Source organism: Zea mays, chromosome 1 (assembly GCF_902167145.1).
Source record: "Zea mays cultivar B73 chromosome 1, Zm-B73-REFERENCE-NAM-5.0, whole genome shotgun sequence".
In the NCBI taxonomy this organism is placed as follows: domain Eukaryota; kingdom Viridiplantae; phylum Streptophyta; class Magnoliopsida; order Poales; family Poaceae; genus Zea; species Zea mays.
In genome coordinates, this window is record NC_050096.1 from 246998577 (window position 1) to 247121656 (window position 123080).

General features: G+C 45.8%; 4 protein-coding genes, 1 long non-coding RNA gene and 1 other non-coding gene across 14 annotated transcripts; 3 read left to right on the forward strand and 3 right to left on the reverse strand.

The window, feature by feature from the left end:
• Positions 1-18885: 18885 nt before the first annotated feature.
• Positions 18886-19378, reverse strand: LOC103643574 (uncharacterized). Its single transcript, XR_561102.2, has 3 exons — positions 19363-19378; positions 19130-19228; positions 18886-19039 (listed from the first exon to the last, which is right to left on the reverse strand). It is a non-coding gene; the product is annotated as an uncharacterized lncRNA (long non-coding RNA).
• An 11959-nt stretch (positions 19379-31337) lies between these two features.
• LOC111590728 (small nucleolar RNA Z155) lies at positions 31338-31411 on the reverse strand. Its single transcript, XR_004855768.1, has one exon. It is a non-coding gene; the product is annotated as a small nucleolar RNA Z155 (small nucleolar RNA).
• Positions 31412-36291: 4880 nt separating this feature from the next.
• Positions 36292-52875, forward strand: LOC100384600 (Tetrapyrrole (Corrin/Porphyrin) methylase). 2 transcript variants are annotated; one of them, XR_004850030.1, is made up of 11 exons: positions 36292-36605; positions 37471-37535; positions 38757-38853; positions 38929-39057; positions 39305-39413; positions 39494-39638; positions 39875-39917; positions 40363-40536; positions 40623-40730; positions 50928-50982; positions 51649-52875. XR_004850030.1 is itself a non-coding variant. In NM_001366870.1 (10 exons), exons 1-9 carry the CDS (start codon positions 36438-36440, stop codon positions 40701-40703), a joined length of 1011 nt encoding a protein of 336 aa, NP_001353799.1. In that variant the 5' UTR covers positions 36343-36437; the 3' UTR covers positions 40704-40730; positions 50928-51136. The 2 variants fall into 2 exon arrangements, 1 of the variants encoding a protein (NP_001353799.1); NM_001366870.1 differs by lacking the exon at positions 51649-52875 and having other exon boundaries at positions 36343-36605; positions 50928-51136.
• Positions 50928-84366, forward strand: LOC100273716 (proteasome assembly chaperone 3). Of its 8 annotated transcripts, XR_004855514.1 has the most exons (9): positions 78421-78712; positions 79415-79509; positions 79744-79791; positions 79881-79927; positions 80793-80859; positions 80942-80985; positions 82880-83014; positions 83709-83766; positions 84032-84366. XR_004855514.1 is itself a non-coding variant. In XM_035964284.1 (8 exons), the coding sequence occupies exons 2-8, from the start codon at positions 79432-79434 to the stop codon at positions 84080-84082; spliced, it is 393 nt and encodes a 130-aa protein (XP_035820177.1). In that variant the 5' UTR covers positions 50928-50982; positions 79415-79431; the 3' UTR covers positions 84083-84366. The 8 variants fall into 8 exon arrangements, 7 of the variants coding, with proteins under 7 accessions (XP_035820177.1, XP_020402378.1, XP_035820178.1 ...); XM_035964284.1 differs by lacking the exons at positions 78421-78712; positions 82880-83014 and adding an exon at positions 50928-50982; XM_020546789.3 differs by lacking the exon at positions 82880-83014 and having other exon boundaries at positions 79881-79969.
• On the reverse strand, positions 51295-52589 carry LOC100502255 (bronze 2). Its single transcript, NM_001196732.1, has 2 exons — positions 52101-52589; positions 51295-52022 (listed from the first exon to the last, which is right to left on the reverse strand). The coding sequence occupies exons 1-2, from the start codon at positions 52500-52502 to the stop codon at positions 51645-51647; spliced, it is 780 nt and encodes a 259-aa protein (NP_001183661.1). The 5' UTR covers positions 52503-52589; the 3' UTR covers positions 51295-51644.
• Positions 84367-90389: 6023 nt separating the features above from the next.
• LOC100285292 (transparent testa 12 protein) lies at positions 90390-92478 on the forward strand. The gene is made up of 5 exons (NM_001158185.2): positions 90390-91275; positions 91378-91464; positions 91567-91762; positions 91922-92008; positions 92104-92478. The coding sequence occupies exons 1-5, from the start codon at positions 90473-90475 to the stop codon at positions 92149-92151; spliced, it is 1221 nt and encodes a 406-aa protein (NP_001151657.2). The 5' UTR covers positions 90390-90472; the 3' UTR covers positions 92152-92478.
• Positions 92479-123080: the final 30602 nt, after the last annotated feature.

Sequence of the window (123080 nt, forward strand, 5' to 3'; positions counted from 1 at the left end):
GATATCTAGGAACGAGTCTCGAACGTGGTCAAGTACTCCCACAACCACAATGCGATCGGGTCGTGGCGAGCCCTGCGGCCCATGGTTCCCTTGAGGTGGATTGAGTCATAGGTCACCGAGACTTCTTGCTACATCGAGCAAATCACTTGCCAAGGGAGACGGGCTTCCGAGGCTCTCGTCATCCCTCCTTCATTAACGACGAAATCCAGACCCTCGAAGCAAATCGTCGTCCCAGGAGTCCAGACGGCGCTGCCATCGTTGCTAGCCATGCGGAGCTTGGATGGTCTCGTCGTGGAATGCACAAGTCCCCTACCTGGCACAACAATTGTCGGTGTATTGTGCCTTGCTCCGACAAGTAAATTTCATATACATGTTCTGGGCTCTAGAGGGTGTGCACGGAGGGTGCAAGCTTTATACTGGTTTGGCAGAATGTCCCTACTTCTAGGCATCGGTGGCTTGCGCTACCAGCACCATGATGATAAAACTTGTAGTAGTGGTTACAAGCTATTGAGAGAGGGAGGAGAGGCTCCCAAGTTGCAGGGTGGAAGTAGAGCTTAGAAGTTGCAGGGTGGAGTCTTAGCTAAGTCTTGACTCGGTGGGGCTCTGACCACCTAGTCCTCGTCGGCACTCCTCCTCCTTCTGTTTGTCCTTATGGGTTCTTGTCCATCTGAAGGCATCCGGTTGCCCCAAGATCTCTCTCCTTTCGATCCCCTTGCCTTGAGGCTAGCCTCTCCCTTTTATAGGCTGGGAGAGGGGGCTGGCTAGCGATGGCTTCCCTAGGAAGGAGCCGTAGATAAGGGTAAAAACAATGTTTTACCTTAGGTGGAGCCACATGTACTCATGGGGCCCAAGGCTGCCTGGTTATATTGTATGTACTGTGGCAGATGACATGGGGCGGAGATGGTCCCAGGCATCATCATTTTGGCTACATCGACCCCTAGCCTCCGTAGCTTAGGGCTCGACACGGCCCGTTGTGTAGTGCCCTGCGAGGGGTCTACACACTTAGACCTAGTCCGATAGGCCATAAGTGAGCCATAGGCCGAGGGGTGTGCAGGCCATTAACGCGTCGCAATTCGAGGGGCCCGTAGGTCATGAGTGATATGCGGCCTAAGGTGCTCATAGGTCATGATTGGGAAGTGGACCAACTGTGTTGTGGCTCAGTGCCAGGCATGGTTAAATGCGGTCAGTTATTTATGATGAGTCAGTCTAGGGCTGGGCATGGGACCCACTTGAGTGGTTCCCTTCCGAACGCTCGGCCTCCCATACAGGTTCCACCATGCCCGACACCAGGCTCGGTGCCGCGGGGTTCAATTGGGGGCAGGTCCTTTCAGGGTTGATGCATCCACCTCTCCCAACTGACCGGTAGGCCCTAGCGACCAGGGGTCCTTCCCCTAGTGTGTTCCCTAACCGACGAGTCCAGGGGACCGAAGGTCATTCCCCCAACACATGTCATGTAGCTCAAATGTATAGGCCTAAGGGTGTGAATTGTAATTTCATCAAGGTTGTATCTCATGACTATAAATAGATGAACAATGCCATATATTAGATGATCTTTTTCGGGAGGGGGGATCAAAGGAATGTCGATTAGTCTTGGTCTCTAAGTTGAGATCTCGTCATCCTATAAGCCTTGTAAAGTCGAAGGTACTAATGTAATCCCTGTCTGAATAATAGAAAAGATCAAGGAAAACGTGTAATGAATGTAAGATTGCATACATGCTTTCATATTTATGTTTAATATGTGTCGGTACCCTGAATCAGGGGTACCCTCTTCTACAGTATGAAGACGCTGTGCACGTACGACGTCTCCAGGCCACACAGAGAACGGCACCCGACCCCACCACATGGGCAGGGCTAAGGGCACCACGTGGCAAGGAAATACAATACACCCCAGGATGCATCATTGGGTCCGGACCTCCACAGAGGGACACCGGACCCCTGTACGTACAAGTCTGGAGCTCCCAAGAAGGCATGTTGGGTCCCTCGGGTGGGCCCCAGGTCCCTCCAAGTAAGGTCCAGGCCTTGGCAAGGTCCCGGGACGGGGAGGACCCCGGCATGAGTAGGGGTCCGGTGCTGGCACGTGTCCAGTCCATGCCCTACGCTCCCCGCTCAGGCGGAGACCCGCTGCTGCCGTGTGGCTTATGGCCCGTGACATAAGCCAACGGGCCGAGGCTGACGTAAGGCCCCTAAAGCTGTCCAGCCTCTGCATTTATTGCGAAGAGGATGCGCAGCCTGCCACCATGCTGACGGGCGACGTGCCCTCTCAGCATCTAATGCGTCCTATCCAATCCGCTGGCAGATGGCGTCAGGGTCATCCAGCAGACGGCGCGCCTGTCCAGTCTGTTGACAAACAGTGCGCCCGTGCCGTGCGGCGCACTGAGCTCATCATCCCTACTACAAGAAGCTTCCCCGGCACACCGGGATACGCAGATCTCGGATGTCAGGGCACAAGAAGATTGCCCCAGCAGCGAACATTTGTAGCTCAAAGTGCTATATTCATTATGTCGTTGGGCCAACGTGTCTGGCTCAGTACCTTTGTGCATGCCCCCCTTCAGCTGTAAAAGGGGACGCATGCGACGTTACAAGACAGATCCAATCTTAGGCTCACTCATACACTCACAAGTTCATACAAGCTCTCAAGCAATACATCACATAGTGGAGTAGGGTGTTACGCTCCGGCGGCCCGAACCACTCTAAATCCTTGTGTGTTCTTGTGTTTCCTCCTAGTTTCCAACTAACAAGCAAAACGCCTAGGCCCCTCCTCATATTAGGATTTAGGGCGGGTGCACTCTGCCACCCAGCCGGAGATTTCCTCTCCGACATTTGGCCCGCCAGGTAGGGGGCTAGGCATTAGGTTTTTGCTTATTTCCTTGCTCAAGCATGATGGTGCAAATCGTTGAGCACCGTGTTGAGACTTTGGTAGATTTCGCGATGGAAGGAGAAGCTGCTTCTTCTACACCGCAAGCTCCCAACCGCCCCGTGCCAGGCACTGCTACTGTGCACGCCGCACGACAGCACACAGCTGCACAGACGTCCCGGACTCCATCGAGGGTGACTCCGGGAGCATTGTCAGCGGCCAGGGGGTTGTTGCGACACCCTCCAAGCTCCACAGCCTCACCAAGGGCCATGAAGCAATGGCGGGACGACATCAATCGACTACTCGGTATGGCACATTCTACCTCGACCAGGTCGAGGACACGGTCATCCCGGCGCCAGCACGAGGCGTCAGCATCTGTGCGCTCGCCCTCAGTAAAGGGCGCACAGACCAACGACCTTCGGGCAGAACTCAACCGCAGGCGTGCGGGAGAGGATGCCTGAGTCTCTTTGGAAAGGGCGCGCGAGCGCCGTCAAAACATCGATGGTCGCAACCTCGATCAAGACTTTGTTGCGGTTGCACCGTAGACACCAATGGGCACCCGGTCCCAAACGGGTGTCCCCTTGGCCGGTGTGGGCTGTGCCACTCTCGCAGATCATCTCCACGTGGTGTCATGGCCACCCAAGTTCCGACCGCACCTGCCGGAAAAGTACGATGGAACATCGAACCCGTCGGAGTTCCTACCGGTGTACGTCACCGCCATCACGGCAGCAGGTGTAAACACCGCTGTGATGGCAATGTATTTTCATGTTGCCTTGTCTGGACCTGCCCGGACCTGGCTCATGAACCTCGCCCTAGGGTCAGTCTACTCCTGGGAAGAGCTCTACGCGCGGTTCGCTGCGAACTTCGCCAGTGCTTACCAGCAACACGGTGTGGAGGCCCACCTCCATGCGGTGAGGCAGGAGCCCGGGGAGACTCTCCGGAAATTCATCTCCCGCTTCACCAAGGTGCGACGTACCATCCCTCGCATTTCTGATGCTTCCATCATCACGGCCTTCCGACAGGGAGTACGTGATGAAAAAATCTGGAGAAGTTGGCCATGCATGACGTGGAAACTATCCCCACACTCTTCGCTCTGGCCGATAAGTGCGCCAAAGCCGCCGAGGGCCGTGCATGGCACTCGGCCCGACAAACTGGAGCTGCCCGGTCGGGTGGCTCGGGTGCCGTCCCCAGGACGGAAAGAAGAAAAAGAAGAAGGACCGCGAATACCAGAAGCCGCGGTCCACCGCTCTGGTTGTCGCAGCCACGACCGGAGGCCAGGGCGACCGCAACAAACGTCCACGGCCGCAGAGGGGTAACAACGGCTCATGCCCTATACACCACAACGATCGCCACAGCGCCACAGAGTGTCGTGAGATCATTGACCTCACGAAGCGTGTCAGTGAGCGGCACGAGCAGTCTTCCAAAGACAGCTCCCCACCTCGTCACCGACCTGGCAAAGAAAAGGTGGACGACGGCGAGGTGGTCGCGGCTGAACGGGACCTCGGGTATCATTCACCCGAGGGGGGCCTGAAGGATGTCTTCACTGGAGGCTCCTACTTTGGTGGAGACAACTAGACAGACCCCAGAGGAACCCCGTGTTCCCCGGTCTACGGAGCTGTAGCTTGCCTTCCTCCGGAAACCCTTCCGGATTCCCCACGGGTCCAGGCTTCCGACAGGTACATACATGAACGACCACAACCAAATGCGAGGGCTCCCGTGTCAAATGTAGATGGGGACCCAGGGTCGGGACCTAGCCCTACGACAAGTACCAAACCAAGAAGGGCTCTGCAACTCTCCCCCAGCTGGGAAGGACCCTTCAAGGTAACGAGAATGCACCGACCCGAGGGCAACCATCTGGCTACGACTGAAGGAGTCCCTCACCCCGATGCTGGAACATCTCTGTAAGTTCTATCCATAGAGCAAGTCTGAGGGGTCGATTTAGTTTCCCTTTTGTAACCAGGTAGCACATACGTGTACGCCAACCTGGTGGGGTCCGTCCCCATAAACCCAGTCTGTTGGTCTACACCCATGCATGATGAGTTATAAAGAAAAACTACCCCCTCAATTGAGCCTCTATGATAGTTCCATCTCGCTGCTCCATGGTCTTACCTTGCAGTATTTTTCAGATAATTCTTTTTATCTAACCCACCCGTACGGATCCCATCTGTACTGACATGACGACATCCGAATTGAGCAGCCAGGCTTGCAGTTTAGGGCCCTCGATACGAAAGTTGGGAGGTCTGACAGCCTGGGAGTCGGCCCAGAGAACGGGACCTCGTTCCATGGAGTGGTCCGGAGCCTGTGTGGCTGCTTAGCTTGATTCCGTACCCAAAAGCCTGCACACTCCACCACTCTGTGACGGGTACCTAGTATTTGGGGCTATAAGTCCTGTGCGTCCGACAACCTCGAGACCGGAACTAGAGAATGGACATTAGTCTCCTGGGGTGGTCCGGAGCCCGTGTAGCCGCTCAGCCTGGTCCCGTACCGTGGGCCTGCACGCTCTGCCACCCTGCGACAAGTGTCCTAGTATCTAGAACCGTGACCCGAGGGGGTCCGGACACGCAACTTGGCCACCTGGACCGAAACCTGTGAGTCCCGAGCATGTATCAAAGGATTACTAATATCAGACAGGGATCCCTACGGGTGTACTACTAACGCTCATTAGCTGAAGCTGTGTACAGATCCAGACCCCGACGAGGTTGCCTCCCGAGAGTTGTTGACAACCTTTTCAGATACGCTGGTATCCAGCCTCAACACATCAAGCCTGCATCCTAGGCGGGGGGGGGGGGGGGCAGGTACCAGGGAGGAGTCAACAATATCGCACACAACAGAAACAAGTTGAAAATAGATAAGTGCTAATACTGCTTAATAAATCTCTACTACTCCTTAAGCCTCTACTGTAGGCGTCCACAGTAGAGGTTCTGCCTTCAACGCCCGCGCCCGCGGATCCCCACCCTCCTCCCCACCGCCGCCGCAATCAACGCCATGGTACCGCGATTCACTTGGTACTTCGGGCAGGCATCACGACGTCCATGGAAGGTCCACCACCTCCTCGGCCCGCGGTCGTCTACCCTCTCCACAACCAACCCCTGCGAGATCTGCTTCCATCTGTCTTCGTCTCCCCCATCGCACGAGGTCCACGCCCTCCTGCTCGCCGTCGGCCCATCTTGACTCCCTCTGCTGCCATTCGAAGCCCATGCGCGAAGCCGCGAACGAGGGAGAGCTGCTGGTGGCCCTCGTCATCGGCAGTGACCATTCGCTCCGTCAGCGTGCTCCATCTCTGATCCCTAATTCCTCCTTTAGGTTTCGCATTCAGTGCAAGCACAGGTGAGCCCGCCCCGATCCACTCCTTCTCCTCTTCCCTCGGTGGATCTGGATTCGAGTACCCCTTTCACTCTCACATCGTTCAAATCCATGGCGTCGTCGCCTGGACACGCAGGGGGACAGTCCTGACCTTACCATCGCCTGGATCTGTACCAGTCACTTCCCGATCAGATTCCAGCAGTGCCAACATAACTTGCTAGATCTGAGTGCTTTGCTGCGTTCCTTCGTGTTCAAGGGCAGGAAGAAGATCGTCAAGCGGGGTTCCTTCAACACCTTCTACGAATATGGTATGCACGCTCCGGCCAATGTCCCTATGTTTGGTTAGATCTCAACTGGAAGTGACGAGAGTCAGTGTTACCACTTGGGCAGGTATCGAGCTTGTTCTCGGAACGAAGGTGATTTCCGTCGATGTGCGCCGGAAAACACTGGATACTTCCACCGGGGAAACCATCAGCTATGAAACGCTTATTGTTGCGACGGGTGCTCGGGTATGTCCACATCCTATCTATGCTTGCCCGTGCTATTTTTTTCTTCCCTACATACTCTATGCGATTTCTTACCGGCCGGCTGGATGCTAGAGCATGCTATTTTGTCCTTTTAAAACCGTAGGCCGTGAAGCTGGAAGAGATCGGAGGGAACGGCGGCTCAGATGCCGAGAACGTCTGTTATCTGCGCGACATCGCGGACGCGGATAAGTTAGTCTGTGTGATGAGATCATGTCCTGCTGGCGCCGACGCCGTGGTCGTCGTCGGCGGATACATAGGAATGGAATGCGCAGCCGCTCTGGTTGCCAACAGGATGAAAGTCATTGTCGTCTTCCCCGGAAAACACTTGAGTACGTTGCTGAACCAAGCTACTGTTTAACGCGTAGCTTCACACACATACAGTCGCTGTTTTTTGTTTTTTTCCTACACGAGTTTAACAGATGCCGGAATTTATGCGGTGAATTTTCTTTCGCAGTGGCAAATCTGTTCACACCGAAGATTGCTGAGTTTTACGAGAACTACTATGCATCGAAAGGAGTCACTTTTATAAAAGGAACTGCAGTTTCATCTCTACAGATCTCGTCTGAGAAGGTGGGTTTTTTGTTCATCCATTCATAAAAAATCTGAAGCAGGTAATCTGAAGATCAACTACAGTCAGGTTGCTAGCTAATAGAATGTACACTCAATATCTGCTAGTAGTTTTTTCACTGCCAATCTGTTAAGTTCGGAACAGCTGGCTGATATCTGCCAGCCAATCAATATGAACCACCACCAACTCTGCTTATATTGAATAATCCAAGTGTATTTCCAATACGATCTTCTAAATTTTCCGCCATGTTTTGGGCATGCACAGGTGACGGCAGCAATCCTGCGAGACGGCAGGCGCCTACCTGCGGACATGCCAAGGAGTACCGCGCCACGCTCGAGTTCTACTGGGCGCCCTTCCTCGTCGAGTCCAACTCTGACAACCCCAACTTCCACAGTACCAAGGAACAGATCGTCAATCCCGAGCGGATCGAGACGCACGCCAAGCACTGGAAGGATGTTGACTACCTCATCTTCAACACCTACATCTGGTGGATGAACAATGTCGACATCAAAGTCAGGTCAGCACATACATCTCACTCCCTGACTGGGAATGTGTAACTTATTTCTCTGCGTCTTTTCTGTAAACAAGCGATGGGATCGTGTTCTGAAATCGCTGGATCCATTTTTGCAGGAGACCCAATTCGAGGAACTGGTCTGACAATGATGAGGTTCTCAGGATTGAGGTGTATGGCCGTGTGTTCAAGACATGGTCTGATTGGCTCAATGACAACATCGATCCTGCCCGAACGTCCATCTTCTTCATGACGATTTCTCCTCCTCACCTCAGGTGACCGAAAGCTGCTACAACTATATTTCCTTTTCCCCTTCTTCTATATGGTACGAGCAATGGTGGTTCGCTGCGGACTTTGTTTGATTAGTTCCTTGCAATGCAACCTTAAATGTGGACCACTGTCGGTTCAATTGGGCACCATACATAGGCTTGATTGAAGGGGTTGTTAAGTCCAAATTGCCTTCTAGAGAAGCAACCTTCCTCCTTTTCTATTCAGTAGGGCACGGTGTCATTGTCCACTCAACCAAACTATATGGTCGACCAGTAAATGAATAAAGCTCAGTTGTTAGGCTGGTTCATGGCCCACAAGGAAAACGATTTCTTAACTTATATGTCTGATTGTTAAAATTCTTGCATGGATACAAAATCCAAATCTAATCCAATTTGGTACCATGGTACTAATCTTTAGTTTAGAGATCAGAGTTTTGTGTATTTGCATGAATAGATCAAATAAATTTTGAAATCTCTCAAGCTATTGTAAGCCCCGAGATTTTGGGCTACTAAGCAGGCAATGTCATTTTCGCTTAGCCTCTTGTGCTGCTGGTGGGGGATTAAGAACTGTTGCAGAATGTGTTAAGATAGCGATTGGTTATTCGGACTTGCTGGAAGCTCGTGGTCTATCACTTTCGTCAGTTCTGATGAAGCAATTCAGACCCTCTGTTGAGCAAGCATTAGATTCCAATTTGAGGAGAATTGAAGAGAGTACTGCTGCTTTAGCTGCAGCTGATGACTGGATACTCACCTATCCTCCAACGGGTATACGTCCACTGGCTAGATCATCTGGTAATCTGGCACTCCAGCCGAAGCTCTCAAGCAGTGCTCACCGTTTCAATTCAATGGTTCAGGTAATGTTATTGCTTGAACAGATGAAAAAAATGATTCCAGCAATTGTAACTGCAGCCTCTCATTTCTCCAACACGCAATATCTGCTTATCATCATTGAATTAATAAGAAAATAATTACAGCCTCTCTGCTATTACTATCTCGATTTTCCAATATACGATGCGTTTTTGAACTAACTAGCTTGTACTAACATCATACATGCAAAACAGGAGGGAGTATCTACTTTATTTTAAAAAACTTTTAGGTTTCCTTTTTTCCTTTACCCACATTTTATTTAATTATGTGAGGTGCGGAATTCAAGATGCATATGCCATTTTTTAGACATACTCTTAGTTTTTGTGCATTTTTATGCAACATGTATAATTTATTTCCATTTTGCTCTGGGACTCAATACATTATTTGCTTATTATATTTCAACGTAACATTGAAATGTAGGATTTCTTTGAGGATGTTGGACCACTGGTTAGCTTACAGCTAGGTGGTTCCGCGATGGATGGGCTTCTGAAAATATTCAACTCGTATGTAAACTTGCTCATAATGGAAACTGGTTGTTGTAAGTCCGCGGCAACTGGCCGAATGTAATTGAGGAGCGTCATCTAAGTACTCGGGGAACTCTCAGGTAAACGACATCCTGGACATTGGCTGCTCTGTTGGAGTAAGCACCAGATACCTCACCGAGAAGTTCCCATCAGCTCAAGCTGTTGTAAGCCCCGAAATCTCCTTCTATGCATGGATCATTCACAAGCAACTAATGTTCACCAAAAGAGTAAACTATAATAGTGTTTCTGAACGATGCAGGGGCTCAACCTATCACCGTACTTTCTTGTTGTGGCGGCACAAAAGGAAGAAAAACTGTCACGGCCAAAGCCTATTCGCTAGGTTCATGCCAATGGTGAAGCGACCGAGCTGTCTTCAGATTTATTTAACCTTGTCTCCCTTGCTTATGTGGTCTATAATGCATCAAACAATGAGCTTGTGAGGACTCAGACTCTTGTGAAGAGCGCCATTGTACAAGTTGATGCTGCACCATTCAAGCAGTGGTACCTCACTCACTATGGAGTGGACATCGGTAGGAAGAAGAAGGTGCCTGTCGCTAAGAAGGATGCGACATTGGTCAAGATATTCGATTTGAGCTTCATTTACGTCTTTTTCTTACCAAATTTATACTATCTAGCTAGAGCTTGTTGTTATTTTTACGTGACATGTTTAGATAACTATTGCCAACTGCGGTGGTAAAGCAAACGGGCATATGTGACCTGTCAATACGACATTGGTCAAGTAAATGGCCACATCAATAAAAAATATACATTGTGGTGCATAAAAATTAATTGAATGGATGTATCATATATTTGTATCCCATATTTATGTCTATTTTAAATATGAATGTGTAATCTTTTGTATTCCATATTCTACTCAGATGTAGTGGTTATGATACGAGTGTTGGGTACCCACCGACAAGTCTACTTATATCTATCTTTTGATGAAAGTTGTTGTGGTTATTTTTAATTTTTGTAGTGGTTATGATATGAGTGGATTGAAACACTGTGTTGTTTAAGATCATGTAAAATTTATATATATCTAATTTAGGTCGAGAATTCTTATGTTATGATATGTTGTTTGATTTACGGTGTCGTGTCACGTGTATAAATTTTATGCTTTGTTTGATTTGCGGTACCACATAGATAACGATTTCATGTGTTTCCTCGTAGCATCGCATGGACATAAACCTATTTGTACACAAGTTATCGTGGTATTATAGGTCCCCATTGCAACGCACGGGCACTCACCTAGTAGTACTCTTAAGTACCTTACAAAAAGCGAAAGTATTACATTTGTTTTCAAGTGGAGCCCTAGTTCCATCTCTACTCCGCAGGTATGAACTACCTCCACACCAGTAGGGCCGCGAGATAGCTAGCTCCGAGCGGCTCGCCGGCGGAGGTGACCACCTCAGCACAGACGGCGGTGGCCACCTCTGCACCAATGACTCGCCAGCAATGGCAATCACCTCAGCACGTGCGCCATTGTGAAAAGGTCCTCGACCCCGTCTTCCTACGGGGGGCGACAACGAGGCCATTAAAGCCAAAGATTCGGAGACCCGGCGGCAGGTGGCACTGATGGTCTCGCCAGCGGAGGCAACCACCTCTGTAGTGGGGAGCCTCACCAGCGGCGGCGACCACCTCAGCACCGACGACAGTGGCCACCTGCGACCAGTGCCATACCGGCGAATGGCGGCCGCCCCAACGCGCATGAAGAGGTCCTCGCTCCCGTCCTCACTGCGGGAGTAAGGACAAGACCATCCAAGAACACGGACACCGCCCCCGCGGCGTACGACGTCTTGTACGACCCCCCCCCCCCCCCGGTGCGGCCGGCGACGCGAGAGAAGTCGTGGATGTGGCCGACCTGCGCACGGCGCGACCGTCGCCCGTGCGGTGGACGGACAGCCACGCCCCGACCAAGTAGCAGGAGGCAGCGCCAGAGGCGGCACCAAAGCCATCCAGGCCGAGGAGACAGACACGCGGCAGCTGACGGCGCCTGCAGCCGGTCGACCCCGCTAGCCGAAGTTCGCCTCCTCCGCAAGGCTGGTGAACGCCCTTCTCCCCCGAATGCTCGGGGAAGAAGCGGGTCACCAGTCCATGCGGAAGGCAGGACCCCAACTCGGCTCGCCCCCCTCCCCAACGCGGATGATGAACATCCTTGAAGCTGAGGACATGGGGGAGGCCGCAGCCCGGCTCGCTTCTCCCCACCACAAGGCTGGTGGTCATCCCTCTAGATGACCACTGGTGGGGGTTGCGGTCGGGCTGCATGATGAAAATCCTTGAAGCCGAACAATGGCGAAAGAGCGCCAACCCCCACGGGGTTGCGCTCCTCTAGCAGCAGCAAGAAGAAGACAAGATCGGCAGCGCCACCACGAGTGCGAGCCCTTCGGCGGTGAGATCGTCGGAGGGGGCGGCCCTGACGTGGATCCCTCCAGAGAACATCGGCGCACCCCATCTGGAGGCGCGGAAGACGAAAGGGCGCGATGAATGCAAGAGGAGCGAGGCATGGCTACTGCCCGGGAGATCGACCCCTTTTTAAAGGTAGATTTCCCCACTCGCGCCCCAAAGCGTCACGGGCAAAGTCTCCCCCGACGTGCACCAGGGTTCCCACCCTATGACACGGGGGCCAGCCCCCACATGTCATACGGACTGACCCGAAGCACGAAGAAGGCGAACCACCGCACAAGGAGCGTGCAACTGCCCCGCGGTTATGCGCCCCTTCATTTTCGGGGCAACCAGCGGTCAGGAAGACAAACCGCCTCACAAGGAGCATGCAACCGCCCCGCGGTTATGTGCCCCTTCATCTTCGCCGAAACCAGTGGTTGAAAAGGCGAACCGCCACATAGGAAGCATACAACCGCCCCGCGGTTGTGCGCCCCCTCAGCGTCGCTGCAACCGGCGGTCCAACATGGGGGCCTAGGCCCACATGTCATGCAACCGGCGCGCCGGTTACCGGGTGCGGAAAAATCGCACCGTCGCTCGCGCCAATGCCACGTCTTCTCGGGGCCGTCGCGGAAGACTGAAAATATAAGTTTTCAGAACCAGTACAGCGACTCGAGGCATCCCACGCATGGCCCAACAGTGACATTAAGTACGAAGGTCACGGGCCAGTCAGCCGTGGGAATAGGCGTAGCAGTCGGCATGACCATAGGCGGGCCGGCAGTAATTGCGTCAACAGGTGCGCAGGAGCAGCAGGCCAACTGCTAATCAGACTCTGGCCCCACCTGCAGGCTCGCATCCTCCCCTGAGGCGGGCCCGAGGGCCACTGTCGGTACCCTGAATCAGGGGTACCCTCTTCTATAGTATGAAGACGCTGTGCACGTACGCCGTCTCCAGGCCACACGGAGAATGGCACCCGAGCCCACCACATGGGCAGGGCTAAGGGCACCACGTGGCAAGGAAATACAATACACCCCAGGATGCATCATTGGGTCCGGACCTCCACAGAGGGACACCGGACCCCTGTACATACAAGTCCGGAGCTCCTAAGAAGGCATGCCGGGTCCCTCGGGTGGGCCCCAGATCCCTCCGAGTAAGGTCCAGGCCTTGGCAAGGTCTCGGGACGGGGAGGACCCCGGCATGAGTAGGGGTCCGGTGCTGGCACTTGTCCAGTCCATGCCCTACGCTCCCCACTCAGGCGGAGACCCGTTGCTGCCGTGTGGCTTGTGGCCCGTGACATAAGCCAACGGGCCAAGGATGACGTAAGGCCCCTAAAGCCGTGCAGCCTCTGCATTTATTGTGGAGAGGACGCGCTGCCTGCCACCACGCTGACAGGCGACGTGCCCTCTCAGCATTTAATGTGTCCTGTCCAATCCGCTGGCAGACGGCGTCAGGGTCATCCAGCAGACGGCGCGCCTGTCCAGTCTGTTGACAAACAGTGCGCCCGTGCCGTCCGGCGCACTGAGCTCATCATCCCTTCTACAAGAAGCTTCCCCGGCACGCCGAAGATACGCAGATCTCGGATGTTAGGGCACAAGAAGATTGCCCTAGCAGCGAACATTTGTAGCTCAAAGTGCTATATTCATTATGTCGCTGGGCCCACTTGTCGGGGCTCAGTACCTTTGTGCACGCCCCCCTTCAACTATAAAAGGGGAGGCATGCGACGTTACAAGACAGATCCAATCTTAGGCTCACTCAGACACTCACAAGTTCATACAAGCTCTCAAGCAATACATCACACAGTGGAGTAGGGTGTTACGCTCTGGCGGCCCGAACCACTCTAAATCCTTGTGTGTTCTTGTGTTTCCTTCCAGTTCCCAACTAACAATCAAAACGCCTAGGCCCCTCCTCATATTAGGATTTAGGGCGGGTGCACTCCGCCACCCGGCCGGAGATTTCCTCTCCGACAATATGTCTTATTTATTGTCTCTTCTTGCATCCCCTTCATTGTTTTTCACGCCATCATCTCTTACTTAACCTTTTTCTTTTAGAAGAAGAATGGGCTTAAGGACGAAGGTAGACCTTAATCTAATTATGCTGCCTTGTTTTCAAATATCCAAAGGTATTGAAAACAAGTCCACAACACCTTCCTGGAGAGAATTTTCTTGTTTTCATCGGGAACCTGAGGGCCGCCGATGAGGACACATTTTCCCTTTTCTTTATCGGTCACCTTCGGCCGAACCAAGACTTTTCTACCATTGAGATCCATGGTGTTGATGGGGAAAGGCTGTTTATCCACTGCATTCCTGAAAATTCAACCTGCCCTCATTAATGGCTGATTGTATCTAACAGTGAAACACATTACGATCACTAGTGGAATGAGAAAAGGAATTATGTCATTTACAATAAGCTTTCTTTTTTAATTCATCAAGAGGTGGAATGGTATGAGCCATTTTAATGGTGCCACTTTTTACTAATTCATAAAATATTTTGTCACATTTGGCAACAATAAAGGTAAATTTTACCTCTTCTTGCCGATTTTTTTGGACCAGCTGTAAAGAGGAATAGAATGATGATTTGGCCTTGAATAGCCAAACCATCTTAGCGGCATACACCTCTTTTGGCTCGTCATTCGAGTTACTTTTATCATAATTGACTAAATAGATATTGTGACATGCTACTCTAGGCGTATTATCGCTCCAGCTTTCACAAGACAAAGCCTGCTGATGTAATTGTGCTAGTGTACAAAGTTGGATGTCTTCTAATTTTTCTTTTAAATAATGGCGCATCCCATTAAGGGCTAGCCCTACTAACTTTTTCTGCAATGTGAGTTTGAAAACATTGGTTCCTAGTGTCCCGGAACCTCCAAATATAATCATTAACCGATGCATTTTTCCATGTTGTGGGGCTGCTAAATCAACTAGGTCTAACTCATAATCTTCAGAGAAAAAATGTTCATGGAATTTTTGTTCTAAATCTGCCCAAGAGTAAATAGAGATAGGTCGTAAAGTGGCATACCATGTGAAAGTAGTACCAATTAGGGATAATGAAAATAGACGTACGCGGAATTCCTCCCTATCAGCTAATTCCCCTAATTGGGCTAAGAATTGGCCTATATGCTCGTGTGTGCTCCTCCCCCGGTCACCCAAAAAAATTGTAAATTTGGATATCCTTGTCTCCTGGCGGCCAAAAAAGACTCATACCCATGTGTTGGTGGAATCATACCACGATTTTGACGCAGAGAGAGGTTGTGTTGGGGTGAGTAGGAGTTTTGATGATAATAACTTGCATCTTATTCTGCATACACTGTCTCAGACGGTCCGATAACATACTCGTACAGTCAGCGCTTAGAGCTGAACAATCCGAGCACGTTAGTCGTTCCTAGCGTGGGTTTTGGTGGTTCGTCGCGGAGTACGTGACCGACCACCACTAGACCGGACTGTCCGACCTTAGGCCCAGACTGTCTAGTCGTGCGCAAGGGCACGAGTTCCCCCATACGGGTGGTGGAGGATGTGGATGTCTGGTGTAGGAGTTCATCAGCATCCCATAAAGTGGCTGGGATTGGCATGTCCATTTGCAGTCGATGAATCTTGTGTGTTTTTTTAGTCTTAACATCATGCGATGGAAAATTGGCCACAACAAATTTGTTCTCGTTGTTCATCTACGTAAGATCTAAGAGCTTGGACGTCGTTCGTGTTACTTGCATTGGGGTAGTGGTAGTAGGTCTGAGTGATGCCAGGTCAGTTTCCCGTTGTCGGACAACTTTCTAATGCCTGTCCAACTTGAAATTGGACATGCATTTCGCTCGGCCTCCTTGATCAGCTGCTTCTTGTGCTCCTCGAATTCCTGCTAATCTTTAGCCGGCATATTCTCCATAGTCGGCTCGATGATATTGCTGAGAGAGATATTAGAGTTATCCTTAGAACCAGCCATATAGGGTCGATCTGTGTTAGGTCACACCTAATTATGGCCATGGCCTGATAAATCTGTTCCCTAACAGAGTAGTCAAAAAGTGTGTTGGTGCCGATCAGGGCGCCAATCACTCAAAAATGTACCAGCGGCGGTGCTCTCTGCCGCTACGCAGACGGTCCGCGACCTAGGGCCGGATGGTCCGCGACCCTGCGGAAGGAGCAGGTTTTCCCCGCATTTAGCTGGACGGTCCACGCGTCGAGCCCAGACGGTCTGCGTGTGCGCAGGGGTGGCGACGATCGTTAACAACACCTAGATCTCGCCCCCGAGCGGGACCCATTAGGAAGGTGAGATTCTAGGATTGTCTTGGGTCGGCAGGCCACCCAAAATGCCTTCAAACGACGTAGAGTCGAAGAAATGTGAAGATGGGATGAGAAAGATTACATTGCTGCTACTCGTAGGGCACAAAAGTAAAGAAATAAAAGATAGATTTCTTCGATTATTGGTGCCTGCAATCGGTCGTACTCATTCATTCATATATATATATATACCCATTACTATATGTTACCCAACAAAATCCGCGGTTTTAGACGGATAAACACACAAGGAAAAAGGGTCTTAACCGCCTGATCTAATTTTAACGTGGACCGTTCGACCACAGAGCCGGACCGTCCAACCCCTCCCTGGTGGCACATATGGTACTCAACATATGCCCCCTTGCCTTTTAGGAAAGCTGAGCGAACAAAAAGCACCCGGTACAAGGCATTAAGGCATTAGCAACCTGATGTGTAAGTGTAAACATCGGTTCTCTAGGCATCTTACTATACACTTGGATGATAACGCTTCAATGAATGCCCATTCAATGCTTTATGTAGCTCATCACCTTGCAGAGTCTGTAACGCGTTACCATATATTACATGTGTGACTATGTAAGGCCCTTCTTAGTTTGGAGACCATTTGGCAACTTACGATCCCTGTTCAGTATAGTTTTTTAGACAAGGTCATCAACTTGAAATGACTTAACATTCACCTTCTTGTTATATGCCTTGACGACTATGACCTTATATCGTTCGTGGCCCGGACCGTCTAACCTTTTTAGGTGGCACATATGGTGCTCAACTAGTTGAATGCCCGTGCGTTGCTACGGTTTCCATGTATTACATAGTTGTACCTTATTTGAATGGGATAATTATTGAAACAAGTACAACCAAAATGTAGGTAGTTTTTTTATTGCTAGAGCTATTTGGTAGCATATCTCAAACATGTACACAAATAAAACATAACATAATTGACCCGTAGAAAAAAAGCTAATGCAAGTAGTCTACAATAAACAAATCATTAGTATCAATCTCTTACCGCCACTTCTAGACCTCTACTGCCACACCATGACAATTCCCCTACACTTCACCTGTCAATTTCTTCTTCGGCTACTTTAACATTTCCAAAATGTATCAGCTCCATTTGTTCTTTCTAGATCTGTAGTCCAGGATAAGTATAAGATGGATCATAAACAGATACGACAAGAACATCACATAGAGATACACCATTTAAATATGGAGGTAGGTATATACAGTGTGTCGAAATTCAACCTAATGTGGGGAACATTTGTCTAGTGGATGTCATTGCTCTCCAGACCCCTTCTATAGTAGTTTCTCCCAATCCAGTAAAACGACCAGTGTTATATGCTCAGCAAAACAAAAAAGACACACAGAGAGAGAGATAGAGAATTCATCCATGACCCACACCAAACAACCCATACCTTGAGCCTATGAGAGAAACTGGATTGGTAGACATAATTTCTAGCGATTTCGCACAAGTCACATGAGCTCAGCTTCCAAAGTTGCCAACAGCAACAGGCAATCCAAACTAAGAACATCTGGGTGGGCAGACAAATAGATAACAAATATAACTTATATGGAAGTACAAATAGTCCCTCAAATTTAACACATGTAACTGAAAAGGATATGATTATATGAATGGCAGGTATGGCTAATGAGATATTTTATAGTTTTCAGGGTTAAGAGGACTGGTTTAAATATGGTAAATAATTAGTAGAGCGCCTACCCAAACTTGCATTCTTTTTCTCCATCTCAACAATACAAGCTAATCTATCATGGACCCGTCAAGAACATATTGCCAGTTTAGCTCCATAGCAAAACACTAACATAAAAAACTATGACAGTCTCTCACATCTGAAAGTTTTTGTGCTGCTTCTTGTTTGAACTTCTTGTCGTACATGAAATAATATAAAAATTAACCTCATAAAGATGTGAATGCTTACATACTTATGTGCCATGCTGGTTAGAAGTTACCATTCTTGGGGTATACCGGCTTCATCACGAGTCGTGAAGTTGAATGGACCCTTCAGTACACGACATACTCCTTTATCAAGTCTAATGTTTAAATGAACATTCCATTAGTTGGCATGATCTTGTATAAACATATATCACACACTATAAAATCACGAGGAGAGCAAACCTTGGAAATTATCTCCTGGTTCACGACCCATCATTTGTGTCAAGCTTGTGTCATCTTAATCCCTGGGCCGGTGAACGACTGAACGCCATCCCCATCTTTTTTAGTGCAACACATCAATGGATGAGTCATGAGTCCCAATTGTTACATGACATTTCAAAATTGATAATGAGTCCATCTTGACAGCAAAAGATAGGACTAACAATAGTTGTTGCATCCAAGGCTTATTGTGATAAGTATCCATCAATGAGAATGAGACCATGCAAGGCCGGCGCGCATTAAGTGTGATAAGTATTCCTATAAAATTGAAAAAATGAGAAAAGGAAAAGCACAGGAAGGAAAAAAATGAATTGTATGATCTGGTAATTCAATGACATCTGGATATGCTACTCAACTATATTTTCTAAGTCATGTCATCGGTATTCTTTTATCTTAAGCAAAATTTAGGGAAAACGCAGAATTAAAACCTGCAACTGATATGTTGATCGATTGGAAGGCCCAATATAGCATTTCAAAAAGAGTATAGACCAAGTTACACTCCAACTTGTTTGGAAAGTGGACTGGTTAGAACCCATATTACCAGAAGCAACAGGAAAATAAAGGGGGTGTGGTACCATTTCTTGTTCAATGAATGTTTACAGAACAGTTACAATTTAGTGACCCTTCATGAATAATGTCTAGACTATGCCAGTAGTGTCAGTTTTTTGTTCATACACTAAACTGTACAGGCTTAGCCACTTGCCTCCTCGTGAACAGGGGTCAAAATAGGATGTGTAATCAGGTTCCTTGATGCAGTAGGAGATGTTACATCTTCCACTTCAGATCCAGACTCGGCAGATGCATCACTCCCTTTTCTCTGCTTCAGCAGAATAATGGAGTAAGTACTGACTGATGATTGAGAATGATGCATCTTGAAACTTCTACTCTCAATAATTCATAGACTTACAGTTGGGTGATTTGGCCTAGCATAACGTATTATTTTTCCATCAATGCTGGATATGGTCACAATTTGTCTGCCATAGTTTGCCTCGTCATTGAGGACTCTCTGGACAAATTGAAGATGCATCAAGTTAGCAACAGAAGACATTGAAGTATCCCCTTTTCTTCTTTGATATTTATTCTTGTTTTCTTTTTCATAATACTTGGTGGCTGGGGTAAAGTGACAGGATATTTTTTTACCTTTATTATGTTTCGGGTCACTCTTGACCCTTGTACCTCTTTTCTTCCTTAAATGAAATGACGCGCAGTTCTCCTGCGTTGTTCGAGAAAAAAAATAAGTCTTAAATAACGCATTCATTCAGTATCGTAAATTGTATATGTTAAATATTTTTTCTATAAACTTGAGCAAAGTTAGAAGAGTTTGGCTTAGGTCAAAACTAAAGCAACTTAAATTTTGAAAGAGGGGAGCATTAGACCTTTCTCTGGTTTTAAGCACATTCATATTGCTGACTGCATAAACTGAGAACAGCAAAATCCAATCAAATAAAACAAAAGGGTGCTGATTGGCCTAACAAAATCATTGCTAATCCATTTGAACTACAACAATTTTTATGTTAATCACTGGATTAAGCATAAAAGACTTGCTTAGCCTGCAATTTCATGCTACTGTCATCCTCAATTAAATCATTGTTACACAATATTAGTTCTAGCATGGTGAAGTTTATGGCATAATATTAGCACAGAACATACAGAATATTAAAGAAATTTATGGAACATCCAAATACAGTCTAGGGAAATAGGTCACCACCTTTACGATTGATGTGATGTCACGGAGTGGGACCCTTGGGTACTAGTCAGGTAGGGGGCTTCTCCTCTTTGGTTTAGCCCTCGCTGCAGGTGTTCGGACCCATCGAGCCAGCGGCTTGGCGGCGCCCTTTGCCTGGGAAGTTCCTGGTGATGCCACCCTTCTCCTGATAAAAAAACCACCAGCAGAGTTGCTGGCGAGCGCCGGCCTGCTGGCAGTTCTCAATTGAGGCATCTTGTAGTCCTGCGAGAAGTTTGTGTAGCTCATATCGGTGAGACATGTTAGAAATATGCCCTAGAGATAATCATAGAGATGAGCATATTTCTTTGTATCCATGATATATATATTGCTTAATTGAATATCCATGGAAGGCACCTTGTATTGATTAGCAATTATGTGAATTGTTTGTGAGATTCTTTACTTATATGGTTATTCTAAATGATGTCCCTAGTCAGAGTCGATGACTAGCACATATATTAGTTGATGACTACATTTCACAAGTCATGAACATGGAGATGTTAAACTAATAATGTGGGTGCATGTATGACATGAGGCTGGACCGACCCAACGTGAGATATTGTAATATAGTTCTCTTTTTGCAACATAAATATTGTATCCTTAGACTTGAGATTGTCGCATGTTCTCAAGATGTGAATTGACTTACTTAGGGACTATAAACGCTATTCTGTAACTGGGTAGTTATAAAGGTAGTTTTGGGTTTGTCAGGAAGCATGCTGTGAGGCATGGTCAGTCAAGATGGAATTTGTCCCTCTATTTGTGAGAGAGATATCTCTGGGCCCCTCGAGTGATTGGATCAAGAAATGCATGGTCGTGCTAGGGTTAAGAGTTAACCATTGAAAGGATTCCAATTCACAGTATCGAGAAAGAGAGGTCAGCTTAGAGCCAGACCAAATATCGTGAGACAAAGGGAACAACATGTACGTAATGTTGCAATGGTTCGTCTGATATGGTCTTTACGTGCGCATAAGAGTTGACATGTCTTGCTAGAGGCCGCTGTCAATTATTGGGACATGTAAGAGTACTCAGGCTATGTCTATTTGTACGTGAACCTATAGGGTCACACACTTAAGGGGAAGGAAGCCTAACTCGGATTAGATCCGAGTTAGACTGGGCTTTAGGGTTAATGATGGGCCTCGGTGTCAGAAGCCCACCATAACGCCTATATAATGAGGGGCAGGGGCACGGTTAGGATTAACCTAATTCGCCACCAGCAAACGAGTAGCCGCTCGCCTCTCGCCCTCGCCAAGCCGGCGTCGCAAACCTAGCAGTTCGGTACGCGGCGCTTCCTCCTTGTACGTGTGGATACCTCGGAGGTGCTGCATCTGGAGCACTAGGACGAACCGTGCGAGGACGTGAAGGACGTCGTCGACTGCACGGCACTGCTCGACGTGTTCATCTACATCGAGACGTCTTCCGCTGCTCTGCGCGTCTAGTGGTAATTCCATGACCTATAACCGTAGTAGTTCTTGGTATTATGGGGTTGAAAATTTTGTTTTGCGCTAGCGTAGCCTCCCCGTAATCCTACAGTGGTATCATAGGCATGTTCTGCGTAGTTTTAGGTCTGGATCTAGGTTCATGAGATGGATCTACTTGATTCACGGTTTGATTAGATCAATTGGTTTTAAAGGGTTGAAGTAGATTACATCAGATATGACTGAAGAGATAAGTTCGTCCTTCTCTGTTATGTGCGCGACTTGCCCCTACCGGCTGGAATCACCATCGGGGCTAACTGCGTACACAACCAGCAGATTGACGTAACAGATCGACGTCATGAGTGTAATCTTCTTCGGGTCGAAAGTCTCGGATTTGGGTTGATTTGATCAACCGCATGAGATTTTCAGTGGAATTTCCATACATACGATGCATGGAATCCTGTGAGTATCTGCTGTAGTGGCGAACATATAGAAACGTGGCTATCTGCTGTAGTGGCGAACATATAGAAACGTGTTTGTCTAATCTGTTTTTGCAGGACATCTTGTGATCGGTATGGCTATTGTGTGTATATGATGCATAATTAATAAATTATTCATGACCTGCGTGTCGTGACCAGGGCAATACGGCTGGAGCCACATGTATTGTCCAAATTTAATGTAATGACCTGCGTGTCAACATGTGATGATCCAAAGTGTATATGTAATTTGTTTACCAGCATACGTTAGATAGGTCTTGAAGGACTCATCACCTGAAGGATGGCATACCTATATCATGGAGATGGAGATCATCGTGATGGACAGATTATTGGAGATGGGGATCACCATGTGACAGCAAGCCATACCGAATCACAACTGTTGTGTGAATGCCATTCTTAATATTCTACTTGTTCATATTGCATATATGTCCTTGCGTGTGATGATATAAGTAGGACGATCCCTCATAAATGTTTAAGCTTAAATGCCTCTCCAAACCTTGCACTATCATAAGTCTTGTACAATTGGTGGTGGGTCTATGAAATTAGGGTGCCACCAGTTTTCCTTGACTAGATAGGTTTGTATCGGATACGAACTGCAGAAAGGGTTGGTTAACTTAAACAAAGTCAGCTTAATGGTTAAGGACTTTGGGGCATAAGGTTGGGAGCCGAGACATAGAGATGTCACCCAACAACAGAAGTCATATATATGATATGATTAGCAAGGAGTTGCTTACCGATCTACCTTGTCTTCTAGCGGTGATGCTAAAGCTCACTAGTAGACTTGTTAGTTGTGGGTTCTGAATCACTAAGTATCAATCGAGAGATATTGATTTTAGTGGGAGTAGACTATTAAATGTTTAATATGATTTACTTTGTCATGGATATTTTTGTCTTAGTATTTTGCATTATTTTGTTGTAGATAAATGGCACGTAGCACACCAACATTTACTTTGCGATCAATTCTTGAAAAGGATAAGTTAAATGGAACAAACTATACAGATTGGATCCGTAACCTGAGAATTGTTCTCAGGGCTGAAAAAAAGGAAGACGTTCTAGACACCCCACTGCCAGAGGATCCTGGTGAAAATGCAACTGCTGCAGCTAAAACCGCTTACAAGAAAGCAATGGATGCCAATCTTGAAGTGAGTTGCCTAATGCTTTCTTGCATGGAGCCTGAGCTACAGATGCAGTTTGAGACAAACCATGAGGTGCACGATATGATCGTGGCGCTCAAGGATATGTTCCAGACTCAGGCTAGGACTGAAAGGTTCAATGTGTCCAAAGCCTTTCTGGAATGCAAGCTAGCAGAAGGCGCAGCAGTTGGGCCACACGTAATCAAAATGGTTGGTTACAGTCAGAGGTTGGAGAAGCTAGGCTTCCCAATAAGCCAAGAGTTGGCCACTGACTTCATTTTGGCATCTCTTCCGCCCAGCTATGGAAACTTCATCACGAACTACCATATGCATGGGGCGGAGAGGGGCCTCAATGAACTATGTGGCATGCTGAAGACAGCAGAGGGGGACATAAAGAAAAGCGCTGGCAGCAGCGGCCATGTGATGGCGGTCCAAAACAAACCCAACTTTAAGAAGAAGGGTAAATCTCAAAAGAAGAAGGGCAAGGCAAAGGATACAGTATCCAAGCCAAATCAAAAGCCCAAGGCTGGACCAGCTGCAGATGCAGAGTGCTTTTATTGCAAAGAACTTGGTCACTGGAAAAGAAATTGCAAGCAGTACTTGGCCTCTATTAAGGATCGCGACGGTAAGGGTACAGCCGCAGCAGGTACACTTGCTATTCACATTACAGAAATTTTTCTTGCTGATTCTTATATTAATTCTTGGGTATTTGATACCGGATCGGTTGCCCATATTTGCAATTCGATGCAGGGAATGATAAGAAGTAGAAGCGTGAAAAGAGGAGAAGTTGATTTCCGGGTAGGCAATAATGCAAGAGTTGCTGCGTTGACCGTCGGGACGATGCAACTCCACCTCCCATCAGGATTTATTTTGGAGTTAAATAATTGTTATCTAGTTCCTAGTATGAGTCGAAATATTATGTCTCCTTCATGTTTGATGAAGGATGGTTATTCATTTGCGAGTGAAAACAATGGTTGTGTGATCTCTAAGAATGGCATGTTTGTGGCTTTTACATCCATTATGAATGGGTTATTCATTTTAAATCATGATGATGCACCTATCTGTAATATTAGTGCTAAAAGGCCTCGGCCTAATGATTTAAGTCCTACCTACATGTGGCACTGTCGTTTGGGTCATATAAGTGAGAATCGCATGAAGAAGCTTCATTCTGATGGGCTTTTAACTTCGTTTGATTTTGAATCATACGAGACATGTGAAGCTTGCTTACTTGGTAAGATGACCAAGGCGCCCTTCACGGGTTTACCGGAGAGGACATTAGATTTATTGGAACTCATACATACTGATGTGTGCGGACCAATGAGTACGACAGCTAGGGGAGGATTCCAATACTTCATAACCTTCACTGATGATTTTAGTAGATATGGGTATGCCTACTTAATGAAACACAAGTCTAAATCCTTAGAAAAGTTCAAAGAGTTTTAGAATGAAGTAGAAAATCAGTGTGGCAAGAAAATTAAAGCACTGCGATCAGATCGTGGAGGTGAATATTTGAGTCATGAATTTAGCAATCATCTAAGGAGTTGTGGAATTGTTCCACAGCTTACGCCGCCTGGAACGCCTCAGAGGAATGGCGTGTCTGAGCGACGTAATCGGACTTTATTGGATATGGTTCGATCAATGATGAGCCAGTCGGACCTACCTTTGTCGTTTTGGGGATACACTCTAGAAACAGCAGCTTCCACACTAAATAGGGTACCATCTAAGTCCGTAGTTAAGACACCATATGAGATGTGGACTGGGAAAACTCCCAGTTTGTCTTTCTGAAGATTTGGGGTTGTGAGGTTTACGTCAAGCGACTTCAGTCGGATAAACTCACTCCAAAATCGGACAAGTGCATGTTCGTGGGATATCCAAAGGAAACTTTAGGATATTACTTTTACCACCGGTCAGAGGGCAAAGTGTTTGTCGCCCGGAACGGTGTGTTCTTAGAGAAAGAGTTTCTCAAAAGATAGAAAAGTAAACAAAAGGTGTATCTTGAAGAAGTTCAGAATGAGCCAGTGGGACAAGATTCAACAAGTGATGCTAATGTAGCAGAACAAGTTGAGACGTCTATGGCAAGAAAATCACCACCACAACCATGAAGGTCAGCAAGGCTTCGCGAGGCACGAGGAGAAGTGCTATTGTTGGGCAATGGGGAAGTGTTGTTGTTAGACAACGACGAACCTGCAACATATGCAGAAGCGATGATGGACCCAGATTCTGAGAAATGGCAAGTCGCCATGAGATCCGAGATAGATTCCATGGGAGAAAATCAAGTTTGGAACTTGGTTGACCTGCCTGATGGTGTTAGACCCATAGAATGCAAATGGATCTATAAGAAGAAGAAAGACATGGATGTAAATGTTAACATCTATAAGGCTCGACTTGTTGCAAAGGGTTTTCGACAAATTCAAGGAGTTGACTATGACGAGACATTCTCGCCAGTAGCGATGCTTAAATCTATTCGGATCATTCTAGCTATTGCCGCATATTTCGATTATGAGATTTGGCAGATGGATGTCAAAACAGCTTTCCTTAATGGAAACCTAGATGAGGACGTGTATATGATACAGCCCGAGGGTTTCGTCGATCCGATCAATGCTGGAAAGATACGCAAACTTCAGAAATCCATTTATGGGTTGAAGCAAGCATCTCGGAGTTGGAACATTCGTTTTGATGAAGTGGTCAAAGGGTTTGGTTTTCATCAGAATGAAGAAGAAGCTTGTGTTTACAAGAAGGAAAGTGGGAGCGCTGTTGTATTTCTGATCTTGTATGTGAATGACATATTATTGATTGGGAATGACATTCCTATGCTGGAGTCCGTCAAGGCTTCACTGAAAAAGAGTTTTTCTATGAAGGACTTAGGGGAAGCAGCATATATTTTGGGCATAAGGATCTATAGAGATAGGTCGAAGAGGCTTATAGGATTAAGTCAAGATACGTACATTGACAAGGTTTTGAAACGGTTCAACATGGAATAGTCCAAGAAAGGGTTCTTACCTATGTCACATGGTATACACCTTAGCCAGATGCAATGTCCTGCGACGGCTAATGAGCGGGAGCGCATGAGTAAGGTACCATACGCCTCAGCAATTGGATCAATCATGTATGCCATGATAAGTACACGCCCAGATGTTTCATACGCTATAAGTGCTACAAGTAGGTACTAGGCTGATCCAGGTGAGGGTCACTGGACAGCGGTAAAAGGCATTCTTAAGTACTTAAGAAGGACTAAAGATATGTTCCTGGTATATGGGGGTAAGGAGGAGCTCGTTGTAACTGGTTACACCGATGCTAGCTTCCAAACTGACCCAAACGAGTTAAAATCGCAATCAGGTTTTGTGTTCACAATAAATGGTGGTGCTGTTAGTTGGAAGAGTTCCAAACAGGAGACTGTGACTGATTCTACAACAGAAGCCGAGTACATTGCAGCTTCTGAATCTGCGAAGGAAGGTGTTTGGATAAGAAAGTTCCTCATCGAGCTTGGTGTGTTTCCTAATGCATCTAGCCCATTGAACCTCTACTGTGACAACAATGGGGCTATTGCGCAAGCTAAGGAGCCAAGGAACCACCAGAAAAACAAACACGTACTGCGGAAGTTTCACCTCATACGGGAATTCGTTAAGCGGGGTGAGATAAAGATATGCAAAATACATACGGATTTGAATGTTGCTGATCCTTTGACAAAACCTCTTCCACAATGTAAGCATGAGGCACACATGAGATCTATGGGTATTAGATATCTTCTAGATTAACTCTAGTGCAAGTGGGAGACTGTTAGAAATATGCCCTAGAGATAATCATAGAGATGAGCATATTTCTTTGTATCCATGATATATATATTGCTTAATTGAATATCCATGGAAGGCACCTTGTATTGATTAGCAATTATGTGAATTGTTTGTGAGATTCTTTACTTATATGGTTATTCTAAATGATGTCCCTTGTCAGAGTCGATGACTAGCACATATATTAGTTGATGACTACATTTCACAAGTCATGAACATGGAGATGTTAAACTAATAATGTGGGTGCATGTATGACATGAGGCTGGACCGACCCAACGTGAGATATTGTAATATAGTTCTCTTTTTGCAACATAAATACTGTATCCTTAGACCTGAGATTGTTGCATGTTCTCAAGATGTGAATTGACTTACTTAGGGACTATCAAACGCTATTCCGTAACTGGGTAGTTATAAAGGTAGTTTTGGGTTTGTCAGGAAGCATGCTGTGAGGCATGGTCAGTCAAGATGGAATTTGTCCCTCTATTTGTGAGAGAGATATCTCTGGGCCCCTCGAGTGATTGGATCAAGAAATGCATGGTCGTGCTAGGGTTAAGAGTTAACCATTGAAAGGATTCCAATTCACAGTATCGAGAAAGAGAGGTCAGCTTAGAGCCAGACCAAATATCGTGAGACAAAGGGAACAACATGTACGTAATGTTGCAATGGTTTGTCTGATATGATCTTTACGTGCGCATAGGAGTTGACATGTCTTGCTAGAGGCCGCTGTCAATTATTGGGCCAAGTAAGAGTACTCGGGCTATGTCTATTTGTACGTGAACCTATAGGGTCACACACTTAAGGGGAAGGAAGCCTAACTCAGATTAGATCCGAGTTAGACTGGGCTTTAGGGTTAATGATGGGCCTCGGTGTCAGAAGCCCACCATAACGCCTATATAATGAGGGGTGGGGGCGCGGTTAGGATTAACCTAATTCGCCACCAGCAAACGATTAGCCGCTCGCCTCTCGCCCTCGCCAAGCCGCCGTCGCGAACCTAGCAGTTCGGTACGTGGCGCTTCCTCCCTATACGTGTGGATACCTCGGAGGTGTTGCATCTGGAGCACTAGGACGAACCGTGCGAGGACGTGAAGAACGCCGTCGACTGCACGGCACTGCTCGACGCGTTCGTGTACATCGAGACGTCTTCCGCTGCTCTGCGCGTCTAGTGGTAATTCCATGACCTATAACTGCAGTAGTTCTTGGTATTATGGGGTTGAAAATTTTGTTTTGCGCTAGCGTAGCCTCCCCGTAATCCTACAAGACAGTGATTCAAGAACCAACCAGACAATGAATCAGCACATCAGTAAATGGACCAAGAAACCATTAATTTTCTTACAGTTCTGCTCTCGTTCTGCCCAGATTTCTATTGTTCTTCTCCTGGATCTATGCAACGAATTATCGGTGCCCCGGGCACTGTTGCTCTTCCCTTCCCCTGGAGGCGTGAAATATTTTTTGGATGAAATTGCCAGATTGGCAAGAAATATTCAGAGAGGACGTGAGCAACCTATTCACCAAATTCTATGCACCTATTGGCTATTGCTCGGTTTCCGCCTCTCCGTGATTTCTCCCAATATCAACGCGATCCCTACGAGTCTAGGCCACCTGCAAGAAAAACACAAGGCAAACGAGAGCAACAGTTCAGACAAGAGCTTCATCAAAACCATGCAAATCCCAGCCGCTCTACTCATATTCCCCATCCTTGGCAGGTATTCGAACCAAAATAACCAGTCAAACACGTAAGAACAAAGAGACAGAGGCTGAACCAACAAAATCCCACGGAAGAACCAACCAAACCCCTCCTGCTGTCCTTCGATTCTCACCTCGAACAGGTTCTTTCAGCTCCTGATCCCGCCTCCGAATCCTTACCTGTCTGCAGATCTGTGGTAACAGAACCAACAAAGAAGAACTGAATCACGAACCGCCCGAAAAGATGCAAGAACATAGCCGCTGGAGAACAGCAAAGGTTGCTCACGATTTTCGCTCTGCTCCTCTCCGAGCCGCGGCGATCCGGCCCCCGTGACGGCTTCTTGATACAATAGGACCCTGCTTGGGGTGTGATTTCTGGGTAGATTCCCTAGGGTTTGAGCCTGGATGGAGATGGCTACTGGGTACTACTGGCTACTGGGTACCACCATGCCGCGCTTGGGAGAGGTCAGCGCCAGCGAGCGGTCCACGGCGACGACAAAAGCGCGAGGGGGAGCTGAACGGAGATTCGCAGCGGATGACGGGATCTAGGAGGAGGGCGTTGATGGCGGCGGATGACAGGATTTGGGAGTGGCCCCCTTCACCAGCCTGTCCTTGGCGAGAGATCCGGTGGCGGTGGGGGCTGCGGCGGGTGCGTGTCCTGCGTGGAGGACAGGATACCGGTAGCCACGAAAGGGTCCCCTCCGGCCTCACGGTAGGCGGAGTCGATCTGGTCGAAGGTGGCGCTGGCGAATGCGTCGAGCAGCCAGGCGAGCGCTGATGGCGGACCCTAAGCATGGAGAGAGGATGGCGAGCGAGCGCTGAGAGCGGGATCTGCGCGGGCGAGCGCTGATGGCGGTGGAGGGGATTCTCCTGCTCGACGGAGGGAGCGCTGATGGCTTGGGGATTGCATCGCGGGGTGGGTGCAGGGGCGACATTCGCGGGGACGGGCGTGGGCATGCTGCGGGGGGAGGCGGAGCCACGAAAGTGGTCTACACTATGCTCTTAATAGTTGTAGAGATTTCTATATATTAACCGCGGGAGCAAAGAGCTCACCACGTTGTGCCACGTCATCATCTATGTTCTCAACCGTCCGATCGGCTACCAACGGCAGGTACAACCGACGGCAGCTACAACTGCCCTGCGTATAATGCAGCCAGCTGGTCCATGTCGCCGTTAATCCCCTCTGCCGTTGGATTTTAATCACACAGCCAATATAATTATCATTTCAAAAGAAAAAAAAGAAACACAACACAACATTTTCAGTGTGCTGGTTCCACTCCACATTTCGATGGAACTATGTTTCAGCATTTATACGTGAAATGTTGGATCGAGTCTTTAATTAAGAATGTCCAGTTTTATATAATAACTAGGTATGTACCCGTGCGTTGCAATGGGAGTACGCTGGGATGAGCATCGACACATATCTGATCGGATCTTATATTTTCTTGGGGGTCTGAAGAAAGTTTGCTCGGAAGCCAAACATGTTAAGACCTGAGTATGTATTACCCTTGTGCCCCATCAGCACATTGTTCCGCGCTTGTATGAGAAGAGCAGTAATCAATTTTTCAGTAGAGCTTCCAGTAAACTCTAATGGCAGTTATGGTGTCCAGGTGAATCGAAGTTCTTTGCATGCACAAGATTTTTCATTGACTATGAAGGGTGTCTGACTATTCTGACCTCAGTGAAAAGAGCAGTAATCAATTTGCGAAATAATATGAACAACATGCCTATTTGCATTTCAAAGTGCTAATTTGCATTAAGACCGTATTGCTCCACAAGTGTGTCAACAAAGGAATACTAAAGTGGAAAGCAAGACTTGACCAGCTCAGGTCAGGTGTGGTAAAGTGTGTTCGATGAACCAAAAATAGCAACAATCATAAGACTATGTTTCATAAATGATAATACAGGGTAAATATTCCAATCCTAAAGCCCTGTTATTTCTACAATCAGAACGACACAAATCCAATGGTGATGCCTAAAATAAAAAAGGCTTGTTTGGTTAGTGCCCAGCCAGCTTTTTCGCTTTTGTCCTAGCTTTGATTTACAAATGCAGCTGGTATAGAGGAATTCCATGTGTTACCTTGATAAGAACAGAAAACACCGACTTGGATTTAGTGTTCAGAAAATGAAAACCATCAAAGCAGGAATTTAAACTCACAACACAAAATATGATGTTGGTTTCTAATATTGCAGGCCGTAATTTGTATTTTCCTTTGACCCTGAAGATGCATTTAACATGCGTACCCGTTCCTCCTGGACGGAGCTGCACATGGAGGACATGCATTAATCAACAGTACTTCCAGGTCTAGAATACAGATCCCACCCCAAAATAGTGAGGCCTTACCTTGCACTGGCGGCCCCGACAGCCACCACTCACCCGGGCGCCACTGCACCAACCGCTGTTACGCCCATATGAACTGCGAGCTCAAAGGAGGTCGCTTGTGAGAGTCTTCGTACGTAATGGGTCTAAAAAATCATGTCATTGGTACAATGACCATAATGTTTGAATGAAATCACAGCTCGCTAACAAAAAATTACTTAGATTTCACAACAGAACTGCTCAAAGGTAGGCAGTACAATCTATACAGTTCACGAAGCCATAAGAAACAAAAAATCATAGCTAACTTGTTACAGATTGTTTATTTGATTGCAGGATTCATGGATGAAACAATGCTTACCAAAACCCAGGAGGAAGATATATGCTAGAAACAGGTCATACAGGTCAAACAAACAACACATCAAATGAATCGTAGTAGAGCATAACCAGCTAACGGAATAGGAATACTAAGGACACTATTTTGATTTCCTAAGCAAATTCACAAAGTTGGACATTTACTCCAATGTCTTCTACCTCACAAAATAAAAGTATATTTTGGAGTTGATCAGATAATTGTAGGCTAAATTTTTTGTTAACACTCGAGTTGCTGCAAGGCTTATCATCCCTTCAACAAGGCAAAGATATTTCCCACCACCTTATTGGGTCCGATTCATTGTGCTCTTGAAGACCATTCTATCTAATAGATGTGATACTCTAGATAAAGTTGACATTTCGTAAATGAAATCATTGTCAATGTATAGACCCATAGATGCTGCTGGGCTTTAAATTAAGTCCACAAGAAAACATTGATGTCATGGCAAAGAAAGGAAAAACAAAACAAAAAACAGGAGAGCAGGACAGTACCAAGTACCAATGATGTCTCCTAGTCCTAGACAATCTTAATGCCATTTGGAAGAGTGCTTAGATGAACTCCAAACCTTTCCCGGCAGAGACAGTAGAGGCCACCGAACTATAGGTAACCTTTCAGCTAGCAGCATGACTGTCTTTAATGCGGTTTTCTTGCATTTCAGACTCTGTTGCCATGCTTCAAGAGTGGATATACTGAACTTCACAGGGTCCGTCCATCCATGCTTGCTGCAATGAGTACATGTAGGAACTGGATTTTCTGCCAGTATTATGTTACGCAGGATTTATATACGCCAAATCCTAGAATACATAGCAATGATGAGTACTTTATTTTGGAACAAATCAGATATGTGAAGGCTAAGTAGGTGATCTTTGTAAAACTTGATAAGTCATCAAATTGGCAATGTCCATATAGCTAACCAAGGGGATAGAGATTATTGATGGATTTTTTTTGCCATATAAATTAGGACTGAACTTGTCATTTATGGGAATTGAGAATATAGGATGTGTGATGGATATCCCTATAAATGTTGGCAGCCTATAGATGTGACCAACTAATAAGTCCATTTTCAAATTTCGAACACAATATCCATTAACTCAAGAATTCAGTTCTGGATCTGCTTGAACCATAGAGACTAAGTATGACAGGCACATTACTTCAATAATGGCTATGAGCTTTAGTAGCATCTGATATAATTAAATATATTATAATTACCTCTGCTTCATGGGCCGTCTAGCATTATAAACTGAAATCCATTGAGTCGCTGGGCTCCCTAATCTAACATTCTTTTTAGGTTGTTCATCTTCTTCTAGATCTGCAAGCAATCTTCCATGTTTCTGTCCAACCTATAGCACGTAAACAAATAAAGATAAGCACAGAGAAATCTAACTATATATGAAGAGAGGGCATCCTTTTTTAATCTGAATTTAATTATATTACAGTCTAAAAGCATGCTGCTACAATGGATGGTAAATTCTGTTTACTGTGGGTTTATTTTTTTTCTTCGGAGACAACATCCATGTGATTGATCCTTTTTTAAATCTGAATTTAATTATATTACAATCTAAAAGCATGTTGATACAATAGATGATGTGCTAGTGATTGATCCTTTTTGAAACTGAGTTTAATTATATTACAGCCTAAAATCATGCTGCTACAGTGGATACTAAACAAATTCTAAAGAATACCCACAGTTCTAGGAATATGTTTCTATTTACCTTCAATCTGCAAGATAAAGCCTAAAACATGCTGCGGCAATGGATCCTAAATAGCTAAGAAAAAAATTGAAGGCAGTCCATGAGTTGTCCTTATATTCAGTTATTTATGCTTTGCCTCTAGCAACTCTAGCACACCATGATTTCAGGTTATGAAAACAAGTTATAAATTTCAAGGTATAAATACTTTGTTTGTTTCATCAAGTAGCAAAAAGGACAAGCCTGCACGTGCATACTTAGGAAAACAAAGGCAACAATCAGAGGCGGATCTACAGTGGGGGCAACGTGGGCCATGGCCCCACCTCAAATTTTAAAATATTCATAATACCATATAGGATTAGAGGGAGCAGGAGTCTTAGGAGGCAGCTCACGGGAGGTCTTCCGTCCAGCCACTGAGCCACCCGTCCAGCTGCCACGGCCCACGACCCATTTGCTGTTCACCCAGGAGGCAGCTCTCAAGACTCAGGAGGTCTTCCATGACTTCGTCGACCGCCGTCCGAGTCCCCACATCCCACCGCGCCACCGCCAGACTGCCCCATAGGCCACAGGTAAGCCCCCTCCCCTGCCCCTTCTTCTTTCTCTCGCGTTCACGCTGTGCTCTATGCCTCGGCGGCTCGGCCCGTCGGCGGTCGGTCGTTGTCCCGCTGTCCCGCGTGGCTGCTACTGCTACTCCGCAGTCTCTGCTAGCACCGGCGCGGCGACCTGGCAACTGGCGTCCTGTACTCCTGTAGCACCAAAGGACCAAAGCAGAGTTAACAACTGATTCACGCAAGATGTTCGACGAAATGCACTAGCCCATAGAATTTCAGTTAACAACTGGTCAACTGTTGTGTGTTATCAAATAATGTTTCTATAATTTTTCAGAGCAAATGAGAAGGTTTTTCCAGCCACTTTCAAGAGGCTCTGACACTAGTGCTAATAATAGTGTGAATAACACACCAACTGTTAGAGGGGCGTTCAATCCGGATGACATAGTTGCAGATCTCGCTTTAAGGAGGCAAATTTATGAATATGATAAAGATGTCCAAGACCAAGTGAGAAGGGCATATGTTCTGAATGGTCCATGCCAACCAAAGGGTTTAAATTTCCCTCGTAGACAGTATGGACAAAGTTCAAGGCCTTTTAAAGAATAATGGTATGACAAGTATGATTGGTTGGAGTATAGTGAATCAAAAGATGCAGTGTATTGCTTTTATTGCTTTCTTTTTAAGCGAGCAGTGAAGGGTGATAAACTTGTTCGACTTGGTACTCTATATGATAAAGATTTTTCAGTTATTGAATGTGCAATGTTAAGAGAGCAACTTCAGACATACATTGTCCACGTGCGAAGGCATGCTGCTTTTGGTACTTGTGAAGATATTGCATCTCTATCTATGAAGATGGTTGAAACTGAAAAGCATCTTGTGTTCCCTTTGGTTTTCAAGCTAATTGAGTTGGCCTTGTTATTACCCGTCTCAACAGCAAGTGTTGAGAGAATATTTTTGGCAATGAACATCATTAAGAGAGAATTGCGTAACAAAATTGAAGATGATTGGATGAATGATTTGATGGTTTGATATACGGAGAAAGATATATTCAAATCCCTTGATGATGAGACTATTACTAGAAGATTCCAGCGTCTTAAAACTAGAAGAATGCAATTGCCTCGAGTCACAACTACAAGATGGACAACTTAGTGGTATATTCACTGCACTATTTTCATCAATGTACTTTTCTTGTATTTATGTTCATTTAATATACATCCTTTCTAACTGTAGATTGGATTTTTGTTGGTGATTTTGGTGCCACACTGCAGATTAAAAGTGAAATTTCGGTATGCATGTTATTATGAAACATTTCTAGTATTATTACTTAGCCTCCATGTTGTCATCATAAAACTAGTTTTATCTTGTGAGTTGTGATCTAGTATAGTGATTAGCTTTTATAATGTCGCCCCACCTATAATTTTATCCTATGTCCGCCACTGACAACAATATTGTAAGCAAAACATTTGATTGATTTTACAGCTGAGTTAAACCTTGTATAAATGTCACTGGTATAAGGAATACAACCATGAAAACGATAGAACACATAAGTGTGACTATGTGCCGAATCTAGAGTTGCTTGTAGGGTAACCAAAGATTAGACCAATATATGTCATCAGGCTCAGGAGCTAAAGTAGTACTCAGCTGGAGGTATTTGTATGAGAAAAATAATTGATTGAGCAGTAAAATTCTAACCTTTCGTCACTACACATACCTGCAAGCGAGCGATTTGTGTTTTACCTCGCGGATGGAGCAATCCATTTCCATCAACCATGAGCAACTGCAGCAGGCAAGAATGGCAAAAACTGATTTACCGCTGGCAGTGGCCAGGATTGTCACCCACGTTCGATTCCTAGTCCAGGCGATCCCTTCTTTAGATGAATTTGAATCTGAATCTGATAAATAATCTGCACAGGTTAACAGCGAGCCTAAGTTAGAGTCACCAGGAGATACAACGGTTCCAAATTCGGATCTTACTGAACCACGTGATGGAGAGCTGAATAAATCCCCCCCTCCCATGGCAAAGGTGAAGCTGTGTGTAGTGAGCTTGACGAGAGGAAAATGAACCAGAGCGAACAGAGCGAGGTGCGAGGCGAAACACAAGAGGCCCATGAAGCAAGCAGCAACAGACCTCGACGCCGCCGTCGGCACGGTGACGCTGGAGGAGGTGTCGCTGGGTAAAAACTTTACCTTGGCTTTGGCTCCCCTGATGCGCCTCGCGGCGCGGTCGTATGCGCGCGTGGCGGCCTCGGCGGTGGGGTAGGTGCCGAGCCAGACGCGAACGTCCTTCACGGGGTCGCGGATCTCCGCCACCCACTTGCCCCACGGCCGCTGCCGGATGCCGCGGTACTGGTTCTTGCGGCGCCCAGGCTTCGCCTTCGCGCACGGCGCTGCATGGGAACAGTCGGCAGCACGACGTTACAATCAACGGCTCCTGTGCTTGCGACAACGGATTGAGCTCGGGGCGGCGCGCGGGGGATTGAGCTCGGAGCGCGCGGCGGAGTATGCGGCGGTCATGGCGCGACGGATGGGATTGCGACGGGGGGACTCGGGATTGTTGGTAGCCGCGGCGAACGGATTGCGTCGCCCCCCTCCAAATCCTGCCGCGAATCGCGCCGTGGCTAGGAATCCGGAGGTCGGGCGAGCGGGGTTAGCGGGCGGTTGGCGGCGGCGAGGATTCCGGAGGTCGGGCGGGCGGGTGCGGTCTACACACCGACCTTAATAGTTAGTATAGATATAGATATAGATACAGATAGGCCATTTGTTAGACAAGAAGCGGGAATCAGGAACAGTTGTGCATGTGACGCACGACATACGACACAGGAAATTGGTGTTTTAATACAGCAGATAGATTAATACAGTAGATTAAATTATAAAAACTGTTATGTGCACACGGGGCCACTCAAACGCATTTCATGTAACCGAAGGGCCCATCTCGACCGTGACGATCGAATCAACGGTGCGTGCCTACGGCGCGTGGCATCGTGTGACTTGGGCAACTGACACTCCTCCCCGCGACGCCGCGCCGCCTGCCCGGCTGCCATCCGAATCCCATGTCGTCGCTGCTCCTCCTCCAGGCCCTGGCTCCAGCCATGACCGTCCCCCGCCACCATTTCCTCATCTCCCCTCTCCGCCTCGCCTCTGCAGCCACAGTTCCGTTCGCTCGACGCTTCTCCAACGCCGCTTCCAGCAACAAGCCGGAGCCACTCCTCTCGGAACCGGTGAACCCTTCTCCCAGCCCCAGCGTTGCCTAGTTATTTGTACCGATCTTTTGTGGACAGTTCCAGTAGTGGAGTGAGGACTGTTCCTGTAGCGTGGACTTGTGGTTCCATCAAAATGGCTACGATGTTTTGCTCGTATATATCAAACTAAAACTGTTTCTAGCTTAATGTGCGGTTGGTTTAGGTTTGCCAAAGTTAGAACTTAGGGCTATCAAGACTCGTCTCATGTGAGTCTTAGGATGTTATGCAATTATTATGTGAAGTGAAGCATGTTCGCTGACAATTATTATAGATGCAGGGGCGGAGCCAGAGTATTGAGCCACCAGGGTCACACGTCTAGTATAATGATTTTTTGTTTGCTTAGAAGAGTGATTTGATATTTTTACAGCTGATTTATAGTGGAATTTGGAAAGGTTGTCGAGGTCAGCTGACTGACAAATACATGTAGCTCTGCCCCTGATTAGATTTTCTTCATAATGTTTATGAGATTGTTTTCTTCAAGTGGTATCAAATAGAAAAAAAGAAGACTGGAAAGGAATTGTCTTGTTTGTGCACTGAAGCATTTATCCTTGGTTAGAGCTGGAACATATTAGGAGATGTTTCCCTTTTTCTAGCCTTATGGGTTGATGAGTGTGGTAGATTTATGACAAGGGCCTGTATGAGGGCTCTGGCATGCTGCTATAAATCAATTCTCAGAATTGGATTTACTGGTTTATGAAATTTTCAGGATAAAATAAGAGGCCAAGTGCTACTCATTGCTAGACATTGCCCGCTTCAGAGATAAAAACATGATTACATGATTTGTTTTTTTTATTGTTGAGCGTTTGTTCCTTGACGCTTTCAGACATTTTATTTTAATATGCAGGATCTGGAGTCAGGTCTGTATCTTGTGTCAACGCCAATTGGGAACCTTGAAGATATCACCTTAAGGTATATTTGCTTCACCTATTAGCTATTTTCTTTAACCTCACACCTTAGCTCATAACCATTTTGCACATGAAAAAGTTCCGAGTACTTGTGCTTATGCCTTGAAATCACTTTAGAACATGGAATATTTCCTGGTAAGTGGTAATCACTAGTAACCGGTATGTCATGCAGTCAGCCAAGTTATAAGGGGGTTTCTGTTGATAAAATCAAAAGCAAACATATCAGATACAAAAGAGGAGGTAGAATATTTAAGTTTCTTAGTTTTCATTATACACCCAAAAAAACATTTATAAAAGCCTGAGAGTCTAACCCTTGTTCATTATAACAAATAAAGGGAGTAACAGCATCAGCAGGTTGCAGAAAGTGCCCTGATACAGTTAACCCATATACCAGCATCAGCAGGTTGCACCACACCCTCGACGTCCATCGCAATGACGAAATTGTTCTGACAAGTCTCCTGACCCAAGGCCAAATGGATGCGAGTACGAGAGCGCCTGTTGGGGTCGCCCCTGACGAAGGCCAACTCCAGAGGAAGAAAGAGACGAGGGTCCGCCGAAAAGTTGGCCATGAGCGGAAGCGACGGAGGGAGGGGAGAGACATTGTAAAGGATAGTACAAGGACTCGATGTCCCCAGGCGAAGCAAGAAGGAAGAAGGTGGGGTTTTCTCCGCAACAATGAGTGAAGAGTTGCCAGCGTCGGAAACGAGAAGGTCATATGAACCGGCATAATCCATGGGCCCAGAGCGGGGAGAGCAAAAAACTGACGGAGAACTCTCAGAGTGGGTAGCCAAACTGTCACCAGCGTCAGAGTACCAAAAGGCTTGGTGAAGTGCAGGCTTGGTGTCGTGGTGAGGGTTGTCTCACCGAGTCATCAAGACACGGGTTCGAAGCAGCCTTTTCTCATTTGCGAGGGGAAGGCTTGCCTTTGTTTATCCCTTCCCCAAACCTCATTCATGTGGGAGCCGCTGGCATTGACTGCCCTTTTATTGCAATCAGCTATAGTCCTTCTTTCTAGCCTCTTCTACTTCACAAAGAATTTAATTTTCGTGAAACATACCTTTTATGCTGATATTGTGTATTGACCTCCGTTTACTCCCACTGCAAAATTTACCAGTGGCTTGCCAGTTTTAATCGGGAGCTGCATACTATATATTAAAGTCATTGTGCTCTTACATCATTTTCTGAAATATATTCCTGCATTAAGCTTGGATGATTCTTCCTTCAGGGCACTGCGTGTCCTAAAATGTGCTAATGTGATACTATCTGAAGACACAAGGCATTCAGGAAAGCTACTTCAGCATTACAACATCAAGACACCTCTTGTGAGTCAGTTATGTAGTTGCACCATATTGTAGAATATGAGAATTTCAATTTAATACTTAACTATAAGCTTACAGCTTAGCTTCCATAAGTTCAACGAACGGGAGAGAGAGCCCACTATCTTAAGGAGGCTTCATGAAGGTGAAGCAGTTGCACTGATAAGTGATGCTGGGACGCCAGGTATTAGTGACCCTGGCATGGAACTGGTAAGTTGATTAACCTAATTTTAAGTCTGCAAACCTCATCGCGTACATGTGATTATTTATTAGAGAACATCTCTGGCTGCTATCCTTCATATCACGTGAAGGGGCCAGCAGTTGTCATCTCATAGTCACTTTACCCTGATACAAAACATTGTTACTAGTGAACAGCACCAACTTCTTGTTTTAAGTCTAATGCTTCTCCTAATTTAAACATGTCAGACATTAAGCATGTTCTACTGTTTTTTCACAGGCTAGACTATGTGCAACTGAGAAAATCCCTGTCATTCCCATTCCTGGGCCATCTGCTGCAATTGCTGCTCTTTCTGCATCGGGTTTGCCATCAAATGAATTCACATTTGGTAAATAATGCTGATACTGTACTCATTTTATTTTTCAGTTGTAAGGAACTATTGGGGTCAGTTCATATTTTCAATTTTAGTTGGGTTTTTACCAAAGCATGCTCGGTCAAGAAGAGATAGGCTTGAGATATCTGCTCGTGAAGCTGCTACACAAATATTCTATGTTCCTCCCCATGGCATTCAGCAGTTTCTTGTTGATGCTGCTTCATCTTTTGGCGATTCCAGGTAACAGATACTAAGTCACCTCTGCATGCCATTACATGATTTAGAGATCCTGTTGTATGAAAATCATAGCAGTGCATTTCTTTTCGTTTATGTATAATGTGTTATTTTGTGTTACAATCACTAATTGCTGTATGGATATATTATTACAAAAAAAATATTATGATTCTGGAGTTCATTTGTCCAAGCCTTCTAAGACATGTTGAATTGCTTGTTTTTCTTTGTATGTTGATACACAGGCATTGTGTGGTCGCAAGGGAGATAACAAAAATACATGAAGAGGTAGTCTCCAAGCTTTTTTATTTTGTAATTGTTCTTCCCTTTTCCATGATTCCATCACAATATTAACTGTTCATTACACAATCTTCAAAAAAGTACTTCAGTTGGTAGTCAAAACAGATGCTATATCCCAGTCCACTGTACAAAGGTATGATCATTTACAGTGCTGTGGTATCATGAGATATTTTGAACCTACAGCCAACTGATCAGATGTACTTCGCCTACTTCGTACTGTGATTAAAAATGAAAACAAGACCATGTCCATTCACATATTTTTGGCCGTTGGACTCAATTATTTGTATTTCATATGAAGTTCTGAACGCTGAGCTGTGAGCTCTTTGCATCTACACCCTTATTGCAAACATAGATCACATTCATCCCATTCTTTGTAAATTTATGATTTATATTTGCTTGCCATGTAGTTTTGATCTTACTTTACATTTTGCAGTTTTGGCGTGGAACTTTAGGTGAAGCAAATGAAGCTTTTGCAACTCGACAACCAAAGGGAGAAATAACAGTGCTCATAGAGGGGAAGTTAATTTCAGATGACGAAATTCCATCAGAGGATTTCCTTGAGCATGAACTAAGAGAATTGACGGCAAAGGGATATACTCTTTCTGCGGTACACATGCAACTCAATTCATTGCTACAGTATAAGTTTCAACTGCTGATAGCGTTCCTCTAAACTACTGTGCCTTTTAATTATAGGCGGTGAAATTGGTCACTGAAGCCACATCAGCAAAGAAGAAAGATGTTTATGCACTCGCATTGAGGTTGTTTGGAAAATAAGTAAAATGGAATTTTTGGTCGCATCTGGTAATTAAACTTATTTCTATGTACTGGCATATTTTCCATTTGACTCTGTAGATACCATGAATCACATTGGGAAGGTGTTATTTCTCTGTATATTCTCTTTTGCCTCTGGATCATTTACCATATGTTGTGCATTTTGTGAATTTAAGTATCAACTAGTCTTGGATAAACTTGTTCCCATTGTTTCATTCTCAGGGAAAACATATGCACAACACACTTTAAGCTATTTTGGTGTTCCCAAACTTTATTTACATTAGGAAAAAGTCCAAATTACTCCTCACCTATGGACAATGTCCATATTGATAGAATGAAGTCTTGTGGCCTTTGTGGGGATCCATCTTCTTGCTGCAGTTAGAGGACAACATCTTTGCATGTTTAGCTGCAGTTTGACTGTTTTAGAGGACAACATAGGACAACATCTCTGCGTGTTTAGCATATCTAGGAGCATCTTATTATATGCTCGGCAGTCCCTTGAGCTATAAATATGTAATTCCAACCCTTAGATGGGTATGCTATTGTGTATTCTGTGAGAAATAAACAAGAAAAATTGTTCCGACTCATAGTGTCGTCTTCTCGATGAGAATAAGAGTTTCGTTACTTACAATTGATATCAGAGCCAAGTTATCTTGCAGCCTAAACATCTCTTGCTCGTATCGGTCGTGAGCCTCTCCCTATCCTCAGCCGACATCGGGAGCACCAACTGTTTCTACACATCCCTCCTCTCTTGCACAGACGAGCAACGTTTTGTCTGAGACAACTTCTTCCCCATGCAGTAGCCCCTCACTAGCGCACCATGTCCGAAGGCCAGTCTCATCGCTCGACCGCTTCGAGTGTGCGGTACCGGCAGGAGGCCGTGGTCGCTACAGTAGAGGAACGCGAGTGAGCAGCGGCAACGACAGCGACAACGGAGGGCAGTAAGGCTGGCTACAATGGAACTAGTAGTAGCGAGGGCGGAAGTAGAAGCAGCGACGACGACGGATGCTGCACGTGTGGTGGCACTAGCGTCAGCAGCTCTGCTTCTGTCGACGGCAACACCAACGACGAACTCAGGCTGGCGAGGGAGGCAACTCGAGAGGAGGCGGCGCAATGGGCAACTGCACATCCCCATGTGCATGGTGGCGACAGCCCAGTCAGGCGCATACATGTCGACGACGCTCCGGGTGGTGGCGCGCGCGATTGCAACCTAGACAGGCACAGACGCACCGACGTCACTCTGGGCGCCCCCCCCCCCCCCCCCCCGCGGCGACAGCCCAGACAGGCGCGGATGTGCTAGCGGTGCTCCCAACGATGGCGGCTAGGTCGACGGAGATCACAACCTTTATATGTGGTGCGACTCTCCCTCCTAGGATCGGTACCACAGTCACCGCAGGGTCCAGGCCGTTGTCAGGAACATCGGTCCCGGGGGTGGATGGCATACCCTCACCAAGACTATGTCGAGTGGGCCGCAGTGATGAGGGTACGACTCCAGGTTCGCCACATGTGGGAAGCAGTTTGGTACGACGACGTCGACTACTACAAGGATCGTCGGCCGCTGGATGCTCTCATTATTGCAGTCCCGCCCGAGATGTATTTTTCGCTTTCCCAAAAGTAGACTACCAAGGAGGCCTGGGACGCCATTGCTGCGACCCACATTGGCAACGACCGTGCCCGCAAGACCACACTGCAGACACTTCACAAGGAGTGGGAGAACCTGACCTTCAAGCCAGGTGAGGGCGTTGATGACTTTGCTCTCCGCCTCAACACTCTGTTGCAGAAGATGGTGCAATTCGGCGACGACACCTACGATGAGGAGAGAGCTGTTGAGAAGCTCTTCTGTTGCATCCTCTAGAAGTACAAGCAGATTGCTCGCTCAATTGAGTCTCTGCTAGACCTCTCCACGATGACGATAAAAGAGGCGATAGGTCGCCTTAAGGTCATTGACGGTGACGAACCACATGCTCTCTCTAGGCCTATCACCATCGATGGGAAAGCTACATCTCACTCGGGAGCAGTGGGAGGCCTGCTAAGGTGATAGGAAGAAGGGAAATTCTTCTTCCTCGACAGGCGGTCGCAAATGTGGCAACGTGCAAGGTACGTGAAGGCGCCCAGGCCGAGGCATGAGCACGAGTGCTAAGGGTGGTGCCCGTGGAGGCGCCCAAGGCGTTGTCGCTGGAAACCAGAAGACACTACGAGATGACACCTGCCACAACTGCCCATCTCTGCAGATAAGAAATAGTGTTATACAAGATCACAGTAGAGCTGTTCGGAAATCTTTTTTCTATTGCCATCTTGTTGCGATTTCGCCACATTGCCCAAACTGGCCAGAAAGCAGAAAAAGATTGAAAGTAGGGTCTTTATACAACTGAATGACAGCCCTGTCATCAAACACCTCCTCCATCGACCTGAGTAGGGTAATACAGCCAAAGGCCATTTTCATGTTGTCCCAAACACATCTCGACAGGATGCACTGGAAAAATATGGTCAATCGATTCGTTATTCCGACATAAAGCGTGTAGAAGAGTGAACTGTTGTATTGCATAGAGAAGGGGTACAATATATAGAGACTCAACCCTAACCCTAATGGGCCGGCACCCCAATAGTGGTGCCGACCCACACACACTCACACACACACACAATTTAACATCTCCCCGCAGTCGCAACGGGGGCACCACACACGATGAGACTGGAGTAGAGGCCGAAGGTAGGAGCCGACGGGTTGAAATCCCCCCGCAGGCGCAGCGTCGTGATGGTGCGAATGTTGCGGCTGGAGTAGAGACCGGTGTGTGCTCCAAGAAGACAATAGCCCCTAGATGCCGAGGTAGCTGAAGTCGAGGTGGTCGCGGTCGGGAGACACGCAGCAGAAGCCTGATCTTCGGGAGGGGTCGACGTTCGAGCGTCAACGATCGACAGGGCGACACAACAAAAGGGCACCGGCAGACCGACTTTCCTTCTTCGATCGTCCGGGCATCAAGGAGCCCCGCCAGGGAGGCCGACAGCAGCACACGCGTCTGCGCCGGTCATGGTGTCCGCGCCCGCGATAGAATAGAAGGGGAAACGACAGATCCGGCCGGGAAGGCCACGACAACGACGAATCCAGCCAAAGGGACGGCAGATCGAGTCGGAAAGGTCGCAACAACGTGGATCCGGCCGGGAAGGTCGCGGCAGCGACGAATCCAACGAAGGATTTGAAGGGGTGGGCGGCGGGGCGGGTCCAGCCGGGCAGGGGCCTACGCCGGACCTGGCAAGGGGTGTTGACGGCGCCAGCGATGAGAGAAGCATGAAGGGGAGGCACTGCTGGGTGACAACGCAGTCAAAGGCGCCCGGTCGGCGCGGCCATCGGCGTAGTCCGAGGGCAGCCCGCCTCTGTCAGCGGATCAGGGCGGCCAGTGTTGGGGAAGGGAGCAAGGCCACCTGGAGCGACTGCATGCTGGCCAGCGGCGGCGGCAGCGCGCCGAACAGCGACCGGTTGGCGCGGACGCTGAGCTGCTGCAAGCGCGAGGACAAGAGGTTGGACGCTGGAGGCACGGTGGTTGGTGCCCAGCCGCGCGCGTTGGCCGCAGCGGCGGCGGCCGCTGTGGGCGCGGGGGGACTAGCCGTGCACGCGGCGGCGTCGCTGGACGTGTAGGGGCCGGTGACGTCGGCGCCAGAGAGGAAGGGGAAGGCCACGACGACGGCAGGGGAGGGCGTGCTGGCGCCCATGGGCGCGGCGGGACGCGCAGCCAGGGCAGCAGCGGCGTTCGCGGCCTGCTCGGCAGAGACATCCGCCTCTAGAGCCGCGACGACGTGGTGGGGAAGGGAGAGGGCGCCGGAACCAGGGAGGTACGGCCGTGGGGGAGCGCAGCCGGCGGTGGTTGGGCGTGCGTCCGCGCGCCGTGGCGGCGGCATCCACGGGAGGACCCGCCTCGGGGGTGGGCCACGCAAGGGAGGCCGGTTGGCGGCATGCCGCATGGAGGGAGCGCGCGGATCCGGTGGGGCTGGGGCAGCGGATCCCATGGCTGCGCCCGTGGCGACAGCGCCGGCGAAGGGGGGGGGGGGGGTCGCGCCCGTGCTCCAGCGGGGAGGGGAGGGGCGGGCGCGCCGGCGGCAGACGCGGTCGGCGAGCGCGGATCTGGGCCGCGCCGGATGGGGGCACAGGGGAGGCGGCGACTGTGAGAAGGAGGCCGCTGGCTGGGAAGTCCGCGCCCGCGCCCTGAGCGGAGCCGGGGAAGGGGGACCCGGCCGCACCGCCGTGCGCCGGCGGGGAGGGGCGGCTACGCTCCGAGCAGAGGAGGGTGCTCGGCTGGGGGAGCTCCGGCGCTGGATGGGGAAGAGAGGTGGGGCTGGCGGCTGCTGGGTGGAAGGGCCACCTCGGGAGGGATGGATGAGCCTCCCGGGGCGGCGGCGCGGAAGCAGGTGGCTGTGGGGGTGGGCAGGGAGGAGGTGGTTGTGGGGGTGGGAGGAGAAACCCTAACCCTAATCCTCTGATACCATGTAGAATAATGAAAATGGCTTGATGTATTGATAATAGATGTGTACAATATATAGAGAGACTCAACCCTAACCCTAATGGGCCGGCAGCCCAACAGTGGTGCCGGCCCACATACACTCACACACACAGTCTAACAAAGCGCATAAGGCATTTCCCTTCCATCCTTTTTTTCCAGCACCATAGCTGCTTGAACTTTCCTATTACAAAGTTGGCACATAAAAACTTTGATTTTTAAAGGCACCCTGTACTTCCAGATTTTTTAATATACTTTTTTATACCCCCATCAGTTCTAAATCTGTACAAGGATTTCTTGGTAAACTGGTGAGACTTATCTAAGACCCAGGTAACTAGATCCCCCCCTTGAGAAAGAGAACACTCATGCAGCTCCAGTTGAAGTTCCTCCCACGGCCTAACTTCTAAACGAGTGAGAGGTCTAAAAAATCCAAATTCTTGCCCCCTCTTCCCAACAAACAAAGACACGAGCATCCTTGTTCGAGCAAATATAAAAAATCTAGGGTATTTAGTTCTCATTGGGATATCTCCCAACCATGTGTCCTTCCAAAAAAGGGTACCCTCCCCATTAATTACTTTGTTCACTGCTCCCCATTAGAACAGATGTTTCACATTGTGTGGTCCTTTCCAGAACTAGGGCCCCCTTTGTTTTTGGAGAGGAAGAAGTTTTTTTCGGGGATATACTTGGCTTTAAGAATTTTGTACGACATATATTCAGACCCTTGAGTTATCTTCCAAATTCATTTGACCAACAAACATTCATTCATAAGCATAATATCAATAATTCCGAGACCACCTTGGTCTTTTGGTCTGGACACCATGCCCCATTTTGCCATGTGGTATCTTCTATTTCCATCAGCTCCCTGCCGAAAAAATTGGCCCTGATCGAACTCATTTTCTGGTGTAATTCCTTAGGCAGGAGGTACAACCCCATGGTATAAATGTATATGCTACTAAGGCAGGAATTGGTCAAAATAAGTCTCCCACCAGTCGACATGTGTTTACCCTTCCATGGGTCTAGCTGTCTTTCCATCTTATCCAACAAGTGGCCAAACGAAGATGAGTATAAGTGACTATCAGAAATAGGAATTCCCAGATATTTCATAGGAATGGATCCCATAGTACAGTTGAGCATATTGGCCATCCTTTCTTTTTCTTGTTGGCACACCCCAAGACATACACCTCACTTTTGTGAAATTTATTTTTAGGCCCAACATCCATTCAAAGCAATACATGATTGATTTTAGGTTAAGAATGGACCTATCAGACCCATCAATCATAATCACTGTATCATCAGCATATTGGATGTGTGAGATACCCCCAGGTATTAAGTCCCCTAACACCCCAGAGATGTGCCCTTTTTCAGTTCCTGTGTCTAACAGATTGCTTAAGGCATCAGTTACCAAGTTGAACAAAAAGGGGATAAAGGGCCCCCCTGCCTCAAAGCCCTATATGTTTTGAAGAACTTCTTTCTCCATTCACATTCACACAAGCCTTGCCATTTCTTACTGTCTTCATCACTATATTAATCCACTTTTCGAGGATTTTTTTTGTACTCATAACTTCCTCTAGAAACTCCCATCTAACTTTATCATAGCCTTTCTCGAAATTGATTTTCATAATCAATCTTTTTTCTTTGTTTTCAGCTCATGCATAACCTCATGCAGTACAACCACCCCCTCAAGTATGTTTCTATCCTTGATGAAACCAGTTTGGCTACCCCCGATAGCCACCTTGGCCACAGAGGACAATCTATTTACGAGAACTTTAGTGAAGATTTTGAAATCGACATTAAGAAGACATATGGGTCGATATTGCTTTATCGTACTGACATCCTTAGTCTTAGGGATAAGTGTAATAATCCCGAAGTTCAACCTCTGAATATCTAACTCCCCATCGTGCACGTCCTTAAACATCCTGATAAAATCTTCTCTAATCAGATTCCAGATTTTTTTGAAAAATACTGATCCAAAACCATTCAGACCAAGTGCAGAATCATCAAGCATACTGTCAATAGCTTGCTTAATCTCCTCTTCTTCAAAAGGTTTAGACAGGATATCCATATCCTCATTATTAAGCTTGGTCGATTATCCCAAAAGTTGTCACTCAACTTCATGTGACAGTTGCATTCGGCCCAAACAGACTTTTGTAAAAACCCACAATATGGGACATCAGCTCCTTCTGCTATTGCCACCCTAAGTTTTTCCTCGGCTTTGAAGGCATCTATTTGATCATATTGGTCAAGCACAATACCTAAATTTTTCATGACAAGAGCTAGGTTTTCATTTTTTTCTTGATTCAGAACAGTAAACGGGTTCGTGATTGTGGTACCTTGTGGAGCGTCCTTCTCTTGAGCTCTTTTAGTAGCTTTCTCCAGAATAGAAATGCCATCTCTAGGAATTCTAGAACTTGCCCTCATCACGGGGTATTTCCTTTTGCTTTTTTTCTTCTTCAGTTTCTTACTTGCAGCAATGTTCCACCTTTGCTCCACATCTCCCATCGAAAAATCACTATCCCAATCAGTTAGACTCTCCAGACCATCTTCATCCACTCCCTTATCAAAACTGACCTCTGTAACCTCACTTTGCTGCCCCAAGGAGCCTCGATTCTTATCTGTTCCTGCAGCGATCTTCAGCCCTCCCTTGTTTTTAAGTTGTTTACTTAACATCAACCCATCTTTTATGCCCTGTTGGTTCCCCTCCCGGACCATTCTGGATTCCATTCCCACATTGTGATCAGGGGGCTCACCCTCTAAAGTTTTTTTAATCTTTTCAAAAATCATAGAGCCATCATCTGGAATTTTACACACTTCCTCCAGGTCGACCACTTCAGACAGTTGACTGTCCAGCAAAATCTGCACATTAGCGAACTTATCCTGTGAGATAATTTATTCATTCACCCCATCCACGCGAACCTGATCCTGCCGAGGCTCTTCGACCACTTTCTGAAGCATTGAAATCTTGTGATCAATAGAAAATAGTCCTACCTTTGGGTGAAATCTAGCAATAGGGAGATTTGGTATAGAACCTTCCAAGTCCAAACCCAAACTCTCGATGTTTTCCATGTCCTCTTGAGACTCACCATGACTTGAGTCATGTTTCATTTCAGCCTCCTTCCCTTTCCTGTCAAATCTTCCTCCTCCCTTCCTTTCTTCCTTTCTTCTAGAATTTCCTCTGTCCCTTGAAGAGTCCTTATCATCAGAGTTTCCAGCAGCTGATGAGCCTGCTAAAACTGACCCTTGCTGTTGGGGCCCTTCAGCAGTGAACTTCAGCTCATACCCTACATTGTTAAAGAAGACCTCCACAAAGCCTTTAACACTAGAAGGGTTACGACATTCTACTTTGACTCTCACTGGGCCATCTTTAATCAAACTCACCTCATCAACAGACAACAGCAATGGGTTTACCAACCAAACTAGCAACTTCTTTGACTATGCTTTAATCCCTAGCTCTATTCGGATGATCGGAAATTTTCACCCAGACATTTTCCAACATAGCCGATGACTTTGGATTCACGTTAGTTTTTGATATCTTCACTCTGAATCTATAGATGGGCATTTATAAGCTACTCAGTTTGGCAAAAGTTTCCAAGGAGATCTTGTCAGGAAATGTGGCAATGAAGTCAAAATTGTCCATCTTTCTAACCTCGAAGTCCCATTTGTCTTGGACCAAATTCTGAAGCCCTCCCTCACCACCTGAGCGTAAGATCTTTTCAACAGAGGGGAGATCTCTGCACTGGAGACGATCCTGACAAGGTGCCATAGCCGCCGTATTTCGTCAGGCGTAGCAGGTATTTTCTTTCCACCATCTGTTCTGCACTTGGACACCCACATCCATGTGGTGCTAGCAGGCCTCCAGGAATGACCAAAAACTTGGGCTGAGGAAAAGCCTTTTTTTTCCCAGCCCAACATCCCCTTGGTCATCATCATCTTCCTCCCTAGAAGCATCCGCCATTAGTGGCCCCTCCGCCCCACCTGCCAGAAGGCCATCAGAAGTTTGTGAGAACTGGAGTCCTTCAGTGAACACACCGAAAACAAATCGCTCACCAGTGGTTCCCGTGGCAGAGATGAGCTCAACGCTTCGCGTGGGCGCTGATGTCCTCCTCCTGCGTGCAGCGATGCCCTCTTCGACGGGATCCTCCGCCCCTCGACGAGTGAATCCCGTCGCCACTCGGGATGGGAATGGGAGAAGATTCAGACCGTTCTGCCTTGTCCCTTTGAATCTCTGGTGGGTGCTCGTCACCGGCGAATACCACGACAACGACGACGGCACTCGCCTCGTCCTCACCGCAAGGAGGACAAATTAGTAATATTAAGAGATTACTCTAATTATATGTTACACTTTTGTGTGAGCACATAATTTTTTAGAAGGATGTAACACCTTCAAGTATCTAACTTTGAGATATGTTGTTAAATTTTGTATTTTTATTACAACAATAGCTATTAGGTTTGTTTAGTGTTACCACATATCATAAAATTAATAAACCAATTGTTATGATTTGTATGTACCATACAAGGGTCCAAAGAGTTGGATGAACTCGCCCTTGATGGCATCAACTATATTTCTTGGATATCATTTGGCAAATTTAAAAGGAAGTAGCATAATTAAGTATAACATAGTTATTGATGGATTCCATGCAAAATATGTTGTATTATTTTGGGATTAAAACATAAGGTGATGGAGTCATAGGTATTGGCTACGTATTATTCATATGAATATTTCTGCCCAGAGACCATGCCCATTGTAGCGATTTATTCATCTGTCACTGAGAGATCTACATCATGTTTATCCAAACTTGATGATTATCTACATAGTGTTCTCCTAAAATTAATGTTTTGGGTTAGGTACACCTTCATGGCGATAACCCTTATTCATTATTAATTTTGGTTAGACACGGGTAGTAGAGTCTTAGACATTGGTTGCGGTAAATTCAGATATGAATGTATCATCCTAGAGACCATGTCTAAAATAGCTACTAAGATCTACTCTATGTCTGAGACAGAGAGATTATCTACGACGTGTCAACTATTAATAATAATGATATATTTGTGAAGTCGGTATTTATGTAAGGCTTCTTTTCTAATTATCCAAAACAATATGACAAGATATTGAATCCTAATTAATTTTGCATTTTGAATTCCGTAAAATATTGCCAATAATTTTAATTTACCAAAGGAATTAATTAAATCAATTGTTTATACCATGATTGGCATAATAGATATTAAGTTCGATAAACTCGCCTTATGGGCGTCATTATTCCCATGGGCAATTGATACTAACATAATTTTCATCATATGAACTTATGGAGGACTATATTGGAACTCTCCGTCAGTAGTTGCTTCCATTATGGATCAAATAAATTAGTATCTTTGCTATTGCTAAGATACTATACATATTCATAATTGTGGTTTTGGTTTATCTTTTTGCTTAACAACGTAGACCCATCAATTTCATATTTGATTCGAACCAAAAGTTCATACATGATGAAAGAAGAGCTACAGAAATAAGATGGAGTTTACTTCAATCTTACATATGAAGCTAGAGGTTATTTGTTTATCAGTAGATCTTATAGATCATGTAACAACAATTTTCTTTTACAATAAGAGAACCTCCGAATTTAGTGGTTGTCGAACCTACGATCTCGTAGCGACGCGTAGAATATTATTGTGTAATTTGTTTCCATATTTGGAGTAATGTTATTATATCCATTATTTACTTATTTGTATGTATTGCTACGAGTAGAAACGAGGACACGAGGAATCTGAAGCACAACTTTGGGGAAGATCACAAGTAAAAGGCAAGTTGTGTCCTTGATCACATTCTTTGACCTAATAATGTTCATGATTCTGTTAATCACCGTGGCATCGTTAGGTTAGCTTGATGGGACATAATCAGTTACCTAGTTTTGTTTATCTTACACCTTGCATACAAATAAATTATTAGTTAGTTTTGTTGTTGCTCTACCTGGTTTTTGGTTAATGATGCTTATAAATTATGGTCATGTTTCATGATGATATATTGCTGGATTATCTATATGGCGCATGATAAGTTTACAATGTTTAATTGGAACATGGAGCGCTAACACAAGACAATAGTGCTACCAAAGGGTGGAATGGAACATCCTTGGCCAATTAATTAGGAAAGTTAGTATGAGTTAATGCTTTTCCGAAAGGGGCAAGCGGGTGTGAGAAGCTGCTGATATAGGGAGGTTCTCGGATGATCATGCTGCGATGACTTTTTAGAAAGGGGATCTTGATAGTAGCTAGTGAGATCTTTTTTTCCTTCTCACCACCGCATTTAGAGCTAGTTTGAAAACTGAAATTCCTCTTAGATTTCTGAAGATTGAGTGAAAAGTTATTTTATTTTTCTCTCAATTTCCGAGAATCCTGAAAGTGATTTAAGTTTCTAAAACAGACTTTAGACGGAGATTTTGACAATCTTTTGGAGACGCTAAATCATTTAGGACACGTGGACCCTGAACTGTCCCTGGAGGAACCTCGTGAACTGCACCACCTTCTCCGTGTCCGGCAGGACGCGCTTGGCTGCAGGGTGCGCGGCGAAGCGCTGGCTCCACCCGTCCAGCAGCGGCGTCGCGGACGCGTCGATGAGTGAGAGGCCGTGGAGCCGTTCGCAGGCCCTGAGCGCCGGCAGGAAGCATCCGAGGGCCAGGTCCAGGAGGCCTGGCGCGGCGTCGCCACCGGAGAAGAAAGCCCTGCCGTTGCTGCGGTCCTTGAACGCCACCTCCAGGAGGCTCAGCGCGGCGCGGGTGTCTTCCACGGCCTGCGCGCGTGCTCCCGGGGTCGGCGCCAGGGAGACGGCATCCAGCGCCGGCCAAAACTGCAGAAAGGCACGGCAGTTTGTTGCACGTTACCTTGAAGAAAAGACACTTGCTGCCGTGCTCTGCTCGGTGCTCACCTTGTCGTCGATGAAGGCGGTCCAGAAGCGGTGCATGGCGCGCTCGTAGGGGTCGTCCGGCAGCAGCAGGCTGCTAGCCTCGGCGCCGCCGCTTCCACGCGCCACGTCCTCGATGCACTGGATGATGACTGCGGACTCGCATATGGCGCGGCCGTCGGGGAGGAGCAGCACGGGGATCTTCCCGTAGACGGGGTTGGCAGCGAGGAGTCTGTCGCTTTTCTTGGGCCCCAGCGGCTCGTCGAGGAGCTCGTACGCCACGCCGCGCAGATCCAGCGCCAGACGCGCCCGCGCCGTGAACGGGCTGACCTCCCCGCCTAGCACACGCATGGTCCCGGCCGTCATCGACGACGACGAGCTGCAGTCCGGCCGGCTGGCTGGTGTCGACGTGACTTCTGTTGGCATCTCTGCCTCAGCCCTCAGCTTGATGCGGCCGGCAATTTAAACGGGAGCCGGTAGTGGCGACTGGCGAGTCGTGTCATTGACCGGTCGGTGCTCGTGCGGCTTGGTGCGAGCTAACCGGTTCTGGTGCGTCCAAAATCGGCTCGCGCGCGGCGCGCGTGCTTGTAGCTGGACCTTACACGAGAGCAGAACAGCACGTGTTCGTAATAACATTGTTTATGTACGGCTACGATGATGCGCCCGTTCTTTTAGATACTATAGGCATTTTCTATCAAATCTTGAAAAGACATTCTTGGGAATATCTGCATCATGCAGTTGCACAATGTAAGTGCTTGCTTGGTGACTCCAGCAGACTTTGCCTGGCCAAGCATAATTATCACGCATCTCGAGGTATCTTGGTAGTTTCTCACCGGTTTTTATTAAAAAAAACAACTACTGGACTTCTCGTCCACCATAGCTCACGCCTCAACCGTCGTACCTTTCAAAACCACTTTTCAAAAATTTTTTTGGAAAACAAAGCACTAATTGTCAATCCAAGTCATGACTCATCCATATTCATGGACATGGACTATTCTAATAGGTTTTTAAACTCTACGCAGAGGTATACACTTTACCTACTAGTCATGTTTCTACTAGTCATGTTTCTGTAATCCACCGTCATGAGATATGAATGCCGAAACTCTCTCTTCCCTTGCACGACTTTACCTAGATGGTTATACCGAAAGGAACAAGGTTACCTCCATACCCAAACCAGGACAAACCATTCCCCCTCCTTGTCCTCTCGGTGCTCCCAGCCACCATAACCCTAGGGCACAGACCGTGCAAGTTCGGATCAAGCGACTGCCCATACAGTCTCGAGTGGTTGTACTTGATAAGAGTATAGGTAAGGAGTGATGACAAACTGATCCTTATGCGAGAGGGACAATCCTTCATGCTCACACCTAACCTGGCTGAGCTAACACCTTAAGGCCCTACCAGGGAGTCCCTGATATCCCACTCAAAGGTGATAAGGGTGATAATGAGGTGAAAGGGTGAGAGCTCGCGGAACTGGCTTCTGGCTCCCCCGTCTGGCATAGACTTGCAGAACTGGCTTTCACGAGGCGACACGAACGCTTCGATAACTATGTATCATGAACAAGCAAACATACAAACCAACAACTATATCAATAAATATTTAGTATAGTGGTCAAAATGACGATATATGGATGGGTAGAGTCTTAAGCAGAATCCGTGTCATGTGATGTTGTGATATTACTGGTGGTGGAGTGGAGGTGCTTACCAGGAGGGTGGAATGGAGGCGAAGCGACACTAGGCGTGTAGCCAGCAGAGCGGAATAACTGAGTGGGTGGGGGTTTGCCTTGGCTGAGGGTGTTGAGTGTGTGGAGAGGGAGAGGGTAATTGGGTGTTTTTATAACTGGGTACATGTGGTCTAGTACAGTAGAGTTCAATGTTTGTTAGAATAGTGGCGAATGAATTTTTTGACTCGTCCGAACAAGGAAATTATAGGCATAATATGGGACAAGTGTATTTTTGGAGTTTTCTGGAATATGAACCATGCTCAAGGGATGACGTGGTTGGATAGGGAATAATTTGATAAGAATTTAGAAACAAGAATTATTGGAATCTAAGTTTGGATGAAGGTGTTTTGGATTTTATAATCATAGGAATAAAAAGAAAAGGGGAAAGGAATAATATTCCAGAATTTGAATATTTAGAGATATTTGGAAAATAAAAAAATAATGTATTTTTGAGCGGAGTGCCAGGAATTATTTCTGGGCTATTCTTGGGCAGAGGTTTATGTTGGTGGCAACTGTTCCTACCTACTGTGTCACATGGTACAACAGTAAGGCGGGACCCAAATGGCTGAAATACTATGGTATTCTGGTCTGGGTGGACTGTGGTATCTTGGGCCAAGTTTTATAGGATTGGCGACGTATCCATACAAACATGGTTCGCCTTTCTTTTTAGAAGCCTGGTTCGAAAGAATCTCAAAGTTAAGTGTGCTCATCTTGGAGAAATTTGGGATGGGTGACCAGACGAGAAGTTCTTACTTGAAAGAAAATCACAGCCATCGGAGTCCGTATGAACGAAATATTGGTCTGGCAGGTCTTAGATGAGCTGGACAACATGATGGATGAGCAGTTGAATATTTGAGTGATCGGATGATCGATGAACAGTAACGATGAATAGTAAGATAAACGATCCGATGAATGATGAATAGTGACTATGAACGATCCGATGAACGGTGAATAGTCTAACGAACGATGAATAGTTCGTATGAACGAACGATGAACGATTCGATGAACGGTGAATAGTGACTATGAACGATCCGATGAACGGTAAATAGTGACTATGAACGAACGATGAATAGTTGGTATAAACGGACGATAAATAGTTCGTATGAACGAACAATGAACGATGAATAGGGATTATGAACGAACGGACGAACGATTGGACGAACGAACGATCGGAATTTCGGCAACATAACGACTGAATAAAGATTATTTGGACGAACGGACAGACAAACGATCGGACGAACGAACCATGAACGATCGGACGAACGAACGAACAAACTATGATTAGGTGGCCAAACGATCGAATGAACGACCAAACGATCGTTGTGCTTGTGTTGTGCTTGTATGGGAATGAGAGTGAAGGGGGAAATGAGTTGCCATGAAATGGCTTGGGGTGGCTTGAGGGGATTAGGGGGAGGAGGTGAGGATTAGTGAGAGGAGGCGATGATTAGTGGGAGATAAGCATGTATTAGTGAAAGTCGCCTAGAGGGGGTGAATAGGCGAAACCTGAAAATTATAACTCTAAATACAAACTAGATCCCTTGATTAGTGATTGGAACAAGAAGCACAATTATCGGAGTGTAAAACTAAGTCCCTTGCTTGTAAAGAGTGTTGCTTTCAAAGAATGCGGAATTAGCAAATCAATACAACTAATAAGTTTATGGAATATAGAGCAAGAGGGCTTAGGTAAAAGGAGGAATAACGCAAGTTCTTTCTTGCAAGGCGTTGCTTAGGGATCTCTAAATGAGAATTTAACTTAAAGCAACACAAAATAATATTAGCAAGAAATAGAGCAAGGGAACTTAGAGAGGAAGAAAACAAACAAATCAAAAGCAATGAGCACAAGAGACACGAGTGATTTGTTTTACCGATGTTCGGTTCTCGAGAACCTAATCCCCGTTGAGGAGTCCACTAAGGACGGGTCTTTTTCAACCTTTTCCCTCTCTCCACCGATCACCAAGACCGACGAGCTCTTCTTCTTCTTTGTCAACAAGAGACCGAAGTCTCCACAAGGCCAACCACAAAGATAAGGGGCTCTTGCTAGCTTTACAATGAATGGGAGTCAAAACTCCTCGCTCAATTGATCACAAGAGGTAGCACACACTTTCTCTCAATGATTCTCACAAGGCACTATCACTAAACGCACACGAGTAGCTCTTTCTTGCTTGATCTCTCTTTTGTGGCACTTGTGAGGCTTTGATGTGTATAGAAGTGTTGCTCTAGTAGATAGGAGTTAATACCAAAGTCTTGTGTATGAAATGGATCAATGAATGCTTGTGAATGGGCTGGTTGGGGTGGCTTTTATAGCCCTCAACCACCCATATAGCCGTTGGGGCGCATCTGCCAGAAATTGCACTGGCGGACGGTCCGCGGCTAGGACCCGGACGGTCCGCGACCCTCCAACGGTCGATTCTGACATCTTCAATGGATACGCCTGACAGATCAATGGCTAGATCAACGGCTATCTGCCTCGGTGACATCTGCGGACGGTCTGCCCTTGGTCCCGGACGGTCCGCGCCAGCTCTATAATTTCTTTGGATCAACTTGTCACCTTCGGGATGAACCAGGTCTTCACATGCGGACGGTCCATGAATTATAGTCGGATGGTCCGCACTATATGGCCGGACAGTCCGTGGTTTAGTCGGACTATCCACGATTTTTAGTTCCTGGCTGAAGTCGAAACGGTGTCGCGGACGGTTCGCCAGAAGGGGCCGGACGGTCCGCGCTAGGCAATTTTAGAACATGAGTTTCTGACTTTCCGTTGATCTTTGAACAATCTTCTCCAAGTTGCTTTGGCTAGACTTGAGAGAGATCCTATGACTTAGAAAAATATCTCAAGTGGTTTTCCATCTAGTCTAAGTCATGGATTATGAACATTTTGATTCTTTCACTCATATTTCTTCTTTTGCTCAAACTAGCTCCAAAACAGCGATATATTGATTTTGAGCTTCCCAACCTTTCTAGAAGTGTTGAATACGTTCCTCGGGGTATTTATCCAAAGAGTAGAATTATTGGTAGTTCATCTATTCCATGTTTTACCCCTATTTGGTTGAGTCTGAGCTGATTCTGACTAAGAAACTGAACTTTTGAATCTTATGAACCTGTGAATCAAAGACTAAGCAAACTAGTTAGTCCAAATGGTTGTGATGGTCATTGAAAATGCCCGATTACTTCCTCGGGGGTCATTTTAGTATATCTTGGATTACCACGAATTAATTGAACTTGAGTAGGGTTAAGAAAAATAAGAGATCTTAGAATAACCTTAACCACTTCGTGGTCATCCCACTTTACGCTCCCGAGGTTGCGCACTTGGTTCACCAAGGTCTTGAGCCGGTTGTACATGTGTTGTGGCTCCTCCCCTTTGCGAAGCCGGAACCGACCGAGCTCGCCCTCGATCGTTTCCCGCTTGGTGATCTTGGTGAGCTCGTCTCCCTCGTGCGCGGTTTTGAGCACATCCCAAACTTCTTTGGCGCTCTTCAACCCTTGCACTTTGTTATACTCCTCTCTACTTAGAGAGGCGAGGAGTATTGTTGTTGCTTGAGAGTTGAAGTGCTCGATTTGGGCCACCTCATCCTCATCATAGTCTTTATCCCCTACGGATGGTACCTGTGCACCAAACTCAACAACATCCCATATACTTTTGTGGAGTGAGGTTAGATGAAATCGCATTAAATCACTCCACCTAGCATAATCTTCACCATCAAAAGTTGATGGTTTGCCTAATGGGACGGAAAGTAGAGGTGCATGTTTAGAAATGCGAGGATAGTGTAGGGGGATCTTACTAAACTTCTTACGCTCTTGGCGTTTAGAAGTTACGGAGGGCGCATCGGAGCCGGAGGTCGATGTTGATGAAGTGTCGGTCTCGTAGTAGACCACTTTCCTCATCCTCTTTTGCTTGTCCCCACTCCGATGCGGTTTGTGGGAAAAAGATTTTTCCTTCTTCTCTTTGTGGTGAGAAGAAGATTTCTTCTCCTTCCCTTTGTTGGAGGAGCTCTTCTTCTTTTCCCTCCTCTTGGTGCGGGACTCTTCCGATGGAGTGCTCCCGTGGCTTGTAGTGGGCTTTTCGCCGGTCTCCATCTCCTTCTTGGCGTGATCTCCCGACATCACTTCGAGCGGTTAGGCTCTAATGAAGCACCGGGCTCTGATACCAATTGAAAGTCGCCTAGAGGGGGGGTGAATAGGGCGAAACTGAAATTTACAAATATAAACACAACTACAAGCCGGGTTAGCGTTAGAAATATAAACGAGTCTGCGAGAGAGGGTTCAAAACAAATCGCAAGCAAATAAGGAGTGTGACACGTGGATTTGTTTTACCGAGGTTCGGTTCTCGCAAACCTACTCCCCGTTGAGGAGGCCACAAAGGCCGGGTCTCTTTCAACCCTTCCCTCTCTCAAACGATCCCACGGATCGAGTGAGCTTTCTCTTCTCAATCACTTGGAACACAAAGTTCCCACAAGGACCACCACAAGTTTGGTGTCTCTTGCCTCAATTACAAGTGAGTTTGTTTGCAATGAAGGAATCAAGAAAGGAGAAAGCAATCCAAGCGCAAGAGCTTGAAAGAACACAAGCAAATCACTCTCTTTAGTCACTATGGCGTTGTGTGGAATTTGGAGAGGATTTGATCTCTTTGGTGTGTCTAGAATTGAATGCTAGAGCTCTTGTAGTAGTTGGGAAGTGGAAAACTTGGATGCAATGAATGGTGGGGTGGTTGGGGTATTTATAGCCCCAACCACCAAATGTGGCCGTTGGGAGGCTGTCTGTTCGATGGCGCACCGGACATGTCCGGTGCCCCCGCCACGTCATCACTGCCGTTGGATTCTGTCCGTTGGAGATTCTGACTTGTGGGCCCGCCTGGGTGTCCGGTGCACACCGGACATGCACTGTTCCTTGTCCGGTGTGCCAGTATGGGCGCGCCTGACTTCTGCGCGCGCTGCGCGCGCAATTAATGCGCCGCAGGTAGCCGTTGGCGTGGAGATAGCCGTTGCTCTGGAGTCGCACCGGACAGTCCGGTGCACACCGGACAGTCCGGTGAATTATAGCGGACTAGCCGTTGGAGTTTCCCGAAGCTGGCGAGTTCCTGAGGCCGCTCTTCCTTGGCGCACCGGACACTGTCCGGTGTACACCGGACAGTCCGATGAATTATAGCGCGAGTTCCTCTGGAAATTCCCGAAGGTAGCGAGTTTGAGTTGGAGTCCTCTGGTACACCGGACATGTCCGGTGGTGCACCGGACAGTCCGGTGCGCCAGACCAGAGGTGCCTTCGGTTGGCCCTTTGCTCCTTTGTTGAATCCAAAACTTGATCTTTTTATTGGCTGAGTGTGAACCTTTTACACCTGTATAATCTATACACTTGGGCAAACTAGTTAGTCCAATAAATTTGTGTTGGGCAATTCAACCACCAAAATTAATTAGGGACTAGGTGTAAGCCTAATTCCCTTTCAATCTCCCCCTTTTTGGTGATTGATGCCAACACAAACCAAAGCAAATATAGAAGTGCATAATTGAACTAGTTTGCATAATGTAAGTGTAAAGGTTGCTTGGAATTGAGCCAATATAAATACTTACAAGATATGCATGGATTGTTTCTTTCTTATATAACATTTTGGACCACGTTTGCACCACATGTTTTGTTTTTGTAAACTCTTTTGTAAATCCTTTTCAAAGTTCTTTTGCAAATAGTCAAAGGTAGTGAATAAGAGTTTTGCAAAGCATTTTCAAGATTTCAAATTTTCTCCCCCTGTTTCAAATGCTTTTCCTTTGACTAAACAAAACTCCCCCTAAATGAGATCCACCTCTTAGTGTTCAAGAGGGTTTTGATATACCATTTTTGGAATACTATTTTCTCCCCCTTTTGAACATAATAGGATACCAATTGAAAATATTCAACACTAAGTTTTTGAAATTGGTGGTGGTGCGGTCCTTTTGCTTTGGGCTCATATTTTCTCCCCCTTTGGCATGAATCGCCAAAAACGGAATTAGTAGAGCCCTCGAAGTGCTTTCTTCCCCTTTGGTCATAAATGAATGAGTTAAGGTTATACCAAAGACGAAGTCCGGTCCTTTTGCCTTGTGCTCTTACTTTCTCCCCCAAAGACAAGGTCCTTTTCTTTGATGCTCATGCTTTTCTCCCCCAAGAATGGAGAGATGCTTGGAGCGACGGCGAAAGATGGGTTACGTAGTGGAAGCCTTTGTCTTCGCCGAAGACTCCAATTCCCTTTCAATACACCTATGACTTGGTTTAAAATAGACTTGAAAACATGTTAGTCATAGCATATGAAAGAGACATGATCAAAGGTATATAAATGAGCTATGTGTGCAATTCAGCAAAAGAAATTGCGGGAATCAAGAATATTGAGCTCATGCCTAAGTTTGTTAAAAGATTGTTCATCAAGAGGCTTGGTAAAGATATCGGCTAATTGATCTTTAGTATTAATGTAAGAAATCTCGATATCTCCCTTTTGTTGGTGATCCCTTAAAAAGTGATACCGAATGGCTATGTGTTTAGTGCGGCTATGCTTGACAGGATTGTCGGCCATTTTGATTGCACTCTCATTGTCACATAGCAAAGGGACTTTGGTTAATTTGTAACCGTAGTCCCGCAGGGTTTGCCTCATCCAAAGCAATTGCGCGCAACAATGACCTGCGGCAATATACTCGGCTTCGGCGGTGGAAAGAGTGACTGAATTTTGCTTCTTTGACGCCCAAGACACCAAGGATCTTCCCAAGAACTGGCAAGTCCCCGATGTGCTCTTCCTATTGATTTTGCACCCCGCCCAATCGGCATCCGAATAACTAATCAAATCAAATGTGGATCCCCTAGGATACCAAAGCCCAAACTTAGGAGTATAAACCAAATATCTCAAGATTCGTTTTACGGCCGTAAGGTGAGCTTCCTTAGGGTCGGCTTGGAATCTTGCACACATGCATACGGAAAGCATAATATCCGGTCGAGATGCACATAAATAGAGTAAAGAGCCTATCATTGACCGGTATACCTTTTGATCCACGGACTTACCTCCCGTGTCGAGGTCGAGATGCCCATTTGTTCCCATGGGTGTCTTGATGGGCTTGGCATCCTTCATCCCAAACTTGTTTAGAATGTCTTGAGTGTACTTCGTTTGGCTAATGAAGGTGCCCTCTTGGAGTTGTTTCACTTGAAATCCTAGAAAGTACTTCAACTCCCCCATCATAGACATCTCGAACTTTTGTGTCATGATCCTACTAAACTCTTCACATGTAGACTCGTTAGTAGACCCAAATATAATATCATCAACATAAATTTGGCATACAAACAAGTCATTTTCAAGAGTTTTAGTAAAGAGTGTAGGATCGGCCTTTCCGACTTTGAATCCATTTGCAATAAGGAAATCTCTAAGACATTCATACCATGCTCTTGGGGCTTGCTTGAGCCCATAAAGCGCCTTAGAGAGCTTATAGACATGGTTAGGATACTCACTGTCTTCAAAGCCGGGAGGTTGCTCAACATAGACCTCTTCCTTGATCGGTCCATTGAGGAAAGCACTTTTCACGTCCATTTGATAAAGCTTAAAGTCATGGTAAGTAGCATAGGCTAATAATATGCGAATTGACTCAAGCCTAGCTACGGGTGCATAGGTTTCACCGAAATCCAAACCTTCGACTTGGGAGTATCCCTTGGCCACAAGTCGAGCTTTGTTCCTTGTCACCACACCATGCTCGTCTTGCTTGTTGCGGAAGACCCATTTGGTTCCTACAACATTTTGATTAGGACGTGGAACTAAATGTCATACCTCATTTCTCGTGAAGTTGTTGAGCTCCTCTTGCATCGCCACCACCCAATCCGAATCTTGTAGTGCTTCCTCCACCCTGTGTGGCTCAATAGAGGAAACGAAAGAGTAATGTTCACAAAAATGAGCAACACGAGATCTAGTGGTTACCCCCTTATGAATATCGCCGAGGATGGTGTCGACGGGGTGATCTCGTTGGATTGCTTGGTGGACTCTTGGGTGTGGCGGTCTTTGTTCCTCTTCCTCCTTGTCTTCCTCATTTGCATCTCCCCCTTGATCATTGCCATTATCTTGAGGTGGCTCATTTGCTTGATCTTCTACTTCATCAACTTGAGCTTCATCCTCATTTTGAGTTGGTGGAGATGCTTGCGTGGAGGAGGAAGGTTGATCTTGTGCATTTGGAGGCTCTTTGGATTCCTTAGGACACACATCCCCAATTGACATGTTCCTCAGCGCGATGCATGGAGCCTCTTCATCACCTATCTCATCAAGATCAACTTGCTCTACTTGAGAGCCATTAGTCTCATCAAACACAACGTCACATGAGACTTCAACTAGTCCAGTGGACTTGTTAAAGACCCTATATGCCCTTGTGTTTGAGTCATAACCAAGTAAAAAGCCTTCTACAGTCTTAGGAGCAAATTTAGATTTTCTACCTCTTTTAACAAGAATAAAGCATTTGCTACCAAAGACTCTAAAATATGAAATGTTGGGCTTTTTACCGGTTAGGAGTTCATATGATGTCTTCTTGAGGATTCGGTGTAGATACAATCGGTTGATGGCGTAGCAAGCGGTGTTGACCGCCTCCGCCCAAAACCGATCCGAAGTCTTGTACTCATCAAGCATGGTCCTTGCCATGTCCAATAGAGTTCGATTCTTCCTCTCTACTACACCATTTTGTTGTGGCGTGTAGGGAGAAGAGAACTCATGTTTGATGCCCTCCTCCTCAAGGAAGCCTTCAATTTGAGAGTTCTTGAACTCCGTCCCGTTGTCGCTTCTAATTTTCTTGATCCTTAAGCCGAACTCATTTTGAGCCCGTCTCAAGAATCCCTTTAAGGTCTCTTGGGTTTGAGATTTTTCCTGTAAAAAGAACACCCAAGTGAAGCGAGAATAATCATCCACAATAACTAGACAGTACTTACTCCCGCCGATGCTTATGTAAGCAATCGGGCCGAATAGGTCCATGTGTAGGAGCTCTAGTGGCCTGTCGGTTGTCATGATGTTCTTATGTGGATGATGGGTACCAACTTGCTTTCCTGCTTGGCATGCGCTACAAATCCTGTCTTTCTCAAAATGAACATTTGTTAGTCCTAAAATGTGTTCTCCCTTTAGAAGCTTATGAAGATTCTTCATCCCAACATGAGCTAGTCGGCGGTGCCAGAGCCAACCCATGTTAGTCTTAGCAATTAAGCAAGTGTCGAGTTTAGCTCTATCAAAATCTACCAAGTATAGCTGACCCTCTAACACTCCCTTAAATGCTATTGAATCATCACTTCTTCTAAAGACAGTGACACCTATATCAGTGAATAGACAGTTGTAGCCCATTTGACATAATTGGGAAACAGAAAGCAAATTGTAGTCTAGAGAATCTACAAGAAAAACATTGGAAATAGAATGGTCAGGAGATATAGCAATTTTACCCAATCCTTTGACCAAACCTTGATTTCCATCCCCAAATGTGATCGCTCTTTGGATATCTTGGTTTTTCTCATATGAGGAGAACATCTTTTTCTCCCCAGTCATGTGGTTCGTGCACCCACTGTCGAGTATCCAACTTGAGCCCCCGGATGCATAAACCTACAACACAAGTTTAGTTCTTGACTTTAGGTACCCAAATGGTTTTGGGTCCTTTGGCATTAGACACAAGAACTTTGGGTACCCAAACACAAGTCTTTGATCCCTTGTGCTTGCCCCCAACATATTTGGCAACTACTTTGTCGGATTTGTTAGTCAACACATAAGATGCATCAAAAGTTTTAAATGAAAGACTATGTTCATTTGATGCAGTAGGAATTTTCTTCTTAGGCAACTTAGCATGGGTTGGTTGCCTAGAGCTAGATGTTTCACTCTTATACATAAAAGCATGGTTAGAACCAGAGTGAGACTTCCTAGAATGAATTTTCCTAATTTTGCTCTCAGGATAACCGACAGGGTATAAAATGTAACCCTCGTTATCCTGAGGCATGGGAGCCTTGCCCTTAACAAAGTTGGACAATCTTTTAGGAGGGGCACTAAGTTTGACATTGTCTCCCCTTTGGAAGCCAATGCCATCCTTGATGCCCGGGCGTCTCCCATTATAAAGCATGCTACGAGCAAATTTGAATTTCTCATTTTCTAAGTTGTGCTCGGCAATTTTAGCATCTAGTTTTGCTATATGATCATTTTGTTGTTTAATTAAAGACATGTGATCATGTATAGCATCAATGTTAACATCTCTACATCTAGTACAAATAGATATATGCTCAACACTAGATGTAGAGGGTTTGCAAGATTTTAATTCTACAACCTTAGCATGTAACATGTCATTCTTAGTTCTAAGGTCGGAAATAGTAGCATTGCAAACATCAAAATCTTTAGCCTTAGCAATTAAATTTTCATTTTCTACTCTAAGGCTAGCAAGAGAAATGTTTAATTCTTCAATCCTAGCAAGCAAATCATCATCATTATCTCTAGGATTGGGAATTGAAACATTACAAACATGTGAATCAACCTTAGCATTTAAACTAGCATTTTCATTTCTAAGGTTGTCAATCATCTCACGGCAAGTGCTTAGCTCACTAGATAGTTTTTGACATTTTTCTACTTCTAGAGCATAAGCATTTTTAACCTTAACATGTTTCTTGTTTTCTTTAATTAGAAAATCCTCTTGGGAATCCAAAAGGTCATCCTTTTCATGAATAGCACTAATCAATTCATTTAATTTTTCTTTTTGCTCCATGTTAAGATTGGCAAAGAGAATACGCAAATTATCCTCCTCATCACTATTGTCATCACTAGAAGATTCATATTTAGTGGAGGAGTTAGATTTAACCTTCTTCCGTTTGCCGTCCTTTGCCATGAGACACTTGTGGCCGACATTGGAGAAGAGAAGTCCCTTGGTGACGGCGATGTTGGCGGCGTCCTCGTCGTCGGAGGAGTCGCTAGAGCTTTCGTCGGAGTCCCACTCTCGACAAACATGGGCATCGTCGCCCTTCTTCTTGTAGTACCTCTTCTTCTCCTTTCTTCTCCCCTTCTTGTCGTCGCCTCGGTCACTGTCACTTGATATAGGACATTTAGCAATAAAATGACCGGGCTTACCACATTTGTAGCAAACCTTCTTGGAGCGGGACTTGTAGTCTTTCCCTCTCCTTTGTTTGAGGATTTGGCGGAAGCTCTTGATGACGAGCGCCATTTCCTCATTGTCAAGCTTGGAGGCGTCGATTGGTTGTCTACTTGGTGTAGACTCCTCCTTCTTTTCTTCCGTCGCCTTGAATGCGACGGGTTGAGCTTCGGATGTAGATGGATCATCAAGCTCGTTGATCTTCCTCGAGCCTTCGATCATGCACTCAAAACTTACAAAATGCCCGATTACTTCCTCGGGGGTCATTTTAGTATATCTTGGAATACCACGAATTAATTGAACTTGAGTAGGGTTAAGAAAAATAAGAGATCTTAGAATAACCTTAACCACTTCGTGGTCATCCCACTTTACGCTCCCGAGGTTGCGCACTTGGTTCACCAAGGTCTTGAGCCGGTTGTACATGTGTTGTGGCTCCTCCCCTTTGCGAAGCCGGAACCGACCGAGCTCGCCCTCGATCGTTTCCCGCTTGGTGATCTTGGTGAGCTCGTCTCCCTCGTGCGCGGTTTTGAGCACATCCCAAACTTCTTTGGCGCTCTTCAACCCTTGCACTTTGTTATACTCCTCTCTACTTAGAGAGGCGAGGAGTATTGTTGTTGCTTGAGAGTTGAAGTGCTCGATTTGGGCCACCTCATCCTCATCATAGTCTTTATCCCCTACGGATGGTACCTGTGCACCAAACTCAACAACATCCCATATACTTTTGTGGAGTGAGGTTAGATGAAATCGCATTAAATCACTCCACCTAGCATAATCTTCACCATCAAAAGTTGGTGGTTTGCCTAATGGGACGGAAAGTAGAGGTGCATGTTTAGAAATGCGAGGATAGTGTAGGGGGATCTTACTAAACTTCTTACGCTCTTGGCGTTTAGAAGTTACGGAGGGCGCATCGGAGCCGGAGGTCGATGTTGATGAAGTGTCGGTCTCGTAGTAGACCACTTTCCTCATCCTCTTTTGCTTGTCCCCACTCCGATGCGGTTTGTGGGAAGAAGATTTTTCCTTCTTCTCTTTGTGGTGAGAAGAAGATTTCTTCTCCTTCCCTTTGTTGGAGGAGCTCTTCTTCTTTTCCCTCCTCTTGGTGCGGGACTCTTCCGATGGAGTGCTCCCGTGGCTTGTAGTGGGCTTTTCGCCGGTCTCCATCTCCTTCTTGGCGTGATCTCCCGACATCACTTCGAGCGGTTAGGCTCTAATGAAGCACCGGGCTCTGATACCAATTGAAAGTCGCCTAGAGGGGGGGTGAATAGGGCGAAACTGAAATTTACAAATATAAACACAACTACAAGCCGGGTTAGCGTTAGAAATATAAACGAGTCTGCGAGAGAGGGTTCAAAACAAATCGCAAGCAAATAAGGAGTGTGACACGTGGATTTGTTTTACCGAGGTTCGGTTCTCGCAAACCTACTCCCCGTTGAGGAGGCCACAAAGGCCGGGTCTCTTTCAACCCTTCCCTCTCTCAAACGATCCCACGGATCGAGTGAGCTTTCTCTTCTCAATCACTTGGAACACAAAGTTCCCACAAGGACCACCACAAGTTTGGTGTCTCTTGCCTCAATTACAAGTGAGTTTGTTTGCAATGAAGGAATCAAGAAAGGAGAAAGCAATCCAAGCGCAAGAGCTTGAAAGAACACAAGCAAATCACTCTCTTTAGTCACTATGGCGTTGTGTGGAATTTGGAGAGGATTTGATCTCTTTGGTGTGTCTAGAATTGAATGCTAGAGCTCTTGTAGTAGTTGGGAAGTGGAAAACTTGGATGCAATGAATGGTGGGGTGGTTGGGGTATTTATAGCCCCAACCACCAAATGTGGCCGTTGGGAGGCTGTCTGTTCGATGGCGCACCGGACAGTCCGGTGCACACCGGACATGTCCGATGCCCCCGCCACGTCATCACTGCCGTTGGATTCTGTCCGTTGGAGATTCTGACTTGTGGGCCCGCCTGGGTGTCCGGTGCACACCGGACATGCACTGTTCCTTGTCCGGTGTGGCAGTATGGGCGCGCCTGACTTCTGCGCGCGCTGCGTGCGCAATTAATGCGCCGCAGGTAGCCGTTGGCGTGGAGATAGCCGTTGCTCTGGAGTCGCACCGGACAGTCCGGTGCACACCGGACAGTCCGGTGAATTATAGCGGACTAGCCGTTGGAGTTTCCCGAAGCTGGCGAGTTCCTGAGGCCGCTCTTCCTTGGCGCACCGGACACTGTCCGGTGTACACCGGACAGTCCGATGAATTATAGCGCGAGTTCCTCTGGAAATTCCCGAAGGTAGCGAGTTTGAGTTGGAGTCCTCTGGTACACCGGACATGTCCGGTGGTGCACCGGACAGTCCGGTGCGCCAGACCAGAGGTGCCTTCGGTTGGCCCTTTGCTCCTTTGTTGAATCCAAAACTTGATCTTTTTATTGGCTGAGTGTGAACCTTTTACACCTGTATAATCTATACACTTGGGCAAACTAGTTAGTCCAATAAATTTGTGTTGGGCAATTCAACCACCAAAATTAATTAGGGACTAGGTGTAAGCCTAATTCCCTTTCAGTCATCAAGCACCAAAATATAAGAAATGGTTTAAGGCCATTTCCCTTTCAATCGCATCAACTTCGCGCCTCAATATGTTCAAAGGTGCTTGACAGGTCTTCAATCGAAGGTTCAAATTTTTCAGAACTGGCTCCAAATGAGTTGAAGACCTGCTTCAGCCGTTGCACGCATTGGTTGCCGAAGTTTAAGCATTTGTACCGAAGCTCTTTCAAGGATTTTTGCAAATTCGAACTCTTTTCGACTTCGGATTCAAGCTTCGCATCAAAAATCTTCTTTTCTTGCTCGAAGCTTTCTGACCTCAGGAGGAGTTCACTGTTTAATCTGGCAATTTCAGCTTGGGCTTCTGCCAGTGAACCCTCCAATGTTTGAAGAACAAAATCTTTCTTTTCAAGAGCATCTTCATGATCTTTGATTTTACTCTCCAAGCCTTCAATTATAACTTCATTTTTCTTATCTTCGAGGTCATGTTGCATCCTCAAGGCTTTACTTAGTAGCATACTCTGTGCAGAATAACCTTCATCAGCAATCACCTTCTTCGTAAAACAATGAAAAGCTGAGGGAAAAATTTTACCTTGAAATTAGAATAGAATAAGCTGCCGACGATATGCTGTCGTCGGTAGCGACTGATGTCAGCTTCAAGCTTCGGAAAACCAACACTATTCGATAGAGTGCTGATAATCTTTGCTCCAGTTCGATCTCGAATGCATCCTAAGGCTTCTTCGTTAATTCCGCTGAAGAGCATCGCTCCTGGCTGGTAGCCATAGGATATAGCATACTCCTGTAGCTCCTCTTTCTCAGCCTTGGATAATTCTTGACCAATTACATTTTGAAAATTGAAGCCTTTTTCCTCCAAAATATCTTTGGCGATTTCCTTCCCTTTTTCAGGTACTGTGGTCAGGGTTTCTTCGGCAGCTGCAGCAGCTTCTTCCGCGGCCATCTCCAAGAGCATTTTATCAATATCAGATATTGTGCTCTCCAGATTGGTAGCTTCGGCAGTTGTAGCTTCGGCAGTAGCAGATTCGACAGGAGCAGCAACTTCGGTAGCTGGTGTTATTTTTGACGCTGAGGCCGGCGGTGGCGTTTCTTCAATTGCTTGCATAACAGTAACAATCCTTCGCCTTTTTGGCCCAACCGCCTTCTTCCCTGCCGAAAGCTCGTCCTTCTTCTGAAAAAGCTTCGTCAGTTGCGGCCCCAGTGGACTTAGCAGTTTGACAGGTAAGGATTCGGTCATTACCTTTAAAATTTCTTCTACTTCGGCAGCAGAAGGTGTCGAAGGAGCTCCCTCTTCTATCTCAGCCATCTTCGGCTCTGGAGTTGCAGTTCTCTTCTTCGAGGTCGCCACCTTCGGCTCAGGACTGGTTTTTCTCTTTTTCAAAGATTTTTCATCTTATTTTACCATCCTAGCAGCCTGTCTGCTCAAAACACTGACAACTCTCTTCCTTTTTACTCCTTCGGCACCCTTGTTGAGACGCTCGTAATCAGGATATTCAAAATTCAGAACATCCATTACACGGTTTAACCTTCGTTTCGGTCGGGTACCGAAGGCCGCAGTCATCAGTTGATCCTTTTTTTGGTGTAATTTCCCAGCACTTCATTACACACTGTTTCAATCATTTTCAGCCACTCTTGGCAAGGTTCTTTAAATTGTTTCTCAAATTTAAACCGATAAGGAAGTCGCACAAGCTCAAGTCCCTTCTTCGTCCCTTTTAGCTTCGGCATGCTAAATTCGCTCAAGGTCGGAGATGTTCTGTTAGCCAAATATTCTTGAACTAGATCTCTGGTGCTGATCTGTTCGGCTACCACCCTGAATTCTGCTACAACTTGTTGGCATGGTGACCCCGACGTCATGCGGCACAGGGGCCTAGTCAACCCGAAGCTTAAACTCAGCGGGCTCATCACTAGTGTCTTCAACTTCTCCCTCTTCTTCTCATCGGCCTTGACATAGAACGACTCACTTTTCCAACCGGTTGGCCACTTGGTGCGATAGCAAAGCACCGGGGCCTTCATATCCTTGCGATATGCGAAGTTATAACAGCCAAAGTTTTCATGCAACTCGTCTTCTCTGGCCTTCGTCTGGTAATGCAGCTCATGCACTCGACATAAAGCTTCGGCATTCGGGTCCATTCCTTGGCTTCGAAGGGCCCAAATGAAGACGCTGAGCCTAACGATAGCGTTAGGGGTCAGCTGATGAAGATATATTTCGTAGTTATCCAAAACTTCCCCAATCATCTCGTTCAAGGGAAACCGCAATCCTGCTCTGAAAAAACTTTTGAAAACTACCACCTCATCACTTTTCGGTGTTGGAGTGGTTTCTTCCCTGGCAAAACGAATCAGTTTCCTCTCAGCTTCTCCGAAGTAGCCCAACTTCGTCATCATGGGCATATCAGCTTCAGAAATGGTAGATTTTCCAAAATCCAAGTGGCTAGGTTTTGACGGGATCAAAATGTTGTAATCTTCTTCTTCTTCCTCATCAACAATTTCTTCCTCAACATCTTGTTCAGTTTAGGCAGCAGGTGCACCTTGTTCAATGGCTTCCTCTGTCACTACTAGTCCCGATTGTTTCATCACTTCGGAGATCGGGGCAGTCTCGGTGGCTTCGGCCTGCTCTCCGTCACGGGTCACCCTCGCAGTTGAACGTACTCTGGCCATCTGATGTTGAATTTCTTATAGTTCTTACGAGGTTGATGATTTTTACAGTTTTGACGAAGATTTCTCTTATGTCGAAGCTAAATCAAGTTGATGCTTTGCTCGAGAATGTGATGAAAAAGCTTCAGCTATGGTTAAATTTTTCAGCAGCACAACAGTGCAATGGCAATGAATGTTGTGGTAACTTCACACCTATCCGTCTGTTTATATAGTGCTGCAGGTGTGAAGGTGAATCGTCAAGTTACCCGCACCCGCTGAACAGTTACCTGCACCCACTGAACGGTGGACCACTCGGCGCGTGGGAGGTGTGAGGCGTGTATCCGTCGTATGGTGGGCCACCTCGCGCTCATAATATTTTAATCGTTTCTCGACAATGAGCTCAGAGAAGGTGTTTTTTGGACCTTCGGCATTCCGAAGCCTTGGAGATTTTTTCACGGATCAAGCTCGTTACGAAAAATGATCTAGCACCACGAAGGGGCTACTGTTGGGGGTCTGCTTCGTCGCCGAAGGTCCTGTAAGAAGAAACACCTTCGGAAGATCAGCACAGAAGTAACGCTGAAGCTACCTTACAGGGAGCTTCGGCATAACGACACTCCTTGAGACAAAGGGTTGCACCGACTTAAAGATGAAAAGACTGATCGGCCCATGATAATTTGTGTCATGATTGTAATTAGTTGTAAAGGACATAAATGTAATTTTGACCAGGCTGCGTCCCGTGCCTATAAATAGATGAACAGTACCCTCGTATTGTTCACGCTGACTAGTACTCGCTCCTGCGTCACGCTTGTACTTTCACCTTCTGTTAATGAAAGGGAAATGTGCCCTTGGGCCATTTCTAAAGTATTTTGGTGATTAAAGTGACCAACACAAACTAAGTGAGTAATTATGTGCAAAATGGTGGATGAAGTGCAAATCATCAAGAAGGTATGATTCTAGACTTAGTACATTGTTTTTGTGTACTAACAAATTTGTCTAAATGATAGAATCAGAGAAAATAGAAAAAGGAAAGGACTTGGCTGAAGCAGCCAAGACTCAGCGCAGTCTGGGTGCACCGGACAGTGTTCGGTGGTGCACCAGATAGTGTCCGGTGCGCCAGGCTGGCTTCTGGTCAACTGGCCGCTCTCGGGAATTCGTCGGCGGCGTACGGCTAAAATTCACCGGATTGTCCGGTGGTGCACCGGACTGTCCGGTGAGCCAATGGTCGGCCGAGCCAAAGGTCAGCCGCGCAATCCGCGCGTGACGCGTGGCTGAGCCAACGGCCAGATGGGGGCACCGGACTGTCCGGTGCACACCGGACAGTGTTCGGTGCGCCAACGGCTCCAAGTCTTCAACGGTCAGCTGCGCCAATTTAGGAAGGCAATCTGCACCGGACATGGAACAGTGCCTGTCCGGTGGCACACCGGACTGTCCGGTGCGCCACCCGACAGATGGCAAGAATTGCCTTCCCTGATTGCCTCCAACGGCTCCTAGCTGCCTTGGGGCTATAAAAGGGACCCCTAGGCGCATGGAGGAGATATACAAGCATTCTTTGATCATCTCTAAGCACCAAGACTTCATTCTAGCGCATTTGATTCCTTGTGATAGCAATTTGAGCTCCTCTTGAGTTGAGAACTCCGTGTGTGAACTTAGAGCTCAAGTTGTGACTAGTGTGTGGGTTTGTGCTCTTGCTTTGAGTCTTGTGTGTGTTGCTTTTCCCTCCCTTACATCTGTGCTTCTTTGTGATCATCAATCGTAAGGGCGAGAGGCTCCAAGTTGTGGAGATTCCTCGCGGACGAGATATAGTGAAAGAAAGAAAAACACCATGGTATTCAAGTTGATCATTGGATCACTTGAAAGGGGTTGAGTGCAACCCTCGTCCATTGAGACGCCACAACGTGGAGGTAGACAAGTGTTGTACTTGTCGAACCACGGGATAACTCGCGTGTCTCCTGTGATTGCTTTTTGTGTGATTGTTGTGATTCACAAGAGCTCGCTTTATAGCCACTTGGTATTATCTCTCTAACACTTAACCAAGTTTTGTGGCTATAAGTTTCAAGTTTTTACAGGATCACCTATTCACCCCCTCTAGGTGCTTTCAATTGGTATCGGAGTCGTTCTCTCCACGAAAGGGACTAATCGCCCGAAGAGATGGATCCTAAGGGAAAGGGGATGGTGGTCAACGATAAGGAGAAGGAATCTGTCTTCAACGAGCCAAGAGACGACAAGCCTACTGACTCTGGCTCAAGTCACAAGAAGGACGGGAAGAAGAAGAGGCGCATCAAGAAGATAGTCTACTACGACAGCGACGAGCCTTCCTCTTCACAAAGAGACGATGACGACGAGAAAAAGAAAACGGTTAACTCAAACTTTCCTTTTGATTATTCTCATATTCCATCTAACTCCAATGCACATTTACTTTCAAATCCACTTGGGAAACCTTCGCACTTTGATGGAGAAGACTACTCATTTTGGAGTCACAAAATGCGTAGTCACCTATTCTCTCTCCATCCAAGTATTTGGGAGATCGTTGAAAATGAAATGCAATTTGATAGTACAGATAATCCCATGTTTATCAATGAACAAATTCACAAAAATGCACAAGCTATCACTGTTCTATTAGCATCCTTGTGTAGGGAAGAGTACCATAAGGTGAGCGGCTTGGATAACGCCAAGCAAATTTGGGACACCCTCAAGATCTCGCATGAGGGGAATGACGCCACCATGATCACCAAGATGGAGTTGGTGGAAGGCGAACTAGGAAGGTTCACAATGATCAGGGGGGAGGAGCCAACCCAAACGTACAACAGGCTCAAGACCCTTGTCAACAAGATCAGGAGCTATGGAAGCACGAGATGGACGGACCACGACGTCGTCCGACTTATGCTCAGGTCCTTCACTGTCCTTGATCCTCATCTTGTAAACTCTATCTGTGAAAATCCTAGGTACACCAAGATGACGCCCGAGGAAATACTTGGAAAGTTTGTAAGCGGGCGAATGATGATCAAGGAAGCAAGATATGTGGATGAGGCATTGAATGGACCAATGCCCATCTACGAGCCTTAAACTGTTGCTCTCAAAGCAACAAGTAGCAGGGAGGCGCTACCAAGCAAGGTGGCGCAAGTTGAGGCGGCTGGGCTAAATGAGGATGAAATGGCCCTCATTATCAAGCACTTCAAGACGGTGCTAAAAAGACGAAAGGAGCACCCTAACAAGAACAAAGCAAAGGGAAAGCGCTCCTGCTTTAAATGTGGTAAGCATGGTCATTTTATAGCAAATTGTCCCGATAATACTAATGACCAGGAACAAGAGAAAAGCGGGAAGTGGGAAAAGAAGAAGGCCTACAAGAAGGCGAAGGGCGAGGCGCACCTCGGCAAAGAGTGGGACTCGGATTGTTCGCCGTTTGACTCCGACGACAAAGGACTCGCCGCCTCGGCCTTCAACAAGTCGTCGCTCTTCCCCAACGAGCGCCATACTTGTCTAATGGCAAAGGAAAAGAAGGTAAACACTAGAGAAACTCCTAAGTACTCTACTTCTAGTGATGAGGACTCTAGTGATGATGAAGTTGATTACACTAGCTTGTTCAAAGGATTAGATAGAGCAAAGGTAGAAAAGATCAATGAATTGATTGATGCTCTAAATGAAAAGAATAGACTTTTAGAAAAGCAAGAGGATCTTTTATATGAAGAGCATGATAAATTTGTAAGTGTGCAAAAGTCTCTTGCTTTAGAAGTTAAAAGAAATGAAATGCTTTCATGTGAATTATCTACTTGTCATGAAACTATGTCTAGCCTAACAAGTATTAATAATGATTTAAATGCTAAACTAGAAGTAGCAAATAAATCTATTTCTTGTGTAGAGCAAGTTGTGATTTGTAATAGGTGTAAGGACTTCAATATTGATGCATGTGTTGAGCACCTTACTTCCATTACAAAATTAAATGATGAAGTGGCAAGTCTTAATGCTCAACTTAAGACTTGCAAAAGTGATTTTGATAAACTAAAATTTGCAAGGGATGCCTAAACTATTGGTAGACACCCCTCAATTAAGGATGGGCTTGGCTTTCGAAGGGAAGCCAAGAACTTAACAAGTCAAAGGGCTCCCATTCCCAACAAGGAGAAAGGGAAGGCCCCCATGGCTAATAGTAGTCAAAAGAATCATGCTTTCATGTACCATGATAGAAAATATTCTAGGAATTTTCATTATAATAGGAGTTGTAATGCTTTTGACTCACATGCCATGATTGCTTCAAGTTCCAATTTTAATGGTAGGCCTAGGAGAAATTTTGTGTCTCATGCTCCTAGGAAAGTGTGTAATGGATCTACCACTGTCTTTCATGCTTGCAATGCTAAATTTGTTCTCTCATGCAAAAATGAAAAAGTGATTGCTAAAAAGATGGGGGCCAAATGCAAGGGAGACAAGTCTTGCATTTGGGTCCCTAAGACAATTGTTACTAACCTTGTAGGACCCAACAAGAGTTGGGTACCTAAAACCCAAGCCTAATTTGCCTTGCAGGTTTATGCATCCGGGGGCTCAAGCTGGATTATCGACAGCGGATGCACAAACCACATGACGGGGGACAAGAAGATGTTCACCTCCTACGTCAAGAACAAAGATTCCCAAGATTCAATCATATTTGGTGACGGGAATCAAGGCAAGGTTAAAGGACTAGGAAAGATAGCCATTTCATCCGAGCATTCCATATCTAATGTGTTTTTAGTTGAATCGCTCGGGTATAACCTGTTGTTCGTTAGTCAATTATATAATATGGGTTACAATTGCTTATTTACAAATGTAGATGTGTCTGTCTTTAGAAGGAATGATGGTTCATTAGCTTATTTACAATTGCTTTTTAGAAGGAATGATATATACGTATGAGCATGAGGAAATTATTAAGAAAATATTTGTAGGGGCCTTAAAAATGATTCTGAAGGTATTTCTTAGGAGGAAAATATTTGGAGAAATATCGGTGGAATATTTGGGTTGTATTTCTGGAAAGAATTTGAGTGGGATCACTAGGAAAATATTTATATGATATTTTGAGGAGGATTTTGGAGAGAATATATACCACTATATTATATTTGTTGAGATCAACTCGCAAACAAACATTTTGAAACGAAATTTAAAATTCATTTTGAATTTAGAGCGAGTTTGAGAAATTTTCAAGAGTTGAATTTTCGGGGTGCTACATATAGTTAGCTCGACCGCTCGCTCTCCTTCAGCTAGCGAGGTGGTACTATCCGAGAGCGTTGCGCTGCATGTACCTTCTTGTCTTATTGGGTTAGTGTTTTCTCACGGCCTATCTAGGAGATAACTACCCATATCAGGACTGCAGATTAGCTAGAAATAAGTATAAGGACTTTTTTTTGCAAAAGGGATGACGGTGAAAACTAGAAAAACTAGTGCTTTATAAGAGACTAGCAAAGTGCTTGTATATTTCTATTGTTTTTTTATCTATACTGAGTATAGTGTAACATCCCATTCACTCCTGGACCGGCGATACTTACTCCTGGTGGCCCTCTCGGACCATATATCATCCCCACAGACCAACACGAGTTTTTTGTGCGCACTTTATCCTCACTCGTGCGTACTCGAGAAGACTTACCGGTCGGTCACCCATCCCAAGATTACTCTGGGCTAAGCACGCTTAACCCAGAGGTTTTCTCCAGATAGGCTTCCGAAAAAAAGATGCACCTTATTGATATGAGTAGTCTATTAATTTTATTAAACCTTGGGTTAGGATATCACCATCCACTGGGGCCAGGATATCACAATCCACCCCCTTAGAAGACCAACGCCCTCGTCGGTCAACCCCAAGCCAGGAACCTCCCCTCTTAGCCATCTATGTGTGTCTAGTGTCGTCATATGCCATGCCATGTGACCACTTCAGGGCCACATGCGCCATGCGCAATATATCCGAACCCCTAGCCCGCACATGCCCGTGAAACCGCGAGTGTCTACTTTGATACCATTTATAACATCTCGTTCATTCCCAGACCGACGGTAAACCGCGAGTGTCTACTTTGATACCATTTATAACATCTCGTTCACTCCCAGTCCGACAGTACTTACTCCTGGTAGTCCTCTAGGACTATATATCGTCCCTACAAACCAACACGAGTCTTTTGTGCGTACTTTTTCCTCACTCGTGCGCACCCGAGAAGACTTCCCGGCCGGTGACCGATCCTAAGATTACTTTGGGCCAAGCACGCTTAACCCAGTGGTTTTTTCGAGATAAGCTTACGAAAAAGAAGATGCACTTTATTAATATGAGTACTCTATTAATTCTATTAAGCCTTGCGGAATATCACTATCCTCTAGGGCCAGGGTATCACATATAGAGTATAAAATACAAATATATGTGTGTTTTGTTGTCTAGTAGTTGTGAATGTGAGTTTGAAGGCAACCACTGTGGTTCGAATCTCTATTGTACATAATTTTAGCTTTTTACCAATTAAATTTTAAATGTGGATCTAACTAGGGATGTTCCTAAAACATTTGATTTATATGACAAATATAATATTTTAACATAGATATGATAGAATTTGAAGTTAAATTTTGGTCATGTTATTAATAATATTATGAAGTAAAATAATAAAAATTTGTATACTTTTTATGAGCATAATTTTCTCCCCGCAACAAAAAGATGGAAAACACCTGAATCCGTATCCGTGTCCAAATTTTATATCAATTATATAAAAAGATATGGAACAAATTTGAGGTTTACTTTTTATGAATATTAATAGGCTTGATGCTAAAAACAATAATATAAATTTATATAGCAAATTCTATATGTTATTTGTTCATAATCGAAGAAAGAAGACAAAAAATTAACATCTAAATAAGTATTGGAATCCATCCCTAGATCTCACCGAGTTAGAGGATGACAGGTTGATTACATGAACGAAATAAAAGGTGTTCTTTGTAAAAGTAACGACGGTGGAACTATAACTAGGAAAACTGATGCTTATAGTAGAGAGTAGAGATGAAGAAGAGAATAGAGAAGACAAAAGCGAAAAAAATATTAGTAGTTTTACCCCAAACAATACCAGTAGGGTTCACCAAATCGGTGGGGCTTCAAAAACCGATCAGGATCGATTAGCGATTAGTTGCAATTTATCGACGTGAACCAATAAAAAACCGACCAAATCCAAATTCAAACCATTTTTAAAATCCGCTCGGTTTGACATCGATTTATCGACTAATATGACCGATTAATCGATTTCAGAACCGATAAACCGACAACGCATCAGGTAAAACTGGATCTATTATTTTTGGCAAATAAAAACATGTTTAGGTCTCAACAGGTGAACAAAAAATGTCCCAAATGAGCCACATTTAGTTATGGAAATTTAAAAAGGATTTCAAGTGTAAAGACAAAAAATTTCCTCTAATCCTAGCTCCTATTCGATCGCCGGCTAATCAATCCTACACATCAATTTATCGGTTTTGGGGAGCGGTTATTCAACAATCCTAACCGATTAACCGGTTGGGCTTTCGTTCCATCCGACCCATATAGCAGTTTTTGCTTTTTATTTTTTCGAAACTTCGATTATTTTTAGTTTGAAATCCATTGTGTATTTGAAATTTAGTGTCAGAAGGAAGTCTTCAAATAGTTATCATAAGTCCAATAACAACATTTAATTAGTTGTTCAAATATATTACATGTCTCACTTTTATAGTTCACAAATAACATTGAATATATAATACATCTCCGCCTCTAACATATGCATAGTTGATAGACCTACAGATATCCTTCCATATACACATGTATTTTTTTGAGTTAGTGTTAAATCTATTAACATCGTAACAAGCTTTTATACCAATTTTTGTTACATCTAGGTTAAGGGGCAGTTAGGTTGATGACAATGGCCTTAAGAACTAATGTTTTTGTTAGATCTTAGTATTACTATTTTATTTTTTTTATAACTATGACTATCTAGCCAGGACAAAAAGCTTTTGTCTTCAAATTATTATAGGGTGTCCGAAGGGCATCTAATATTCTAGTGACCTATTATTACAAGTATTGTAAGCCTATATTACATATAGCAGTATTATTTTCAAAAAAAAATCTAGTGGAAAGGAGAAAAAAATCTCCCAAACTAGCCCCACTTGGCCACCGGCTAATTAGTTCTACATGTCTATTTATCGGCTTTGGGAGCCGTTAATCAGTAATTCTGACTGATATATCGTTTTCTTTTTTCCGAACTTATGTGATTTTTAGTTTAAAATCCGTTGCGTATTTTAAAACTTAGTTTCAGCAGAAAGTTTTCAAATAACCCATTGTATTTACATAAAAAATTGCATCAAAAAGTTTTCAAAATTTACAAATTTACTAAATTCAAAATCTAAAACAGGTGTATCATTGTTATCCGCCTGCGCCGATTACCCTGATTAATCAACCTGTTTGGTGACGCTTGCTGATGCATCGAAGGCACCAGCCAACGCTGTTTCTTCATCCCAACGTCTTCCTCGCAGCGCCGCCGCTCCATCTTCCGCTCTCTCACTTATTACTCGCGTTCGGCACGCGGGCGACGGCGGCGGCGCCCAGGCTCTCAGCGACGGCGCACAGGCTCTGGCTCTCAGCGACGGCGTCAACGGCTTCCCCTCCCGCCTCTCGCCAGTCGCCTCGCTCCCTCGCCTCCGGTCCTCCGCACACCGTCCGTTGATCCTGCGTGCGTGCCTCTCTCTCTCCTCCCGCCTCCGGTGGATCGTCAATGGCGCTCGGACGGCAATGGGAGCCAGCAGCCGCTGCTCCACCAAGGCGGTCGGCTGCTTTGGGAGCGCTTATGCCCGAAATCGAAGCGTTACCCGGCCTCTTAGCGCTTCAGCGCGCTGAAGCGTGCGCTTAGTGCCGCCATTTGGAACCCTGGTTACAACCATGGTATTGAATAAGATTTTATTTTACCAAATTATATATTGGATTATGCTGAATTGTATATTGCAGTATTGGTTAGGCTTACCCTGCCACCCTGTGTCCACCAATCTTAGCAACCCTAGTTTGCTCCAGTAGTCGGTTTGTTCCCCCATCAGATGAATCCAAGTCTTTCATCGTCCTCTGATTCCAGTTAGATGCGTATCTTCTTGCTGCCTGAGAAGTCTACTGAGCCATCTCATCCGTCTCGGGTTGATTAGTCTATTCGTGTTCTGCACACATAATACATCTCGGTTGGCACTAGACACAGTATGATCAACCGACCTTAATGTATGGTTGCAGCTTATTTTCCAATATTTTTTTGGGGTTAAGTCAACTACTGCACTCAAGTCCTAGCAAATTTGAGTTCGGAAAGGGCTTTAGATGCATACTAAGATGTGATGCTTTGTGGGTCTTGTATTAAGTGTGGTAAAGCTAATGCTTTGGAGATTGTGATGTACAGCTCTTCTGGTTAGATAGATGGAGGTGCCAATGAACTCTACGCAATCTGGTCCTCACTTCCCTGTGCAGCATCAGTCCCTCTCATTAGACATCAAGGTACCTGTCTTGATGCAAAAAGTTTTGAATTTTGTTGCATTTAGTCAGATAAAGCGAATATGGTTAATATAATGTACAGTAGAATATAATAGTTTTCCTAGACTGGAAACCTAATAATATCTGCTTTGTATGATTATTAGTATTGAGTTGGTATTGGAGAATATGTTTTGCTTTCCTAGAGTTCTCTAAATATGAGTGTAACTTGATTACCTTTTTCTTTTTTGGATCTTCTAGGGAAATAAAACAGATATTGTTATCAGTAAATATGAAGATACCTTTCTGGTAAGACGAAAGTGTTGGTTTTTATTCAGTTGGGCCCTGATTCTCACTTGCCAAAGATGTTCATCACTTCATCTTTCTTAAATCTGCAGCTGATTGTGGCACAAATCGGCTGCATGGGAACCATACTAGCTGCCAAGTACGCTTGTTTCTTTCTAGGCAAATTCGTTCTCCTAAGCATGTAAAATTCAGTTTTGTTATTTGCATTATTAGTTCCGCATAAGTAACTCCATCGCTATTTCTTTCACAACACATTGATTATTGAAGTTGTCATTCCGTTCGATCCTTATGAGTAGTCAGGCCCCCTCCACAAATATTTTCACAGACTCGATCATCTAGTAGAAAGATCTGCGATATACTGCAGCCACAAGCATATTAGTTCACAACTGGCAGATTGTTCACATGTCTAAGCCTGTATGCAAGATAATACCTTTATTGCTACCTCAGCAAGTCAGCATTCTAGATGATATTTGTTCACAAGCATATCAATTTACAACTGGCAGATTGTTGCTCGCTAGATGTTGGCTGTTTGAAAACCTAAACTTTCAATGTTGGAACTTGGTTAATATGTTAATAATAGTTATTCCATCACCATATTGTATTGTTAGTTTGTTGCAAAAAAATTGTGCTGATCATGCTATTCCCTTTCCGAACCAAATGAGGGAACCGTGAACAAGCAAGGATTGTTTTCATACAAGTTTTCCTAGTTTTGCAACTTACAACTAAAATAAACACCTATATATTATTATTATTGCAATATATATACATTTTATAACAAATTTCTATGTCTGAAATGCGTGTTGGAATCAGTGTGTCATATCTTACTATTTGTAAGGCCTTTGAATGACATTTCTACAAAAGGTGGAAAGTCGGTCTCTCTGGAGATTCTAGCTTAAGAATGATGACCTTATAAAGTTATAATGAATGTAGGCAACCATTTTTCCTTTTACCTTAAAACTTTGTATACTATATTTTTTCATTAAATCTTTAACTCCACTTGATAGGAAAGACGAAAGTGTTTTCTCGGACCCAACCTACAATGTGTCTGTTCTTTTTGGGAAGAGAAATGAGGTAAGCTCATTAAACCATCCAGCATCAAACTATGATATGGACATGTATAGACTAATGACCACACCAAATTTCGTGATTGTAGCCACTCCTACAAGCTTGCGCACGTCAACTTATTGAGCACATAAGGTTTGCTTCCTAGTTCCTATAGCATCTACTTTTTTCTGTCTACATGGTTATTAAAGCGATAAAACAATAAAAATTAGGAACCACCTTTTTAACATTTAATCTCTACTAATATAAAGTGGGAGTTTCTTCGTTCGTGCGTCACCCCTCCCCTTTTGTTTTTTTGCAAAAATAGGGTATAATTATGCACAAGTGGGGGTTTGAACCTCGGTTGTTGGTTCCACATTCACACCCACCTAGCCAACAAAACAAACATATTTTTGTGCTTTATATTCTATACTCAAGCATAATATAGATTTTTTTGAAAAATAGAGAAAATATAAAACCGGTCTGTACAAGGCCTAGCCCACCGTGCCACACCTAAGGTCCAAACATGACACAGTGATTGGGTCGGGCCGACACGAGCGGCGAGCCTGTTGTCCACATGTTCGGGCTAGACTGTGTCGGACCACGAGCCGCCCAACAGACCTGATCCATTTGAATATGTATACCCGTACACTAGTGATGCTTCCGCGCAGGCAGGCAGCGACGCAATCAAGACAATATCTCATGCAGACAGGTCTACCAGGTGTCATCATAATAGAGTTGTTAGGTCATCAATTGAAATACATGGGTTTTCGATTTGGTGAATTTGGGATTAGTTAGGTTCGATTCGAGATCGTAGCAGTTTGATTGAGGAGGGGAAGGGAGTCGACACAAGTACCTGTTGTGGCGCCAGTGCCCACCACACTTGCAAGGCATGAAGTCGTGAGGACACGAATAGAACCCTGCCGCCACCTTCCTCGCAAGCCACTCAGGACTTTCGGTTGCTCATTGTAAAGGTTTGGAACGTGTTTGAACAATTATCACATTTAAACAAGGTCTATCCATGTGATATATAGAAACCGTAACAATGCACAAGCATCTAATTAGTAAGGCCTCCTTTAGAATGCAGGAATTTTAGAGGAATTATATAGGAATTTCACATGAATCAGTTCGTTTTCACAGGAAAAACGCTAGAAACGTGAAAACTTCCCGCATTCCAAAAGGGGTCTAAACGTTGAAACATCTTTTCAGTCTTGACATAAAACAACACAATATAATATGTTGATTTTCATAAATTGAGTTCACAAAGCAAATAGCATAAAAGTAAATGGGTCAAGTTCAACCACTCAAGTCTATGCAACATGCAAGTTAGAACTTGCATCTATGATCAATAACCATCATCCAACTCATCAATGGCATCGGGCAGAGTAGAGCAGAAAGGAGGGCGGCAGGCAGAGCAGAGTAGGGAGGAGGGCAACAACGCTGGCCACTAGCGGCGACTCTGGAAGGGGGAGGCGGCCGGCGGGCGTTGGGCGGTGTTGGAGTCAAGTGACGAGTGACAGAGTTGGAGCCGCTAGCTGCTGGCAGCCCCTTGTGTAGATGCAAATTGCGGAGACCAACGACGCTCTAGGAGCTAGAGGCCGATGTTGGTCACCTGTTAAGATTCCCATGGGGGACCAAAACAGTGCAACACAATTAGATGTACTAGATCTTCATTCTCCCAATCTATCCCTTGATGTAAGATAGATTGAAAGAAGATTATCATAATCATGGGTTTAAGAAAAACAAGATAAGTAGGGACGATCAAGACAGGTCATTACTGATGCATTTCTTTTCCTATTCCTTCTTGATTACATATGATTACAATTATACCTTTGGAGGTTAGGACAACAATTCAGAGACAGGAAAGCAATATAGCTTCGGAGGCAGAGCAATTCCGATCCGGATCTCCTCTCTTCATGCATGACACTGTGCCTCTATTGATAGTGACGATTTGGCGTACAACTTCATATGAAATTACAATCATGCCCTCATTTCCTATATATACAAACTACAAAATCCACTAAGGGCATTGTCGTCTTTTTCCTTATAGACGTGTTGAACAAGCATTCTGGATTTCCCTTCATCTGGCCAGTCAAAGCCTCCATCCAACCGGTCAATAGCTTCGTATTCGAATCGTAAGACTGAAGTTTCCAACTTCATCTTCGTGCCCGTTGTCAAGACGAAGGTAGCTCTACCATTTCTTCGGCTGAAATAAACTTAGAGAACGATCAATATCTTAGTGTTTTGAGGACCTTCGGCAAGAGTAGGCTCCCAATAGCCGGTAGCTTTACTTGGAAGTTGATGGGCCTAGAGGCCGAATACTCTAAAACGCCCGAAATGTGAGTTAAACATCCAAAGACAAGCACCATGAAACAGACATTTAAACGTGTTTCACGGACTTCTGTGATCAAAACATGATGTGATTAAAACGTCCGGATGCTCCCAACTCATAAGCACATTTTACCGTTTATACGTCCGTAAACGATGTTTAAATCACATTTTAATAACCATGGCTGTTTGGTCTATCTCCACATCTAATAATGTTCCTGACAATATGCTGCGGGCTGGACTGTATCTGTACCCTTGTAGCGGAAGTTGCAATAACTATTTGAAAATAACAAGAAACTCCTCTTTCGTACTATTTTTTGGGACATCTATGCAAATATTTGCTAGCAATGGCTCTTTGATTGTAATTGTTAGTCTATTAAACAAAGTTCCATGCTTCTATTATAACAAAATTTAATTAGTAATATCTCTAACACCACCGTTAACTGTTCCTTTTGGCTGAGGACAGATACATTATTTTTGTACGTTTGAGTCCCACAAAGAAATATTTTACTCACACACAACATTGTCCATGACTCCATTCATTTTTGTAGTGGCAGTGGCTCAGCTCGGTCATTGGTTATTTCTCTGGGTCTGAAAGATCATTCTCAGGTAAGATTGAAAATTGCAGTGTCTGTTTTTTGGTAATATATGTGATGGTCCCTAGCCATCGTTATTTTCTCCAAACACATGTTCTGATTTATGAATTAGCAGGATCATAATGTGGAATAAAGTTGGTTTGAGGTTTCTAATCTCCTGGATATTATTAGAAGAAATGTTAACATTGAATAATCCAGATAGTTCCCAGTTGAAAACATTAATGGCGAGTCCGATGGCAAAATGTATGTCTGATGAGTAGCAATTTTGAACTTTGCAGGGAACACTGAAGGATATCATTGTAGCTGTGATCGAGAATCGCCTTTGGTGATGATTGAATAACTGAGCTGGGCATGGGATTGACATATTCAGCCCATCGATAAAGATATTGCTTAGCATTGCGCAAGAGGAGCCATCGTTTATACCATGCACTAAATTCTGGTAGTTTTGTAGTTAGACCTTCTATCTACTTGGATTAACAAAAGGTGGCTTTAAGCTGCTGTCAAAATTTGAGTGTCAGCTCTCACGCTAAACAAAAGGCACTGTATGCTGGTAAAACACTTCTGAGGTGAATCATGCTTTTCGAGGCTATTTGACAATTTCGGCTATAGCTTCCCCAGGCTTGCTACCAACCCAGTCCAACTCCAAGGTTTGGAAAATTCTGTAAAAAAAATCAAAACAAACTCGACATGAGGGAAACTACTCGACCAATTGGGTGCTTGTAGATGATATAAGTACATGTTAAGACTAATAAGTAGTGTATAACTAAGATGTTGTTTGGTCCACGAAATATAACGTAAATTGTAACAACAATAGTTCACATTCGATTAAAACAGTATTAAGTTTGAATAGAATGTTATTAGTGTCTAGTATGGTATCCGATAATGATTGGATTTAAATAAATATAGTTTCACATTATCGGTTCCTACGTTATACATATGTGAGCCAAACAACACTTAATTGTCGACACAATGCGTCTCTCTACGACTAGCTAGGAATATTCCACTGTTACTTGTCTCCCCGCGTCGACTGTCTCCCTGCATCGACTGTCTCCCTTCGTCGACACGGCTGTTCGTCTAACGCTGACAACAGCTCATCCATTGTGAAGTGGCATCTCTCGTCAGGCATCTCCAAGTCAAGATCCAAATCCCAGTTCATCATCCCGATCCCGTCGTAGTTATGTCGGCTAGAATCGAGGGAGGCACCTTCTCCTCCGACTCAACGCAGTCTCCAATCTGGACGTGCTGCCCTGTTACTACACCACCATTTATTGATCTATCACCAGGGGAGACATTGAAGTCAGGCGTGGTGGAGAAGCAGGTTGGTCGCAAGCGCCGAGCCAATGTCCGTATCTCTGGACCTAAGTGGGTGTAATGTCTCTGTGTGGCTGACAGGCGGGTCTAGGCTACCAGTACCTGCAAGTATAAATAATGGGTGCGTGTGTTTAGGAAAGGGATGCGTGTAATGAAGACTATTCCGAATCTCTAAGAAAACTCTGGTTCCCCTGCCGATCTCTTCTTCCCCAAGCTATCCTCTCTTCTCCTTAGGTAGCTAACAATATGGTATCAGAGGGCTTCGTTCCCTTGTGATCTATGGCATCCCCATCCCAGATCGATTCCGCCTTGACCTTGGCTCTTGAATCCCAAACCCGAGCCCTCCTATCGGAGTTGGACAAGAGGCTGCAAATCCTCGACAACAAATGGGAATCTCGGGTCAGCACTCTGGAGTCCAAGGCGACGGAGGCGGCGCAATCCTTGTCCGAATTCTCGGGCACCCATCGTGCTAATGTCGAGGCTCACCTTACCGCCGCGGATGCATCCACGGACACCAAAATCGGGCAGATCGAGGCCGACCTAGGTTACCGGGTGGCGGCACTCGAATCTACCGTGGGCGAAGATCTCCACTCCTCCATGGATTGGCTTCGATCGGAAGTGTCGAAGATGGAGATCCAGTGGTCTCGTGGCGCGCGCGCCAACGACTTCCACATGTCGGGCGTGCTGGGCGCGCATGGGTCGACACCGGGACGCTCATCGGTCGCCGGGGATGTCGTCGACATCTCTCGTTTTGGGCACCGTAATGACGCACATCACCGGGATAGTGGACCTTGGCACCCCAATGCTGATGCCCGCTACCCGGTCACGGGTATGCACAACCCCTATGCTTCTCCTTCGTTTACTTTTCCCCATCCTGGTAGTGTAGGATTTAATGAGCCAGATCTCCGCAGAATGTCACCGCACCATTTGGGGGGTTGCCTAAATTCAATTTCCTTTCGTTCGATGGAACCAATCCAAAATTATGGCAATCCAAATGTGAAAAGTATTTCAATATGTATGCTACTAAAGCAACTATGTGGGTTCAAGTGGCCACAATGAATTTTGTGGGAGTTGCTGATCGTTGGTTACAGTCTGTCGAACCACAACTTCCATCCATGTCATGGCGACAATTCTGCCAGTCATGCTAAGTGTGCTGACAATTGCCGCCATGACATGGATGGAAGTTGTGGTTCCGAATAAAATATCTTCTAAGTGTGCTGACACTATCCAGTTACATGCTGTCCAAGAGTTGTGGGAGATATTTTATTCGGAACCACATGAATCAGAGGGCGAGTTTGAAGATTCTGCTAAAACTTTCATGATCCTGCTGTCGACAGAGGCAATGTCTACAAAGAAGGCTCCATCTCGATCCTTTCGGCTTCAAGGCCAGCTTCAGGGTGAGAACATGTTGATACTCTTGGATTTGGGCAGTTCTCACTGCCTTTTAAACGCTTCTCGCACTTCATTGGTGTCTGGGTTCATGAGTTTGGAGACACCCCTAGTAGTCACAGTTGCTAATGGCAGAATTATGCACTGTCCATTGGAGCTTCCAAATGCTACCTGATCGGTTCAATAATTGGAATTTTGCACAACCTTTAAAGTCATTCCCCTCCCATATTACGACATTATCCTGGATATGGATTGGCTTGAGCGGTTTAGCCCCATGATGGTGGACTGGAAACACAAATGACTTTCTATCCCTCATTCTGGACAGATGGTAATATTACAAGGTTATCAACCCCTAGTCCCTGCTAGTACAATATTAGAAGTGTGGCCGGTTCCTGAGTTGCAGGACACTTCTGCCCAGCTGAACTGTGTTGAGGACATGTCCCTACCCAAGCCTATTTCCCACTTGCTTCATAGCTATGAGGATCTATTTCAGCCACTAACTACACTTCCGCCCAGCCGGTCATGTGATCACTCTATTCCACTCATTGACGGTGCTCGACCTGTCAGTATTCGACCGTATCGCTTCTCGCCGGCTTTGAAGGATGAGATCGAGTCTCAGGTCACAGAGATGTTACAAAGTGGATTGATCCAGCATAGCACCAGTGCCTTTTCATCTCCTATGCTGTTGGTGGAGAAGATGGACAATACCTGACGCTTTTGTGTTGATTACAAACACCTCAATGCCCTTACTGTGTAAGCCAAGTACCCATTGCCTATAATTGATGAGTTACTTGATGAGTTATTTGGCGCCTCCTGGTTTTCCATTTTGGATCTTCGAGCAGGATTTCACCATATTTTGTTGAAGGACGATGAAGCTCAAAAAACCGCATTTCAGACTCATTTGGGACACTAGAAGTTTCGAGTTATGGCATTTGGGCTGACGGGGGCTCCTGGCACATTTCAGAGGGCGATGAACCATACCCTAGCTCCCTTATTAAGGAAATGTGCACTAGTATTTTTTGATGACATTCTGGTTTACAACGCATCCCTTAATGAGCACATCAGTCACTTGGAACAGGTGTTTGAACTGCTCTCTGCTGATGATTGGAAGGTTAAGCTTTCCAAGTGCAAGTTTGCCTAACAACAGGTTGCCTATCTAGGACATGTTGTCAATTCAAAGGGAGTGTCGACTGATCCAGTTAAGATCGAAGCTATTGCAAACTAGCCAGAACCTTCTTGTGTTAAGGAATTGCGTAGCTTCTTGGGCCTCGCCGATTATTATCACAAGTTTATACGCCACTTTGGCATTATCTGCCAACCTCTCACTGCATTGCTGAAGAAAGGGGTTCTGTACATTTGGACCAGTGACCACACATGTGCATTTCATACCTTGAAGACTGCTCTTACTCAAGCTCCAGTTCTGTCCTTGCTGGATTTTGCTTCCCCATTCTTTATAGAAACCGATGCTAGTGCAGTTGGAGTCAGTGCCGTGCTTATGCAGCATTGTCACCCCCTTGCCTTTCCTAGCAAGGTGTTGGGTCCCAAATCTCATGGCTTGTCAACTTATGAAAAGGAGTACCTCACTGTTATCCTGCCAGTCCAACAGTGGCGGTATTACCACGAGAATGCAATCCGCCGATCCAGAACGAGGTAGGCCTTCCACAAAATCTAAAGAAATAGTGTGCCAATCTGTTGTGGGAATCGGCAAGGGCTGAAGTTTGCCCGGATATGCTGACCGGTCAGGCTTTGCTTGTAAACATATTTGACAATTTTTGACAAAGTATTGCATGCACTGTTTGAGTCTACTCCATGCAAAAAGTTGCTTGACCCGACAATAAGTGACCGAGATGCCCGAGTGACCACCCACTGGAGAATAATGCAGAGCTGACAATATTCTATGGAGTTGATCGTCACTGCCCACCCAAATTCTGCCTTTGTATTTCAGTAGCCCATTTTGGAGTGTATAATTAGGCACAACATTGGGGTCGAGAGAGAGCTTCGCCAACAAAGACTGAGCATCTGAATCTAGAGTGTAACTGGCTTGAACGTCCAGCAACCATTGAGGTACAACTACTGATATAGCCTGACAGTCAGTCGTTGCACGACGGTACAAGGCATCGACCACATGATTCTCAGTCCTAGGCCGATATTGGATTTTATACTGTAGCCCAAGCAATTTGGTGAAAACCTTATGTTGCCAAGGTCAATTGAAGGAAGAAGACGAAGAGTGTGAGTGTATAAAGTTAGACGTAGGTAAGAGAGGAATTGTAGAGAGTTAACCGTGCAATTTATCTTCATATGCCCATACTTATCATTTTTATTCCTTGCAATATAGCAAACAATTACAAACATACATTCTGCTTTACACAAGAAAATAGCTCGAATGTACTTTGAAGGCTGAGCTAAATGAAGTTATGATCCCTTGAGAGGTGAATTTATGCATGACACTATTCCTTTATTTATAGGGGAGATGTACAACTTCGTAGGAAATTACAAGTATGCCCACAAAGTTTACACATTTGATTCACAAATACTACAGAGACAATATTGTCTTGCCCTCTTCTTCTTTCTTGTTGCACAAGTTTTCTGAGCCTTGTTCTTATCTGCTTCATGCATGAAGCCTTTCGCTGCTTAGGCTAGTGACTTCAGCGTGCACCTTCGCCATGTTCTGGTTTGCTATCTGCTTCTTCCGAAGGTTGGTTTCGTCTATTTTTTATATCGTGCCCGAAACACACTTTCTCAATCTGAAACAAAAGGTTTTGAGGATCTTCGGCAATATAGGCCCCCAACACTCTAATTAGCTTGTGTAGTTGTTCACTCTTGATTGATGTTGTGCTCTATAGTAAAGATCAAAAGCTGCTAGGCTTGTTTAGGGAGCTTGCTTTGGATGAAATTAGAGGCAGTGCAAGTAGTGGGCATTAGGACTTGTTATTTTACTAGTCAACATGTACTAGTGTTGTCAAGTTTGTATAAAACATTTTATATGCTAGCTATTCACCCTATTTAGCCATATAGATCCTATCATCCGGTATGAAAGCCAAGTTAAATTTATAGGAATTATTAATAACCTAATTAAGGAGTAAATTATGGTCATGAATGACGTCGATACGCCATCATAGTTTGATGGCACCAACTATCATTATCGAAAGAAGAAATATGTCTGCATCTTGAGATAATGAGTAGAAAAATATAGAGCTATGGATGAGCCTCTAGAAATAGAGAAAATTCCATGTATGGTATTATAATTTTGGATAATACCTTATTTTGCATCGTAAATATTCTAATTCCTTCCATGCCACTCGGATACAATTTCTTATCTTTTATACCATCATCAGTAGTATAGAAGGGTAAGTAAATTACATGCCCTAATTTCTTCTATACCACTAGCGATGGCATGGAAGGGTAAGAAATTACATTCTGAATGGTATAGAACGAAGGGATTTACATATTTTATGGCTAGTTTGGGAACTATATTTTCCCAAGAGATTTCTATTTTCCCAAGAGAAAATGAACTAATTTCCCTTGGAAAACGAAAATCTCGCGTGAAAACGGGGTTCTCAAACTATGATAAATAAGACACCGGGTAAAATTACTGTGAGATATGGACAAGTGTTGGGTAAAGATATGCCGAGCCGCAGGAGAAATATCTGGACAAAACAAAACACAGCTGGCCCTAGCCGTAAGATTTCGATCATATGGATATGGGTCAGAAATCGGGTGTTCAAACCAGTGGAAAGACCCGATTTTTGAAAATCCTTCGTACCGGTTGTTTTGAGTTGTCTCAACTGTCAACAGTATAGTACATGTACACTCGGTTGTTGGCAGTAGTCGTGGAGTCAACCGAACGACAGGTACACAGCCACCCTTATGTTGCTGCGTCACATGCACTGCTGAATGCTTGCAAACGCCGCATTCTCGACAGACGACAGGTGCTTTGCAACATAGACGCCGATGCACCCGTCACCCTGCAAGAAAAGAAATCTACAGGAAGACTCCCAGCTCGCCGGTGATCGAGTGGCATGGATGTGCCAAACGCAACCGTGGAGGCCGAGCCACTGCTCGTGCCACGCAGGTCCACCGAAGGTGGCTCGGCGGCGGCAACCGAGTCGAAGAGACTTCTCCGGCTCGCTGGGCCACTGGTCCTGAGCTTCATCCTGCGGAACGCCGTCCAGATGGTGTCCGTCATGTTCGTCGGCCACCTCGGGAAGCTCCCCCTCGCCGGTGCCTCCCTGGCCTCGTCGCTCGCCAACGTCACGGGCTTCAGCCTGGTCGCCGGCATGGCCGGCGCCCTCGACACGCTGTGCGGGCAGGCGTTCGGGGCGCGGCGGTACGCGCTGCTGGGCGTCTACAAGCAGCGCTCCATGCTGGTGCTGGCGCTCGCCAGCCTCCCCGTGGTGCTGACGTGGGTGTTCGTGGAGCAGCTCCTCCTGGCCATCGGCGAGGACCCGGACATCGCCGCGGAGGCCGGCGCGTACGCGCGGTGGCTGATCCCGTCCCTCGCCGCGTTCGTGCCCCTCACCTGCCACATGAGGTTCCTGCAGACGCAGAGCGTCGTGGTGCCCGTCATGGCCAGCTCCGGCGTCACGGCGCTCGCCCACGTCCTGCTGTGCTACACGCTGGTGTACAAGGTGGGCATGGGGAGCAAGGGCGCCGCGCTCGGCGCCGCCGTCTCCTACAGCGTCAACTTGGCCGTGCTCGCTCTTTACGTCAGGCTGTCCAGCGCTTGCAAGGCAACATGGACAGGGTTCTCCACCGAGGCCTTCTCTTTCTCTGGTCTGCGGGAGTACGCGAAGCTCGCCGTCCCGTCGGCGATGATGGTTTGGTAATTCATTTAAGGCGAATTGAATTCCTATAGGGATCAATAGTTGCCTGACCATGCATTTCATTTGACTGGTGCATGCGTGCCTTTGATTAATTTCTTCAGCTTGGAGTGGTGGTCGTTTGAGCTGCTCGTTCTTCTCTCTGGGTTTTTGCCAAACCCTAAACTCGAGACTTCCGTCCTGTCAATATGGTAACGATTGAACAGAGATACTCATGTCTGTTACTGGCTAGTTTAATTTCTTGAATTAATCTCTTTACTGAACATTATTGTATTCCTGTATTGAACTTGTAGCGTCAACACCGCTATTCTGCTGTACATGGTACCGCTGGGCCTTGGCACATCTGCAAGGTGTTCGACCATCAGGGCTGAACAGAAGATTGGATGTGGCAAACAGAAGATTGGAGCACGCGTAAACCTCGGCGCCTTTTACATGGTTGGCATTCCAACAGGGCTGTTGCTTGCGTTTGTGTTCAACCTAAATGGAATGGTACGCACAATGTCTCTACCACCTTTCTCCTCTCTGCCCTACCACCAGTTGTTGCAACGGTCACTTTCACATACCCATGACTCCATGAGATCGAGAGGGAGGTAGTTGTCTTGTCTAGCTACTCCAAAGCCTCCGGCCGGTCTGAACTATCCTTCACAGGGTCTTTGGCTTGGCATTGTGTGCGGGAGCATCAGCAAACTGGCGTTGCTCCTGTGGATTGCACTGCGCATAGATTGGGAGAGCGAAGTAAGTAACAAATGGGGCTGCAAGGCTTTTTTTTTTTACTATATTATTGCCGTACGTGCAGCTTAACTGATGTGTTCTCGTGGTTCCAAATTTAGGCTATCAAGGCCAAGGACAGGGTCCTCCGTTCGTCAGGGCAAACATAATGATGAGGGTCTCCTACCTTTGTCGCATAAACATATGTCATTTGTCAGGGATATTTAGTGGTAAGGATCCGTTTGGCATTGCTGAACCACCCAATCTCAGTCTCAGCTCTACTTCAAAGCCTTCATCATGAAGTTAGAGAAGGGGAAAAAAGGCGTGCAACTTTGACGTTAACTCCAGCTACTGCCGGTCCTGCTTTTAAGGGCATGCGTGTATTTTTATACTATGTTCCAGCAAGTGTGTGTATTTTTTATATACCATCTAATTTTTATTGTCTCCTATTTTACTTTTAAACTACAACACGATAAATAAAAAAGAATTGAGAGAGTATGTATGATCTAGCTAAGACCTTGTTCGGGTATTAATATTTCTATATTCCACATGGATTAGATGGGATTGGAAAAAATATGAATAATGTTGAATTGTTTGGAATTTAAACAAACTCAATCTTGTTCAATCCATATGGATTGAGATTAAAGTATCAAACCGAACAAAGCCTAGTTGGTGAGAGTGGGGTTGGTTTGACTTTTGGTACTAGCTTGTCTCCCAAAAACTAAAAGTCAAACCAATGTACCCGATTTAGTGCTGTTTAGAAGCACCTAGTTTTTAAGAAACTGTTTTATATAAATTAAGATAGTTTCGAATATACCAGTTTATGTCTCAATTTATAGAAATTAGATTATCAATTTCTTAAAAACTAAGAAGCTAATCTCTCATAGTTAAAAGATAAAAAACCAGTTTTCTAAAAACTAGGTTGCTTACAAACAAGACCTTAGTTACAATTTTTTTTTCAAAAGACAATTTTCTCGCCGTTCAAAACTGAAAACATGTCTTGATATGTTTTTAAAATATATGTGGAATAATTTTTAGTTGCTTTTAGAGGTTTTCATCTTCTCACAACCACCAATCAACCAAACGGACCGGGTTGAGACGGCAGCTCGACGGCCCTAGGCGCTCACTAGCCTGCGGCAGGGACTGAGCCCGTAGGGTGAGGTGGAATTTACTAGCACTCAGAATTGAAGAAGAGAGAGACACGAGCTAGGCAGAACAAGCACAATACGAGACAAAAAAAAAAACGGCGTACGTACGATTGATCCTGATAACTCGGCCTCCTTTCGTACGTGAGCCACTCACTCCTGTACGCACGATCCCGACCGCTTCGCTTTCACCAGCTAGAGGCCTATATTAACAGATCAAAATTTACAATTTAATCTTTTAATAATTTATTTTTTATTTAGTTGTATAGACCACCAGATTGTAGATGTAAAGGCTGCAAAATATTTTCTTTGCATCCCATATATAAAGAATTTTTTCCCCTCGCTGACGGCATGCAAACAACTGCAGGAACGCCAGCCCCGAGCTGTTGGGCAAGCTCAGGCCTCCTTTAGGGGTAGTTTAACAAAAAAATTTCAAGAAATTTGTTTTTCTAAAGATTTTTTTGGAAAATAGAAATCTCTTAGAAAAATAATGAAAAATAAGGTTAACAAACTTACCTAACTAAGAAATTTCATATAAATATTATAAGAATTTTACAGCATTAGTTGAAAAACTCAGAAAACACAGTATTTAGGTTAGAAAAAAAAGGCCTCAACCACGTTCTCCACAAGTAGCAACTAACTCGGTCCTCATTACGTCAAAAACATACATTAGTGACGTGTTTTTAGGTTACTTATTGATGTGTGTAAAACGTATCTTAGATTTTATTTTTTAATTGAATCTGATAAGTGACGCGTAAAAACATGTCACTAATAAAACCACTTCAGTGACGTGCCTTTATAAATACATGTCACTAACCGAACCACTTCAGTGACGTGTTTTTATAAATATGTGTCACTAACATAACTACCCTGCGAAAATAATTACTATATACTGAACAACCGTGTGTGGCTTATGAGATTCAAACTCACGACCTACACGTAAGACAAGAGCTCATCTACCACGGCACCACCAAACTTTTTTTGTGTGTGTTACATTTCCAGACGGCACATATTATAACAAACCGAATGTAAATTGATTATTTGAGGCACTAAATGAATTCAAATAAAAACTTATCAACTATAAAGTTGCATAACTTTATGACATCTACAAGTTTTATTTTGGTACTTTCATCATTTGAGGTCGTTTACAAAATTTTATTTTCCAATTTGAAAACTTCAAACATATTTTTCTATGGCAAGATGATTTCAAATCAAAACATTGTCAACTACAAAGTTTTATAACTTTTCAAGACCTACAACTTTCATTTTTTGTTTTTTTTCATCTGAGGCCATTTAAAAAAACGAATTTTAACTACCCGTGAAGCTAGTGACATGCTTATATATACAGGTCACTAATGTATATGTATTAGTGACATGTATTGAAAAACACGTCACTAAACAGATATGACGTCTGAAGCTAGTGACATGTTTATATATACACGTCACTATTTATATGTATTAGTGAGGTGTATTTAAATACACGTCACTGAACATACTTGACGTCTGAAGCAAGTGACGTGTTTATATATACATGTCACTAAACAAATCACATTGGAGACACGTAAAATAAAAAATTTTGAAACTTTTTTATTGGAGTTTAGCTTCTAGTCCCCAAATGGTTCCAATATCAAAAAGTTTCTCTTTGTTTTGTTCAAGTCTTTAATACTAATTAGTAGTTGACTATGAAAATAGGGGTATATTATGCTTAGCTACCTCATTAGGATGAGAAGGTTGGGGTGAGAAAATATTTGGGGATAAAGAAGACTTCCAACCTAGGCGGAAATTCTAACCGATCTAGAAGTCTTGATTATCACTTATCTTTACTAGATAAACTTGAGCAGGTTGATCGACTCCTCGTCCGATCTTCACATTCTATCCTCTGAATGTTTTGACCAAGTTAATTTAGGGGGACATGATAGGGTAGAGGGAATTAGGTTAGATAAGGGATTTAGATTAGATTAGATTAGATTGGGTCTTGGTTGCTCCTTAGGGTGGGGTAAGCATGCATATTAAGAAAATGATACTGGCATTAGATTAGTTTGTGTTTGATTTGGTTTAGAATTAGAGTACCAAATTTCCTTATAATCTATTTATATATATATATGCACATATTAATTAATATGTTATTGTGTGCATAACTCTACAACACATCTCACTAAAACAAAGAGGAAAATCAAGCATTTATCATAAAAACAAACATCCAAGTGCACTAATACCTATATAATAGTTTTTTATGATTTCTAGAATTAGGACTTCTATTCCTTGGGAAAACTTAGGGGCATGATCCCATGGTGTGAAATTCCTTTGTCTTTAGGAAAGGAAAGGTAAGAGAAATCAGAGGAGAAGCATCTCATATGTGTGCTAGAATCAAGTTGCACACATATGACCACATAGTGTATAAAAACCAGTCTCACTATATTTATTATATAAGCATAATGTCTATACAAAATTAACTAAATAATAGAAACTAAACGACAATGACGATGACAGCGAGGATGACAACAACGATGATGATCCCGATAGCAAGCCATAGGCAGATTGACCAAGTGATGATAGCCTAGACCTACTCGAACACTTCATAGTAGTCTTCCTTCTATTGACCTGATTCTAAACAAAATCCCACATTGATTGAGCTCACTTATGGTGGGGCTCAGCAAGTGTGTGAGAAATAGAGCAGTGACTGGCTTACAAATGAATATGGTTGAGGCTGAACATTAGCTTTTAATTTTTGTTGGTCAAAATTTTATTAGAAATTAATAAGTATAAGTAAATACGATCCCAATTATATAAATGATCATAAATAAAATACCCATAGTGCAATGCATGTCCGGTTAAATTTACTTCCATGTATTAATCATGTGAGAGAACTGAAAGGATCACAATGCCCAAGAGGGGGGGTGAATTGGGCTTTTCTAAAAATCAACACTAATTAAAAGCTAAACAAGAGCTAAGCAAGAGCCCAACTTCACCCCAACAACTAGCACTAAGATAATAATACTAGAAATACAATAATGCTATGACAATACTTCAAATACTTGCTAAACAAATACACAATGAAAAGTGCTTGAATTAAGTGCGGAATGTAAAGCAAAGTTTAGAAGACTCCTCCAATTCTTCCCGAGGTATCGAAGAGTCGGCACTCTCCACTAGTCCTCGTTGGAGCACCCGCGCAAGGGTATCGCTCCCCCTTGGTCCTCGCAAGAACCAAGTGCTCATTACGAGATGATCCTTTGCCACTCCGGCGCGGTGGATCCCTCGAGACCGCTTACAAACTTGAGTCGGGTCACCAACAAGATCTTCACGGTGATCACCGAGCTCCCAACGCCACCAAGCCGTCTAGGTGATGCCGATCACCAAGAGTAACAAGCCGTAGACTTTCGCTTGACCAAGAGAAGCCTAATGCAAGTGGTGTGTGCTCTAGGTGGCTCTCGCTAGCTATAATGAGGAACAAACGCAGATTAAGATTCTCTAATCTCCTCACTAGGCTTTTGGTGCTTGCAATGCTCTAGCAATATGCTGGAATAAATGTGGAGTGCAAGACATTGAATATGGTGGGTGGAAGGGGTATAAATAGCCCTCACCCACCAACTAGCCGTTACAGGCATCTCACTGCGCAATGGCGCACCGGACAGTCCGGTGCGCCACCGGTGCGCCAACGGTCGTTTCCAACGGCTAGTTCTGACAGTTAGCCGTGCACACCGGACAGTCCGGTGCACTGTCCGGTGCGCCACTAAAATTCCTTTCTGAAACAGGGCGCTCTCGGGTTTCTGAGAAGGGAAGTTTCTTCCCCGGACCAACCTGGCCCCACCTGGCAGAGGGTGCACCGGACAGTCCGGTGCACACCAGACAGTCCGGTGCCCCAGGGCCAGAAACCCTAACTCTTGTTTTTCAGCTGATTTTCAAATCGGTTTTCGTTCTAACTTGTGAGTGAGTTCTAGAGTGACACCTAGCACTGTATGTGAGTGTGATTGTGCACCAACACTACACTAGAACTCTCTTGGTCAAACTAGTCATCGACAACCCCTCTTTATAGTACGGCTAAAATAGAATAAAAGACCTATCTAAATCACGAGTGTCCACATCTCCTTGACACTCGGACTCTGTAGTCCTTCACCTTTTGTTTCGTCGTTTTAGCCGTCGCTTCGAGTTCTTATCTCTGGGATTGTTTTCACCGTTGTAGTACTTCTACCTGTCATGCGACCTAACTTACCATTTGTCTCTACAAAACACACGTTAGTCACATATGACATTACGTTGTCATTAATCACTAAAACCAACCAGGGGCCTAGATGCTTTCAATCTCCCCCTTTTTGGTGATTGATGACAACCCTACAAGATTTGTGAGAGTAGTTTGTTTTGAAGTTTCTGTTAATAGAAAGGATGGTTAGTTATACTCAGTAATCTTTGACAGAAAGAACGTGTACCATAATAATAAGAGTGAGCGCATACACATCATAAGATTCTTGTTCATATAAAAGTGAAGTTAAATCAATGAATCAAGAACTAGAAGACTGGTGATAAAATATAAGGTGAAAACATAATACACATAGTCAATCATAAGCAACGAGAGTATATATAGAGTTTGTGAGCCAAAAGCACCAAGCTAGTACAGAGAGTAACAAGCACATATATTACATCAAAATGACTCTCTACTAACTCTCTAACTCCCCCTAGCTCTCACAACTCATATCTCTCCCCCTTTGGCATCAAACACCAAAAGGGTACCCGAACCTAAACATCCGAAGCGGGAGGAGGCGGCGGGGGCGCATCCGGTCGCGGTCGAGGCAGCAGAGTGAACGCCGGCGGGGGGTCAGAGTCAGTCTCGGATCCAGGATCTGCGGTAGAAGCTGGAGCTGGTACTGACTCAGACTGAGGCCGCGCTGCAGAAGCTGCCGGAACTGAAGGGGTCACAGATACTGCCACAGCAGGAGTGGTAACAGCAGAAGCCGGTGGCACTGGCGGCTGCGAGCAGACAGAGCTGAGAACCGGAGAGGTGAAAGCCAAAGTGACCGGCCGGAGCGGAGAAGGACCAACAGAAAGAAGAGGGGGTCCGGTCTGAATCGCTGGCACAACTGGAGCCTAAAGCAGAGGAGGTGGAGCAGACTGAACTGGGGGAACTGAGACACCAGAATGCTGTAGCATAAGAGCCATGAATGCCCTGCTCTCAGCCCGATCCTGAAGTAGCTGCTGCTGAAGTGAATCCTGTCTGTCCTGTATAGTCTGAAACATCGAGAGCATCCTCTCGAATAACTGCTGATGGGCTGCTGCCTGGCGGGACTGCTCGGCTGCCAAGTGAGCCTGCTGCTGAGTGAGAGTCTGAAGAATCGAAGCAAGTGCAGGGTCAATAGCCGGAGGGGCAGCAGGGGCAGCACTAGAACTCCCAGCCTCATGATCATGTGAGCGTGGAGGCATAGGAGGCGGAGGCGGAGGAATCCCTAAATCATCATCATCATCATCAACAACAACAACAACTGTATCCTGAGTGTCGAACTGACGAAGAGCAGCATCCTCGGCCTGAGAGTCAAAAACAGGAGCAGAAGCTGGCACAGGAGCCTCAGGCGCAGGATGGTAGGATCCAAAAACAAGGCGTGAGGCCTCAAGTGTGCCCTGAAACTGTGGAGGCCGAATCAGCTGCGCAAAGATGTGGCACAAGTAGTGAGCATATGGCAACTTTCGACGAGCACGAATGCCATCCAAAACAGTGTCCTCGATCTCACAAATAAGAAAATCCACGACGTCAAACTCAGAGTGAGAGACTAGGGCACCAAGGAGCCAGAGCTGGATATGTGTGGTAGCCTCCCTGTATCCCATCCTCGGTAGAAGAGTCCGTCTGATAAGCTCAAATAAGTACTTGGCTGCTGTAGTAAAATCTGCTGGTGAACGTCGCGACCCATCTGAGAAGGGCGGGCGGAACAGAGCCGCGACGTAAGCTGTACCCGGAGCCACACCGCCGTGAGGGCGACGAGGAGGGTCAGAGGTGCCGTAGCAGAGGCTGTGAAGTCGAGTCATCGACTCGGGAAATCCAAAGAGCTGGCGAATCTGACTGGCAGTAATGGTGACATCCTCTCACTCAAAACGAAACCTCATCCAGTGATGATCCGGGTCTATCCATACAGAGGCGTAGAAGACTCATACCCACTCCTCAACATACCTGCCGCTGGTAGTCAAAAGGGTCAGAAGGCCAGACAGATATGTGAGGTGCGCCTCAGAGTCAGCACCGGCGGCAAGCAGAAAGGCTAGAAGATCCAAAAGCTGGTGCACTCGCAGAGCAATCTATGCAGACAACTATGCCCTGAAGAAGGACTCCTGAATACGGGTGCTGAATAGGTCAACTGCTGCAGGGTCCCTCTGAGCCAGTAACCAAGACTCTACGGGTACGTATCTGAACCTACGTACCCGTGCTGCTGTAGCACGCTGAAGGTCAAAAAGTCTGGGATCCGCAGCAAGTGGTCGTACCTCAGTCTCATCACGCTCCCGGAATCGAGGTGGAGGGATAGGAGGAGCTGAAGCGGGAGCGGGAGGAGGAGCAGTGGAAGTTGGTGTAGTGGAGGTAGCGGGTATGGCTGTGGTGGTGGATGGCGCAATAGGGGTGACGGGAGCAGGCAGAGTGGGTGGTGGAGTGGAAGCAGTGGTGTGAGTGGAGGAGCGAGGCCGGGAGGCGAGACGACGAACACGGTACGCAATCTGGTCCGACGGAGTCTGTGGCTGATCTCCAAGCTCGGCCTGCGCAGCGGCTGCTACTGCTGCTGCCGCTGCACGGGCTGCTCTGTCCATACGCCGCTTCTTGCGGCCTTCCTGCTGCTCCAGGTGAACTGTCTTGCCCTTGACCTGCCTGAAGGGGCGACGAGGATCCTCATCATCGCCTCCTCCTGGCGCCGACACATTCTTTGTGCGCGGCATCCTGACCTGATGACTGCAAATGAGAGATAGAGACTAAGCACAGATCGATAATATCCGATAGAATATCAAAGGATGAGATGGCTACCTGGAAAGCTCACACGAGAGGTGACGATCCAGACAGGACAGGAGATGGCACACAGGCAATCAAGGTCACTGAAATGACAGAAGAGGTGAGCACGTATTAGTCACATAGTCATAAGTATATGAAATGTGAATAAATACATACACAGAGAAATATGGCACAGAAAACAAGAGATGAGACGATCGAGAGGTCAAACGATGTGAAAACGACGTTTGAACGATAAACAGTGCCATAGGAGGTTTGGAATTTGAATTGAGACACGAAATGACATGGAATTGAGCCGATACTTCACGAATAGGTTTATATAGGTGAATATGAGTGAAGTGTGTGCTTGGTTTGAATTTAGGCGAAGAAAAAGAGATTTGGGCACTCGGCTCGGAAACGATCGCTCGAAACGGGGAATTTGGTGAAATTAAAGCCTGGAATCTCGGATTGGCGTGAAATTTGGCAAATATGTTACTGGAAGTGTTGTGAAGTTGCCTAAAAAATTTGGGTTCAATTGGAGCATTTTGGCTGGTTTGGGCATTTCACCGAGCACATGGTGGGCGAAGTTTTAAGGTTTCGGGGAAATGGCTATTTGAGGTGGAAAAAACCCTCCCGAAGGAGCTAGGAACCTGCAAGGATACTCAAGGCACACAGAGAAACACATATGACCACTTGGTTTCACTGGATTTCACAGGAAATTGGAATTGGCACACAAAGGGTGGTGCACTGCCTCACTGTCTAAAGAAATAGATTGAAGAGACAGAGGGAGAGGAGAGCTGAGAGCTGCTCACCGAGCGAGGGAGAAGAGACGAGCGCAGGCACAGGGTCACCGAAGGATCTCCGCCGGGGAGGGGAGATCGCCGGCGAGGGGGAGCAGTCGCAGAGAACAGAGAGCACAGAGGGAGAAATGAACCTCTGGCTCGGTCTCGGGCTGGAGGCCTTTTTTTTAAAACGCGATATGGGCGCACCGGATAGTCTACAGTACCTGTCCGGTGCACACCGGACAGCGCACAGTAGCTGTCTGGTGAACCACCGGACAGCGCACAGGGGAAAGGAGTTTTAGCGCGCGGCAGCCGGTGCACCGGACATTGCACAGTGCAGTGTCTGGTGCACACCGAACTGTCCGGTGAGCCTTGACAGAGGGAAAATTTGAATTTTTTGAAATTTTCTATCTAGTTCCCAACCAAACCAAATCTCAACTTATAAACACACAAAATAACACTTGTTGGGACAGGTATTGGCACCCTCATAAATTTTCTCATATTTTTCAAAATATTTTGCCATAGGCTAGATAATTTTTAGAGAAAATAGGCAAATGGTGAAATTTGCATTTTGGCTTGCACTAGGGGTTTTCATGAGTGATTTGAGTTTTGAATACTCCCCCTAGGTGCAGTACCTCATGCATATTTCAAGAACCAACAATTGCATAAAAAGTAAGAATTTAAGTGCTAAAAGCTTAAAACTAAGACTTGTCAAGTTTGATCCGAGTTAAGCTTTTTCACTCGCTTTGTTGGCGGTTATCTCAACTAGGTTAGACAAGCCCTAGATGCAATACAATAAATTTAAACATGCAATGCAAGCTTGACAACACCATTTGACATTTTACATAAAATTTCTGAGATCAAGAATATTTAGTTCATTCCTCAACATGCAAAAGCGGGTCTTATCAAGAGGCTTAGTGAAAATATCCGCTAATTGATCTTCCGACCTCACTCCTTCTAAAATGATATCTCCTTTAGCAACATGATCTCTAAGGAAGTGATGACGGATATCAATGTGCTTGGTGCGAGAGTGTTGTACAGGGTTATTAGCAATTTTAACAGCACTCTCATTATCACACAACAAAGGTACCTTTTCTAGAACTACGCCATAGTCTAGAAGAGTTTGTTTCATATATAAAATTTGTGTACAACAAGCACCTGCGGCAATGTATTCCGCTTCGGCAGTTGACAAGGCAACACTGTTTTGCTTTTTGGATGTCCATGAAACTAGTGATCTACCAAGCAGATGGCATCCCCCAGAAGTACTTTTCCTATCAATTTTGCAACCGGCATAATCCGAATCGGAATAGCCAATTAAATCAAAAGTAGCTCCTTTGGGATACCACAGACCAACGCTTGTGGTGTGCCTGAGATACCTAAGAATCCTCTTAACAGCGCGAAGATGAGCTTTCTTAGGATTAGATTGAAATCTAGCACACATGCAGACACTAAACATAATATCGGGCCTAGATGCGGTAAGGTACAATAAACTACCAATCATAGAACGGTAGAGAGTTTGATTAACCGGGTTACCTCCCTCATCTAAGTCGAAATGTCCATTTGTAGGCATGGGGGTCTTGATTGGTTTGCACTTCTCCATGTTGAACCTTTTCAACAAGTCTTTGGTATACTTCTCTTGTGAGAGAAAGTTACCATCTTTCATTTGCTTGACTTGAAAGCCAAGGAAGTACGTTAGCTCACCAATCATTGACATCTCGAACTCCTTCGACATCAACTCACCAAATTCCTTGCAATGATAGTCATTTGTCGAGCCAAAGATTATATCATCAACATATACTTGACAAATGAAAATATCACCATTATGTTTCTTTGTGAATAGAGTTGTGTCGACGGTCTCGATCTTGAAGCCCTTTTCGATGAGGAAGTCGCGAAGGCGCTCATACCAAGCCCTTGGAGCTTGCTTTAGCCCATATAGCGCGTTGGACAACCTGTAAGCATGGTTAGGATATCTAGGGTCTTCAAATCCAGGCGGTTGCTCAACATATACAAGTTCATTTATGAAACCATTTAAAAATGCACTTTTTACATCCATTTGATAAAGTTTTATATCATAGCATGATGCATATGCAAGTAGGATACGGATGGCTTCCAGTCGAGCAACCGGTGCAAAGGTCTCTCCAAAATCTAAGCCTTCAACTTGAGAGAATCCCTTTGAACAAGTCTTGCCTTGTTTCTTACAATCACACCTTGATCATCTTGTTTGTTTTTGAACACCCACTTTGTTCCAATGATTCTTGCATCTTGTGGGGGCTTCTCTAGGGTCCAAACTTCGTTACGGGTGAAGTTGTTAAGTTCTTCATGCATGTCATTCACCCAGTCCGGATCCTGTAGCGCCTCATCTATACAAGTAGGCTCAACACAAGAAACAAAGGAGTGATGTTCAATAAAAGAAGCATGTCTATGTGATCGAGTAATAACCCCTTGTGAAGGACTCCCGATGATTTGGTTTTGAGGATGAGCTTGAAGTAGTGATGAGTTTCTCCTGTCAACCACTTGGGAAGAAGATCCTGGAGCATCAACATCTTCGGCTTGTACCCTTGCTTGTTCATGAGAGACAAATGTATCTTCATTTGCATGCCTCTCATCTTTTTCATCATCTTGTGGTACATTTGATGAAGAAGGTCTGTCAATGATTTGCACCTCTTCTTCATCTTCTTTTGGTTTGATAGCTCCAATAGGCATGTTCTTCATTGCTTCCCTAAGTGGCTCATCACCTACATCATCAAGATTTTCAAGTGCTCCTTGGGAGCCATTAGTCTCATCAAATTCCACATCATATATTTCTTCTACCACGCCAGTGGCATGGCTGAATACTCGATATGCTTTGGACTTTAATGAATAACCCAAAAGAAAACCAATATCACAACGTCTTTGAAACTTCCCTAGGTGATGGCGTTTCTTGTAGATGTAGCATTTGCACCCAAACACCTGGAAGAAGGAGACGTCTGGCTTTTTCCCATTTAGCAGTTCATAGGGAGTCTTCGCAAGTAGCCGGTGAGGAAATAGCCTGTTTGATGCATAACAAGCAGTGTTGACAGCTTCGGCCCAAAACCTCTCCGGTGTGTTATACTCATCAATCATTGTTCTTGCAAGAGTGATCAAGGTCCTATTTTTTCTTTCAACAACTCCATTTTGTTGAGGTGTGTATGTTGCAGATACTTCATGTTTGATCCCAATTTCATCACAGTACTCATGAATATTGGTGTTGTCAAATTCTTTGCCATTATCACTTCTAATCTTCTTGATCTTGCAATCAAATTCATTTTGTGCTTTCTTGGCAAACTTCTTGAATATAGATGCAACTTCAGATTTGTCATGGAGAAAGAACACCCAAGTGTATCTTGAGAAGTCATCAACAATCACTAGACAGTAGAGGTTGCCACTGGCACTTACATAATTTGTAGGTCCAAATAAATCCATATGAAGTAGTTCCAGTGGCCTTGATGTTGACATGAAAGCTTTAGTAGGATGTGTATTAGCAACTTGCTTTCCAGCTTGACATGCACTACATGGCTTGTCTTTTTCAAACACCACATCCTTTAATCCTCTAACCATGTCTTTCTTTAATACCTTCTTGAGTGTGCTCATCCCAACATGTGCAAGCCTCCTATGCCAAAGCCATCCAAGTGAAGCTTTGGTGAAGAGGCAAGTTCTTAAATCTGCATCTTCTGAAGTGAAATCCACTAAGTAGAGGTTGTTGTATCTAAATCCCTTGAAGACCATTGATTCATCATCCATCTTTGTTACAATAACCTCTGTTGGAGTGAATAAGCATTGAAGTCCAAGATCACAGAGTTGACCCACTGATAATAAATTGAAGCTCAAAGGTGCAACCAAGAGAACATTTGATATTGATAAATCATTTGAAATTGCCACCTTGCCTAGTCCTTGCACTTTTCCTTTTGAATTGTCTCCAAATGTGATTTTATCTTGTCCATCAACATTTTCATCAAGTGAGGTGAACATCCGTGGGTTGCCTGTCATATGGTGTGTGCATCCACTGTCAATAACCCAATGGCTCCCACCGGTCTTGTAGTTCACCTACATCCACAGACAATTCAAGCTTGAGTTTTGAGGGCCCTATATTGCATAGGACCAGTGACTTTCTCTATCAAGGACTTTGCAACCCAAATTTGTCTAGGTCTACTCTTGTTTGGTGGACCTAGGAATGTGACTTTGACCTTCCCATTTGCAACCTTTCTTAGAACATAATGAGCATTGAAAGCAAATGGTCTTGAGTGCTTAGGCAAGGGAGTTGGTGGTTTGGCTTTGCAGTTGTGGGCAAAATGACCTTCATTTCCGCACTCAAAGCATTTGATGGGCTTGTGAGTCTGCTTTGGCTTGTATTGAGTGGTAGCTTTCTTTTGCACAAAAGCATTGTATCCAATACCACTCTTGTTGTTTTTCATGACAGTGTTCATAAGCAGCTCATTTTGGAGGTATTGACCCTTGTTGAACTTTTGCACACTTGTTGCAAGATGTTCATTTTCACTTTTTAGTTTCTTGACCTCATTTTTAAGCCTTTGATTATCCACTGCCAACTCGTTGTTGAAATCATTGTTCTCAATAGCAACCTTTCCTCTAGTAGTTGCATCAGTCAAGTACTTCTTCAATTTTTGGTTGTCTAAAGTCAGGACTTCAACTTTTTCAGTCAATTCAGCTTGTAGACTAGTTTGCTCTTCTTGACTCAAATCATCACATGAGGTTGCTACATCAATCTTAACAACAGGGTTAATAGCCTCATGTGTTTTGCAAGATAAAAGTTCATTTTCAACAAGAAGTTTGTCATGATCAAATTTAATTTGAGTATAGTCTTCCTTGATTTTTACTAGTCTATTTTGCAACTCCCTATTAGCTTCATTTAGCTTGTCACATTTATCCTTAGCATCTTTTAGGGAGTTTGAGAGCTCATTTACAGTCGATGACATAGTTTTATTTTCTTCTTTCATTTCTTCACTAGCTTTCATAATTATGTCATATTTGGCATTTAAAGATTCTTTTTCATTTTTCAACCTATCACATTTAGCTTTTGACTTTCTAATGATTTGAGTATATTCTTTAAGCAAGTCAGCTAGCTCATCATATGAAGGTGAAGCAAATTCCTCATCACTATCACTATCATCAACAATATTAATATCATTTTGTACCTTCCGTTCACCCCTAGCCATGAGGCATAGGTGAGAAGTCGATGATGTCGATGGTGGTGGTGAAGAGAAGTCCCCAGCGATGGCGGCAACTTTTTCATCATTCTCTTCTTCACTTGAAGAAGATCCACTTGATGATTCAATGTCGGTGAGCCAGTCACCAACAATATATGCCTTTCCATTCTTCTTCTTGTGGAACCTCTTTTGCTTCCCATCCTTCCTCTTGAAGAATTTATTTTCCTTCTTTTCATCATCGCTGTCATCTTCTTTCTTGCCCTTGAACTTGTTCTTCTTGGGCTTGTTACATTGATGAGCAAGATGACCAAGCTCACCACAGTTGTAGCAATCCATCTCAGAAATGGGCTTTCTTTTGTTGGAAAGAACTTCTTCTTTCTTGAATCAAATTTGATGCCTTCTCTATTTAGCTTCTTCAACATCTTGGTGGTCTTCCTTACCATCAAGGCAATGTTTGCATCAAGGTCATCATCACTTGAGGATTCTTCCTCAACTTGTATTTTTGCTTTTCCTTTTCTTTCATGATTTGCTTTGAGAGCCAAATCCTTTCTTTTGGAAGATGATTCTTCTTTGTCGTTGATGTGCATGTACATCTCATGGGCATTGATCTTTCCCAAAATCTGGGTAGGTGTGGTAATTGAAAGATCCATTTGATGTAGCACAGTGACAATATGTCCATATTTGTCTATTGGGAGGACACTGAGAATCTTCCTCACAACATCCGGTTGTGAGATTTGAGTAAGCCCCAATCCATTAACTTCCTCTTCAAGAATATTGAGACGTGAGTACATAGCATTTGCATTTTCATTAGCAAGCATTTCAAAGGAATTTAACTTTCTCATGGCTATGTGATATCTCTCCTCACGCTCACTTCTAGTTGCTTCGTGTAGAGCACAAATGTCCATCCACAAATCATGAGCATTTTTATGATTTCTTACTCTATTGAACACATCTTTGCAAAGGCCTCTAAAAAGGTGTTTTTGGCCTTAGCATTCCATTTCTCATAATTGAACTCATCACCTACAAGATTTGTGGGATCTCTAGGTTCGGGGAATCCTTGTGTGGTGGCTTTATAGACACCAATGTCTATAGCCTCTAAATATGCTTCCATACGAATTTTCCAATAAGGAAAATCGTCACCATAAAAACGGAAGGAGGTCCATCCCCATCGGACATCGTAACTCTAGCGGTTAAGCTAATCTACGAGCAACAAGGCTCTGATACCAATTGAAAGGATCACTGTAACGCCCTAAATTTGGGGGTAGAATTTTTTCTTCTTTTCTTTCACCAAATTCGGGCGTTACTCTCTTTTCTCTTTCCCCGTTTGCTCTTTCTTCCCAATTTCAAACCAGTATAGCGGCAGGTGTCAGTGTCATGTATAAACCAAAACCTAAGTGTCATGGGTGTTGCATCATGCCGAAGCACATTTCTTTGTCTGATGTTGAGTGTTCGTCTCGTTCCGTTCCGGATTTCGGTTCGCGATTTAATTCCGTTTAGTGGTCGTGCACGTCGTGGGTCTTCGATCCGCGAAGTGACCCGGCCCAGCCCAGCCTAGTCCAGCCCAGCCCAGCCGGCCCGGCCCGCCCCGGCCTGCGCGCCCCTGGCGCCCAAACCCCCCATGCGCCCCCCCCCTCTCTCTCTCTCATTTGGATCTCCCGCGCAACAACCTCTCCTCTCCCTCTTCCACCTCTCTCTCCCCGTGGTGCCCTAGGATTTGGAGACGGCGATCACCGGATTTTGGACCCCAAGGTGAGCTCCCCTCCCCTCCCCTTCTCCTCCCTCTCTCTCTCTCTCCCTCCTCTTCTTCTCCCCACGCGCGCCCCCCCTTTCTCCCCCTGCTCGCGCGCGCCCCCGCCCGCCCCCTGCCCGCCCGGCGGCGCCCGCCCGCCCCCTGCCCGCCCGGCGGCGCACCCCGCCCCTGCTCGTCCGCGGCGGCGCTCCCCGCCCCTCCCCCGCGCGCGGTGGCGATCCCGCCCGCCCCTGCTCGCCGGTGCGCGGCCCCCGGCGCGGCCTCCAGCCCCCGGCGCGGCCCCGGCCGACTCGGCCGCCCCTGGCCGGTTCAACCGCCCCCTGGCCGGTTCAACCGCCCCGGCCCCGGCCCGGTCGCCCTGCCCCCGTCCCGGCCTCGCCCGACCGTGTCCCCGCTCGCCCGCGCTCGCGGCGATTATTTGTTAATTAGCGTGTTGCGTCGCGCGCTTCGCCGCGCGACGGATTTGTCTAATTTCAGATTCTATCTTGTGTTGCGTCGTGCGCTTCGTCGCGCGACGATCCATTTTTGTTTCAGGTTGTTTAAGGTGTAACGCCGCGTGTGTATTCACGCGATGTTCCACTTTGGACTCAGTTTAGTCGACGTATGCCGTCGTGCGCTTCGTCGCGCGACGCTTAACGTCTCCTCGTAACTAAGGCGAAGTGTCTCGTTGCGTGCTCGGTCTCGCGACGAGTCGTTAACTTCTTAATTTGTTTTAGAGAGCTTTGTCGCGCGTCTCGCCACGCGACCATCTTTTTATTTATCTCCACCTGCTTATAATAATTAGACATGAAACATGACTTTACTTTACGCTAAACATAGTGTCTACATTAAATTTCCTTCCATTAAGCGAGTGGTTAATTTATAATCATGTAACGTGATCGTTTCTCGACTGTCTCTTTCTCTTTCTCTCTTAACCGTACTCGCGAGCCCGTGTGGAACGTCTGTTTACTTATTGCATTCTATTGTATGGTGTACTGTTCTTTTGTATTAAATATGTGGATGTATGTATGTTTGCGCTCGCATAGAGAACGATCCGGTTGAAGAGCCCGAGGAACTCGCAGGAGAAGCCCCTGAGCAGCAGTCGGTTGGTGGAGGCAAGTGTCCTTTGACCTATCTCTGTCCTATTCATTATTTAATTCACCTCCCGCTTTACACATTTATGCCTAAGGATTGACTAGCTTTGTTATCCATGTCCTTGTTTACCTATTTGGGTTGGATTATTATTGTTTAGCTTTATGCTATTGCTCAAACTCTAATCAATGAACATGATGAGATTATCTATGATACGCTGTGTTCCCCTTCTCTTATTATGATGTTGTACTTGTGGTCATCAAGGGGGCTCGAGCGGTTTCTCGAGTGCCTCTCCGTAAGGACCTGTTCTATGGATGACCGCCCGGGAAAACAGTGCAACCATGAGGGTGGAATGGGATGCCCTTAGCTGAATAATTAGAGGATCCGGGGTGTAGTTCACTTAGCCGTCGTGCCGTCAATGGGGCTCGGTGTATGCGGCTCGCTCTGCCAAGTTTGGGTTCGCCCCTTGGGGAGGAGTGCGGTGCATTTAGGAAACCTAACGGGTGGCTACAGCCCCGGGGAATCTTTGTAAAGGCTACGTAGTGATGCCCTGCTGGGTCACCTTGGTAGTGATCAATGGAGAGTCATGATCTTCGGGCAGAATGGGAATCACGGCTTGTGGGTAAAGTGCACAACCTCTGCAGAGTGTTTGAAAAACTGATATATCAGTCGTGCTCGCGGTTATGAGCGGCCAAGGGAGCTCCAGTGATTAGTGGTACTTGATCAGAGATACTTTGGTACAGGTGGTTATGAGATTGATGGTTCTGGTTATGACTCTGGTGCTGGTAAGTGGTACTCTTTCCGTTTGGAAAGGAGTACGTTTGGGTTAAACAACTTGGGTTAATGCTAAAACTTGGCTTTCTACTAGTAAGTAATAATCTGACCAACTAAAAGCAACCGCTTGACTTATCCCCACATAAAGCTAGTCCACTACAGCCAAACAGGATACTTGCTGAGTATGTTGATGTGTACTCACCCTTGCTCTACACACCAAACCCCCCCCCTCCCCAGGTTGTCAGCATTGCAACCACTGCTCAGGCGAAGATGAAGCTGTGGAAGGAGACTTCCAGGAGTTCCAAGACTACGACGAGTTCTAGGTGTGGGTTAGCGGCAACCCCCAGTCGGCTGCCTATGAAGGCCGCGGTTATCTACGTTTCTTTTTCGCACTTTGATTTATTGTAAGGACTATATGGACGTCTCAGACGTATGATGCAATCGACTATTTCCCTTATGAATACTATTTTGAGCACTGTGTGATGATGTCCATGGCACGTGTACGTGAATAACTGATCCTGGCACGTGAATAACTGATCCTGGCACGTACATGGTTCGCATTCGGTTTGCCTTCTAAAACCGGGTGTGACATAAGTGGTATCAAAGCCGTGCTGACTGTAGGACCGCTAACCTAGAATAGAATGGTCGTTCTAAGGACTATAGACCTCTGTCCCTGCCTTGACTTTGATATCCCTTCAAAAGTTGGTCATACCGACCAAACCTATGTTCTACTATATAATATACCTTGCTGAAAATCATGTTTTATTCTAATGCTTCATTTACTTATGATTCATTATTTGCTGGTCATATTAATTCTGTTCTCACCCTTTTGCTTGCGATGTCTTTTGTAGATGGCTCGACTTAGACACACTGCACGAAAGTCAGTCATCCCCTTCTTACCCTCCCGCCTTGCTGAGCGTCCGCTTCGCCGTCCCGTGGCCGGACAGTCCAGCCACTTGGAGAGACTGCACCACCGCCTGCGTGAGGAGCAGGAGCGTCGACGACAGGAGCAGCAGGGCTCTTCCTTCTCGCTCCAACAGGAGATAGAGTCTGTGAGGAGCTGCTCCCCTGTGCTTCCTCTGGAGGCGCCCCCTGCACCACCACTGGGCGTCCCAGCTTCTGGAGTAGCTGCTGGAGGAGACCCAGACGACGGAGGTGGCGACGACAGCTCGAGCCACGACACCGACTTCTCTGCTAACCCTGAGCCAGAAGGATGGGTTGCTCGACCCATCACTCGCGACGCTGCTCGCGGGTGTCACTTCCACGATGCGCTCGACACCCTGCTACGTCGGGCATTTAACCGGCATACTTGGTCCATCGAGTATCGCTGTGTGGTCTACCAGCATAGTCGCGGGGTCTACCTGGACCGCTGGGAGGCAACCTGCTTGGTGCGCTGCCCGGAGAACAGTCTCCAGGGTGCAGAGGCCTGCTCAGAGCACTATTCTATCTCTGAGCGGGACTCAGCTGAGGCAGCCATGCAAGATGCTGCACGGCGTGCACTTTCGCACTACTGCTCGGTTTTCGGTGGGGCAGCTGATGGTCTTGACCTGAAGTATTACCCCCGCCGTCCATCTGGCAGCACAGGAGGCGTGATTGTCTCACCTGTCGGTGAGGGCAATCCTAGGTTGAGCAGCACAGTCAACCTAGCCGCCGTGCTAAACACGGAGCTGGACCATGCACTAGACGAGCTGAGTAGGGCTCGTGCTGAGATCGCCCTGCTGCGGGCTGAGCGTGCGGAACGTCGTCACCTGGATGGTGGTTCCCCCGCTCCCGTCGGGACTCAGCACCCGTACCGCTCACCTCAGCGTGTACACCAGTCTTATGGCAATCACGCCTGCAAGACCAAGATAACTCTAGAACCATAGATCGTTAGAGTTGGATCTTGTAATTAATACGAAATATATACGTAGAAGCTTCAGTCTTAGCGTTAGTCTCGGTCTTAGTTAGTCTTAGTTAGACAGGGTAGTTTGCTATATCCTGTGCATTTATGTTTGTCATGATGAACTATGCTTGGTTTGGATCTTTGTAATGACTGTCACCAGAGTGTGGGTATCCCCTGCATTTTGGTTTACCTATTATGTTAATAGAGTTAGTTATATAGTTGGGAAACCTTTTATTCCACTTTCCTCTTTATCTGAGAAGCTGTGTGGTCTGTGTTGGAGACCAGTGAAGATGCTCATCTGTTCAGTGCTGTTGAAGAATTCTATTCTCTTTTCTTATGCTGCAAGATTTGCCAGATCAGTTCTGATGTGTGGTTGCATTCTGCAGATGTCAGAGAACAGGCGCAGAGGAGGAAGGCGTGCTCAGCAGGAGCGAGCCGCTCAACAGGAAGAGGTGCCCCAGCAGCAGCACCTGCCGCCCCCGCCCCCGATGTCCATCGAGCAGATGTTTCTGATGCAGACTCAGGCAGTTCAAGCCATCGGTCAGACTTTGGCCGCCATTCAGCAGCAGCAGCAGCAGGCCCCACCTCAGCCTCAGATGCCTCAAATGCCCAGAGACAAGCGTGCTGAATTCATGAGAGGTCATCCACCAACGTTCGCTCACTCTTCTGACCCCATGGATGCTGAAGATTGGCTGCGCACTGTGGAGCGGGAGTTGCATACCGCTCAGTGCGATGACAGGGAGAAAGTCCTGTATGGTCCCCGTCTGTTGAGAGGAGCAGCTCAGTCATGGTGGGAGTCTTACCTCGCCACCCATGCCCACCCTGACGCCATCACCTGGGAAGAGTTCAGAGGAAGCTTTCGTCAGTACCATGTTCCTGCAGGTCTGATGACTGTGAAGAAGGAGGAGTTCCTGGCCCTCAAGCAAGGGCCATTGTCGGTCAGTGAGTACCGGGACAGGTTTCTACAATTGTCTCGCTATGCTCCTGAAGATGTCAACACCGACGCCAAGCGGCAGTACCGTTTTCTGAGAGGCTTGGTTTACCCTCTGCAGTACCAACTGATGAATCACACCTTCCCGACATTCCAGCACCTGATTGACAGAGCAATCATGACAGAAAGGAAGCGTAAGGAGATGGAAGATCGTAAGCGCAAGATTAGTGGACCCCAGCCTGGAAGCAGCAATCGTCCTCGTTTCTCAGGCAATCAACCTCAGCAGTTCAGGCAGAACCAGCGTCCACCTCAGCAGCATCAGCAATTCCAAAGGCAGTATTCTCAGCACCAGTACCAGAACCGTCAGAGCAATCAGTCAGGAGGTCAGTTTCAGAGGCAGAATCAGCAAGCACCTCGTCTTCCTGCCCCAGCAACCCAGCAGAACAGTCAGGCAGCACCAGCTCAGGTTGGAAATAGGGCATGTTTCCACTGTGGAGAGCAAGGCTACTGGGTGATGCAATGTCCGAAGAAGGCAGCCCAGCAGCAGTCAGGCCCCAATGCCCCAACAAAGCAGAATGTGCCTCAGCCTGGAGCAGGCAACCGCTCTCAGCCGCGCTATAATCATGGGAGACTGAACCACTTGGAGGCTGAAGCAGTGCAGGAGACCCTCGGCATGATAGTAGGTATGTTCCCAGTCGACTCCCATATTGCAGAAGTGTTATTTGATACTGGAGCAACACATTCTTTCATTACTGCATCATGGGTAGAAGCACATAATCTTCCAATTACTACCATGTCAACCCCCATTCAAATTGACTCAGCCGGTGGTAGAATTCGAACCGATAGCATTTGTTTGAATATAAGTGTGGAAATAAGGGGGATAGCGTTTCCCGCCAACCTTATAGTAATGGGTACTCAGGGAATAGATGTCATCCTAGGGATGAATTGGCTAGATAAGTATCAGGCAGTTATCAGTTGTGATAAAAGGACCATCAAGTTGGTGTCCCCACTAGGAGAGGAAGTGGTGACCGAGTTAGTCCCGCCTGAGCCAAAGAAAGGAAGTTGTTATCAGATAGCTGTTGATAGCAGTGGAGCAGACCCAATTGAGAGTATCAAGGTTGTGTCCGAGTTCCCAGATGTGTTTCCAACGGACTTACCGGGTATGCCACCAGAGCGGAAAGTTGAATTTGCCATAGAGCTTCTTCCTGGAACCGCCCCTATCTTCAAGAGAGCTTACAGAATATCCGGACCAGAGTTGGTTGAGCTTAAGAAGCAAATTGATGAGCTGTCAGAGAAAGGTTACATTCGGCCAAGCACCTCGCCTTGGGCCGCCCCTGTCCTATTTGTGGAGAAGAAAGATGGCACCAAGAGGATGTGTATTGATTACCGAGCTTTGAATGAAGTCACGATCAAGAACAAGTATCCTTTGCCCAGAATAGAAGATCTGTTCGACCAGTTGAGAGGAGCCAGTGTGTTCTCCAAGATTGATCTGAGGTCAGGTTATCATCAGCTCAGGATCCGACCCTCGGACATTCCGAAGACGGCATTCATTTCCAAGTATGGTTTGTATGAGTTCACAGTGATGTCTTTTGGTTTGACCAATGCGCCAGCGTTCTTCATGAACTTGATGAACAGTGTATTCATGGATTACCTTGATAAGTTTATGGTGGTATTCATTGATGACATTCTGATTTATTCCCAAAGCGAAGAAGAGCACGCAGAACATTTGAGGATGGTATTGCAGAGATTGCGAGAGCACCAGTTGTATGCAAAGTTGAGCAAGTGTGAATTCTGGATCAGTGAAGTCCTGTTCTTGGGTCACATAATCAACAAGGAAGGATTGGCTGTGGATCCAAAGAAAGTGGCAGACATTTTGAACTGGAAAGCGCCAACAGATGCTAGAGGAATCAAGAGCTTCATTGGAATGGCCGGATATTATCGGCGATTCATTGAAGGGTTTTCGAAGATTGCGAAACCAATGACAGCGTTGCTAGGCAACAAAGTTGAGTTCAAGTGGACCCAGAAATGCCAAGAGGCCTTTGAAGCGCTGAAAGAGAAGTTGACTACAGCGCCTGTCCTAGTCTTGCCTGATGTGCACAAGCCCTTCTCGGTGTATTGCGATGCTTGTTACACAGGTTTGGGATGTGTGTTGATGCAAGAGGGAAGAGTTGTGGCTTACTCGTCCCGACAGTTGAAGGTTCATGAGAAGAATTACCCAATCCATGATCTAGAGCTGGCAGCGGTGGTTCACGCACTGAAGTCATGGAGGCACTATTTGTATGGACAGAAATGCGATGTTTACACAGATCACAAGAGTCTGAAGTACATATTCACTCAGTCAGAGTTGAACATGAGGCAACGAAGATGGTTAGAGTTGATTAAAGATTATGAGTTGGAGATTCATTACCATCCAGGCAAAGCAAACGTAGTGGCAGATGCTTTGAGCAGAAAGAGTCAAGTCAATCTGATGGTTGCTCGTCCGATGCCTTATGAGTTGGCCAAAGAGTTTGACAAGTTGAGTCTCGGTTTTCTGAACAATTCGCGAGGAGTCACAGTTGAGTTGGAACCTACCTTGGAGCGCGAAATCAAAGAAGCGCAGAAGAATGATGAGAAAATCAGTGAGATCCGGCGACTGATTCTAGATGGCAGAGGCAAAGATTTTCGAGAAGATGCAGAAGGCGTGATATGGTTCAAAGACCGCTTGTGTGTTCCCAATGTCCAGTCTATTCGGGAGTTGATTCTCAAGGAAGCTCATGAGCCAGCCTATTCGATTCACCCTGGCAGTGAGAAGATGTATCAGGATCTGAAGAGGAAATTCTGGTGGTACGGAATGAAGAGGGAAATCGCAGAGCATGTGGCTATGTGCGATAGTTGCCGAAGAATTAAGGCAGAGCACCAGAGACCTGCTGGATTGTTGCAACCGTTGCAGATCCCTCAGTGGAAATGGGATGAAATTGGTATGGATTTCATAGTCGAATTGCCTCGCACTCGAGCCGGCTACGATTCCATTTGGGTAGTGGTGGACCGCTTGACCAAGTCAGACCACTTCATACCTGTCAAGACCAACCACAGCAGTGCAGTATTGGCAGAATTGTATATGTCTCGGATCGTTTGTCTTCATGGTGTGCCAAAGAAGATAGTGTCAGATAGAGGAACGCAGTTCACCTCTCATTTCTGGCAGCAGCTGCATGAAGCTTTGGGCACGCATCTGAATTTCAGTTCAGCTTATCACCCGCAGACAGATGGCCAGACCGAAAGGACCAATCAAATTCTTGAAGACATGTTGAGAGCCTGTGCGTTGCAAGATCAGTCCGGATGGGATAAGAGATTGCCTTATGCAGAGTTTTCCTATAACAACAGTTACCAGGCCAGTTTGAAGATGTCACCATTTCAGGCGCTCTATGGTAGGAGTTGCAGAACTCCGTTGCAATGGGATCAGCCTGGAGAAAAGCAAGTGTTTGGGCCAGACATTTTGCTTGAAGCTGAAGAGAACATCAAGATGGTCCGAGAGAATCTGAAGATAGCGCAATCGAGGCAGCGAAGCTATGCAGACACAAGAAGAAGAGAGCTGAGTTTCGAAGTCGGAGACTTTGTCTATCTGAAAGTGTCACCGATCAGAGGAGTCAGAAGATTCGGAGTGAAAGGCAAGCTAGCACCCCGCTACATTGGTCCGTATCAGATTCTTGCAAGACGTGGAGAAGTGGCCTATCAGCTCAGTCTGCCAGAGAATTTGTCTACTGTGCATGATGTCTTTCATGTGTCTCAGTTAAAGAAGTGCTTGCGTGTGCCAGAAGAGCAGTTACCAGTGGAAGGTCTTGAGGTCCAGGAGGACTTGACCTACGTTGAGAAGCCAGTGCAAATCCTTGAGGTTGCAGACAGAGTCACCCGAAGGAAGACCATCAGAATGTGCAAAGTCAAATGGAATCACCACTCTGAGGAAGAAGCAACCTGGGAGCGTGAAGACGATCTGATGGCTAAATACCCTGAGCTCTTTGCTAGCCAACCCTGAATCTCGAGGGCGAGATTCTTTTAAGGGGGATAGGTTTGTAACGCCCTGAATTTGGGGGTAGAATTTTTTCTTCTTTTCTTTCACCAAATTCGGGCGTTACTCTCTTTTCTCTTTCCCCGTTTGCTCTTTCTTCCCAATTTCAAACCAGTATAGCGGCAGGTGTCTGTGTCATGTATAAACCAAAACCTAAGTGTCATGGGTGTTGCATCATGCCGAAGCACATTTCTTTGTCTGATGTTGAGTGTTCGTCTCGTTCCGTTCCGGATTTCGGTTCGCGATTTAATTCCGTTTAGTGGTCGTGCACGTCGTGGGTCTTCAATCCGCGAAGTGACCCGGCCCAGCCCAGCCTAGTCCAGCCCAGCCCAGCCGGCTCGACCCGCCCCGGCCTGCGCGCCCCTGGCGCCCAAACCCCCCATGCGCCCCCCTCCCCCCTCTCTCTCTCATTTGGATCTCCCGCGCAACAACCTCTCCTCTCCTTCTTCCACCTCTCTCTCCCCGTGGTGCCCTAGGATTTGGAGACGGCGATCACCGGATTTTGGACCCCGAGGTGAGCTCCCCTCCCCTCCCCTTCTCCTCCCTCTCTCTCTCTCCCTCCTCTTCTTCTCCCCACGCGCGCCCCCCCTTTCTCCCCCTGCTCGCGCGCGCCCCCGCCCGCCCCCTGCCCGCCCGGCGGCGCTCCCCGCCCCTCCCCCGCGCGCGGTGGCGATCCCACCCGCCCCTGCTCGCCGGTGCGCGGCCCCCGGCGCGGCCTCCGGCCCCCGGCGCGGCCCCGGCCGGCTCGGCCGCCCCTGGCCGGTTCAACCGCCCCCTGGCCGGTTCAACCGCCCTGGCCCCGGCCCGGTCGCCCTGCCCCCGTCCCGGCCTCGCCCGACCGTGTCCCCGCTCGCCCGCGCTCGCGGCGATTATTTGTTAATTAGCGTGTTGCGTCGCGCGCTTCGCCGCGCGACGGATTTGTCTAATTTCAGATTCTATCTTGTGTTGTGTCGTGCGCTTTATCGCGCGACGATCCATTTTTGTTTCAGGTTGTTTAAGGTGTAACGCCGCGTGTGTATTCATGCGACGTTCCACTTTGGACTCAGTTTAGTCGACGTATGCCGTCGTGCGCTTCGTCGCGCGACGCTTAACGTCTCCTCGTAACTAAGGCGAAGTGTCTCGTTGCGTGCTCGGTCGCGCGACGAGTCGTTAACTTCTTAATTTGTTTTAGAGAGCTTTGTCGCGCGTCTCGCCGCGCGACCATCTTTTTATTTATCTCCACCTGCTTATAATAATTAGACATGAAACATGACTTTACTTTACGCTAAACATAGTGTCTACATTAAATTTCCTTCCATTAAGCGAGTGGTTAATTTATAATCATGTAACGTGATCGTTTCTCGACTGTCTCTTTCTCTTTCTCTCTTAACCGTACTCGCGAGCCCGTGTGGAACGTCTGTTTACTTATTGCATTCTATTGTATGGTGTACTGTTCTTTTGTATTAAATATGTGGATGTATGTATGTTTGCGCTCGCATAGAGAACGATCCGGTTGAAGAGCCCGAGGAACTCGCAGGAGAAGCCCCTGAGCAGCAGTCGGTTGGTGGAGGCAAGTGTCCTTTGACCTATCTCTGTCCTATTCATTATTTAATTCACCTCCCGCTTTACACATTTATGCCTAAGGATTGACTAGCTTTGTTATCCATGTCCTTGTTTACCTATTTGGGTTGGATTATTATTGTTTAGCTTTATGCTATTGCTCAAACTCTAATCAATGAACATGATGAGATTATCTATGATACGCTGTTTTCCCCTTCTCTTATTATGATGTTGTACTTGTGGTCATCAAGGGGGCTCGAGCGGTTTCTCAAGTGCCTCTCCGTAAGGACCTGTTCTATGGATCACCGCCCGGGAAAACAGTGCAACCATGAGGGTGGAATGGGATGCCCTTAGCTGAATAATTAGAGGATCCGGGGTGTAGTTCACTTAGCCGTCGTGCCGTCAATGGGGCTTGGTGTATGCGGCTCACTCTACCAAGTTTGGGTTCGCCCCTTGGGGAGGAGTGCAGTGCATTTAGGAAACCTAACGGGTGGCTACAGCCCCGGGGAATCTTTGTAAAGGCTACGTAGTGATGCCCTGCTGGGTCACCTTGGTAGTGATCAATGGAGAGTCATGATCTCCGGGCAGAATGGGAATCACGGCTTGTGGGTAAAGTGCACAACCTCTGCAGAGTGTTTGAAAAACTGATATATCAGCCGTGCTCGCGGTTATGAGCGGCCAAGGGAGCTCCAGTGATTAGTGGTACTTGATCAGAGATACTTTGGTACAGGTGGTTATGAGATTGATGGTTCTGGTTATGACTCTGGTGCTGGTAAGTGGTACTCTTTTCGTTTGGAAAGGAGTACGTTTGGGTTAAACAACTTGGGTTAATGCTAAAACTTGGCTTTCTACTAGTAAGTAATAATCTGACCAACTAAAAGCAACTGCTTGACTTATCCCCACATAAAGCTAGTCCACTACAGCCAAACAGGATACTTGCTGAGTATGTTGATGTGTACTCACCCTTGCTCTACACACCAAACCCCCCCCTCCCCAGGTTGTCAGCATTGCAACCACTGCTCAGGCGAAGATGAAGCTGTGGAAGGAGACTTCCAGGAGTTCCAAGACTACGACGAGTTCTAGGTGTGGGTTAGCGGCAACCCCCAGTCGGCTGCCTGTGAAGGCCGCGGTTATCTACGTTTCTTTTCCGCACTTTGATTTATTGTAAGGACTATATGGACGTCTCAGACGTATGATGTAATCGACTATTTCCCTTATGAATACTATTTTGAGCACTGTGTGATGATGTCCATGTTATGTAACTGCTGTGTACGTGAATAACTGATCCTGGCACGTACATGGTTCGCATTCGGTTTGCCTTCTAAAACCGGGTGTGACAATCACGATGCCCAAGAGGGGGGGTGAATTGGGCTTTTCTAAAAATCAACACTAATTAAAAGCTAAACAAGAGCTAAGCAAGAGCCCAACTTCACCCCAACAACTAGCACTAAGATAATAATACTAGAAATACAATAATGCTATGACAATACTTCAAATACTTTCTAAACAAATACACAATGAAAAGTGCTTGAATTAAGTGCGGAATGTAAAGCAAAGTTTAGAAGACTCCTCCAATTCTTCCCGAGGTATCGAAGAGTCGGCACTCTCCACTAGTCCTCGTTGGAGCACCCGCGCAAGGGTATCGCTCCCCCTTGGTCCTCGCAAGAACCAAGTGCTCACTACGAGATGATCCTTTGCCACTCTGGCGCGGTGGATCCCTCGAGACCGCTTACAAACTTGAGTCGGGTCACCAACAAGATCTTCACGGTGATCACCGAGCTCCCAACGCCACCAAGCCGTCTAGGTGATGCCGATCACCAAGAGTAACAAGCCGTAGACTTTCGCTTGACCAAGAGAAGCCTAATGCAAGTGGTGTGTGCTCTAGGTGGCTCTCGCTAGCGCTAATGAGGAACAAACGCGGATTAAGATTCTCTAATCTCCTCACTAGGCTTTTGGTGCTTGCAATGCTCTAGCAATGTGCTGGAATAAATGTGGAGTGCAAGACATTGAATATGGTGGGTGGAAGGGGTATAAATAGCCCTCACCCACCAACTAGCCGTTACAGGCATCTCACTGCGCAATGGCGCACCGGACAGTCCGGTGCGCCACCGGTGCGCCAACGGTCGTTTCCAACGGCTAGTTCTGACAGTTAGCCGTTGGACTCATGGCACACCGGACAGTGAACAGTCACTGTCCGGTGCACACCGGACAGTCCGGTGCATTGTCCGGTGCACTGTCCGGTGCGCCACTAAAATTCCTTTCTGAAACAGGGCCCCACCTGGCAGAGGGAGGTTTCTTCCCCGGATCAACCTGGCCCCACCTGGCAGAGGGTGCACCGGACAGTCCGGTGCACACCGAACAGTCCGGTTCCCCAGGGCCAGAAACCCTAACTCTTGTTTTTCAGCTGATTTTCAAATCGGTTTTCGTTCTAACTTGTGAGTGAGTTCTAGAGTGACACCTAGCACTGTATGTGAGTGTGATTGTGCACCAACACTACACTAGAACTCTCTTGATCAAACTACTCATCGACAACCCCTCTTTATAGTACGGCTAAAATAGAATAAAAGACCTTTCTAAATCACGAGTGTCCACATCTCCTTGACACTCGGACTCCGTAGTCCTTCACCTTTTGTTTCGTCGTTTTAGCCGTCGCTTCGAGTTCTTATCTCTGGGATTGTTTTCACCGTTGTAGTACTTCTACCTGTCATGCGACCTAACTTATCATTTGTCTCTACAAAACACACGTTAGTCACATATGACATTACGTTGTCATTAATCACTAAAACCAACCAGGGGCCTAGATGCTTTCAAGAACTCTTCATAGAGCGTGTTGTTTCGCACAGTGTCGCGTGTTGTCACGCATCATTCGCGTGGGTCGCGTGTTGTTCGCGCGCGCCGTTCGCACGTGTGGCACTCGCCGTCCTTGTTTTGTTCGCGTGTCCGGTTCGTGCGTTATTCGCGTGTTGTCGTGTGCGTTGTCACGCGTCATTCGCGCGTGTCGCACATGCTGTTTCATGTGTGTTGCGCACAACGTTGTTGTGTGTCGTGCGCGGTCCGCGCGCGATATCAAACTGTTTCGCTTATAATCGCTCGTGTTAATTAATTAATTACTTGTTTAACCCGACAACTATTAGAATAGAAAATTAATCAAAAACTAAGTAGTAGATTTAATGTACATTTAATAAATGTTGATTAATATAATCATGTCAAACTAAATGTTATAATTAATACTTGTTTAGTGTAAACGCGCTAACTTCTCGACCGTTGCTCCGTCTATCGTGTTTCCCTCCCTCGCGTGGCCATAGTAGTAAGCTCTATTTCTTACTAAGTATAAGTAAATACGATCCCAATTATATAAATGATCATAAATAAAATACCCATAGTGCAATGCATGTCCGGTTAAATTTACTTCCATGTATTAATCATGTGAGAGAACTCTTCATAGAGCGTGTTGTTTTGCATAGTGTCGCGTGTTGTCACGCATCATTCGCGTGGGTCACGTGTTGTTCGCGCACGCCGTTCGCACGTGTGGCGCTCACCGTCCTCATTTTGTTCGCGTGTCCGGTTCGTGCGTTATTCGCGTGTTGTCGTGTGCGTTGTCACGCGTCGTTCGCGCGTGTCGCACATGCTGTTTCATGTGTGTTGCACACGGCGTTGTTGCGTGTCGTGCGCGGTCCGCGCGCGATATCAAACTGTTTCGCTTACAATCGCTCGTGTTAATTAATTAATATGGTTGAGGCTGAACATTAGCTTTTAATTTTTGTTGGTCAAAATTTTATTAGAAATTACTAAGTATAAGTAAATACGATCCCAATTAATTAATATGGTTGAGGCTGAACATGATTTATAATGTTTCCCTTGTATGGTGTAATGTTCTTATGCAAGTATATGTTTGTTTGTGCATGTTTGTATTCATTGTGCGTCGCGTTCCGAGCTTCGAGGAATCGACGGTCAAGCTTCGACGATCAAGTGATCCACATCTTCAAGTTCTACATGGTTGAAGGCCCTGAGCATCTATTTTGTGAAGGCAAGTGTCATCTAACCTACTTATGTCCTATTCACATGATAATTTATTTTCCCACATTACATAATTAAAACCTAAGGATTGACTAGCTTTCTATTTACCTTATCCTTGATTACCTTTTGGGTTATTGTGGTTAGCTTTATGCCAGTGCTCTACTTTAATCAATGAACATGATGAAAATATTTATGATATGTTGATGATGTATTGATTATGATGATGAGCTTGTGTTATTTTAGGGGACTCGGGTCGTTTCTCGAGTACCTCTCCATAAGGACCTGTTCGCTGGATGACCACCCAGGAAAACAGTGCAACCATGAGAGTGGTATGGGACGCCCTTAGCTGACTAATTGGAGGAACTTGGGGTGTAGTTGGCTTCGCCATTGTGCCGTCAATGGGATCGGGGCATAGTGCTTGTGAAAGGGAAATGTGCCCTTGGGCCATTTCTATAATGTTTTGGTGATTAAGTGTCCAACATATAGTGAGTGAGATATGATGTGCCAAACAAGCAAGAAGTGCAAACCATGTAACAAGGTATGTTTCTAGACTTAGTACATTGTTTTGAGTACTAACATATATTGTCTAAGTGCTAGAAACAGATAAAGAAAGAGAAGAAAAGAAATGCAAAAGACTTGGCTTGGTACAACCAAAGTCCAGCTCGGCTTGGCACACCGGACTCTCCGGTGGTGCACCGAACAGTGTCCGGTGCGCCAGGCTGGCCTCCGGTGAACAGGCCGCTCTCAGGAAAGTTTGGCGGCGTACGGCTATAATTCATCGGACTGTCCAGTGGTGCACCGGACTGTTCAGTGAGCCAGTGGCCGCCAGCGCAACGGTCGGACGCGCAATCCGCGGGCGACGCGTGGCCCACACCAACGGTCGGCAGGGGGCACCGGACTGTCCGGTGTGCACCGGACAGTGTCCGGTGCGCCAACTGACACGAATCTACAACGGTCGTTTGCGCCAGAATAGGAAGGAGATCGCGCACCGGACATGAACAGTGGTTGTCCGGTGGCGCACCGGACTGTCCGGTGCGCCA

Excerpts from the sequence above, each read along its gene's own strand:
- LOC100384600 (NM_001366870.1), top strand. The coding sequence starts at position 36,438 with ATGTCGTCGCTGCTCCTCCTCCAGGCCCTGGCTCCAGCCATGACCGTC. Across the intron at positions 39,058-39,304 it reads GTGACCCTGGCATGGAACTG|GCTAGACTATGTGCAACTGA; the intron begins GTAAGTTGATTA and ends GTTTTTTCACAG. Across the intron at positions 39,918-40,362 it reads TAACAAAAATACATGAAGAG|TTTTGGCGTGGAACTTTAGG; the intron begins GTAGTCTCCAAG and ends TACATTTTGCAG.
- LOC100502255 (NM_001196732.1), bottom strand. The coding sequence starts at position 52,502 with ATGCCAACAGAAGTCACGTCGACACCAGCCAGCCGGCCGGACTGCAGC. Across the intron at positions 52,023-52,100 it reads CCGCCTTCATCGACGACAAG|TTTTGGCCGGCGCTGGATGC; the intron begins GTGAGCACCGAG and ends GCCTTTCTGCAG.
- LOC100285292 (NM_001158185.2), top strand. The coding sequence starts at position 90,473 with ATGGATGTGCCAAACGCAACCGTGGAGGCCGAGCCACTGCTCGTGCCA. Across the intron at positions 91,465-91,566 it reads ACTTCCGTCCTGTCAATATG|CGTCAACACCGCTATTCTGC; the intron begins GTAACGATTGAA and ends TTGAACTTGTAG. Across the intron at positions 92,009-92,103 it reads GCATAGATTGGGAGAGCGAA|GCTATCAAGGCCAAGGACAG; the intron begins GTAAGTAACAAA and ends TTCCAAATTTAG.
- LOC100273716 (XM_020546789.3), top strand. The coding sequence starts at position 79,432 with ATGGAGGTGCCAATGAACTCTACGCAATCTGGTCCTCACTTCCCTGTG. Across the intron at positions 79,792-79,880 it reads AATATGAAGATACCTTTCTG|CTGATTGTGGCACAAATCGG; the intron begins GTAAGACGAAAG and ends TTAAATCTGCAG. Across the intron at positions 79,970-80,792 it reads AAATTCGTTCTCCTAAGCAT|GAAAGACGAAAGTGTTTTCT; the intron begins GTAAAATTCAGT and ends TCCACTTGATAG.